Raw genomic sequence first — 144179 nt, 5'->3', positions numbered from 1 at the left:
ATCACTACATTAGAAATCCCTGTCTCTGAAATGCAGAATATCTTCTGTAATTGACATGTATATTCCAAATCTGTGGTATGAGTTTGATTATCTCTGCTTTTTATATTTCTCAAATGAGTTTCAAATAATATCTGTTCTTGTAGCTCTTTATTTTCTTCCTCTCAAATAATTCTCAATAGCCTTTCTGTATAAACATAATTAAAGCTCAATCTATTTTTGTTTGTTTCCTTATTAAATAATCACTTAAATTCTAATTTCTTTAACATGGGATCAATCAGTTGGTAATTTTTGTTTAATGAATTCTGGTCTATCTTGACTGTTAGGTGGCATATAGGCAATATTTTACTTCAGCACTATTTAGAGCTCTATAGCTATTTGATCTGATTAATCTGTGAATCCACCTACATTTAAGCATTTTACATATAAAACCCAGCTGTATTTAAGAGGTTTTTTTAAAACCATAAAATATCCCTAGACTAACAGTTAAATATTCTAAGCCCTGCTATATAGAAAACAGACAAAATGGTCTAAAACTCCCCTGAATATCACATTTTGCTAAACCCATCAGAAATACAGTGTTCTAGTTAGTTTCCCCCTTGGTTCCTCTGATAAATACAGTAATCTGCGAGGGTATTTCCAGGACAAAAACCAGTTGTGAGTAGCTAGAATTACCACAGCTAAGAAAAAGATCCCCATGAAGCATCCAAAAATGGTATAAGGATTTAATGTAAACTTGCATATTAACAGTTGAACACATGTATCCTTGTACTGATGTGTTGCATTTGTGTTAATCTCTGAAGCGGTACAAGCTACAAGACAGCAAAGGTAACTTAGCTGAAGACATTTCTGTCAGATTTGTAAGCGTGCTGCTAAATATCTCTCAGATGAAAAAAAGCTTTGCAAAATAACATATTTTTTATATTGCACACATGCTAGACTCAGTAGAGAGACTGTGAATGATATAATGAGTCACATGAAATGTATTCAAACTGCTTTCTCTGTAAAATCAGTATGTCCCTGCCAGCTCATCATTTACCAAGCAGCTTTCTCACTGGGGTTGCTTTATTAGGTCTGAGTCATTTGTTGTGGGTGAAGTTTTGCATGTGAAACTACGTTTGGTATCAGAAAAAAAGTGTCTCCAATATGAAACCCATATATATCTACCATTCCTTTCAAAATACCAAGTTGTTAATTTTGTACTGGTGCACACTATTCTGTGTGACATAAAGCAAATTAATATAAGGCCTGGCAATTCCCCAGGGATTTTGTACTGTGAAATGATACCATTTCGCAGTTATAACAGGTATATGAAAATAGCTTTTCTTTACTAATTGGTTTTGCACTGGTGTGTGTAGATGAGGAACCAATTCTTTTCTGAGAATCATTTCATATCACCTCTTTCTGCTCTGCACATACTTACGATGTGAAACCTAAAAAAAATCTTTTGGAGACCAGAGCAGCTATGGTAGCAAAACTCTGTGTCTGCTCATGTCCACAGTGCACAGAGCCTGCAATACCTTCCTATGGCACAATGGTGAGTAAGGTCTGCAAACTCCTTCCATTTCAGTGGATCAGAATCCACACAGGGGACCCCCGGGGGAGCAAGCTCTGACTTTCTCAGAGCACGTGAGCTCTGTCACAGCCACACAGCAGGTAAACTGAGAGAAAACACATGGAGCTGACAAAAGGTGGGTGTTGATTCCAGGTAAAAAGTACAGCTCCATGTTGATTAAATGTTGCCCAGCCACGGCCACAACAAAGTGTGATTCTCACAAAGATGCCTAAGTGTACTTATGGTGTCTACTTTACTAAGGTTAAAAAAAAAAAGGATGAAAGTCAGCTCCCGTTGAAGTCAGGTGGAGCTTTGGCACTGACAACTGAATCAGCATTTCACCCTAGGACATCTCTGTCACAGGCTGGCAAGGAAGATCAGGAGCTTTAGGCCTCTGTCGTCTCTCTAGTCTTCATTTAGCAAGAAGTTAGACCCAGTCTCGTGAAGAACTGCAGCTGCAGGATGCAGCTGGCACCTCAGTTTCTCACTCTGTTCCACTGACAACTCTAAAGAGACCAATTCAGTAAAATACGACTGACCAATTTCACCATTTTCTAAGGAATTTACTTGGAAAATGCATGAACTGCACCACCACTTGGTCAGGTCACTGATTCCTCTGCTCACAAAGCTCTGTTTTCCCTTTTACCAGTGCCACATCATTCTATGTTACATTAGTAAAAGAAAAACAATCTTATGAACAGTTTTCTAAGCATTAACCTGCCTTGCATCCTTTCACTTTAACTAATGCCAGCAGAACTGGTATTGTCCATTTGCAAGGTAATATGAAGTTTATTTATTAGCATTTGACCTTAAAGTATCACACAAATCTCCCATGAAACACTGTTTTATCAGTCATATTTCAGAATGCCAGGATTTCTCCTCCACATTGGTTTTTTCCCTGTTAACTGTATTAATACAACACAGTATTTTTTTAATCTTGTGATTTCTGGTGTCTCCTGCAGATGAAGAGTGTGAGCACACTGCTGTTTTTATCTTACCTGAAGCCAAATAATTAACAATTATGTTGTGCATGGCAATTACACTGCACCATATACTTTTAAAGGGCTGTGCAAATGTTAATCTGGCTTCATGAATGTCAGTTTTCACAACTTAAATCAGGTTATACCTGGTTAGTACTTTGAATAGAGCCCTTCCCTCTTGCTTCCCCAAATCCCAGAAGTTCAGAGGGAAATTATTTGAGAGATCCAATGCATAGTGCTATCCAGAAAGAGAGGAAACAATTTCAGAATGCAAACTTTTTGAATATTAAAAAGGCTCTCATTTTCATGGAATTATACTAAGCTTGCTTTTTTCAGTGTCATTTTAAAAAACTTCTTGGAACAGTAAGAAAACTGTGTTTCTGTGTCGTAAATCAATATTAACAAACAAAATACAGTCAGTTTAGATTAACATGTATGGAAAAGAACCTCCAGCCCACAAAAATAATATCAACACAGAGAGGAGGGAAGGCAATTTACTTTGCTGATTATTTTGGTTTTCAATCTACATTTTTTCTTGTAACAATTCCTGAGTGCCATTGACAAGTTGAAGATACAGTGATACCAGCACAACCAGGTGGCCTCTTTCATGTGAAGCACAAAACCAATATCTGAACCACTAATTATTTCCCTCAACATTTTTGATAATGGTATCAATGGAAATAGTAATATTAATTACAAGTAAGGATCTTTTTTTCACCTGAGTTCTTCTACAATTCAAAATTATACAAATACAAGGATGGAAAAAGGATGGAAAAAGTGCAGTGCTGTTCTTAAAAATCCACCCACAAACCCAACCCAATGGATTTAAAATAAACATATTTTTAGAATTATCACTGGAATTTTCAGATTTTGTCTTAATTAGCAATTCAGACTGATGGTAATTTTTCTATCCAGTTATTCATGTTTACTACTTAGAGCAACCTGTGCCATTCTTTATACACCTAAAGTCACACACTTCCATAAACAATGAAATGGTTAATGAAGTTGAAAATTAATGGAATTAGATCTCCAAGCTGATACTGTACTGAAATTAATGGGATATTTCTGACTTCTCAGAGATGCAATTGCAGCTTGCAGAAGGGTAAAAGAGCTTCATTATGATGCTTGGTATTTGTTTTCTGGTTTTGCTTCCTCACGACTCCAAACAGTTCTAGTACTGCCTACATTTTAAACAGATGAGGGTCACATACAAACTGGAAAAGAAGGGGATGGAGTTTCAGAGTTTTTCTTCGTAACTGCACAATCAAGTTCTCAGTTATTCCAAGGGGTTTTAATGTGAATGAGACTGAAATCCTTACAGCTGATTTTTGCTTTAATGAAAACCTAAATTCTGGAGCACAGATGGCAGTTGAAAAAAAAAAGAAGAAAAAGAAACAGCATGACAACCTACTGTAAGGCAACTCACTCCAGTCCTTGGATAAGGGTCATTTTGAAGTGTTTTCCCATATTGCTATATATTACTAACAGTTCCATTGTACCAGGAAATGTGATGAGACTAATAAACAGCCTTTATATGAACAGAACACTTTTCAAACTTCCCCTTAAAATGAAAATTTCTATGCAGATTCAATTTTTTATGGTTTCTAGAGCATGTTGTAGGGCTCATATAATTCCATCCATATAGTTTTATATGGTCATATATTTTATTTTATTTTATTTTATTAAAAACAAAGATGAGTTAAAATACCAGGCACATTATTTTGCCTCTTTTGAAAATCTGAAATAAGAGGTGTGAAATTCTGCCATTCTAACTCAGTTGTTACACTTTCAAACTTTAGGAATCCAGTTTTCGCTCTGCTTCAAAAGCCAGACTTGTCCAAATCACTTGCAATCACAAAGTTTTCCAGGCACACAGGTTGGGAAACTAAAGTGCTTTTAACAGCTGCGTCCCAAGTTCAGAATTTAGGTCTCTGTGTGCCTTGTTAGCCCTGAGGAGGGAAGCAGGGACTTCAACATTTTGGCTATGTCTTCCACTGTTTGCCTTTTACTGTCACAGCGGCTGCTGCTGCTGCTGCTGTGGATGACATCTGATGTTGACATCAGACATTTGGGAGATAGAACAGACTTTCAATATCTGCGCTCAGTCAGTGGGAGAAAAAGCCTTCACAAGAGGCATCACAAAAGGAGATAATCTGCTCCTCCTCCTCTTCAACCTTCCATCACCCTCTCCTGCAAAGACTGAAAAGCTTCAGAGGAAGGCAGGCTAATGAGTCACCCCTGAGCCCCACTTTTAATTCATTTATGCTCTACCTAAGGGGAGTCTCTCTGCGAGCACAACTGATAATGTAAATAAATAATCTCTATTTTGCACAAAATTCGTATTTATTGAAGTCATTCTAAATATTGCAAGCAAGCAACCACATACTGACATTTCCTGTTTTGTGAACAGAGAAGGACTTGTAGGTGATGTGATGGTTGGACACGTAGAGATCACGAAATGATAATTTTCGATTCTCTGAGAAGTTAGGAGGGGAGTCAGTAACTGCTAACTTGGACTTCCATAAAGCAGACTTTGGCCTGTTTGGGAACCTAGTTGAAAGAGCCCCTTGGGAAGAAGTCCTGAAGGACAAAGAAGTCCAGGAAGGCTGGACATTTTTAAAGAAGGAAATCCTAAGGGTACAGGAAAAGGCCATCCCCATGAGGCAGAAGAGGAGTCAGCAGGGGAGAAGACCAGCCTGGCTTAACAGAATGCTGGTAGTTAGGAAAAAAGGACAGCTTATGACCTTTGGAAGAAGTTGCAGACAACTCAGGATGACTACAAGGATGTTGTGAGGTTATGCAGGGAGAAAACCAAAAGGGCTAAAGCCCAACTAGAACTTAATCTGGCTACTGCCATAAAAGACAATTAAAAATGTTTCTATAAATACATCATCAACAAAAGGAAGGCTAAGGAGAATCTCTATCCTTTACTGGATGTGGGGGGAGACATAATGACAAAGGATGAGGAAAAGGCTGAGGTACTTAATACCTTATTTGTCTCGATTTTTGATAACAAGACTAGTTATTCTCTGGGTACCCAGCCCCCTGAGCTGGAGGACAGGGACAGAGAGCCAAATGAAGCCCCCATAATCCAAGAGGAAATGTTTAGTGACCTGTTACCCACTTAGACATATCCATGTCTATGCAACTGGATGGGATCCACCCAAGGATACTGAGGGAGCTGGTGAAAATGCTCATCGAGCCACTTCAAATCATTTCCCAGCAGTCCTGGCTAACTGGGGAGGTCCTGGCTGACTGGAAATTAGCAAATGTAATGCCCATCTACAAGATGGTCTGGAAGAAGGATCTGGGGAACTACAGGTCTGTGAGCTTCACTTCGGTGATGGGGAAGGTCATTGGGCAGGTCATCTTGTGTGCCATCAGATAGCATGTACAGGACAACCAGGGGATCAGACTCTCTCAGGATAGGTGTATGAAAGGCAGGTCCTACTTGACCAACCTGATCTCCTTCTGTGACAAGGTGACCCATCTAGTGAATGAGGGAAAGGCTGTGGATGATGTCTACCTGGACTTCAGTAATGTCTTTGACACCACTTCCCACAGTGTTCTCTGGAAGAAACTGGTTACTCATGACTTGAACAGGTGCACTGTTTGCTGGGTAAAAAACTGTCTGGATGGTCAAGCCCAGAGAGTGGTGGTGAATGGAGTTACAGCCAGTTGGTAGCCAGACAAAGTGGTGTTCCTTAGGAATCAGTGTTGGGGCCAGTCCAGTCTAATATCTTTATCGATGATGTGGATGAGGGAATTGAGTGCACCCTCAGCCAGTTTGCAGATGACACCAAGTTGGGTGGGAGTGTTGAACTGCTGGAGGTTAGGAAGACTCTAGAGACAGGATGGATCAATGAGCTGAGGCCAATTGCATGGTGTTCAACAAGGTGAAGTGCCAGGTCCTGCACTTGGATCACAGCAGCCCCATGCAGTGCTATAGGTTTGGGGAAGAGTGGCTGGAAAGCTGCCTGGTGGAAAAGGACCTGGGAAGGTCAGTTGGCAGTCAACTGAATGTGAGCCAGCAGTGTGCTCAGGTGGCCAAGAAGGCCAATGGCATCCTGGCCTGGATCAGAAATGGTGTGACCATCAGGACTAAGGTAGTGATTGTCCTCCTGTATTCTGCACTGGTGAGGTCACACCTTGAGCCCTGTGTCCAGTTTTGGGCCCTTCACTGCAAGAAAGACATTGAGGAGCTGGAGCGTGTCCAGAGAAGGGCAACAGAGCTGGTGAAGGGTCTGGAGCACAAGTCTTATGAGGAGCATCTGAGGGAGCTGGGGTAGTTTAGCCCAGAGAAAAGTAGGCTCGGGGGGACGTTTTTGCTCTCTACAACTACCTGAAAGGAGGTTGTAGCCAGGTGGGATTCAGTCTCTTCTCCAGGTAACAAGGGATAGGTCAAGAGTCAATGGCCTATTGTGCCAGGGGAGGTTTAGACTGGATATTTAGAAAAATTTCTTCAATTAAGGGTTGCCAAGCATTGGGACAAGCTGCCCAGGAAGTGGTGGTTTTGCCATCCTTGGGGGTATTTAAAAGATACGCAGATGTAGCTCCAGGGGACCTGGTTTAGTGGTGGACTTGGTAGTGCTGGGTTGACAGTTGTAGTTTGTGATCTCAAAGGTCTTTTCCAACCTAAACAATTCTATGACTCTATGATTCTCATTCTTTCTGACTGAAAAATTGCCTACATCAAAAGAAGAAAACATTAACAGAAAAAAAAATAGCAGTAGCACTGTAACCTATTTAAGTTTGATCAAGTTAAAGGGAGAACTACCACAAGATTTTCTTTACTGTCCTATACTTATTATTTGAAAATGTATTGAATACAGGACTTCTTGAAGCACAGAGTTTGCAGAGAGCTTGATGCTGCAATCCTTATGTCTGTTATAGAGAATCTACCTACTTGCAATGGATCAAGTAATTTGTATCTGTGAGTGTTGTTCAACATAGAGTCTGATCAAGCTTTATTTTCCTAATTACAAAACTTAATTAAAAAACGAAAAAGCAAGCAATTGAATTTGCTAATATTAACTCTTCTTTAACTACATTCAGTGTTAATACGATACCAAGCCTATTCGAGTTGGAAGGCTCCCTAATATTTCTGTAAAATTTTAAATATTAAACACTTCAGAAACATAACAATGCTTGTTCTAATAAGAATGAGTTGAATTAGGAACAAGAAGGAGTAAGAAAAATGAGTTTCTGTAGCAATATGGTAAACATATGCTCCGTTCTTTCCAAAATGCCATTGTGCAAACTATTTGGAGGGGCAGGCTGCTGGATTTGGTGTTGATTGCTGCAACAGATTTATTGTCTTTCAAACTTATGTCAGCTGCAGCAAAACAAAGAAGTATGTCAGTATGTTAAATTACAAATATTTTTCCATTTTAAAAAAGTGTTTCATCACTAGTTAAAAGTTCAAGTCCTCAGATTTTTTTATATCTCTCAATTCATCTATATCCCTCTTCAGTCCTCACACATGTATTTCCAGTCAGGATAGATACACAGTTCTGCTGCACATCATTAAGTCCAAATATTCAACATTTGGTGATAAGCCAAAGAGATTTTTTTTCCAGAGGGAACTCTGCAGTTTTCTTTTGAGAGAGAATAGGAATGAAAGGGGAATCCCAGAAATTCCCCTCCCATTAGCTCTGTGCTTTAAGTATTATTAACACTTTCATTTTCTCACTCCTACTCTCACCATTTGAATCTGGGTCATAACAGCATGCCTACCCTTCAGTACTCTGAGTGGGTGGTTGTTTTGGCTGGCACTGAGGCATACTTGCTTTGTGACACAGAGTGCCCTTATGGTGACACATACCTGTCCTTTTCAGTTAATTTTCATACTTTTTTTTTTTTTAATCAACTTGTTTATTACAAAAGACAGACTAAAGAGTGGAATTTGTGTTATTTGGTATTTACATTTTTTAACAATGTGTGAAAGGAAAACCTATGAAATGTTTTAGTCTATTCTTTTCACAACACTGGATTATTCCCTAGAGCATCTTTTCTTTTTCCTTATCAGATACCTTTTCCTTACTAACATACTTTGATACATGCCCTACCCTCAAATACTACAACGCATGCCTGAAGTCTCAGGTTGGGTCTCTAGTACTACATTCTTAAAATCCCACATGAAGAATCTGCTGAGATAGAATTAAATTATAGTAGAAATTAAATTCCTTTAGTGCCAGGTTGCTTACGTAAAAAAAATATCAGACCTATAAGAACTCCTACATGAAAAGAAAAATGGGACCAAAAAAGATATGTGAAATAAGCCTGATCTTCAAATTTCCCTGCTAGCAAAATAACAAAATCAAGAGCTGGTGCATGAAAGGTTTAAGTGATGTGCAGCAGAATAGGAATGACACTTGTAGATTTATGTCTTTCCAAAGTCAAAGACCAAAAGGTCTCCTATTGACTCTCCATGTGTCCAGTTGTGATGCTTCTTTCTATCCTCTTTGAGGGGTGGAAAGAATCTGTGAGCAAATAATTCTGGACTTTTAGAAAAGGTGCAGAAAGATGAGATGTTGTTTTTCTGAACTAAAACACTGACCATTCTGCGTGTGATTCCAATGAAGATAAAGAAATGATTATTCTGTATGGTTCTGTCATACCTTCCCAGTTATTGTTAAATGATCATTAATTAATTGGAAAATATTCCAAAAAGCTGCTATTTTAAAAGTTCTCTAAAATCAGTACCAACAACCTGTTCAAAATAATTCACACCTGTTTTTTTTTTAGCTAACATACCAAGTAGAGACAAACTGCTTGTCTAGTTATTATATACAATACTAAAACAATACCAAAATTATATAAATACATGAATACTGTTTTCTTTTACTGTTATTGCCACAAAACAAATGCAGCATTTGCAACCTGGGTGATTAGCACCAGGGCTGTTCTTTCTAAATTGCAAGTGAGTATCTCCATGCCACCCTTTTTCTTTGCATCTAATTAAGGCTAATGCATATCGCCCTACAAGAATTTGCAAGCTGTACCGAGAAATAATGCAGTGTTAGTTTTGTAATTTAGTGCACAGGGCACATTTGTGCTAAAGCTCTGTAAACTGGGCCCGTGGTCAAAAGGAGCAATTAGCACTTTGTTAGTATGCAATGATGTACTAATCTACACAGTCCCCAAAAGCAATTGTCTATTCCTTTTGACCTCATGTACAAATTTTCTACAGTATGTACCACTCTGCCCTTAAAATAGCCCATCACAGCACAGTTGCTGCAAAAAAAGATTTCCTGTGATTGGAATCTATGTATCAATTAGAATTTGTTTATTGGAAAAAACCCGTGTTGTTCCATTAATCTCTTTTTCTGTGTTGAGATAGCTGCATAGTTCTCTGAAACTGTGAAACAGCTAGAACTGTTCCATTAAAGAGCAAAAGGGGGTCAAATTCAGGTGACAGAATATTTCTATCTGCACCTCTTGTAAAGCTTGCTCCTAAGTAAAAATAAACTGTTGCAAGCTGCGATCTCCAGAAAAAATACGCCTGGTGCTAAAAGTGGTTAGATGGTAAAAATTATTGAAACTATCAATAACACTGACAACTGTCAGTGGACTAAACCCTAATATTCAGTGAGTGTTCCATATCCCCCTCTTGTGGCTGATATGTAAAGGATGTGAGTCTATCGTGGGTTCCGGTTAAATTAACATTTAATATAAATGGTCTTTGTGATAGTCACCAGAGATAGTCCACAGTGAGGGCTACAAAAATCAAGGAGGAAAACAAGACATATAACCAGACATCTGAGGGTGACTAGTGCTTGTTGTTAAAGGCCTAGTTTAAGAGGCTGTTTTCCAAACATCAGGATCATTATAAGGTATCTCAGCTGTGGCACCCACCAGCCAAAACACCTTCAGTCACTAATCATTTTGGAAAATCTCAGTAGTGCGATATGTACCAGCCCACTAAGGGAGTACAGGCTGAGCATCCTCTCCTCTAAGTTGTCTAAAACCAGTCTAAGACTACAGTTTCATATTTACCCAGCAAAACTTACAAGGTTGACAGCATCTACCACAGGGTTACAGTCTCCAAAAAGGGTAATGGAAAACTAGGATGTTAGCTCCCCTGGACTAATGTAGAAATTTAATCCTCAAGTTAAAGGAGAAAATAAAAAAGCAAGTTGTATGAACTGACAGCACAGTCAGTGACTTTAACAGAATGATCCTTCATGGGGACCTCTAAAATAAAAAGCTATCCTTCATAGTCACTACCCACATACCTGTCTCTGATATTATGCAAAAGAGCTCTTTGGCTCTTCAGACTAGAACAACGGGCACACTCTGGGATTTGACAGAATAAAGGGATGAACAGTGGAAAGGTTTATGTATAAATATCATTACTTAAACTACTTGCAACACTGTATAAACTAATATAATTCCTTCTAATCTTCAGAAAGAAAGAAATTAGGGATGATGGCTAAGGAGATCGAGTCTCTTGTGACTTGGGATGAGACGATTTAGATCAACTTTAATGTATAGAATACTCTAATATTATAAAATTTATTAACAGTTCTGTTACACAGCAAAAATGGATCTACTAAGGTCATATCAACTACTTGTCCACCTCATTCAATTCCTTGTGCAAGCAGCAGTACCTGATTCATTTGATTTCCTCCATCTGTCTTTCTGTTTCCCCAGTTCAGCACTCCAGGACACCACCTTTTGCAAAGAATGCTTTAAATTTGCTCTGGAAAGAAAATATAGTAGCTTGGATGTTATCCAACAAGGCTAGCCATAGACAGAATTTCAGAGGTTCTTTGCTTGGTTTGCTTTTAAACTGTGAAAAAGTTTATGCAGCTATCTGAAATATTTGTAACAGTACTGAATTAGTTTTCGTTACTTCATTTAACTTTCATTGTCAATGAGTTTTGTAACAGAGCAGTGGTAGGTGAGGAGTAGATAATATGTTAACAAGAAGGCTGTTCCTGTCTCTACTTAGTGTCAGCACCTGCCATTTGGGATTCTCTCCAAAATTTGTGTTCTGTTTGTGAGAATACTGAAAAACAATGAAGAGAGTTATTGAGAATTCTAGTTCTCCTTGTCTACACTTGCATTTCTGGATTTAGCAAACTAATAAAAAAAAAAGAAATGATCATATGGAAGTGTAAGTTTTCAGACATGTTATCTGAAGTAGATAGATAAATAAGATCCTGCCAAAGACCCAGCATTTGAATATATTGTTTAATATTCATGCAGGAAAATTTAAACTGATTATGTTCCAAAAATACTATTTAAAATATGATTTTGATAAAAATTGTGAATTGCTCATCTGCTTAATCTTTTTTACTTAAAATAAAATAACGTATTTTAATATATGTTGCCATCACACTGTTATAAACATTGGAAATTATTAACACTGGAAGCATATTAAAAATTTAAACTGCTTCACCATCTGTGCTGTTTGTTTATTTTTCACATTTCATTCAACTTGGACAGTGAAAATAAATTAGTTTGTTATTCTCTTTCACTCTTGTGCTCTAGCATAATGATTCAGTGTTTCTGCTGAAAACACTGCAAGGGTATATTTATCTCCGAACTGCCATATCAAAAAATGCTGTTTTCATATTGTTAAAAATAAATAAATAAGCATCTAATTAAACATAAACCCAAACACAAATAACTTGACTTTATTAAAACAATTACATGATTGGCCCATTGTTTCACATTTTTATGTTTGTAACTTTTCCCAACATAGTACAGACAAATCAGGGCTTGCACAGTTAGTGTATAGCTATGTGTTGTACTATCTGTCTTTTGCAAAAAGGTTGTCGGTTAACCAGGACAAAAGGATGCCTGAAGTGTGATGCTAAGGTGCACTTGCCTTTGGTAACACACTCTATGCTACTTCTATGTGATGAATGCAAGACAAATATGGATACTTTTTTATAGGCCCACCTTCATGCAGAATGCCTTGCCCACCTGACTGTTGTTATTTAAAAACACTAGACTCTTCAGCTGCAAAATCACTGAAGATGAAAACAAGTTTCAAGATCCAGATTTACCACAGAGAAGAGTGATTCCAGCTCTGCTGTTCTGTTACAATTTTGCTGCTCAGTATCTCAAAGACATTCTTGTTCCATAATAAAATGACAAAAAATCTGAAACAACTGAATCCTGACTTGATGTTCCCTCTCACAAAGAGAGGTCACATCCCAAGTTCATTTAGTCCCTCAGAATCTGACAGAGGAGCAACTCCCAACTGAACCACTTAAATTATAGCATGAAAACCAAAAATAAATCTGTTTTATTAGCATCAACAAACACCTCCTTTGTTGCATGTTCTCAGGCACAATTGTTACAAATCAGTGTCGTCTCTAAGCTGGAGTACATTCCATGCATTCCTCGTACAGTATTTCCTAAATCATGCCACAATCATCCCATGTTTATTGATTCCAAGTCTGGATTCAGTGGCAAAGATCTAAGCCTGAGATTTTTGTTTATTCTCAAAGTAAAACAAAATAAACCAAATTTCATGTAATGCGAAACTTCAGATTGTTAGACTTCTTTACTTACCTCTTGGTTACACTTCTCCTGGACAATTTCCACCAACCATTCCACTGTTATCCACTGACTAGCTGCAGTGTTCAAGGGAACTTTTTAAGTCTATAATGAAAGAGGTTTTTCTTGGCAGTTAAGTCTATGTGGATCACACAGTGACTGGAGCAAAAAAACATTTCCCTCTCCTCTCCCCCAGTAACATCGGAGTGAATCAGGATAATGAGAAAGACTAAACAATAAAAGAGAAAAAAAAATATGAATTAGAAGGAACATTTAAAAACCTTTAAAATTACATCTTTGTGAATGTGACATAGACATGAAGAACAGGTATAACCAAATTGGACTTGTATTACATATGAACTTGACCAGATAGATATGTTTTATGCTTTCATTTGCCCTCTAATTTTGACCAGAATTCCTTTGCATGGTAATTGCCTGGGATTTGAAAGGTCTGACACACAATATTCATGGTAGTCACTTTCACTAATAGTTCTCCACTCTTGTTTTTCAAGAAAAAAAAAAATCACACTTTTCAGAGACATAATTTTCTTACTCGCTTCCTCAGGAGGTATTAAAATGTTAAGTCCTTTATTCCTTACCTTTGATGAGTCTGGAATGGATTGTGAATGTGATAGTGCAAATTGGCAGAAAGATCTTATTTTGTCTGAATTTTTGAATCAGTCTCTCTCAAAGAGTTTAATCAAACCCGTCACTCTTATGAAGACTGACATGGCCAACAAGTGTGCTGCTGAACTGCAACCTGCCAGACTTAGCAACTCCTACTGTAAATGCACTTGAAAACCTGGATTTTTTATTGATTCCAACTTGGTTTTTCTATAAGATGATTTCTGTAGCTGGACAACATCGATATTTCTGTCAGAAAGGTTATACTGCATGTGTTGATCATGTCCAATTTAAAAAACACTGAAGTGACAATATTGGGGTTATTTGAACATTTATTGTTGAATAGTGAGAAACAAGGTATTTGCTGATGTCAAGGAAGACTCCATACATGCTCAGACACCAGCAAGTGCATGAGTACTTTATCTATCCTTCCACAAACACTTGGGAAGGGCTTTTTCATTCTTAGCTCAAAAGAGCCTTGGGCTCAAAAATAAGTGGTCAAATACACTCAAAAACTGATATTCAGAACTAAGCTGTGCTTTACTGCAATTCATACTGTAAAGTGAGCGATTTTTATTTTCTTCCTCTCCATAGGTTTGGCTTGCAAGCACATATTCCCTTCTTCTCCCTCTCCTTTCTATGAATGTTGCACTTTTCCTGCTGCATTCAGCAGCGTAGCTTACTCAGATCACAGCTGGTCATTTTAGAGCACTGGGAAGATTCTGAATCCTCCACCCATAACTAAAGGTTAGATTTTTGAAAGAAAGGTGAGAATTAGGTAAGCAGGTGTCACTGAGTTCAGTGGGGCTCGAACAGGTAACTCACTTCACCTTAGGTAATAACTCAAGACTGGAATTTGGGAAATTTTTCTTGGGCAACACACAGTAGGGAGTTTTGTCAGGACTGTATCTTTACAATACCATCCTTTACCAAATCTGAATGGCATCAGACCAGTTCCAAGGGCTTGTTTGCTACATTATATTTCCTGAATGTAAGTAAGCAAGAACAAAGGAGTCTATATAAAGTGGAAAGAATAAAAATGTCCAAAAAGAACAATGGCTCAGCAACTATCTGTGGGTATGAAGGCTATAATAATATTAAAAAGTTAAATGTTTTCAAATCAATCCAGTCAAGTGCCTATTAAAAAAAAAAAAGAAAAATAGAAAAAAAAAAGAAAAAAAGGAAAAGCTCTCTTTTTTCCTCAGCTGTGGTGGTGCAGCACCTGCCATTAGCTGTGGTGGTTCCTATTTTCATATTGTCTGACAGTAGCAGTTGGACTGAGCCAGAGCCAGTGAGGCCGAGAGGCAGACTCCCTGCTTCCACAAAGCTGAATTTAATAAGATGAGAACAGTATGCCAAGATGGTGAACTCCCTCCCTAGCACTTATCATGACACTAGTCACTCAGCAGGGCCCTTATTGCAGCAGTAATCTGGGTGAGCCTGGCAGAGCGTCCTGCTTACAAGTTCAATATAATAGAACAGCAGGGCACTGGAGGCCTGGCAGAAAAGCTTAGCAAAGTTAAAGCCTATTACACTATGCTTGAAAAAAATGGCTCTCAAAATATTATATGCCGAGTAAAAACCTGGACATTCCAAATGCAGTGACATACTAAGCCTCCTCTATAAGGGTGCACTCATTAGTCTATAGTCACAAGCAACGTGGATTTAAAAGTCCATAACCTGAATGGAAATGGATATGCAAATTTGTTCTTTTCTTCTGCTTGGCTTGAATTTAATAGGCAACACTAGAGTACAATATATAGATAGTGAAAACAAAAATTGAATCTACTCTGACCTGCATTAGGTTGTTGAAGTTAGAACATCCCTGCTCTGCATTTTATTTCCCTTATATTTTCATAAATAACAAAAATCAGTGAAAGTAATAAGCCCTCTCACTGGTATTTATTGGTATGTGAACATGAAATCTCAACCATTTTTTATTGGATTATTACTGATTTGATTGAATATTTTAAAGTCTATTTTACTATTCTCCCTATTTTTACCCTCACTGGTGTCTATTAGATTTGAAATTAATCAAGACTGCGCTGATCCAACCTTGAAACATGTTCCTTAACTTGAATGGCATTTTGGAAAGAGAATTTTTCTTGTTAGGAACTGCCAGAAAAGTCTTTCCATCTGGCCAAAAGACTGTAATGACAAATTCTCCTGAAATGAATTCTAAAATGATAAAACATTAAAAAGAGGTGGAAAAAGAAGTAGTTGTATCCTCCTCTGCATAAACGTCACTTGTAATGGGAAGACAAGTGTGTCACCTGGCCACTTTTCAAAATCAAGCCAGCTTTCATTTGCCTAAACACAAGCTCCTAAAGCCATATGACATGCCCTTAGGTTTTCCATATAGTCTATATTCACCATTCCAGAACAGCTAGTGTCTCCTGGGGTTTCTGCACGATGTGTTCTCCATATACAGTTGAACTGTATGTCCTTCCAGCTGGGAGAAACCTCGAGAGGTTTCCAATCCACCACCCTACTCAGAGGAGGGTCACCATGGCATTCAGATGATGTTCTCTGGGCTTTGTCCATGTGCTTTAGCCTCCTGAATATCTTGGTAGCTCTCTGCTAAACTTGTTGAAGTTTACCAGCATCTTCCTTGTACTCGGGAGCCCAAAACTGGTAGTATTCCAGATGAAGCCTCAAAGAAGTGGCGGGGGCTTCATCTACTGTCTACACTCCTGTTGATACCTCTCAGTATGTGCCAGACCTACTGACTACACTCCTGTTGAAACCTCCCAGGGCCTACTGCCCTCCAGGACTCTCAGGTCCTTTTCAAAAGAATCTTCCAGTTCTAGGGTGGCAATCCATAAGAACCGGAGTTGGTGATCTAGAGATGCTTAAAGAAGATTTCATCCATTTCCTAATACTAACCATATGATTTGTAACATATTCCCATTACAATGTTGCTCGTACCGGTCTCTCCTCTCATAATCCACAAATCCTCAGTCACCCTATCTACTGTTCCACAAAAGAACTCAATCCATCCAGCCTGCTTCCTCACATAGTTAGCCCTCCTCTTCCTTGACTTCACTGCCTGTTGTTCCTAATGAGCCTGTATGCTCCTTACAGTGCAGATCTCCTGCCACATCTCAGTTATTCTTGTGATGCCTTAGTTCTGCACCTGCACAGTGTTCCAGTTTCTCCTGTTTGCTTCCCAGGCTGTGTGCATTTGTGCACAAACACTTGAGGCAAACCTTCTTTTAACCTGTCTTATCCTTCCTGAGGGCACTCTTGCTCCTGTCACCCTGTCCCATGTATTTACTGCCTCGACTTCTCTTCCCTCACTTATCTGCAAGCTGTCATCACCATCCCCTGACACACCTGGTTTAAAGCCTGTTGGCAAAGATCATATGTGTGGATATTTTGGATACTCTAGGGCACCTCAAGTAGAAAGTACTTGCGTTTAGACAGTTAAATCCTGCCTTTAGTGTCTGAATCCAAGACTTACAACTGCTTCTGTCTGGTCATGTCTATTTCTTATCTTGTCCTTCCAGTCTGTACCACTGTAATGACCATTCAGACAGAGGAATAGAGTATTATATTCCTAGGTGTTATTTATAAATACACAGGAAGAATGTTTCAGCTGCAGATTTTAGGGTTGTTTGTGAGGAAAAGCCCTCCTGTGTGAAAGAAATTTACTTCCTCTTAAGTACTATCCAACAGAATCTAGCTAAGTGCTCAAGCTGCATCACAAACATTGCAAAACCAGCTAAAACCTAGCAGAAGGGTCAACAATATTTGACAGATGTAAGAAACACAGCGGGTAGCATACAGCACTTAGTCAAGGTGCCTGAGTGCACTAATAGCCAAAATGGCCCTGACCTGCATCCACCCATACTCACGGGTCCAGAACCTCTTCAGGCCCTGAGCCTCTGTTTCTTTCCTAAGCTTCTCAGGAATAGTGCTAGTTTTCAGCTCAGCTGTAGCTATGCTCCTTCCTGTCAATGTGTCCAGCTGATCCTGGCATCTATGGACTGAGTTCCCAGCTTGACCTGGGGTCTGGACCTGACTCTGATCTGCAGACTGACTTCCTGGCTAGACCTCAGACCTCACCATGAACTTGAATGGTGAATTCAGCCCTTGGCTGGGCCTGGCTACTATCTCTGGGCCTGCCATGCTCAGTTACCATGGGGTAACCCCTGGCTGATAAGAACTCTGCCCTGCTGATCCCTGGCTCTGTGCCCCTTAGGGGCCCTCTGGCCCTTGCTGCTCCTTGATGAAAACTGGATGCCCAAATAGGGCATGGTACTGGGAGCTAAGCATGTAGTCAAAGCATTACTGTGAATACAGTGGAGGCAGCACTTGGAATTTTACAGCTAAAGAGAAGCTTTCAAAAACATCACCTGTTTCCCTTTCAAGCTTTCCCCTGCAGTTCTAGACTTCTAACTAACCTTAATATGTACTGACCTCTCTATTACCTTTGAAAGCCTCTATTTAAGTACTAGTTTTCTTGCCTCAAACCTTCTCTGCAGTGCCTTGTTATATTCTGCTATATTGTTGTGATAAGTGATTGTCCCCTAATTAAAGAACTTTAATTTAGTATTGGTAGACTTGACAGTTTCCCCCTTGGAAAGAGACACTTTGTGGCTTTTGTGGAAAATATTAATGGTTCACTTAACCCGGAGAAGAAATATTGTATAGTAAATTACAACCATCATCACTGCTCAATTTAGTGACACTTCTGCACTGGCAACAGAATGGAAAGTGTTTTGTTTTGTTCTGCATCCTGTTTCCCTGGTACACACAACGGGGAACTGAGGACATGCATGGTGTCTTATAACCCCTGCACGCTACAAAGACCAATCATGATGCATACTCTTTCCATACCTGCAGTTCATCTGAAAGGATTCCAGGTTTAGCATAAAAAAATCCATCCAGCTTATGAAACCAACAACCTTAACTCTGCCCTTCAGTATGTGTTGGGATAACCATTAAATTTAATTCTTTTGGTATCCGTAGTTGTAAATTCCATGGAATTTATTTGTAAAGATGCTGGATTTGGGATTTACTCTTAGAGTATTTTTTCCATTGACGTTTTGAAATATACACACTTCTGGTCTCACTAGTAAGTGAGCTTAATTATTATGTTCTTCTTAACGCGTAAAATCCATCAGAGGTTTTTATTGACTGATAATCCACATCAGCAAACAAATTCCTGGCTAGGATTAGATGACTTCATGCAAATAAGCAGAAGAACCTTAGAGAACAGTGGTGTCCCAGAACATTTTTCGGGGCCTGTGGGCATGACTCGCACGAACTAAAGCAACTAAGCCTTTAATTTCAAAACCTCAGTGAAAGGGCACTGGAAGAAGCCCTTGCTTTGCTTTGTGGAAAAGCCTTTGGTGTTAGAAGGCAGGTGTACCACTGATGTCCTCCTGTGCATATCCAACACCCTGAACAAGATGCACAGAAAAAGAGCACTGACAAATCTTACCAAAGAAGAATCATTTGCTATTTTAAGTCTCACATTGGGTGATTGGTTTTAGTTTTATCACCAATCATCTAGTGATGAAACATTCCCAGGCAAATGGTGTGATCTGGACGGCATTAAATGCTCTTAGTAGGTTTTGGATACCTTGTCAATATGAGGTTGGTATTCAACCATTTCAACGTCATATGAAAGATAGATAGTATCTTCAAATTATTTTGTGGCCGAAGCCAAAATTACTGACAGTAAACTTTTCAAATAAGCTTTTAATATTATGAGACATCAGGAGTACTGCAAAAACCATCAGCAATGCAGTTTCATGAAAGAAGAAATTCCTTTCAATATTCTAACTGATGGGACCAATGTACTTGACACAGAGAAGGGAACGAGTAAAAGGAGCCCTGGAACAGAAAGCACCATGTAGGTAGTGTTATATAAAGCTGAGTGTGCCACTTGGCTTGTGCTATAGTAGCTGTTATTCAAAACCATATGGGATTTTCTGAAGACAACTTGTATTCTAAAGTTCCTCATCTGATTTAGCAGAGACAAATAAGTAGTAATGAGAATGTATACTCCTGATGAAATTCCAAGGAAAAGATGTTCTAGCACTCTGAAAGCAAAATCTTAGTGTCTTTGCATCTTGGAAATCTCTGAACTTAGATACTTAAGACAAATCAAATAAATGATTTATTTGACCAGACGGGTAACACCTCACAGACTAAAACGCCAGCTGCCAATTTGTTTGTTGGTGTTTGGTTTTAAGTTACTGCACGCACTGGGAGGCAAAGAATAAACTTTTAATTTATGTCAGATCTATTATTTCACAATTTGAATTTTAGTTAAGTTCACATTGAGTGAGGCAACAACCTGAGGCAAATCCTTGCCCTTTTCTCTTAGGAAATATTTTCCTACATGTACTTGTGCCACCATGTTGATGTGAAAAATGGGCAGTCATGCTTAAATAATCCAGTTCTCCTTGAGTTCCAAAGATCAGTGTCAGATGAGTAGCTGATTGTGATTTGCTTTTGGTGATGGTTTCCACTTTTTTTTCTGTTGATATCTATTTCCACCAATGATTCCAGTTAGGTATGCAGTACTTTGTAACTAATCTTCCATAATCCTTTAACTATACCCAATGGCATAAAAGGCCAAGATTCATCATTATTGATTTGTATTGCAATAGTCCAAAGATACTACAGCATAGTCTATGCCAACATCATGTTTGAAGAAATCTCAATATAATTCTCTTGTCCAAGATAAAATAAATATATTCCACTTGAGCAGAATTTTGAATTATTATACAATGGACAGACATCATGTGGTGCATACTAAGCCAATAATTCCAACTGACTCCAAACCCTTTTTTTACCAGACCTTGACATTGAAGTTTTAAGGTATCATTGTTATCTGTACTCAGAGCTAGTTTGGATATGAGAGATTAATTCATCAATATTTAAAAAATAATTGAAATGCCTTTTGCCTGGTTGTAGAAACTAGTTTGTTGGTATATCATACGATTTAAAACTACTCCTAAAATTTTCTCTTATATTTTATAGTGTCTGATAATAGTAACTACAGAACTGCTTGCTGGAATAATATAATTATAATAAAATTCTAGTAGACCATTGATAGTGAAAACAGGATAGTCAAAGCTAAATATTTTATTTCCACAAAACAGATTCTGTTAATCAAGAATAAACTGATGTGCTGAACTGGACTGTTGGGTAAACAATGTGAGAAAGAAAACTAGTTGTTTGACTTGAGTGTCAGTATACCCAAAAAGAAATTATTTTTAAAAATTACTATTCTGTGAACATTATATATTTAAATTCCTTTTAAACCACACTAATTAATTCAAGAAAGAAATTACTTAATAATTGGAATATTAACAACCTCAGTTCTAAATAATAATAATAATTGAAAAAATGGAATTTTTTTTTCAGGACAAAGGGTTCTTCATTTTTTCTTGATCAAGAATAATTATGCATCTGTAACCGAATACTTTGAAAAAAAAATACTTCTAGTTGGTTTTGTCCTACAATGTTCAGTTCCTGTTTAAAGTTTATTCAGGAATGAAATTTAAGTCATCAGTAATATGTTTGCCTTTTCTCTCTGTCTGGGAGACATCCACAACTCACCTTTGACTCCTGAACATTAAAATAATCAATAGGAGTCCAATACTGTTAGATTCCTGTAAAGGAAAATCCATAAATCCAGTGTTGCTTGCTGAAATGGGATCTGATAATATGATTCAAGGGAGTTCAATTAGCATGTTTTAGTTTTTCTTCATTCCATATCATACTATTCAAACCAACAGTGAGTATAATTTCTCATTGTAGACTAGACGCAATGCCTGTTTTTCAGATTTTAGAATGTACTGAATACGTAATTTTATATTTTCCCTCTATCAGCATTCTCAACAAGATATTAGACCATTCTAGTTCCATCTCCTGATTTTCCTCTGGTTAGTTGGCTGCTTTAAAGTCTCAACTCCATCTCAGAAGTTAAACTGGTCCCTCCAAACAAGGAAAGGCTTTTTATTGAAAGAACTACTTAATGTTTGTTTATTCTGAGCAACAGTGACACTAAATGAAAGTGTGCTTGTATATTTGATTTCAACGTTGCACTGACCAGATGAGAAGTGAGACAAGGGAGCAATGTTCAAACATACATATTCTGCTATCTGGGATAGTGGGATGGATCTGTATGGACTTACACAGTTAGTATAAATTACAGCTGATCTGACTTGCAGTCACTTTCATGCCTGTCTGTGCTTTGTGGTACCGATAAGGAGCTGTTCAACTGTTGTAAGCCCTTGACCTTTCACTTGTCTAAAGTGGTAAGTGTGAAATTTGTGACCAGCTATACTTTGGTGCAATTTCAGAGCACATCAAGATCATGGCAGGAGATGGATGAACTGAACTGGATAGCGTAAGAACCAACATTGCAAACTGAAATTCTGATATAGGATTCTTAGAGAGAGGTTCATCTTTATATTACACATATAAAGAAGGTTTCAATTTCAAATGTTGCTATTTTATTCTAAAAGGAAAATTTGACAAAAAGACGCTAGCCAAATAAAACCAACTTATCCTTTCTACAACTTTCTTTGTGGTCAGGAAATTAAAATGGGTAAGAACTTGCAAATGAGAGTTTGGCTTTATGTATTTACAAAGGTGTTAAGATCTCTGTTTATATTTATGACATTACATTATGAAAACAAATTTATCATAATTTCAAAGTAAGACAATACTAAGAAAGATTCAAATCTCCATATTAATTTTCTAGTGGGATCACACTTACTATTTTCTGCTTCTCGCTGAAGGTGGATAGAAGGCCGTAGGTCACAGGTCAAGAATCTTTTGAGGATGGTATGCAAGAGTCTTTTCTTTTCTGAAAATAAGATAAATGTACTCCTCAAGAGAATTCAAAGTGCATTTTGCATGCCAATCAATAGTTACAGATGAATATATCAATATATCTACATATGAAAATATATTAATTCTGTCCTCAACAGCCAGAAGAGTGTGAGGTGATTACTATTACAAGTTATTAATATCTACGCCATTAAAACACCATTCAGGATTGCACCTCTGTGCCACTGTTTTAGTAAACAGCACTGCTTTCTCATTTCTTGTCATGATCTATAGGTGATTCCCTGCCCTTAGAATACTTTAATCCCTTGTAGCAACTATTGAGTTCCTGCTCAGGCTCATGTTTGATCAGAAACTTCTATTCCTTTATTGTTTCCTGAAACTTCTCTGTTCATTGTGTGTCATGCCTGTCCTTTACAGATTCCAGACTCTACGATGCATCACACCACCCTTGCTCATTACAGGCCTCCAGTGTTGCTCTACAGCTCTCTACAACTCACTGTGGTCTTCTATGGCCACCGTTGCCTGATAAATCTCCAGCTTTGTAATAGCAACAGCGAAAGAGGAAGATAAACAGGTAAGAGTCTTGAGTAGCAAATCCAGCTTTGCTCAAGAGGAACACATGCCTGCCAGGGACCTAGGGGGACCTGCTACATTTCAGCTCATTTGAAATCATGAACTTCAGAGTTACTTCTGTATGGTTGCACTTCAATATGTTGGGGACTTAGTAGGACCTATTGGAGCTGACTTTCTTCAGTGACTTTCATTCACTGCCAGAGCTTGACCTCAGACCTGCCTTATCACCATGAACTTGTCTGGCAATCTCAACTCATGGTGGGACCCAACCATCACCTCTGTGCCTGCCCTGCTCCACTCCTGGGGGCAGTAGGACAGGCTCTGCCTGCCGAGGTCCTTGCTCTGTGCTCTGGCAGCTGGTAGGTGGTGTCATTAAAGTTTTAAATCCACAATCAAATTAAAGAATAATTAGCTAATGAGAAAATTTTATTTCTGATTCAGTAGACCAGTAGTAAGGTTTCTTAATAAATTCTAAGAGGTGAAACCCCTTTTTTAACATGAGTGTTAAAAAAGCTTTATTGAACATGGCATCTGTCCATACACTTTGAATTTGGAAAATGAAATTCATCAATGAAGCAATTTGTGAGTTCACCAGGTACTTTATGATGTACTATTGAACTATACTTATATACATTAAACCTTCAAAATTCATTACTCACATCCTTGCAAAAGATAGTAGAGTTGCTCATGCTTACTGGAGAGTGAACACAAGTTCTGCAATCACTGTAGATGGAACTGTATCTGAGCCATATCCTTGTTCAGTAGTCATTTGTTCAAAGATGGTAATTTGCACACTTCTGGCTGCTCCTGAAAGCCCCACTAGTTTGAAATGTGACAGATAATAAGAGTCAAGTATATATAATAAAGGTCAAGTATGTCTCAAACTTAGCAATAAATTGTTAACTTAATTTTATATTTGAGGATTTTTACCATTCTAAATGCCTATGTTTCATTACAATATGAATACTGGAGTGACTGTCAGCCAACAGAATATTTGTTTGTCTCAGACTGATCCAAAGAGTCAATGACTTAGAATCATGAATGTTCAGGAGTATATTGGACTAATGAAGCTCCTTGAAGTATTTTACCCATTTATTCACTCTTCTACGTTATGTAAAAAGAACACTTGGATGTAAGCTTAGAAAAAAGATGCTCCTTAAAAATTCCTTTCCATATTGACTCATTCTTTTATATATCAGAAAGACTGATGAGTATGAAAATCTTAGTTTTGACAACCTGGAAAAAAAACAGGTTAAATACAAACCTGAATATGGTTTAGCATGGAAGTTTATGACAATTGTAAAAAATATGCTTTTAAAAGAAAAAATACTGAATATTTAATACCGCAAATAAGCAGTATGTAGAATTATGCCTGAGGGTTCTTTTGCTATGTTGAGTGGATTCAATTTAATTTGGAAGGGCTAGGAAAAAAGTATACAGTACACACTTTTCCAATCTACCAAGTTTTTGTTTTTGTTGTAGAAAAGCAGAAAGGAAGTTGCACAACTAATGGGAAAAACCTCTAAAATAATTTAAATGAGAGCACAGTAATACAATGTCCACCTTGCAAACAGTATAGCAAAGAAAACTGTTACACTGAGAGTGGAAGGGAATTCACTTGTACAAATATTTTTATAGACACAAGAGAGAAAATCCTTATCATCAAGCCTGCTCTTATGGAGGTACCTGCGAAACAAATATTGAATTAACTTTTCATTTAACACTATAAACAAATTTTAAATACTTTGCTATATTGGAAATTAAAAAAACAACCTCCAAACCAAACATACAAACAAACCAACCAAAACAAAAGACTAAGAACCCTCTATGAAAAAGCTTTTCTGAAGTCATATGTTTTGGTCAAAGTTTGTGATTTTTAATGGTCTAGTACTTAAACTTGTTCCAGTGTTGTAATGTTATCTCTATGTAAGTGGAGTATTTAAAAAAAAAGTCATAGTCTATAGAAAACTGGAAACAATTCATCAAATACTTTCTGCAATAATCAGCATTTAAAAAAAAAAGTACCCCATTTATACTCTGTAGATTATTGTTCATACAGTTACATCTTCGACAAATATAAAATGTTGTGTTTGTGCAAACACAGGAGGCAGACCAAGTAATTTGTTGCAAATATTGAAAAATTGCAACTCCCCTCAGAGTTGTACCCTTTTGCATCCTGCCATGCATGTCTACAGCCAGTCTCAATATCTGAACTGCAACAACATGAATTCTTGGTTTCACTGAGGCTTATCCTATATAATTTATATGCTGTTAAATACATTCAATAAATAATGGCTGGTCACCCACTTAACCTGCATTTGCTTTACTCATGAAACAGAACTGTACATACCCCAAATGATATGGCATAATATGAGATCTACAGTAGTTTGGAAATACACAAAATTATGTGCATCCTTATAACAAAATTTGAAGGGCTTCATAGAATACACAGATTCTGTCAATCCTGGAGTATTCTGTCAATCCTTTGGAATCTATATAAATATTTACATCCTATATTTGTTTCACCGTCATAACCAGACAAAGAAGGATATTAATTACTCTCTTTTCCTAGGATTCTTAACAAAGTAATAGTACCATTTCTCTTCAGCATACTTTCAAAGTCAAATATTCTGACACATCAGAATTTTTAAATCACGTATTATTACAAAGGTATTAATTAGTTCGTCATTGCTTCGTCAACTATAACTAGCTATTTGTACAATTATACATAAACATCTAATTCTCTATTAATTAATAAAACAATTATATATATGCCAGTGAAGTGCTGTATGTAACCTGCTATTGTGTCATGTAACCCTTGGGGCATTTTCCTTTACATTCACAGTCAGATTTTGCTGTATAAGTGAAATGCATATATGATTCAAATGGGCTCCAGGCAGATGCTCAGATTTTTCCTGAAAACATATAAAGGCTTCAGGGAAACATCTTCCTTTGGTGATCATAAAAGCACCACTTGCATATTTCCATATGGAATATCCTTAGAACCTTGTTCACAAACACAGGGAGAACTAAGAAGCAAAGCTGAGTGGTTCTGGTACCCTAAGGATTTTTGAGATAGTAACTATGAGGAGAAGGTTTTTGGGTAGATAGCAATGTGCTGCAAATAATGGAAGATATCTTTCTATTCTTAAATGCTTGTCAGTGCTCTGCTCTGGGGCTGTATTGAGGTCTGTTATAAAGCTAGATATTAATTTTGGACTTGATAGATGATTCCATAATTGAGAATTACCTGTAATTACAAGTTATAAATGCTCTGGACTAAGACATTCATTTAGAAACAAAACAAGGCATATTTGTAGCTGCTTGATGGGAGAAAGGTTGCACTTGGTAAAATTATACTAACAAGCTAATCTTATCATCACATCATAACCACTACTAAATAAAAGCTGGTTTTGTTCATCTAAACTTTAATTTAAGTAATAGTGATGGTAGGCTAAGGGTGGGAGAAAGTCCTTTGTAAACCAGTGACCAAAACCATTGGTAAATGGAGCTGCATTCAAATAACTTTTTCTATCTAGATCCAGGGTCAGTAAAACTGGAAGTGAAACTTTATTTGTGTTGCTGAAGTTCAATTATTTACTTTTTTAAAAAAAGTTATTCAGTGTTTGTCTCCTATACAATTTGGTTATACACAGCCATCTTTCTGTGTCCATCCCCTGGCTAGTTACTTCCAAGGTGGTCTGCATCAGGTTTTGTGATGGGATTTCACTTTGGTTTCCTTCTGCTTCCTTTTTCTCCCTCACTGCTATTCTCTTCAGAGGCAGAGGATCCATCATACCTTCTTGTATTTCATGTTAGGTGCTTTACTTGTTAGCAAAGTCTAGTTTAGAGGTCTAATTCAGGTCTTCTTTGAGCTTTCTATCATATTATCCCCCCCGTAGCAAAGCAATTTCAATGCCTACTACATTCTAGTACCTGTGTCCACCTGTGTCCTACTCAGGACAACCCTTCTCTGGGAATATTACTACTTTTAAAAATGGACGTTCTTTGTCAGACTTCTTATGTGTGTTGTTGAATAATGTTTATGCCTCCTAGCTGTACTGCAACAGAACTTCTGTCTTCTGATTTTCTCTCTTAACCTTTTCTTTAGGTGTGTTACATCCTTAACATTATTTCCCCTTGTCTACCCATCTGCTTATTTTAGCTGCTTCTTCCTCTCTGCTGGATTCTGTACAGACTTCCCATCCCCCTGTCCACTCCTTTAAACTCTCCCCTATAGCTCTGTCTATCCTCTCAGTTGGTGCATTTGTGACCCTTCTGTTCAGATGGAACCCGTCCCACCTATATAGGCTCCATCTGTTCGAAAATGTCCCACAAACCTAAAAGGGAACAGAGGAAGTTCTCCTCTACAGAATTGACGTCACTAGGTGGAATTCTCCTGGGGTTCTGGCCCCGGAGCCTCAGTAGCATTTACAAACAATAAAAAGACTTCTTGCTGAAAGGAATTCCTCCGAACAATGTTACCACAATACCTACCTATTTGCACGTATATTTCTCCGGAACTGATCCAAATTCTAAGTCACTGGGGATTTTCCACTGATCTCAGTGGACTTTGGATCAAGCCTTGGTTTCAGAAATACATGCGTTCAAAGGATAGGTTTAAAAACTAGCATCTTATGCCAAGACCAGGGTGTTTAATAACTCTAATAACTCAATCCTCTTTACTAAAAAAAATATGGCAACTAAGAAAATAATATATTACAGAGATGCTTCTTTTGGAAATCATTATTAAGAATATTTCTATGTCTTCTAGGACCTATTGAAACTAAATCTTGTAGATAGGAAGCAACCTTTTTTCAGTGAAGTGATTTCTTTGGTCATTTTCCAAATGTTGTTTAATATCTGCAGTATGTAAAGTATTAAAATCTCCTTGTGATCTGCTTCAAGGGACAAGAAAAGCTGGAAACAGATAAAAGCAAAAACTCCCTAAAATGGAACCTGCTTTCAGCACTGGTAAAATCTGCAGGGATTTTTTAATTTATAGCCTAAGGAGAAAAGTCGTATTAGTCTATTGCGTGAAGCAAATATTTTGTTTTCAAAATAAATAAGAATTGAAATCTGAAAATAATACTTAAACATACCACTAAAAAAAAGTAAAAATAATGGGGAAAACTAAAATTAATTCTTAGCAATTATTACTCTACTCAGTTGCTGAGATGCATCTTAAAATGATGAAAAGACAAGAACTAGAACTGCTCTATACTTTATTTTTGAATAAGGTTCCTTGCAATGATGGTCTCTCCCAGTTTTTTGCAAGGTACAGTAGCTGCAGCTTTGTTTATCTGGCCCCTACACAATATTGTCAGGATGCATTTCCATTTTCCAAGTGACTGCTGCCACTGTGCCACAATCTGTGCTCATTTCTCGAGCAGCTAAACCCTTTGACACTGTGGTTTTTAATTAAAATTACATTAAACTTAATCAGCCAGAAAGAGGCTGCTGTAGAAGGCAGGTTTGATTGCAACCTGCAAAGGGCGCTGGGGCTGCCAACTCGCTAAAGATGTGCCGGCAGATGCCAAGCTGCTCGTGTGAGCCCCATGGTCACAAAAATGCTATGAGAGGTCAGTTCTGTCTTCACTTTTTTCTAGCACTGTCACCAAACTATAATGCGTGACAACGCTTGATAAAGCTCAAGGAAGAGAAAGAAATACATTGCTAATGCAGACTATGTACTCATTCATTGCTCAAAGAATGGAGGGTCACAGAAAAGCTGTATTTGACAAATGTTGTTCTTTGGTGAATCCTGCAAATGATAATCCTGTAGGTCTACATGCACTTTTTGTAATCAAAATATATGCAAGGGGTTATGAGACTGGGCCTTGTGATGTAAGTAGTCCATTATCTCCTCAAGATTTTCCCTGGAGTCTCTTTATTTTTTGTTTTTGTCTTTGAAGGGAGCAATGAATGAATGAATGAGCAGGACTAAGAGTGTTAGATTACAATCTACTTCTTTGTAGAGCTAAGACTGATTTCACTGCACAAATTAGTAGTTTTTATCTGAATATTAAAGGTTAAAGTAGAGTTTTGGAATAGGATTTATAACATTTTTAGATATTCTTCAACAGCAGCCCAAAGTAACTATGGAGTTCCTCAAGCTTGGTAGGATATTGGTATCTTCTAAACAGTTCCCCATGTTGAACACTGAATAGGAGTAACATATATGAGTACTAATATTAATAATGTTTTAGTATTTAAGAAACTTAAAACAGCTCTGTCTCTTATCTCCCTCTCCCCTCCACATCTCCCTGCTTTACGTCCATTGTTTAGATCTGAACAAATGCACAATGAACTGGAAAGGTTCGAGTGACATGACTAAGATGTCTCTGAAACCTATTCCCATCTTCTTGAGTTCTGGATTTTAGACTCATAATCTAGAGGGGCATGGTGTTTACAAAAATCATGTTTCATGTTTGAAACTGTCCAATCTTCAGAGATCTTATTGCTTTGAAATACCTTTTTCATTTTGTACTGAAGGAGTTAAAAAAAGCCCAGGAGCCTTTTGACTTCTATTATACATTATGAGACCCACTAACAAGGCTTTCTGGGCAAGATTTTAGTGTTTGAATCTATTTTATATTTCCTCTTGTAGACTATTTCATACTTACATCTACAAATGATGATTCCAGAATCACTTGATTTTTGCTGAGAGAATTTGATTCATTTTATGTGTTCGAGGGACACATAACTACTGCAATCTCATGATTATACAAACTAACCAGAATGTGATGTTTCACACTGTTTTCAGTTGTGTATGCCTGGAAGTGTGTTTACTGAAACCTGGAACATCAGGAATAAATTGGGCAAATTAATGAGAGAAATGGGGAACAGCCAGATGATAGAGCTAATGAAATCTAAGAGTCTAGCAGATTTATAATTAGTGAGGGAAGACATCTGAAAAGAGAAAGGAAGAACAATAAGAAAGGTTTCCCAGTGACTGAAGTGGTAGAACAGCAAAGTTATCTTCTTACTACATAATCAGACATATTAATTACAGTGAATGGCAGTGACTCTGATAAGATCTATTATAAAGTCTATCAGAAAATAAATACATTGGCACTCTCTTAAATCAGGCATAACACTAATTAAGGCAATGAAATCAGACTGTTCTAGGAGAAACAGGAATGCTTTTTTTTTCTTTACTGTTCACTCAATGAGAAAAGAAAACAAAAGAACAAAGCACTTCATGCTTGTTAATTATGCTTGGTATAGGAAGTAATAAAATATATTAGACAAATTAAACTCATCTTGTGTGACATAAAAGTATAAAACAAATGATGGAAATAAGAAACAGTTTTAATAGTTTGCACATCTCTTCTTACGGTTACAGGGATTTATGAACAACGAAAGAAACAAACAAACTATGATAGTTCCATCATATTATGTCTTAAGTGATTGGGAATCTTTTTCTTCTCCCTTATTCTTGCAATCTCCTCTGTAGTTTCCATTTTTTTCCACATTATGTATAGAGTTCTTAATTTTTTTGAGTGTTTGTTTTGGCCCTCGGAACTATTCCTGTTACTCCAGCTTTTTTAATGATTTCCCATGACTAAGTTTTAACTCTGAAATGAAAAGATGAAACATCAAAGGAATTACACAGCAAACTTCCCCCTTAATTGCTTGGGTTAAATACGCATTAGCAGTAGATGTGAACCAAACAGTTTTACACCTTACTAAATGGTGGGCTTTGTCATTGTATCAGCTAGACTTTGTAATGCATCAAGTGTGCCCAGTTCAGAGCCAGATGAATGGCAAGAAACACTGTTATTCTGAACGTGGAGCTTGGCCAGTTACTTAAAAGGATTACACAGTGGGATCTCCATGGTTAGCAGAGGCTGGACCCAGTAGTCAAATATTTCCCTCTAGTACAATGTTCTTAACAAGCAAGGATAAAAAAGCAGAAAAAATACTCTTTCACATTTTAGGTCATCTCATAAGATACTTTCTATGTAATGAAATCTGCAGTAAACCTGGGGATAATACTCTTTACTGATCACCCACACAGCTTTATTTGAAATAGTAAGATATGTTACACATATACATGAGATACGTCTTTTCTTTGTGTTTTAGCAGTAATTAAAGATTGGGTTTTTTTCTCTGATGGGTCTTACTAAATAACATCCTCTGTGTGTATTCTCTGGAATCTAATCCCAGCTGAATTTACACTGTGATCTTTGTCTTGCAGATCATGGTCTATCACACCGCACAGATGCCTTGTTTCAGGCAACTTGCTGAATTTATAGATTATCTACCCCATTTCTTGATATGACTTTCTGATAACAAATTGCAAAGGAGTGATGGACAAAGAGCTCTACAGTTAGTGCAAGGCATAGTGCACCCACATAAATCCTGCAGGCCCATGGAATGGCATCAACCGCACTATCCCCAGGAGGAACGAGGGAGTCCAGAATGATGGGTGATGGGATAAAGATGGCATACATGACAAAGGGCAATTTGATATGGGGAATTTCTACTTCTTGTATAATTGAGGAAACCTTAGAGGTGTGATTGAATGAAGGCAAGGGTGATGGATACAAAAAATGATGGCTTCTTAAACTAATGTGTAGAGAACCCTGCCAGGAATGGTTCATGTCTAGACCGAGTTAACCAGTGATCAGGCAGTAAGAGCAAATTAGAGTTGAGCCCCTGAGGGTCAAGTGACTACAATCTAATTAAATTTATTATAATTCAGAAACCAAAACCAATTAAAACAAATATAAAAATTATGACTTCCGACTGGTCTGCTCTGATGGCATATGAAAAGGATGTTGGTAGTACATATACACTGGGGAAGGTAACTCTTGTGCAGCTCTGGAGCTCAGGGAAGACAAACCTAGAACTGGTTTCATTTAAAGCTTGACATCTCAAAAAGAAAATAATTTTATTCCTCCTAGAAAATACCCACCTGCTAGAAAATACCCACCAGTTGCACCAGTTACATTTGAAGTGGTCATTCCTTCCTAATCACAAAAAATACACTTTAAAGACAGGACTAATATGCATATTATTAGCACTCTAAAGACAAGATGCACTTTTTAAGAGGTTACAGTTAACAGGGACATCACACATGGTTATGAATGTTATTATATCATTCATTTGCATTATTAGCATGTCTCCAAGCCAACCACTAAAAACAGCTGTATGGCAGGGAACCACATATTTCATTGATCTGCACCTGCAAAGTAGGCCCTTGTAAGCCAAACAGACAGTGAAACATAAGCACAATCATTCCATTGAGATGGGATGCCCAGTTTATATTTGGTACAAGCACTGCATTTTGTAGGGGACGGGCACACATTTACATAGTGCGGTAACTGACCTGCAGCTGGTGAGAACTCAAGTGTGGATTCCCAGCTACCTTGCTTCTCAGCTGTCCCCAGGTAGGATAAAACTTCTTATGAGTGTGTATGTGACATCAAAACACATCAAAAAGATCACAGACAGAAAACTGGGCATTGTAGTTCCTCCAAACACTCCGAGTCCAAACTTGCCAACTGTCTGCACAGGAGAAAACTTCAGGTTCATGCTGCCTTTTAATTTGTGTCCAAGTATGTATAATGCAGGTGGCAGATGACAAAGGAACCTCTCCTAGAACATCACCAGCCAGATTGGCAACTAGTGTTTGTAGGAAGCCTCAGCTCGGGTCGCAGTCATACAGTGTGGATGCTGGAAACAATGCGGGTGCATAAGAGTCAGGCTGAGGAACAGCCTGTTCCAGCCTCAGTTAATACAGTGCCACGTGGTCAAAGGTGGAATGATTGATACTTTGAAAGAAGAATTTTTTAAATGAAAAGTTAATGCTGTAGAGCTGCTGATGTGCACTGCTGTGTAATGCACAGCACGAGTATTTCTCTCTCCTCCCCACAATGTTCAGTGTCCTTCTTTAAAAGGCAATGCCATATCCATTACTGTACCAGCTTATGATCAAAGGCAACACTCAAAACCTACAATATCTCATGACTGCATATCTCAGGAGGACTTTTGCCTTCTAGCTCTGCTCTTTGGTCTGAAGAATCAGCAATTGGCTCTTTTAATAGTTCCGATGGGAAGTGTTGCATTTGATTAAGCCTGTGTAACACATTTCACATCCAAGAGTCAACAACATAGCTTATGAGTTACTGATTTTTAAGTTTATCAGAGATGATGCTAAACCATGAAAAAAAAAAGGACACAAATTACGAAATGGCAAATGTAATTTTTCATCCATTAATGCAACAATGTGAGGTGCCTCAAGGCAACTGAGATGGTTTCTGGTGGCCAAATATACATTATTTGTAGCATATCCATCATAAACAGCGGAATTATTCATCACACTGTAAAATATAAATAAATACCTCTGGATCAATAAAGACAAAACCTTTGTTAAAAACCCACAACTTCCACATGGCTGAGTCTGACATAGATATATCTTCTGACTGGTACCATATTACATGAGTAACCCCACTCATTTCAGTGAAATTACACAAGAGGTGAAGTACTGCATGATGTAAGTACAAAGAAGATTCTAGTCTTTACTAAACTAGGAGGGCTCCCAAAATTGACAATTTTTACTTTAAACATCTTTAAAGACAAGAAAAGGGAAGTCTGAACTCTCTTTTTCCACAGATAAATTGATACAGATCATTACATCTTTTTACCACAGGAAAACCACAAGACATCTCGACAACAGATATATTCTGCCTGGAAATTAAAAGGAAAGATGACACAGGAAAAAAAAAAGAAAACATATCTTGTAGGACTGGATTTTTTTTTATGAAGTCTAACTTACTATTAATAAATTCACTTGACATAATAGCTTTGATATTGTTTGGTGAAATTTAGTAATGTCCATTATGTGGAGAATAAGTGAGAGAAGGAACTAAGCTGGAGATAACTCAGCACATTCACTCTTCAGAAACTACCTAGAGAAAACAGTAAAAATCCAATAAAACTAAATAGAAAAAAACCCCCACTTCAATTCCCAAGCAAAATTACTGAGAATTTTTTCACTTTACATTGGTCTATTTTCATTCCTAACTGCTCTTATGCTTTACAATTTTCATGTGTTTTTAAGCCACTGTAGCTGTGCACTTTAAATTTTGTGTTTAACCTTTTATGTGTCTAGAGATGTCTTTCTACCCAACAAAGGAACAGACCTAGGACTCCTCTGGACCTATGACTGTACTTTAAACATCACCACTGATTAGGATGCCTAAGGGTCAATCATACCAGGAATGTCCCTGGCAGCATTGGGTCATTGCACTCAAGGGGTTAACTGACGGCATTTAATATACTTATCTGGGGCTAAAGAGGTTCAAAGCTGGAAAATACTTCCCCTCGTATTACCATTTGGTCAATTAGCAACCTTTAGGCCAGAGCTGTGTGTTCATATTCTCTTGTACTCCTGTCAGGACTCCTTACACATTCACCAGTAATAGAGTCCTGTGACTAAAACCATTTTTGGCTAGGGTAGCTGAAAGACCAGCTTCTGATTCCTCACAGAAACTCTCCTATAGGCAATAAAACAGCAGTTATATCACAACTGCTCAAATGGCAAATGTGAAGTGACTGCTCCAGTATAAGATGCTGCCTGAAAAAAAGATGGGGGTAGCTCATTTGACAGAGCTGTTCACACTTTTTCTGCACAGCTGAGAGACATTAGCTTGATTTCCCAAGATCGGTGTGTTTTCCAGTGCGGCGAGTTAGAAAACCCAGCAGCCTCAGAGATAAGCTGGGTCTGATCATACATGTTTCAAAGCTCAGGCACAAAAAGCCGTCTCAAAGAAAAAAAAATCTCACAGAAAGCTGAATGTTTTCGCAAGGTCAATAGTTCAAATGAAGTAAAAAGAAAAAAGGAAAGAAAAAATGGCATTAGTGACCTGTCCCTAGACCATCTTTCCCACAATGATACCCTATCTAGTTCACAATTCAATACTATTTTTTGTAGATCTTTGGCCAAAATTCACCTCTTTTAGTCAAAAAGAACAAATTGTCTATGTTCACACAGAGTAGAGACAACTGGTAACAACTATTCAGTTCAGTGGATTTGGCAATTAAGGCAAAGCAGGACACAATTGGCAGAAAGGAGGAAACAAGAAACCTTTTTTTTTTAGTTTTGATTGCTGTCTGAAGTTAAACACCTGTATTTTATACTGAACGACTCAGTCTGGCAGACTCATAATCAGCAATGCTGGTTACCCAGCATCTTCCATTTACTTTGCCCACAGTAATAATTACTTTTAAAATATCAAATAATTTTGGGTTGCCTAAATATGGATTGAGATTTTTATCTTGTATAGCCATTTTTTTTAAACTTGAGAAAAAATATATTTTATCCACCTCATTCTATCACAGTCACTGATAATCAACATTCCTGTAGAAAAAGATATGTAAAACATTATATTTCTTTTGTAGTATCAGAACTTTTTTTACATGTATGTTGTATTACAGTACACTTAGTGTATTATATGGAATTAAAATAATTCCACCTCTATCAAAGAGAGTAGAAGCAGCAGAGACTATGTGTCTAGAAAAGATGGAAATCTGTTAATTTTGACACATTTTAGAATGTGAAAATCTGCAAACCTCCTCTTTTGATTGAGGGCCGATGATTTATTTGGAATTTGTATTTTCCAGCTACTTTCTCTTTGAACGGAAACTACTAATATAGTAGCAGCTCAGTATGTAGCAAAAGAATTGTGATTGAAGTTGAAAAGGCTTTCTAAAAGTGAGTTTGTTAACTGTGTATCTAACTGTGGATGCTCACTTCTAGTTCTATGTAGGCAGGCAGTCTGCTGATCCAGTCTTTATGATATGTTACTATCTGGATTTGGAGGTGGAGAGGTTGTGGGGTTCATTTTGTTCTTTCCTCTAAAGATATCTTTACCAACCGCTGCTGTAGAAATATGGATATGTCAGAGGCCTGAGGATACTTTGAAATAATCAGTGGGAGCCTAATTATGAACTGTTTTTTTAAAATTCTGATGTTTTGGTTTTTTTTTAAATTCTGATTTATCATGAGGTGTAACAGCACCTTCACCTTTCTACTCAGATAAATTCTATGTATGGACTAGAAAGGTATTTTGAAATTGTCTGGATAAGGAAAGGTACTAATGATTTAATTTTCTATTAAATTGCCTAATACCTGTAAGAAAAAATCTCATAGTCTTTAATTTAAATTCAGAAGGGCTATGTCTCAGCACAAGAATACTTACAGTACAGATTTTTACAGACCGACTGCATAAAAACACATGTAATTGAGACCAAAAAGCAGATTTCCAAAAGATCTCTAAATCTAAGCTAAACTTCTGTTGGCACTGAAATAAATGATAGTGGGACGCTGTCATCATTAGAGCTCAATTATTATATGGATAGAAATAGAGCAACAATATAATAAATATAAAACTTTTACCTAGACCAAGTAGCTTTGATATTAGTATATTCCAGTTACTGGGGTTTTTTTCAGAATTAATACAAATCATCGCAATTTTATTGATTACAGGGGAGCTTGTAATCTTCTTTATCTCAGAGCAGAAAAAGAATAGAGACAGTAGAAATGAGAGGAAAGAGAACAGAGTGACAGGACTTCCCACCTAAGCACTACCTTCTGATTGCAGACACTCCTCTTCATCTCCATTCAGATTGCAGCTGAATGGAGCTGCTCCTAGTGACATGTTGCTTTAACTACATTTAGTACCACCTAATTTTTAATATCTAAACTTTTCAATAATATAAAGATGTATTTTTTAAACTGTTAAGCCTACTTCTCAGTTATAATGACAAAACAGAAATTATACCAAAGAAAAAATCAAGTTAATACGAGACAGAGACAGATCACAGCCAAACAGATTTAATCTTTAGCATGCTAAATAAAATTAAAGAGATTGTGCAGGTATAATGTCCTTCTTTACTATAAAATAAAAGACAAAGCAACTATCAGAAAAGCTATTTCCTAACTCCAAAGTTGAAGATAGCAATGGAGGAACAAAAATAAACACCATATTTTTCAGAAAAGCATGTCCCTTTTTTCTGCTGAGATACACTTGTTCCCACATCCTCAGTATATTTACACAATAATTCATTGCCTCCATCAAAATGCCAAGATGGGTTCATTCTAATCCAGGATGTCTCACTGTTTTACTCACATTTGTTTCAATCTACATTAAACACAATGGGTAATAATTGAGCCCTGATTATTTAATTTAGTCTTTGAAAACTTGACTTTTTAGTTCAATTAAAATACATTACTCGTTATGTTCTACACCAGTTTACAAGAAAGACGTATTTTGAGGCAGTCTTACCACAGAAGTCCTCAACTTGTCCTCCAAACTTTATCAAAAAAACCCAGAAGGTGACTAGATACAAAAACTGGATACCTTACTGGAATGTTCTAAGAGATGGGTATGCAAGATGTGCAACAAAGCTCCATAAAGAGTCAATATGAGACACATACTTTGATACATTTCAGGTGCCCATTTAAAATCAGTGTTTGTCATGGTGAGAAATTCTGTGGTGAATGTTAAGGCAAAAATCAGAATAACAGCGGTGATCACAGCTGGAAGTAAGTTTGAAAAAGAAGCAACAATGAACAATCCACTCTCTAAATCGATACAACTGATAATGTAGACCTATACTTTTTTCATATTGACTGAAAGCTTGGAGTATGCTGACCTAGGTCTGAACCCACTGCCGTGCCATCTATATGTATCATGTGCTCTCAAAACTAATTGGTTGATGGACTTACGCATGGAGGCGTGAAAAACTTTGTAATGCTCAGTCACAGCAGGATAAGACCAGGAGAAGACATTAACAGGGACTGAGGAGGAAGATGACATGGTAACAAGAGTGAAGTAATGCATGTCCTTGTAGACATAAAGGACTAGGAAGATTAAGTAAGCAAGAGCCATTTTTCCTTTTTCACTGTCAAGAAACAATTCTCATGGATATTTTGCTAACTTTTACCAAAGCAGCCTCTATTTTTTTTTTATTTATTACTTGTAATAAGGAACACAGTAATAGTTCCATATGAAAGAGATGAATGCAGTATAAATGCCTGAAGTGTAGTTACTTTTCCTTTCATATGGTGTTCAAATTTTCTTTTGTTTCAGATTGGCTAAAGATGGAAGAGAGATTTTTGCTGTTGTTTTAAAGAACCAATAGCACATTTTACCATGATTTTCACTTTTAACAGCAATAACTTTACTAAATTCCATTTGCTATCATTTAATTTCAGCATGTGCCCAAAGTCTCTCAAAAATACCCTTTTATTAAGATTTTGTAGCTATTGCCCAGTTTGCTGCTCTTAATATTACTTTCTTCCATTACCACAGTTCCTCTCATTATCTGGGGCATTCAGTTAAGGACGAAGTGGAATACTTGTGTAGTTAACACACCAAGAAATGAGAAGCAATTTATAAACATTTGTATCATAAAGTAACCACTGTCTGTACAACCACATAATTCATGACTTGCATTCTACAATTGACAAGCTTGGTATATAGCTTAGCAAAATATTACTAACTTTTTGCCTACCAGTTCTTTGAATAGTATCTTCAGCTTCTCCATCCTGCTAAACCACGATCTGCTCTCCAAAATTGCGTCAGTCATGTGGCTGTTAGACTACTGCTATAATATAGCAATATTATAAGCCATGCATGGCATAAACAGCACAAAATACTGCAGCACGTCTTCCTGGCAACTGTATACCAGGTTCTGGTTTGTGACTGAATATCAAAAGTTAGGGTATTCATTTGCTGACAAAAGGATTATCAATACAAAAGATGACCTAATGCCCACAGATGAAGATGATGATTTAAAAAAATTTTCTGCTTGGCTCAGTGGAGCTTTAAATAATCAGGACTATCTTGTCTGCACAGAAGACGCAGATTTTGAAGTGCTTGTTCATTTCACCACTTCTTGAGGAACTAGAGACCATCACAATCCTCCTATCTGCCTATTCAAGTTAGAGTATATACTTCTGAGCTTCCTAATACAACCTTTTCAAAATAGAGCCGCTTTACTGAACACACTGCTTGCCTCTCTGGGGTCCAAGAACAAACATGACAGACATTAGTCAGCTGCACACTGCTTACCACTCTGATGGAAGGCACATGGATACAATGGTAAAAATGAAGGAGAAGAGAGTAGAATACTTCAGTACAGATATAATTGACTAGAAGTGCATTAGCATTGCAGAATATAAGAGGAGAGTAACCTCTGTCAAGGCTAGTTGGGTGTAAAGTACTATCAAGTCACTGAAATTAAAAGCACTCAGAGTTCACATAAAGTATGTAGTCTCAATATCGAACCAGTACAATACATACTACTTTCACAAAACAAATGTGAAGTACTTTGGAAACTGTTAAAATAATAAAACCCCTTTTTTCTTTTTAATTTACGTTTAAAAACAAATGAGAACTATGACCCAGAAGCGGCTACAAAACCTAAAAAGTAATTCAATGAGGATGAAATGTATTAGTGTTTTCCTACAAATTCGAAAGCCTCCTATAATAATAGTGAATATAGGCAGCACAAACCAGTAAACTCCAGAGGCAGCAGTGAAAAGAAAACACTAAGGCACATGGATGGACATTGATGTTCCAGCTGACAGCCACAGTTTGCACATATTGCAGGAACAGCTATTCCCACCTTAAATTTTTGCTTGCTGATATAAATACTGTTACTTTTACTTTTTGATAAACTGGAATGTTAAGTCCATTGAGTGTCATAAATCACCTAACTAATTTAACCTTGAGATGGGCTGCAAGACTGCAAATGCTTAACTATGACGTGTACAGCACAGACAAGAATGTTTACTCAGGCTGGATCATCTTACACTGCAGCAGTGGGTCCTGAGACTTTGAGGAATTCCCATCCAGATTCCCCTACAATGTACAATGGAGATTGCAGCAATGTAAAGAGGAGGGCAAACATTATGTCTTTAAAATATCAGCGGTGCTAGGAGGAAATCTTCTTCAGATTCTATTGGTAAATCGGCTGGTTTAGTACTCACGAATCTCACATTTCAGGAGACAGGCACCCAAATGAGTAGGGTGGAATGTCAAAGGACTGGTTCAACTATTTCCAGTTTGCAAGATTATTTTTGGTTGGTTTTTGGTTTGTTTTGGGTTTGGTGTTTTTTGTTGTTTGTTTTTTTTTTTAACACCAGAATTCTGCTGGCAGCCATTTCAACAGCTTGTCTTTGTCTGTGAGGAAGACAGCCTCTCTTTCCATGGGATCAAAAGATGTAAAAAGAACAAAAATACAGCTAATAAAGTATGTAACAGCCAACACACTGTAAAATAGAGCATTATTAAATTTAAAAAATAATTGATCCCCATTAAATTGGGGATCCTTCCTTTCCCTATGTAAAGGAGTTCCTTTGAATTTTATAGCTAGGGGCACTACTAGAGAAAGAAGGGGGGAAACTAATAAAATATTTATGCACGGCATATAAATCCTCAACAAGCTTATTTTGTTGAATGAGAAGAGGTTGCTAAGCTTTTTTTTTTTTGGGGGGGGGGGGTTGAAATACATCTCAGTAATTCTATCACCATTTTTATTAGCTCCACAATAAGTTATGACAAGATATTTTATTTATTATTTCTCTTTGAGGTGTTGCCACAAGATAAAAATTCCATTTCTTTTCACTGAACTACTTCAGTATTGTTATTTTAAAAGAAATGCAGTTCTACCATCTAAAACCAGCGTGCAGCACTTTAATTTCACAATATCAAACATAGCTTTCCAAACTAGCAAATACATCTCAGCTACCAATATCTGTGTAATTTGATATGCTGACACTTTTTTTTCTGTCTCAGTAAAGTCTCATTTCAGTAACTCACTGCCATGGGCTACAAACAACTCGCACTCCCTGAAATGTCATACATAATTAAAACACGGTAAATTTTAAAAGAGAAAGTTCTTCAGACCCATTGAACAGGCAATTTCTTTCACTTTCTGTCCTACAGTATTGTGTAACATTGACGCAAATCATTCTATTTTCAAAGTAGCCATATTTGGATGGTCAGTGAAAATCTCCTATGCCGAGGTGATATTCTCAAACCTTTGGTTGTATAAACATAAGCATAAAATCTCAGCTAAATATTTTAGCTTAACTGATGTGATGATTCACTGACTGTAAGTGCAGCTTACATAGTTTATGAATATATATATAATTTTGGCCCTATAATGTTGGTAAACTTGTGCATAAACACTTAAAAAAATCTAGCCTATACATTTTGTAAATATTTTTAGTATCTGTAGACAAATCCTGCACTATACACTTGGAAGACACATTTTCATTATGTAGTGCTATGTTCCCCTTGTTCCTGTTTTCACTCACTACAGGAGCTGCGTAGCTATCCATATGATACCTCTGGTCCAACAGCATGTGTATGAGAATACAGTTTGCTTCCACAAGTTATGTTTACTCACATAACTATTTGCAGATTTAGCAGCACCGTCAGTTAAAAGAAACAAAGCAGTCCTCAGTCTGAAATTCTCATCACAAACAACTTCTTTCAGATGCAGAGACTCAATCACGATGACTAAAGCCTTGCAGTACCCATAGAGAGCTGCACAGTTTTCCTCTGTTTCACTTTGCCACTCAGCCTTGTCCCCTCATTTTTGCTTCCTATTTCTGTTTTAGCAATTGATCTGAATGTAGGGTAAGCGGTATTTATTGCAGTCTTTTAACACCAACTAAAATGTGAAACTTAGAATTAAAAATTTGGTTTACATTAGATTAGGATGGTCATCAAACTTGCAAGTGTCTTACCACATAGATGTTAACAGTATTATATAGGCTATACAATTTAGATCCTTTTAGTAAAAAAACTAGAATGAGGCAGACTCATCTCTAAATGCAATTTTATATTTGTAACACACAGTACACTTAGATTTTCTTTATGCCTCGGCACAATGAATTTGTTCCAGCATACCATTGTAAATCTGTTGCACCACCAAGAAAGAGGTGAGTAATAATCTTACATCTTTTTGGAGCATTTTATGGGCATGTCTACTTGCTCTTGCTTGCCAGGTTTAAGCTCCAAAAGACAAACAGCTAAAGCCAATTGTGTCCCCACTGTCATCCCACATTCACTCACAACTGATGCCCATTGCATTCAACTCATTTTGAGAGGCTAGTTGGGCTCATTTGCTTTTGCACTCAGCAATGGGAGGCCTTTCCAGGATTAACCATGCAGAGGTACTTCTGCATTTCACACATCTTATGATCTCCCAGCACACTCTGTAAGAATCTCCCTGGCATGTCAGTTCTTGATTGGCTCAGCCAGGACTGAACTTCGAACACAAGGAAATTCATAAGTTTTCGTGAGCTAATGAAGTCTGATATGTGAATAAGTGACTCCCCTGCCTTGAAGCCAACATCCCTGGAATTTCAGGATGCAGAATTTCTTTGCTCTTTAGTCTTGCTAGGCCCAAGTACAGTCCCAGCAAGGAGGACACTTCTACACTTGTCTAGATCTAGACAGACTCCTGAGACTTGTATGATAGGCTTCAGAGGACCTATGACAAGAGTTACTGAGCTGTCTCTTCAAGTTTTAAGTGAACCACAGAGGCCTGAGCAACTATCACATATACCCCGTATTTCCAGCTGAAGCTTTCTTTTCTGGGAACCAATGGTTTTGCACTGAAGAGACTGAATGTGAGCCAACAGTGGGTACTTACAGGATCTGGAATCCAATATGTGAGCTTGCTCTCTGAGTTACAGTGAGGGCACAAAGCACAGTACTAACTGCAGTCTAGTCCTTACTCCAGAGAACTTCTGTTTATTTCCCCAACTGGGTTCTATTAACCAATTTACAGCTACAGTCAAACCAAGCTTCCAGCAAGGCCACTTCTGTCACTTATTCATTGAACATCACTATTTTTCCTTGTGAATACATTCAAGAAATAGTTAGGCATCCTGGTTTAAACAACACCTTCATCATACATTTTAATATCATACAACTGGCACATTTTCCACACTTGTTTCCAGAAGGGAACTATTTTGGGAAAGTATTCATTTTTTGTGACCAATTTTTTCATTGCAGATACACATCTGACATGCTCTATTATATTTTTAGAAGTCCATTTCCAGTTATGGAACCAATTCCTTGCCTTTTTTTTTTTTTTAATGAAAAAGCCATCTTTCTGTGTTGAACTAGATAAGCTTGCTCTGCTTTTGACCTGGCTAAAGATGACAATTTATAGTCCAGCTTGCTTATATGAATGGTTAATTCAATGAAAATTTTTCCCTTCTTGAAATAAAATGTTTACTGTCTGATAATTTATCTTCTGTGTGGATTGCCACTTTGTGCCACATAATCAGCATATAGTAGGAAATTACCTCTGTAGTAAGGAACATCTCACAGTGACTCCTGAACCAGCTGCCTCGTGTTTACTTTAAGTAGAGAAAGATGTCAGAGAGGTTCCACCACTGCTGACATGGGCAAGTGTGATAACAAGGCAGTACAGTAACTGGGCTCCTTTACTGCACAGGAGCTTTTATAGACCTCACTTTTCCTCCTGGTAGAAACCAAACCAAAAGGCTGCTTGTGCTGGGTACTACCATACTATACCAAATCAAGCTGACATTTCGATACAGGGGAGAAGGGAGGGCTGTATCACAAGTTTGAAATTTATCTGTGTGACAAGCATACAAATACACTGATCTCTGACACCATGTTCCACCTATACATTTATTATTACACCTAGCCAGATATTTTTTTCAAGCCCCTCAGTGTATGAAAGACACTATTGAGTCTATGAAATCACAGTTTGTGGGAATTGTGGTTATTTAGCTAATTGAACTCAAACACGTGAGAAAAATGTGTAAAATGTCAAGAAGAGAGTATTTATACAAATTTTCTCTGCTACAGTCCATAATTATTTTTCCTAAAAGGTGATAAAGAAATTTCAAGTGTCCTCTGAAGAGTTACAGCGTTATTCAGAGACTGAACTCAATCTTTAATGTGTGAAACAGAAGGATTATAATTTTGCTTTAAAAGAAAGTATCAACAGAATTTAATTATGGAATTACTTCTGATGCTTCACTCATAATGAGTGTGTCATGTAAAGCAAAATAAAGGACTGTCTCACAAGTAAAAAACCTTATTATCTTTCCAGCTTGAATCTAGCACAAAAATACCCTTACCATCTCTTCTGCAGTTGTTGCTGGTTTATTAATCTTTATGCAGAAGATATTTTCTATCATAATATCTGTGCTATCAAAAACTCATAAAACATAAGTTTTATGAGTGGTGGTTCTGGAAAAACCCTGATACAAAGAAAATCACTGATACAAAGAAAACCACCCAACATATTAGTTCAGCCTCACTATTCAGTAAAACAATTTGTAAATTATAAAAAATAAAACTCAATTATTGCAGGACATCTACCAAACCATTTGGTAGTATCCTGCTGTATTTGTTCATCATTGACACAGAATTTGGGAAATGCTGCAGCATGTGACAAAAAATGGCCAGTGGCTACCAGCCACACAGGTAACCTGCTGTGAAAAGTTAGTGCCAAAAAAAATTACTCTCATGTGTGTAGGACACCTGTGGGTGAAACCTCTATCACACCAAAAGCTGCTAGTTGGCAATCAAGTTCAAACACCTGATCACTACGTACATGTGTATTTTGTTGGTCCATCTGTGGCACAGAACATGTGCCAGAAGTGTGACTAAAAGTGAGTAAGAAAGGAGCAGTGTAGTGTATCACTTGTTTAGGAAACACTTTGTTAATAAATCTGCACTAAGTATTTTAATGCTTTTTTATTCACATTCAAAATGCCCCCCCGAAAGTGTAAATGTCAGACTTTCAGCTATGGGATTTATTACTACATTTTGGGGACTACTGTTGTTGTACTGTAACCTTTTCTCAAAGCCCCTAAAGTTTCCTATTAATAGAAACTTATGAAAAAAACCAAAGTTAAATCAAATGATTGCCCGACTGATTTCATTAGTCTGTTAGAACATATTCAGAAATCAGATCACTTGTACTAAAGGCAAACTTCCTGATACACAAGGGTGAGAGGAGATCTAATGCATGGCGGGATAAAGAACTGCCAGTCTTATTAAAAACAGAGATTAATCTAAACCTCACTGAAGCTAATGGGACTTTCCATTAACTTCTACAGTCTTTGGATCAGGTCCTGTAGTTTATTTTGTTCTGTCCTTTTATCTTCTCTCCCTTTCAGATTTGTTTTTCTCCTTTATGTGTTACAAGAGCAGTACTGAGAGCTGAAATGGACAATGCTTAGCTGGCAGTCATTCTCTGGTAATTAGACCGAGTCTCAAACACCTGACCTGCACATCTATGGATATCAAGCACGTCTGAGTGCCCAATTACCCAAGAGTATTACGAAATAGGCTTGGAGGATGGGCAAATGATTTGATTCTTAAACTCCCCTTTAGCTGATGCTGTGCATGCTTCTTCTTTAGCACAGCCTAGAAGACCCAAAGAGAGATTGGAGGTCAAATCTTGTCTGAGCCATCATATACTGTGAACAATTTCTTCATACTGTTTAGGATCTTTGACCTTTAGAAAGTCTACAGCATTCATAATTATATCTAAAGCAGCTTTGATGATGTCTTCCTCTATAATGGATTCACAGACATGAATAATACTCCTTAATTTTCAAGTATTTCTTTTTCAAATTAATATTTCAAAGAGAACAACCCTTATCTTGTTAAGAAGAAGAGTTTTTAGGGTAGTAGCTCTTGCATAGGATGATAGTTTGGTGGCCTCTCTTGTTAAAAATGTTCTAGTACCCATCTAATGCCCACTTATTTATGGATTTTAGACTAAAAGCCCTTTTTTGCCAGTTTTCTTCACAAGCACTTATCTCAGCATCCTCATTAGATGGTTTTTCTCTTTTCTTTTTTCAAGGCCTATCTATGCCCTTGGTACTTTCTTTTGTTCCATTCTGCAAAAGGAATGGCTTTAAAGGATCTCTCTCCACCAGTTTCAACTTTTTTCCTTTGTAATTAGCCTTATTTGAGGAGCAGAAAAGAAGACCAGAGAGAAATAATAATAATAAAAAAAACTGGTGAACAAAGCAGATGATGTTCTTTACTTCAATCATATGCTGTATAGCCTGAGTCAAAGAACTTGCACATCTTTTTTTTTTTTTTTAAATCTGACTCATATGGTACATGTAAGACAGCTGAGAGAAAATTTTGAAGCTAAAGAATAGGAATGTTTTATTCACCTTGTTATTGTTATTACCAAGAGCTTATTTAAGTTATAATTAAAGGAATCTTTTGTAGACAGTATTTTCAAAATGAAAGATATGTTTGCCATCATCTGCTGAGAAGGGATATATTGATAGTGTTAATACACAAGTGTGTGAATAAGAAAGAATATATGTTAATTGGCAAATTGTATGAATATTTGAAAAATAAGCACTGAAATTATATATCTGAACTAAAATGGAACCTAAATATGAATTACTGTAGAATAAAGTCTAGAACTACTCATAGCTAAATCTTGTATCATTCATTATTCAAATTATCAGGGAGATGAATTTCCTTTGTATTCTCTTTCAAATGGAAAAAATACCCAATACATATTGGCAATCCTAATAAATCTTAAAACTCTAGAAGGTATTTCAGCATACACAACACTGGTGGAAATATAGAAATCTAGATTTTTAGCGATTCCAAAACTCACTTGTGAATGGTTCAGAAGAGCCAAAACCAAGAAAAATGGGTCCCTTTAATACTAAACTGAAAGGGTTTGTATTCCAACTTTGTTGAAACTTTTCTTTGAAAACCAAAGAATGCTTGTACTTCGAATATCAGGTCGTGACTTCCTAAGTTTTGTTTGCTCTTTGTATCTTATTTTCTTCTCATTATACAGTTCTTGCAAGACTAGATATCTAAAAGAATGAACACTTACCACCTGGAACAAAAGCATATTTGGAACCTTGAAAAATAGAACTCTTCCCTCAAAAATACCTTCAAGCATTTCAATTAAGAACATGTATGGAACATCTTTTACTACTGGAAATCTACAGTTGTGAAACTACTACTCTTTTTTAATATTTTTGAGTGACATAATATCATTCTCAATACATACATGAAATTTACTTTGACTGCCACCAAATAAATAGATTAGATAAATGTATACACTTGAAAATGACTACATTTGTGTCTTATGTTGACCGTCTTGATCTTATGTTCAGTCTAAAATAAGTTCACCTAAGCTAACAGTAATTTCCACACATGTTGTAAGATTACCTAATATTTACTATAAAAGAAGCAACATGTGTAAAGCCTCGATTATCTAATTTTTGTTTATATGTCCAACTTTTAATAACTTCAGAATTATCCAAGTTAAACTAATTTTAATATGTACACAGTTCAGTTCAACATTTCTACTCCTGTGAACTTTACTCACACCACAAGATCCTTTTTAATCTGCAAAACTGATTGGAAAGATGATTGATCATTTCTTCTGTGGCTTATGTCAGAACAACAACCTTTTTGCCACTCATTCTTTTAGTTCTAGAGAGAACTCTAGTAAAAATAAAGCAGTGTGTATCATTGGAGAATGATCACTATATGCTATTCAACCTTAATAATTATTTAAGTTTAGTCTGAATTTTGGACAAAGAGTTCAGGCATTTTTTATCTAAATAGGATCACTCTTCCTCATTTTGCATATCATGAACCCAATCAACCTACTGACATTCCGTATATCATATGCAAAATGGGGGACAATTCATTGGTTTGCATACTGTAAGTCAGAAGTGGTTAAATCTCTCATGATTTTATCTCTGTAACTACTCAAATATCTTTCTGTGGTCTCCGCTCATTAACGAAATTGTCTCAGATAATGCAAATACATTATGCAGTTCATGCTCACAATAGAACTATCAGATTTAGTTTGTGGCCTGCATTGTTTAAAGAATTACATCTGTTTCTGTTAGTAATTTATCACACTGCATGCTTAAGACACTTAGATGTCAAGTAAAGGACTTCCTTTGTTTGGAAAGGGAAGTGTACTTCTATTTTTGATTTCATATTTTGTATGCTTCCTTTTATATTCTGAGTTGCAAGTTGACATTTTCAATTGATCCTCTAGCTGAGCCCAGCTACGGCCTCGATATGTGCAGGAAAGGCAGACAAGCATCACAGATTTTCCAAAGTATATAAGTGTGCAAACACTTGTGGTGCTTTGCCTGCGTGAAGTTTGGCATAGAAAACATCTGGGGGAAAAATCAGAAACTGACTTTTGCTCAGGCTAAGAGCAAGTGAAAAGATTTATAGAAGGGAATGATATAATTTACTTATAATTTACTATGATATTCTTTACTTAATAATCTCAACCTAACATGCTGAGAAGAACATAGAATTAATGAAATTATTTTAACTGCATTCTAACAGAATAAGCATAGTTGGATGTAACAAACCTTTTAACAGTTAAATTTCATTTAGCAGGATATTGCACAGATGAAATGTGTTGAATACAAAGAATTTTTAATTTTTTTCCTTTTCATTTGTAGGTAACTTACCAACTTATTAGTGGTAACTTACTTTGTCTGGCAGTAGGTATTTTAAGGGGAAGTGAATATTTTACACAGGAAATTACACCTCCCTACATTTTAAAGAAATCAGACAGAAACAAAAAGCCTGAGAGGCAGTTTTCTCAATTTAAACTTGTACCTATGCTCTCAGTCTATTCTCTGCCCAGCCTATATCTGTGCTTGGGATTGCCCTAGGTGTAAGACCTCGCACCTGGCCTTGTTGAAATTCATGAGGTTTACACAGGCCCACCATTCAAGCCTGTCAAACTCCTTCTGGATGGCATCCCTTCCCTCCAGTGTGTCGACTGCACCAAACAGTTTGGTGTTGTTGGCAAACCGGTTGAGGGTGCACTCAATGCCACTGACAGTGTTGTTGAAAAAGAAGTCAGGCAGCACTGGTCCCAGTACAGACCCCAAAAGAACTACTCGTTGCTGGTCTCCACTTGAACTTCAAGCCACTGACTTGACTCAAGCAACACTTTAGAGGTGACCATCCAGCCAAGTCCTTATGCACTGAGTGATCCATCCATCAAATCCATGTCTCTCCAGTTTAGTGGCAAGGATGTTGTGCGGGAAAGTGTCAAATGCTTGTCAAATGCATCCCACTTTGAGCTGGAGGCTGGGCCAGGTGACCACCATAGGTTCCTTTCAAACAACATTTCTATCATCCTGTAATTAAATTGAATGAATCCATACTTTATTTAGGCACAGTCAACTTTTGACTTCATTACTCATTCACAAAAGAGAAATGTTCTTTAATCCCCCTTTTTTTCATAAAATCTTTCTTCAAATACCAGAAGTGGAAGTGTCTCTGATGGTTCTGACTGTTATTTTAAACACAAGGACTATCTTTTGTTTCCTGGCCAAATATTCCTAAGGAGCAGCCTACACCCTCGATTACAGATTTTCATACTAAGCAGAGAAAGAAATCTGCTCTGTGCTGACAGACTGTAGAATTGCTTCAATCCTGTTGTGCAGAACTTGTTCCTTTGTGAAAGTACATTTATGTAAAGATCACAAATGTTTTGAGCCTACCAGTTTTTTAGCTTAGCTAAACTGGTATCCCCAAACCAAAAGATTTGGAAGAAAACTGATGAGGCAGAATCAGAAGTATAATGACTGGTAACACACAGATCTCAAATGTGTCTTCCTATGCTACTCATGACTCATGTAAGACTCCTGCTGCTAAAGATACCTGTAAGCCTGTTCATGAACTGATGAAATGTTCTCTTTCAATCAACCCAGTGTGCTCTCTCCATCACTCTATTAAAGAGGTTGTTCCAGAATTCAGTCCTCTTAAAGTTAAAAACCTCTTCATTTTCAGTGGCATGCATGCCCAGATGCAATCCTGTTTCTTGTGCCAACTCAGAGATCTTTTGCCACACTCTTCCTCACAGAGATCTACCTTCTACCAAGCATTGAACACTGGTAAGAAAATTTGCTTCTTGATATAAAATGAAGGCAAATTTGCTTTTATTTGCAAATAAACGAGAAGTGCTTTGCCACAAGTTCAAAAAGTCGAAACCAAACTCTTTGTGCTTTGCCCAGCACCTCTTTTTCTTTGGATTTAGCATGTAAAACAAGACTGTTGGGAACCACAGAGCAGCAGGAGAGAAAGAAATAAACCTACTTCTGCGATTTGGGTGGATCAGCATCTACAGGACTCGGCCTCAGCCTCAGCCATGCATACTAGCTCCTATATCATCAACACTAATGCTACAATGGCACTCTTAATGCTCCAAATGTTGCCAGTAGCCTGAAACCATACACAGCAAACCTTTTGCAGTACAGTCTGAGCTGAAGGCATGTACTGCCAATCTGTTCTCACCAGACTTTACAAATCTTGTAGACACCTAAAAGGGTTATCTCAAGTCCTCCTCACAGTAAATAAAATATTCTTTAAAAGGCTTTTGGGGATCCTCAGGGTATTCCAGTATTGCCAGGAAGATGCTTTACCCTACCTAGTAGAGAAATACATAACAATGTGCTTTAAAAATTAAAAATTTAGAAGAATCTGAATAATTGCTTCCTGTCAATTTTCTAGGTTGGCATCATGTAATTCAAGAGTGAATCATCTCAACAAATTCATCTGGAAATATCTGTCTAGCCTGTGGAAAAGCAATGTAAAACTGTGTACAGAGAACAATATGCAATGAAGTTTACACTTGCTTTGGGTTTGTCCTGAGGAATGTACAGCAATTCTGACATAGTATCTGTCAGTGTTACTAGAAACAACATGCAGCCCAGTAGCATAGGAGTGTATTTCCTGTTCAAAGGGGGAAACAAGAACTTAAATAAACATTTACAGGTTAATTGTCTCAACATATTATCAGTTGGTTCTCCTTAAAAATAAATAAATAAATGCTTTATAAGAATTAGTGAAAAAGAATGCTATTATTTAGATGTTCAAACTATGAGTCAGAACAAAAAATCCATAATGAAATCAGTGCTTTTCAATCTGTATTTTTAGGTTTGCATATGCTATAGCCTCAGATCACTCCCTTTGGACTTGATCATAAGAACCAATCACAGTTAAATTGATCATGGTCTTGTACTCTGATTTGCTCTAACAATTGCATTTTGTTTTCTGATACGCACTGTGAGAAAATTCTCTTCTATCAATTTATAGAAACGGCAAAAAAACTTTAGCAGGACAAGGAAACTTACAGAAAAGGATTCTTTATTTGCAGCGCTGGGTGCAGTCCCAAGCCGCCCGCCTGGAAAAGCACACCCCTCCCCGAGCCCGTGTCTTTCTTATACTCTTCAGTTACCCAATATCTTGAATATTCAGCAGGTAACAAGTATTTTACCTTAAAAGGGTACTTTTCAAACTGGCGGGTGGGTGTCACCCTCCCACCTGATTGGCTCCTCACTTGATTGGTCCCACCTGATTGGATCAGGGCATACCCCCTGTACAGCTTGATTGATTGGTGACGTACCCCTCTGTACATGTACAGGGGGACCCCCCTGTACAAAAAGACACGTGGCTGATATTGTATCCTACCTCGGCCGCAATATTCCCTTGGTGTACAGCCCTGACGGGGCCTTTCACCTTACAATCTTCGCGAGACGCCTGAAATAAAATTAAATGGGAGGTAAGAAGGAAGTCCCAACACCCCGTTTCCCACTTACATAACTTTACTTATAATAAAACCAGATTATTTTATTTCTCATGCGCACTAAAGGGAGCTGTGTGTATAATCAGGTGGAATATATCCCACCAGCAGAAAGACTCCAGTTTATTTCAGTACCTTTCTGGTTCTTGGAAATAGAACATGCAGGGAAAAGTAAAATGGTAAGGCATATTTAATTAAAGTACATGCACCAACTAAAATGCCATCAAACTTGAGCAGATTTATACACAAAAAAATCTCTGAAAACTGCAAAGTGCTGCTTGAAAATACTAAGGCAACAAAATTTCTCAGCAAAGCAGCAGTTAAGCAAACAAATACTGAGTGAAAATCACGTATTTTTTTCCCTAGGATTTTTTGGGGGATTTTTTGCTTTTTCTTTCTGTTTGTTTGGGTTGGTTGTTTTTGTTGTTGTTTTCATTTAGGTTTTGTTTGGGTTTTTTACATTTGTTTATTTTTCTTTCCCCAGAAAACAGACTGAATTTATCTGTTTTTCTGCTTTTAAGAAAAACAAGTTAGACTCAAAGTAGATTCAAAACATGAAAAATTTGAAGCTGTATGGCTTCCTGCATCTCAAAGTTAAGGGCATATTCACACTGTGACAAGAACGCTGCACACAGCACAATGGAACTTCTGCTATGATTATAATATAAATAACTTTCATATTGACCTGGATAAATGTTAAAGATTGAAGAAAGAATATTGTGCCTAAATACAATCTAGAAAAGTGAAAAATTACAAATTTGAGATAGGAGCAAGATTAGATATTTTCAAGAGTTAAGCATTCTTGCAGATAGACTATTGCTTCCCCCACTGTTGTCAGGGTCTCTTGATTTACACAAGCAATGAATCTATAACAGATTATACACTTATTCCACTAGTTTAATATATTTATACACATACTCTGAAATTGTAAGGGTAAAAGGTTTTGAAAAAGTTGCAATTTTAAAGCAATATTCAACTCTGAAGTTCAGTATCTTGGATACCACTATTTACGTGACACGTATCAGTTTCAGGAAAGAAAAATTCAGATTAAAAGAAAGAAAAAAAAGAGGAAGAGAGAACTACTCCTCACTGACCAAAGTGACTGGCAGTAGCCCTTTGTTATTTCAAGAGCTGTGAGACATCCTGGTCAACTTGTAAGTCTCTAATTGCTCTTCATTTCTTGCTGAACCTGCCTCCTTTGTTCCCCTCTTTCTTATTCTCTAGACACACATTGACCAAACAACTTTCTCTTAATTTGCAGGAAGAGGGTAGAGAAAGACTGAGAGCTCTGCCTTTAAGGCACTAAAGAGGCAAAACATTGCTTACACCTTTTCCCATTGTTCTCCCGGGGCGTAGCACCCATGACTTCAAGGCAACATAAACAGTATTCATTTGCAAGCCTAGCAAGAACACCCGTTAGCCACACTCAAGGCAGTATTATTGAGCCTTTTCGCCAAGTTCTATGTACTAACTCAATATAAAATCACAGTTCTGATTATTGATCAAATAAAAAATTGCCTCTCAAGCAGTAGTGCCAGAAAGCAGCATAGCAGAACAATCTTTCTCTATGGATAGCCCACATACTGAGCCTGCCTGTTTAGTTTCACATCCTGACATCTCTGCCTCTGGGGTGCTTTGGAACACTCCTGAAGTTCTTCTCTATCATCTCCCTGATCTTTACTGGCTCTTCATCCCAACACTGCACAAAAGACTGATCCTCTTCAGCTTGCCACAGAGCATTCCCCAGCCCCAAGGTGCCATGAATATGTCTTGGGATAATGGTCCATCTTCACACATTTGCAGAAAATGGTTCAGAGAAATAATGAACTGTTAATTTATAATTTTCCCTGGTCTACCTGAAGCCCAACTTTAGCTCAGTTTAATGACAAATCATCCCCCCCAGAATTATTAAGAAACTGTTAAATTTAGACTTTTAGTTCAATAATGGAAACCCTGAACTCTGGCTTATACCCCAAGCCTCATTGCTCAGCCAGTAATACTCTAATCTTTATATCTGTAAACTGTATCTTTTTTATGTTTTACTAGTAGTTTTGGGATAGAAAAGCAAACATTTGAAGTGCTCCAGCACAGTATGGATAACAGTACCAGCGGAAGCTACAGGCATACTTATATAGCAAAGCCCAACACTTACAAGGGATGCTTTATAAACTGGAGACTATGTCCACCACCAGCAATGCCAAAACCTGCTGAACTGAAATAAAGAAAGAGGAAAATTTACACAAAACTTGCTTTTATGGAATACAATATGAAACACAGTCTTTTGTCCTCTTTGAATAACCTGAGACTCAATTTTTTAATTTATTAGACATTTGGAATTGTACACAGAAAAAAAAAAAAAGAAAGAAAGGAGGCAATATTTCTTCCTGAGCTAACATAACGTAAAGTTGTTAATGTCTAATTTTGAACTCTACCTTTGTGCTTTAGGAGACCTGAAGACAGAGCTTGACAAACTGGAGTATTTATCCAGACAAAAATAGCCACTCAGCTGTGCTTTAGTGCCATTTTCTGTCACACCAGCATGACAGCACTAAGTGTTTAGTTCAAATAAGTGGTTCCACGTCCTCTGATAATACAACATGGTTCCAGCATTCTGTTCACTACAATTTCAGCTCCATCAGGGGTGGCACAAGACAGCTCAGTATTCCCAGAGATTTTCAAACTGTGGTGCATGTGTTCTATTATGCACTCAACCTGTCTGGTCCATTTGGACTGGATTCACCAGGGAATACAATTAGCTGGCCATTTTATTTACACAACCCAGCCTGCCAATTTGTATGGAGCTTCAGTTATTTTTTATTTTTGTCTCTCTTGCAATTTTGAATTATTTCTGATGTGGCAACTATCTGTAGCACAGATTCTTCTTCCACTGGGCATTAGTGTGTAAGGCAACCAACTGTTGGGGACTCATCTTGGGACAGTCAGGATCTTCACATTACAAGCAGTAGTTATTTCCTCAGCAAACTCAAGTACACTGTTCTTTTAAGTGGGCCACTAAATAAGACTTCTACTTGATGTGTTGCCCTGGAAAATACGAAGGAACAGCAACAGAAGAACAAATGAACAGCAATAAATTCTGTTCCCTATTGCACAACTAATTGGTTGTCCCAAAGCAGGGTGCTACTGTTGCACTAAAGACCAGAATTTGACACAGGCTATTTAGTATTTTAGGAAAAAACCTGGATGTTGCAAATATCAAAAAAACAATGAGATATGGAATGATCTTATCCAAAGGGTACAGAACCCAGGTAATTTAAGCAAGCCTCACAGAACCACCACTGTCACTGTATTTTTGGGTGTACTTTCCAAAGTTCTGTTAGCACATATAACACAAACATTTAATGTCAAAAAATAAACCCAGATATAATGAGAGAAATCAAAAAGTCACCCTCATTCCAATGAAAACATTTGAAATGGTAAATCTATGAAAATATTGTGTGCTTATTCAAACTAGAAGGTTCATATATTACTGATTTTATGATGCCAAATATTTTCTGGCAATGTCTCACTATTCTTTTCTTCCTCTTTCTCTGTGTCTCTCCTCCTGTAAGAAAGAAAAACCTCTCAGCCTCCTACACTTTTATCTAGAGGCAACTCAATCTCAAAAGGTTTCATACAATTAAAAGGAAAAGGTAGTAAGCAGAAAAATTGAACCACCTTCCAGCAGATGTTTTTTTCCTGTGCTGCTACTCAAAACAAATTGCCTGTCTTAAAATTTTCCTAGTTACTTTAATTATCTTTTTTCCAAAAACATGCTACCCCTGGACAAGCCCATAAAATATTGTCCTAAGGTACCCTCTTGCCAAGAGGTTTTTCCATAAGCTTTGCTAACCAGCTTCATGTAACTTACTGTTTTTTTGTAATGATTTATAACTAAACTTTTATGTGAAGCCCAGGCAATTTATCTATAAAGAATGCAAATTATTAAACAATAAAATTATAGCGTACATTGCAAACACAAAATGACCGATGAGATTACATAACCGCTCTCACAATTGTTAAGGTTTCTGTTAAGTCTTTCTGTGAGTAATAATGAGTCAAACTGAAACTATCACCAAAATAGGGTGAAATGAGAAAACATCATCCGTGCATTTATGCTGACAGACAGCCATGGTCTAAACTCACTAAGGAGCGTGAAACATTCACTTTCCTTACCAACATGTCCTTATTTACATTAGAGGTTTGAAAGCACAAAACCATAACCTTTATCAGGGTAGTTAACTCAAGCGTCCCTTACTTCTCATGCTAGTCCACTGTATCCTGGAATGTTTTCCCAAAGCACTATGTGATACTAGCTTCCCTCTCAGGGAAGTAGAAAGTCCTAAAATCCCTTCTCTCCATTCTGTAACTTCATATTGCTTATTTGTTTGGTGGACTGACAAAGCAGTTAGAACAAATAGTCTTGTTGGGTTTAAAGCATCTATGAAGCTACAGAAGTAGAGGGGAACATGCCATCAGGAAAAATGAAGTGGTTGCCCGGACATTTTGGTAGAGCACATTGAGGTGTTGAACTGTGAAGGGAGGGTCTTAAAGGCACTGACAACATGCCGTGGTCAAGCAATGCATAACTTAATACTAGTTTTTGCATCTTCATCAATACCATGGCCTTGGCATATTCTAGAGTTTTGATTAACTGATGGTAAATTTTACAGATTTGGGGAGACTAGATTTTGTGTTTCACAGGGTTTTTTTGCAAAACACACCAAACATATAATTTCTTTCATAAATTAAGACACTTCAGCAATAAACAGGAACACTTCCAGAATACATTTAACACATGTGAAAACAACTGAATGCTAATGCTTGGATCAAGCCAGCAATTGTCTTTGTTCTCTCCTCCAGCTGAGTAGAAGGCCTAATACATTACCTTGCTGGAATGGGATTGGTGGGAAAATCTGTGCTCCCACACCAAAAACCAGAGTGGTCTGGCCATAATAATTACTTCTAGGGCATATGTTCCACATGATTTCTTCAAAGTGATTGGTAGTAGTTATGTTAAGAGCTGTGTGATATCCCAGTGAAGTAATTTATTGCTCTTCTTGATGAACCTGCCTCTTCTGTTTCTTTCTTTCTTGTCCTCTAGACATGCAATTTTAAGATTAGAGAACCCATCTTCATAGGGCCATTCTTATTTCCTGCTGAGGAAGGACAATCCCTTGGCAAATATGGAACAGTTGCATCAGAAATAAGACACATAAAAAAAGGCAGCTATGGTTAAAATATAATATAGCATAAAAGCCAACTGTGTTAAAAACTGTCTGGAATGTTTAAATTCAGATTTTCAGAAAACTCTAAAATAATTATATCTGCCCTTAAGCCACACTTAAGGACAGCTGCAAACATCAAGCAAAGGGAGTGTGTAGGGACACTTTTCAAAGCCTGTGACTGTGAAGAGTAGACCACTGGGTACTGTTGGTCACAGGCAGGAGGCAAATAAAGTCTGACCCTGCTTAAGAGGGAATTAAAGAATCTAAAGACAGCTGCTAAATATAGGCAGAGTTTACTCTGCTGTTGGACTTTCTAAAACAGCAATGTTGTCAGAGCTCCTTCCCAAGCAACCCAAAAACGTACTTTAACACGATGAAAGAATCAATTCAACCACATAAACATGGCTTACAGAGTACCCAAATGGCAACTTTATCCCATTTCTGCTGGAAAAAGTGAAGCCTGGGCCAAGGTAAACTGATATAGCACAAGTGAAGGAAGTTTGTTCCTACAGTACAAACCCAGTCAATTCAAAGCCAAGCTCAGTAAGTCAAAAAGTCCATTTCTATCTCCATACCTGAATGTAATTGTTGAAGTAGTTTTTCTTCTGCATGAGCTTCAGACTAGAAATTCAACACACTGTTCCTCATGTGTGAACTTCATTCAGCCTTGACAACTGAATGACCATTTCCTAGACTGCTTATAAGGATTTCTATATTGATTTATAAATACAAGTATTATGTTTACTTTTCCCTTTTGCAATATACTAATTTATGCTTAGAAGAAATAGTATGTGCCTATCCCACCAAATGCATGCACACATTTGGAAACATCTGGGGTTGTTTAAGGTATTCTTAATTTTGCATATTTGTCAAGAGCAGGAGGTTAACTAAGGAAGTAATCTGAAAAGCATTTATCTGGTGACATGGTTTCTGCTGCAGTCTCAAGACAGTGGAATTGAGGAAGGGAGATAAAAAGCAACAATTGTCATTAATAAACATACACAGTTTATTCTGTGGTTTGTATTTCTACATTCTAGGTTTGAGCATGTTTAAGGAATCTGAATCTTCTGAGAATCTCTTCTCAAAGAGACTGCTGTTGGTCTGCACTTCTGGATGTTGCAAAATATCCAGTGCTGCTTGAAAGGGAGAAGATATTTTTTCAGGGTAATATGGCATTCAGTTTTATAAACTTTATCAATGAATTATCCAGGTAATATTAAAATGGCAAATACTTTAATATGAAAAATACAAGGACTTTCCTTCCAAATGTGGGTCAAAATTACTTTTAACATTTATAATACTATCTGGACAGAAATTTATACATTTCTAGCTGAAAGGTTAGCAACATTCTTTAAAGTTTTCTGTATTTCAAACAGATTATACTAATATTAAATTAATTCCTACATACTTTAAGAGTTTTACATATTTCACATGGACATTTTTGTCACCATTCATCATCAATTTTGCAAGAAAATAACTCACTCTCTCTTAATCTCAATTTTTTTTTCTAAGATGGGCAACACCAATATTAACATTCCATGAATGAGCCTAGTTGTTGTGAAATAGTAAAAGGAAAAAAAAGTCCTTTGTTGGGTTTTTTCCTGGAAATAACAAAAGAAAAAAAAAACCACCAACACACAAAACAATTATACAAATTACCTTTCTAAATGGATTTGAACAATCTTGACATTTGTTAGTCGAAAACAAGGGAGCATTTCTGGTTCTCTAGTAATTCTAATGGCAAAATGACCTAGGTGTGCCCCCATACAACCCAAATATTGAATTCCTCATCACCACTACCAACACAAGAGGAGACCTAAAACTTGACATTGACACATACAATATCTGGTAGTCTAGAAATCAATAAGAGCAGTGACCTGCTTTCAAATGAAAAGCAGGAAGGATCTCTCCCAAAGGCCCTAATGTCTATATGGCCTTCTGACTAACCACCAGCATACAAGAAAAACGTAGAAGCTTCAAACATGACTATGGAATGGACAGAAGTAAAAAACCCACTTCTTTGTATGATTCAGGCTTATAGATGCTACTAGTTGGAGTTTTTTATACTGCAGAAGTCGGAAGTGGTCTGAAGTAAATGGCAGAGAAGAGGGAAACTGAATGAAGAGATGCTGAGGAGAGTCTATGGCAAAACCACCTAGCCAGAACAGCACAGCACTTACAGAGTTGCAGTAGTCTTCTGACTAGTAGTGTGTGAAAAGCTAGGAGGGTATTTCTGGTGTACATCAAACACAGTAAAAGCTGAAGCGAGACCTCAAACCTCTTTCTCTTTTCTGAAACAGGATATGAATTTAATTATGCAGAAATGGTGTGTGCATTTCTTCTTTTTCTGAGAGTCTTGCAAATCCTTCTTATAAAAAACGTTGCTTTACAGTAGCACAGCTTCTAACTCCAATGAGTTTTAAGTATGCTTGCTGCTCTCCCTTTACTGCAGACTCCAGCTCCTCCCTGAGTCAGAGTGAGTGCATCTCTTTAAAAAAACAACTATTCTGACAGTATGTTCATCCTTTCTCAGGTTTTTTTGCCAATTTCAAGAGCCTAATTGCTATAGTGAACTATGAGAAATATACTGTATCCAAACTCTAACTGCAATGAAAAACTACCTTTTTCCCCACTCTGTTACCTCCCTATTTCAGCAGCAGATTTTCTCCCTTGCTAATGCAAGTATCTGTTGTGGAGTATTTTTCCTTTACAATAAAACAAAACATCCTTGGTTTCCAGCATGATTGTTACAAATCAACACCAATTTTGACATTAGTGTTTCTCTTTAAAGAAAACTTGATAGTTTCCCAGCAGTAGCATTGCATTTCTTTAATGCTTATTGACAGGCAAGTCAGTAGCCAGTGACTTTTTTTTTAATGACTATTCTTTTGTTCTCTTTGCAGTACCCGCAAGGACTTGAATGACAGAAAGTTCATTTTTCTCCGAATGAACATCTGATTAGAGTAGCCCATGCTTTACCCCCCTTTGGGAGACATGCTGTCAGCCAGTAAAGCCATGGTGGTCGTGGTAACTGTCACTGCATATCCAACAGCTGCTCCGTTACACATTCCCTAACCTGGCAAGAACCACGCCGCTGAGATTCTGCGGCTTTTCCCCACTCTGGCTCTGTGCTGCCCTAGCCCTGCACCTCCAGCAGGCAGGCTGGGCAGCAGCTCTGGCTGCAGCTGTTTCTCACTCTCCTAGTGCTGGTTCACCACAGCAGATCTCCCTAAGGTGTCTTCTGGAGCAGACCCTGGAGGCTGAGTGTCACCCCTGTCCAGGAACCAGAGCTTCTCAGCTGGAAGCCAGCAGTGCCCTAACCTGGTTGGAACCCACAATGTGCAGATGGCCTTATACTGTGGGGATTTTGCTGTACCAATGGAATGAAATTATGAGGGAAAAAATATGCTGAAGTGAACATTTTGAATTGTTTACATTCAAAGCAGAACATGGCATGATGAATAAAAGGTCAATCAAATCGACAACATAGGTTCCCTTAATATCAAAAGAATCATGTTCGTGCAGTCGCCATGCTCTAGTCGAGTGTTAGCTCAAGGAGAATCTGGGCTACATAAGGCAGAACTAAATGCAAATTGCATTCAATAGCTCAATGTCCTAATCATCATCTGGACAGTCATTTTAGTTTAATGCTAAATAGTTCAAAATGGTATTTTAATTATACAAAGCTAGGTACCATAATATTTTCTTTGGAACAAGGCTTTAAATTTCAATCTTTGTTGAAGATGCAAGCAGAACATGAATGGAGCTTAAACTACCACCACAACTGGTTAAACCTTCCTAGAGGTATTTTGGTTGTATTCAGGCTGGATGTCCTAATTAGGATTGTATTCTATGTCTCTATGTCTCTTACATATGAGTAGCTCTGTCTTCCACAATGAAATCTAGAACTGAAATCTACGTGAGACATTCTTAAACACGATGATATTCTAGAAGTCTAAAGGTAAAGCAAACTGTTGTTTGTTTTTTTTTAAATTAACATATATTCCTGTTTGTGTAAACCACACAGAGCTTAAAATAATTAAATTCAGAATTTCCTCTGATTTTTTGACTAAAAAAATTTTGAGACAATTAAAAAAATATGAAAAGTGAATTACAATGGTACTTATATACTCTCAGTTACATTATTAATAGCTGCCATCATTTCTGCCAAAGTGCAAATGCATTTAAATACTTTAAAATGATAGCATTGATCTGTATACAATATTTTAAATGACATTCCAGTTTATGAATTCCTTTTTATGGCAAGTTAACATGTAAATGGTTAAACAAGAAGCAATGAATATGAAGGAACTGTAAAAGTTGCATCTGCAGAAACTGCAGTTCAGCCACACACCTGATTAACTGTCCATGCTAGTACAAGATCAAGCACAAGATCAAGCCACTCACCAACGAAACCTTATATTTAAAAAAGTAAGCAAAAACTTTCATGGACAACAAAGTATGGCAAGAAAAACAATTAATACAACAGATTTAGAGATGAACTGTCATGAAAACTAAATTATATTAATGAACTGGAGGATACTGGATGACAGCATAACTGGCATACCAATGGGTTTGAAATTGGAACCCTAACAAGAATAGCATTTGCCAGAGATGGTAGATAAAGTTTTGTAACATACTGCTTCTTTGCCTGCTAAAATTGACCAAAAGTGATCCTTATGCATTACAAAGGGCAAAGCTGTAATAGAAAGCAAAAGAATAACAAATGTTTTTCTATGCCTGAAAGAGCTATGGAAAGAAAGATGTAACATTAAGATATTATACTTACAGTATATATTCCTGGAATGAAAAATCAAGAACCATAACAAGAAGGTGTCAGAAGCTCTTGTTAAGGACCCAATAAAAACATTAAAAAAAGAAAATTTGATTCTCTAAAGGTGCTATGATTTCTCCAGCTAACTTGGCTGTCCCCTTTTTGCTCAGAGTTCCTAGCTGAGGAAATAAATACCAACCTACGTAAATGTCCATTTCTTTGCTAAACAGGGAGAAAGGAGACCCTCAGAACAAACAGAACTTTTATGTCTGCAGGTGCCAGCACAGCGTATAGCACAGCCAAGTGAAAAAGAGTTATTCTTACATTCCAAATGCAATGTTTCTTTAGAACGCAGGGGTTAAAATCTTGCTGTTCCTCCTAATCTGTTGTTCCGAATCAGAAACTGATGAAATTGAAACTTCAGCTTCTCCTTTCTACAGCTTATCCTAGCATGGGAATTGATTCATCACACACTGCAATCAACTTTTTGGTACTTAACTGAATACAAATTATGATACTGAGGGAGATTTACATGTTTGTGTTGTAGAGCACAATGCTCATGAAAAAAAGTTGATTTATCTAGTGCAGTGGATTCTGTTACATTTCCAAACACCCACTCAAAGTAAAACACAGAAAGACTGGGAGGATGGGCATTTTAATTGTTTTCTCTGCTTTTCTACTTCTCTGTGCTAATTCATGTAATTGTTAATTTTCAAAAGGATCATTTTATGTTTGTTCCAAGCCTTTGACTTACCAGAAATACCAAATTTGCTCTCCCAAAATTTTGTTGTAGAAGTTCTGGGAAATCTCAGAGATGTTATGAACCTTACTGAAAGTTTAGAGCGCTGAATATTCTTTTCTCTAAAATATGAATTAGTCACTGAAATTAAATAAAAGGTGTTATAAAAAGTGGAGTTTAGAAAAAAAACAACTCCAAGAAACAATGAATTTGAAATAACCTGTCAAAAAATCCCTGCTTTTCTGAGTCGAATAACACTTTGCCCCAGTTATGCAAAAACATGATAGAAAGTTAAACCTTAGTTACACTTTCTTTTGACACATCACCATTCAATCATGTCTTCCTTGATGCTATGCTCCTTCCTAATTCTATAGGAGAAGCAGGAAAGAGAATTAAGTGCACATATATATAATACTTATACTACATTTCATATATATTACATATGTAAAATAATAACAGACATGCAGTAGATGTCTTCATACCAAATATGACATTTGTAATGTCTTCTTGCTCTCTGCCCTTATTCAATTCTGCCTGTTACTCCTTTCAGTTGTTTATACTATGAGATCTTTGGAACAGATATGCAGACAATGCCTGAAAAAAACAGACCCAAATCCCTGATACTGGTGTTAATAATTCACAATAATTAAACCAATGCTGAGATAGGTAAATAATAAAAAGAATAAAATCTACAATCCCAAATTTCAGCTTATTAGGAAAAACTGAGAAATACTTATTCAATTGGAGAGCAAAGAGATGAGCTGAGAAATCCTGAATTGTAGTATCTGTATTAAACTCCCAGTTTCAGTTTGCCCTAAATGAGAATTGTTACCATCATCATTGAAGTTTCAGAACTGTATAGCACTTCCAAGATCTTATAAGATTTGTTTTACTAACTTTGTCAAGGGTTTCCACTGAGTATCCATTTCTGTATCCAGCTTCATTACATTACATATCCTCATCTACTCAGTTGTGCATAAAGGTTGAACATTGGTTGTAAAGGAAAGAAGATAGTTAATTAAATGCTTTGCAGCAAAGAATTTGAATGTAGAAGCTGTCAGGCTCTTAAGGCCTTCTAAACACAAATGGAATCAATGGGATAAAGCCTTTGAGTTTTCATTTTGATTCTATGTATTACAACATGTCACATTAATAGTAAAAAAAAAAAAATCTCACGATTCTGTAGACAATACTATGGTTTGCCACACCAACAGCAACTAACCCTTGCTGCACCCCCACCAACCAGCCATCAGAACTGGAGTCACACAAAGCCTGTATTACTTATGGATGTAAATATCCCAGTGAGGTAGATAATTAGGAACACATCAGAATCATATCACAGGGAAATACATGTCAAGAGCTGAGTTTTCAAATCAGATGTCCCTTCCCTGCATTCAGTGCTCTCTTAGCACTGAAATGAATGTCAGTAGATGAAAGTACAGCAGCTGTAAAACCACATTCAGCAACATAAAAAAGATCAGAAAGGGAGAAGAGGATAGAAATAACATTTCTTTGCAGCTCAGCTACAATGAGAGTTTATATCTCAACTCAAAAATATGCAACATGATAATTTCACTGACTTCCCCAATAAGCCTCCTGTACTTATGAACAGTCAAATGCTTAACTGCACAACATAGATAAGATACTAGGAACTAAGAAGTTGATTTTCAAAGCAATGGATGAACACAAAAAAGCAAAAAAGACTTTTTTCCCCTTACTGAAGTTCAGGTTATGGATTTTTATGACTGCCAATACTTCCTCTTGACAACATCCATATCTCAGTAAGTAAAACCACAGAATCAGTGCTGGTCAGTTGAGGCTCCTTAGAAGAGCAGTGTTAAATTTAAAGTCAGATTGAATTTTCCAGACTGGTGAATATGAAGAAGCTAAGTGTTCAGCATTATTATTGTTGCATCACTCCTGTGCACCTAAAAACTAAAGCAAAGGGAAAAGCCTTGACAAAAAACCCCCATGCTTTGGGGTTTTTCCTGCCATATTTGTCATGGTAGGAAAGCATCTTCCTCTACTCACATTCTGTTTATCAGTCTTTAAGTGTCAAGTCTGAATTAGAAACAAGTGCAGTGAATATATTCAATTATTGTAAATTTTAAGGAAAATAAGTCCTTGTACCTCAGATTGTTTTTCATATTTTATGGAGAAGTAGACAAATAACCACAGACTTCTTAACAATGTAAACTAAGGAGGTGAGCAAATATAACATGATAATTATATAAAATCATCCTACTGTAAATTTGGGTAGGGAGAGGTATGGGGATTTACTATAAGTTAAATACTGAGAACTTGACGCATGCAAAAAGAAGCTGTCTGCTGACAGAAGGATTTTTTTAGACAGCATCAGGCTCACATTCAGCAATGACATTTTTTTCTCTTTCATTTCTGCATCCTTCTCTACATACGTTAAGAAGTAGCTTTGTCTTCTGCCCTGATGACTCGGATCTTAACATTTTCAGTGATGGCAATCCAAATGCAGAAGTATGGATTGTACTTAGGCCTAATTTTCTGAACTATGAGTAGTGTTACAATCTCAGTGGACTATAAATTGAGGAACTTGATCTTCAGATCTCTAGTTTACCACTAACATTCCTCCACAATGCCCGGCAAACTGCTTAATCTCTTTGTGCTGTTGTTTCCCTACCTCTGAGGCTTTTTGTGGTTTAGAAATGAAAGAAGTAACTACTCTGGTTGAACTTCAAGGCAGAATGATGATCCTACATTACAGGGTGGTGTGCCCAACGAGAAGCAAACATTTCCAGAACTAAAGAAACAGACAATGATTCTTAAGAGGATCAACCAGCAGTTAAGAGGATTTGTATCTCTAAGCAGGGATTTACTACACAAAATGAGTATGTACAAACAAGACTAGCACTCAAACAGAACTGACTACCTAGTGCGTTTCTGTTATTAAAGGCTTACTCTTCCTTTTTCTTTACTTGTAATACAACTCCTGACATCAAGGATGGAGCTGTAACCCCTGTCCATGTTACGGAATGGATTTGAAAGTACCTTAGAACTTGAGGGCTTGCCTCCATAGAGACATTCTCTGCTTTGGCACAACTCTCCCCCTAACACATAAAAACCAGACTAAGGAGTGATTAGGAAATGTCCAGGCTACTACTAATGGCAAGACACCAGGAGGGCTCTTGTGCCAGCTCACATATTTAGAGGACTGCACCACAGAGTGATTGCAGTGACCTAGAAGCCACATCGAACACTGAATCATTTCCTTTTAAACATATATCTTCAAGGACTAGCCCTTCTCTGTGTGGTAGGTAAAAAAATGGGAAAGGATGAAGCAAAAGAATGGCTAAGTAACTTTTCAAAGAAAATCACAAACAGAAGGAAAACTTGTTACTGTATACAGAGCTGCAAGGAGGGAAAACAAAAATCCTAAGCTTCAGTAGTGGTTGAAATAAGTTTCTAAATAAAACCTCCAATGACAGTCACTCTCTAAGTGTTGTGAATGTATTCAGACAGCAAAGCACTCTGATCATAGCCTGAAAAGTAATTGTTCTTGTAAGCAAGGTAAATCAAACAATGAAAATTCATAGTTTGCTTTGTTTTGGGGGTGAGCCCTCCATTGCTTTTACACTACTGAACTACTACTACTTGAAAATCTTGGTACCATCAAGTGGTCTACATCTGGTACATCATATAGTTTATATCTTTGGGGTACATCTAGTCTCTTGAGATAAAATGAGGACATTTTAGGGGAAAAAAAGCCAATGAAAGATTGTGCTGTTGTACACAGACTTCAGAAAAGGAACTGTTTTGCACTCTGCCAATCAGATCTAGGAGTGACTGGCAAACATAATTATTATTTGATGTAATTTTTCTACTTGAGCAGATGGTCAGCTCCCTATATACTACTTCAGGGGCATCTTGCTAGAAAGACAACAAATTTTGGTAGTCACCCTGATCGGATGGTTCCAACTCCCCTGAAACATCAGGGGAAAGGCCAGGCCCATGAAGGGAAGGGTGTCATTCTTGGTGAAGTGGTAAGAGACAGGCCACAGGACTCGAGATGGGCCCTACCACCACAGAGCTTCCTACTTAGCAACATGCCAGTTGCGGTTCTTCTAGAGAAAGAGAGAGGCCGAGGCCACACAGCGCTAATGCCTGCGTTGTGAAGATACTGCAAAAGTCTATCATCAGTTATGTGAGACTTGGCAGGCTGCAGGTTCAGAGGTCTGCAAGACACTAATATCCAGAACAAGAAGAGTTAGAGATTACTAAGATAAGACAGAACATGCCTAGTGCTTCTTCCTACAGGAAAAGATTCTGATGTAAAGACCTCCTATTCTTAAACAGACATATGGATAGGTTTAATTTTATGAGGGAGTAAACACAAAATGCTGGAACCTGCACAACCAAAAGATAATACAAACTCCTTCTTCATGTTTTTCCCTCTCATGGAAGACATGTCTCTAGTCAGTGGCAATCTCAGATGGCAATTGCAAATAAGGCCCTGAACAACTCTGCAGTGGCTTCTGTAATAGTATGCTCCCTTAAGAAAATGAAATGTTTCTTTGATTCTAAATATTCTCATTTAAAGCTCCCCTACATCTTGCACTTATGAGTGAATGTATTTCACATGAGTAAGCTTAAAAAAGAATCACAGCCTTTTACTGGAAGTTACATTTCATGAAACAAGATCAAAAATGTCAACAGCGAAAATGTCGAAGAGGTGCCATTTGAAAATATGCCTTTGAACTCATTTGACCAAGGCTATTGTTTAAAAAAAAAAAAATCACACCTGTGTGTAGACAGATAGGCTCTCTTTATCTAGTAAGAACTAGGTGTGGAGACACGTGGGATAGATAATTAATCTCTATTGCTATCTATAGTTTCATTGTTAACACCGTCTTGGTTGAAGTGTGAAAATATGTTCACACTTTTGAAAATGGGCAATTAATCAAATGACAATATGAATCTTAGGAACACAGAAATTACTGTTACCCAACACTATTTCTGACTATTTATTTTTAAAAAAGTTTATAAGAAAAGCACATTGTCTCGGGTATCCTTCAAGATTATAAGGGAAGCTACCATATCCTCCCCACTGTAACAATCAGTGCATAAATTGTGACCACCATCACCAGTCTACTTTCCCTAGTGCACCTAGTACTTTATCCTCGGGGAGTTAATTGCAGGGAATATTTTCCTTATATAGACAAGTTCCAAGAAACTGTAACAGAGAGATGACATAAGCAGCACTAAATAACCAGAAGCAGGAAGCAGTAGCCACTGTCCTATTAAGGCCCTGTCAAGTAGCAGTTGTGTGTATTAAGCACTACTGGTCTCACATCAGTGCCCCAGAGATGTCCCAATTAAGCAAGTTTACAGGATAAGTATGTCAGTTAAATGAAGCATACAGTACTAACTCGTATCGAAGTGCTACATGGCAAAAGCCCCACACGTTTCAGCACAACTTCACAGGGCTGCCCAACTTGTGCAAGATTCATATTAAAAAAGATTTGACTAAACACAAATTGCATACTCCAGATGTCATTTCAGAACTCTCTCCTGGGATAAGATACAAGTTAGACCTCATGTTTACATTATATTCTCTAAGTGGTTTTGATCATAACTTTGCACTTTTTTTTCTCTTTTTTTTTTAATGAAACCATCCCTTTATACCCTTGGATGCTCCTTCAGGATATTGTTCACTTCCACAGGCACTTCCAATTAATTAAAGAAGAAAAACTATCTTTTCTCTATACAGGTTGATGAACTTAATAACATCAAGAACGCATATAAAAGCATGTGGAATATGTATTTACAAAGTGTTTTGCTTTTTTATCTATACTACTAGAATTCTTGATATGGCTTTAACACCTCATATCTCTAACACAGTAACTTCCTCTTTTCTGGTCTGTTCTTGAGCTGCTGTAAGAAAATAATTTTCCTGTGTCACCGTGTTGTCCACTGTTCCACCTTCTGGGATCACTGCACTGACTCCCAAGTCAGATATAAGCTATTTATCTTAATTTAAAGCCCTTTGTGGACAGTTTCTGTCTTACTTATGCCATTCCTTCTCTCCATAATGTCAGTCTCATTTGCTTATCTGTCAAGGTAACACTTTCTGCAATATGTTCTCATTTCCAATAATTTCTAATAGCCCCATATAGCACAAGACTATTATCAGACCCACGGCTGCCTATGCCCTTACTCAAAAACTATTTCTTACTCTCAAATCTCTGTATTTGTTCTAGCCAAAGCTGTTCTAGACAATTTTTTTCCTTTGTATTTGTTCTTATTTCCTCAAGATATGTCTTGCTCCCTTGCAGTTCTTAGCATTCTTCATTTTTTTTGGTCAGACTTGGAAATAAGACTTGCAGAAAAATCCTATTTCTGCTCTCCAGGCCAGCTACTGGAAGAGAAGAGGACAGCTTCCCCAACTTACAAAGTTTTTGGACTTCCGTTTTTGTGCGTATTGCCTTCATCAAATAAAGTTCTGTCTAGCCTAGCACCCTGTGATTAAACTGACACAATACACAGAGCTGACACATAAATTCAAAGATCTTCATCAATAAAAAAAATCTTCAGAGTACTGATTTTACAGGGCATATATAAACACCAATAGCCAAGAGTTTAAGAGTAGCAAAAATCACTAACTAAAATAATGCCTTTTTTTAACTCGACCTACTGTTGTAAGTGTACATTCTCCTTTTTTTGCTGAAAGTTTCTCTTTGTATTACCTGTTCTCTTGCATTTTCTTGTTGCAGATATATATTAGAACTCTTTGCAGATTGGCTGGTATCTTTTTTTTAGCACTCTTACATTCAATGCAGAAGTGGCATAGGCCAAAAACCCCTTAATAAAACAAATACAAGCAAATTGACATGTTGCTTTTGCACAGCCCTGTTGAACTAAAATTCTCTTAATCAGCATATAAACAGTAACTGAAATGGTATAGTTTACAGTTACGGAAAACAATTGTAACATTCACATTTTACTGTAAGGAAATAGACCAGACTTGTGGATTTTAAAGAAAAGAAAAGAATAAAGGCACTTAACGGTGTAAAACTGAAATGCTCTAGATCGGTAAGGCCAAAAGCAATCGTGTGGAAGATTTTGCCTACATCACGCTCTACTAACTTCTGTGAACATATCAACATGAAGAACTTGGCTCTTAGTGTGGCCTCAAATTGAAACAATCTATTTTCAAATAAAGGGACTGAATTTTCAGATGGGGAAAATAATGTAAATCTGGGGAAAAAACTGGACTTGAAATTCCTTTTAAGAATAAATAATGTGGTTATTGTTATCAGAATTCCTCCTACTGATTTTTTCTAGACTGCTTATTATCTTCCAGAGGCATAGAAGGTCTATCTGGTGTTTGGGGAAGGCTCCTGGACTTCCCACTTCCCTAAGAATGTAATATTTAACATTCATCTTTCCATTTAACAGGAAGTAACAATGCCAGATAACAGAGGAATGCTATATTTAGAAGCATTTTTGCAGCCTCCTGTAAGTGGCTACTGCATAAAATGACTGATTTTCCATACCACCTGTCACTCTAAAATGTTGAACACAGGAAAAAAGGTGGGCTTTTTGAAAATCCTGGGTTGTATTTGTTAAAACAAGTCCTGAGTTTCAGACGTCTCCTTGTTTTTAATTATTCTTAATTTCTGGGGAATCATGTTCTCGGATTTTTAAATGTGTGGCAATTTGTCACTTTTTGTTTAATTTTTCTTTTAATTGCATGTTTTGTTTCCCAAACTGGTCAGCATTGCCTCGTGCCATGAACAACTAAAGATTGGTCAGTTAAATATACTGCAGACTCCTAAATATGAGTTTCAGGTGGGATAGTAAATTTTGTGATTCCTCTATCAACCACACAGCTGTCACAGGAATGTGGTCCCAGTGATATCGAAGCATGAGAGATGATCTCTCGCCCTCTGATTGGGAATCCCTTCCTAAAGGTCACAGACCAACTCATTGGTTAAAACAGCCACCACTGAAATTCTTCTTTTCCACTTCAAGCCCTTGCTGTGGAAGGCAAGAGCTGGAGGCTGTGACACCCAGCCCCTGTCAGGGGCAGCACACACTCACAAGCTCCCTAGGTTCCCAGGGAAGTGGTAATCTCCGTACCTGGGCCCGCAGGGAGCCCAGTTCTGAGCTGCTCAGTACAAGAGAGACATGGAGCTCCTGGAGTAGGTCCAGCAAAGGGCAAAGAAAATGACTGAGAGACTGGAGCATCCCTCTTATGCAGAAAGGCTGAGGAAGTATAGAGAAGATGACTGAGAGGGGACCTCATCAACATCTACAAGTATCTGAAGGGAGTGTGTCAAGAGGATGGATCCAGGCTCTTCTCAGTGGTACCAAGCAATAGGACAAGAGCCAATGGGCAGCAACTGATGCAGAGGAAGCTCCATCTGAACATGAGGAAGAACTTCTTTACTGGGACCGAGCACTGGAACAGATTGCCCAGAGAGGTTGTGGAATCTCCCTCACTGGAGATGTACAAGAACCGTCTGGACGCAATCCTGCGCCACGTCCTCCGGGATGACCCAGCTTGAGCAGGGAGTTGAAGCAGATGAGCCCGATGTGGTCCCTTTCCAACCCGACCCATTCTGTGACTCCTCGGTGACCCCCAGAGTCCGAGACCACCGACCGTCGCGCGCTTCACGCACGCCCACCCCAGCCAGGCTCCACTTCGCTGCGCGCCCTACCCCGTGAGGGCGCCGGAAGGAGCGGGCGGGGCCGCGCTGCGCGAGGCGGTGCGGTGCGTGGCGCGGCGTGTGCGCGCTGCCGCGCGCGCGGGCGAGATGGAGCCTCCCCGCCGGCGCCGCAGGTAGGGCGGCCGGAGGGCGCGGAGGGAGGGAGGAAGGACGGGGGCGGCGAGCGGCCCCCCCCAGAACACACCCTCCCCACTCTCTCCAACTCTCCTCCCCCTTGCTCCGCCTCGCTAGGGCCTCACTGTGGAAACCCCACGTCGCTTCGCTGGCCGGCTCATCGCGGGAGGGCGGCGGCTGGCTTGCACGCAGCGCCCGGGTGCTGGAGGGCACCAGGAGTTCCTGCCGCCCATCCGCGAGGTTCCGGACGGCGTCCCCGCCGCAGGAGCGGTCTCCCGGCGCCCTCCCGCTCTCTCGGCTCCCTTTCCCGCCGCCCCTTCCGTCCCTCCTTCTTGCCGCCCCTGTGACCTCCAGCGGCCGGGCGGCGCCCAGGCAGCCCCGGGGAGGCGAGGTGCCCGCTGGTGCTCGTGTGGCCTCTCTGGCTGTGTAACGAAGGAAAAGGCTAAACACCAAGGTTACGTCGCCTTTGGCTTCGCGTTGCCGAGGTCTTGCCCGAATGATTATAGACACGTGTCCACAGAAGTGAATGAAAACCCGTGTGCTTTATACCCGCGTAGTGTTCGCTCACCTGCCCTAAACCCCTGAGTCTGGTGCCTTCAGCTTGGTATGTAAAAAGGCCATTTCCCCGTGAGACCGAGCCCTGCGTGGTGTGGGCCGGCTCCAGCTGACACAAGGTGTTGGGACACCCGTAGCTGGTGACAGACTGCAGCGGTCGTGGCTGTGCACCTTGGTCAGTGCAGCCTGTGGCTGCTGCTTCAAAAGCTAAGAGGGTTGGCCAAGGTCAAGCTCCTGATTTCTGATAGAAACCTGTCCTGGGCCTGGCTTTCCAAGCCCTGCAGACAAGGCATTCATAGAGCAGTTAAGTTCTAGGTTTGTTTCTGGGTTTTTTGATCGTGTTCTCTAAGTGTTGATCTGTTACTGAATTAAGAAAATGTTATAAAACTTAATGCTGCATTTTGAGTGGTGGATGTTCACATCTACAACATAATTTCACTTCCCAATTGTCCTTTGGAAAAAACCTACTTATTACACTAGCTTAATTCAACCTGTTGTGATTTCAGTGTAGAGCAAACACTGAAGTTCATCAGCATTCTGCTTCCCTGTGTTTCTATATAATGACATTATCTGTCCCTCCCAGTCCATGTTGTAGTTGTATGTTAGCTGTAGTAGGACTGCTGAGGGTGTACATGCTGTGTGATACCAATACTGATATTCATCTGCCGAGCAGTGGCGTTGCTTACTGACACCTCTCTAAATCTGCTACCTTGTTATCCAGTGTCTTCTGCTTCCCTCCCCCCGTTCCCCATCAGTCCCTGGCTGTTATGGCTCTGTTGAAAACCTCAGAATGTGAACTAAAAGCAGACATGTCTACGTGAGGTAGTAGAGAAACTGGAACAGTAGCTGCAAGAGGTGTGAGCTGCCCTGTTCATATTAGTAAGGTGTTAACCCAGATACTCTGGTGCGGTAGGTTTTAGTGTCATCATTGTTAACTGCTTCTTGGCTCATATATGAGAAAAAAGAGGGAGAATCACAGTTCTGTAAATTATTACTGTGACTGATACTTCATTTTGTGGTCACAAAAGACAAATATTCTTATGGCTTTGCCAGGCAGTAGGGAGCGAATATGAAGGAGTCCTCTGAAACTCGGAATATAGAACCTGTGAATTATGTCGTGATTTGTATGGGAGGAGTTTTTTGACAGCCACGGTTCGGGAAGGAACTGTGGTTGTGTCATTAGGTGATTACATTCAGGAAATAAATTGGTAGATGAATCTGTTCACAAAAGTTTATGTTCATAGAATCAAAGATTATCCTGAGTTGGAATGAACCCACAAGGATCATCAAGTCTGATTCTTGGCCTTGCTCAGGACATCCCCAAGGATGACATCATGTGCCTCATAGCGTTGTCCAGATACTTCTCGAACTCTGTCAGGCTCGGTGCTGTGGCCACTTCTCTGGGGTGCCTGTTCAAGTGCCCAACCACTCTCTGGGGGAAAAACCTTTTCCTAATAGCCAACCTAAACTTCCCCTGACTCAGCTTCAGGCTATTCCCTCGGATCCCATCACTGGTCACCAGAGAGATCAGTGCCTGCCCCTTCACTTCCCCTTGTGAGGAAGATGTAGACTGCAATGAGGTCTCCCCTCAGTCTCCTCAAGGCTGAACAAGCCAAGTGACCTCAACTGCTCTTGGCCTTTCCTCTCCTCTAAGCCCTTCACCAACTCTGTTGCCCTACTTTGGACGCTCTCCAAGAGCTTTGTATCCTTGTTGTAATGTGGTGCCCAAAACTGCACACAATATTCAAGGTGAGACTACGCCAGTGCAGAGCAGAGCAGGACAATCCCCTCCCTCCACTGGCTGGTGATGCTTTGCCTGACACGGTTGGCCCTCCTGGCTGCCAGGGCACTGCTGACTCATATTCAACTGGCCATCGACCAGGACCCCCAGGTCCCTTTCCACAGCGCTGCTCTCCAGCATCTCATTCCTCTCTGTCCATACATCCAGGGCTGCCCCATTCTAGGTGCTAAACTGTGTTAATCTTCACATAGTTGGTAATTGCCCAGTTCTCTGATTCACGTAGGTCTCTTTGCAGAGCCTCCCTGCCTTTGAGGGAGTCAACAGCTCCTCACAGTTTAGGAAAATGTTACATTAGTTTGTTTTATCCTTCTCCAGAATGAATGTGCTGCAGCTCAGCATTGAATTTGATTTTTGTATGCACCACTTCCAAAACTATGTAGGGTGCTGTTTTTAGTAGTAGAGGCCATGGGTTATAAGAAAGCACGTTTTCTTTTTAATGTGCACTTGGTTATATCTGTAATTTTCAGATGACGATGTCTGGATCCCCAGTTGAAGATTCACAGATGTGTAAAAAGAAAAGTGGAATCATTGTCAGTAGCTGAGATACACAATACAGACTTTGGTACCCTTCCTAGATATAGGGCTTAAAAGCAGAGGGGCTGAAGACTGATTTAATATTTTTCCTAAGCTACTTAAAATGTTTGTTTCTTACTGTTATGTGGAAGTCTAGGCTGCTAACAAATTACAACATCCATTTTTCAGTGGAAGGAGAGAATTGGGCTTGCAGAATGGTTGTAACTTTGTTTCAAAGTGGCAAGGGCTGTAAGACCAGAGCTTGAAGAATATCCTGAAAGGAATGAAATGATAATTTCAAAAAATAGGGAGGATAAAATAATGGGGGATAAAACAATGTTGAATTTAAAGGGCAAAAATATACAAGTAAAAGGAAAAGTGACTTTTCAGCTGTTCTTTTTCAGCTTTTAATTAAACTTCTTTTAGATAAGTTGCCAGAATAACATCTGCAATTCTTGTGTTAATGTAAGCGAAAGGCTTTTAGCCTTGTCTTCATGTCAGAACATTTCATGTTCTGGAACTTATGAAAACACTGGTGTGTTTTGATCATATCTGTGATGTTAGTTTCCAAGATCTTCGTTCATTTTTATTACATATACTGATTATTCATTAAGTACATAGGTACAGAAGTCAAAGGTTGGCATTGATTTTTATTGTCTCTTAGTCCTTCCAGTTAAAGGAATTAAAAAAAGTGCAGGAAGAATGGTATTTGGTCCTGTTATTCAAAAGCCTTGCTCTTCATTTGTGTGTGGTGTTCATTCTTTGGAATGAAAGGTGTAAATTTTATCTTGAAAGGAGTGGCTAAAACTTTTAATTGTGATTTACATTATTTTTCAGTACACCTTGTCATTCACTTCTGAAAATGAGTAAAGAGGACTATGTAGTGCTGGAGCAACTGATTAACATTATGGGGTATGGTGAGAAATCTGAGGTTGTTAACATCTCCTATTGTAATAATGGGGGGAGTTGTTGGTTTTTAGATTTTCCTGCATCCCTTCTTTTTCCAGATGTTGGGGACTTTGCTCTTTCTGTGTCAGATTTGCCTTTTACTTGTCTCTTGTTTCTGATGCAAATTGTTGCATAGTTTTTGCTACCACTGCTTAGCTCTATTTTATGTGATCTGTTTGATTTATACCATTCAGGTAGTTTGTGGTGCAGGACCTTTCTCTGTTTCTTACTCCAGGTGAAAGTAAGCAGAAAATACTTGGACAACATCCACTGTTAGTTAGAAGGGATGTAGAAGAAATAGGGATTGTACACTTGGGACTGGTTTCAGAGAAGAGGCACTCAGAAGTTTGGGCTTGATTTAAAAAGTGTTGAACCATATCCTATATAAGAATTGAATTGTGTCTGTGCTGTTATTATATTTTGGCATCCCAGAAAAAAATCAAAAATGTATATTTGATTGCTGAGTACTGCTGCATGGTGTCTTTGTTTTTAAGTGAAAGAAAGCTGTGTTGAGGACTTTGCATCAGTTACCAAGTGAAACATTCAGCAGCTTTACAATGGCGGAATTAGGGCTGTCTCTGCTAGTTTAGTCCTAGGTCACTCATGGCCCTAGTTGTTACTGACTCTATATTTTGTGCATTTTGCTGGAATTCTCATTTGAGGTAGGCTGAGGTAGCTCACACCTGAAGTTTTTCTAACTGGCAGATCTGTCATACTTGAACAATGGTACAGGCTAAACACTGATGAACCTGCATTATTTCCAGCAGTAAATACTTAAGTCCTAATCTGTAATTAATTTTCAGGCCCTGTAACTGGATTTGCTGTGTGATCAGCAGTATAAAAATATCTCCTTGTGTCGGCTTGGCTTTACTTATTACTCACTAGATGTATGAGCATTTGCAATCTGCATGTAATTAAAAAAAAGTGTGCTTTGCCGGGTCTGCTTTTCCTTTTCTTTCTGGATATTACAGACATTCTGTCATACAGCCATTGTTCACTTTTAGCAAACAGTATTCTGGTAATCCAGTACTGCCATATTGCAGGAATACGAGCCCCAAAGCAAAATGTAAGATAACAAATTCAGCCACTGAAAAAGGTGAAAATTGACTTTGAGGTGACGATAGAATGGTGAGAAGTTAAAGCTTTGGAAATTTTCTCTGGTATTGTCATCCCTGTACTCCATCTTAATTTAAAATGATGTCAGTATTAGAAAGATCTCAAAATCTGGAACTTTTTTAGTACAAATAAATTTATTCATATACATTTAAAGAAGAAAAAAAATGGTTGCTGTGTAGAGAAGTTGCACTGATCAGTGTCTTTTGCTTTTAAATCAGGGTTTCACGGTATCACATATATAGTTTCACTTGGATTATAACACTTCTGTCATTTCACGTTGTCCTATATTTTAAAACCCTTAGTAGGAACCAAGTACTTAAGGCTCTAGTTTGTATGCAAACACTGATGTGCAAGTGAGATTACCAAGCTCAGGTGTTTGGGCCTGGTCCGTCATCTGTCAGTTTACACTGGATGTTTTTGACTAATAAAATCCTTTACCTTTAGCAGGATTCTGCATGGTTTTTGTGGGACTGAGGTTACAAAGCAATATGCTGAAAGTCATTGTCACTTTGACCCCATGAATTCCATGTCAGTAAAGGCACAGAAGTTCTCTCAAAAGCTACAGGATTGCATACTTAAAGTATTTAATTACGTCGGTACATCAAATTAGAATTGTAGGAAAAGACCCTAAGCCTTTAGAAGGATAAGGGTTTTTTTGTCCCATGACTTTAACGGGTCTGTCTCTAAATGCATTTGTTCCGTTGTGTGACTTAGTGTTTTCATACAGAGGGTTTGAGTAGTTGATAATATATTCAATGATACAGACTTTTTGGATAAGTTTTTATGATGCACATAGTCATAAATTATTCACATGAATTAATGCAAGATTGGTCAATTTTATTTAATACAGGGAGGATAAGCTAGGCAGAATAATGGAGATGAAAATTTTGAGTTGAATGCATTCTTTTTCTGGAGGAGTAGTAAGCTCTAATTATATTGTTTATTCAAAACACTGTTACAAGCACACTAAAATAAATCTGATTTTTTAAAAAAAATATGTAACCTCTAGAGCCAATAGTCTGATTGACAAAAGGAATGTTTGCCAATAAGCATGCACTGAACAGTGTGCTACTCCTTCTGTTATTAATAAAAGTGTTAAAAAAAAAGTGTACTTTTCAAGTGTATTTTTATAATTAGCTCATAGGCAAGTGTCTTAAAACAAAACTTTGAAATGGAACAGCATATTTACAGCTGAGAAACAGTTTTTATCAAGTGATATGAAAAATAACTGAATCCCCCAAATTAATGCAATTTTGTAACTTAGCTATAAACTTGTTCTCCAAGCCAGCTCAAATATTGAGTATACTATAGGTCTGCATATGGGAAGAATGAGAGAATGGCTGGTAAACTAAAGTTTCAGTAGACTTATCATAAGACCTTCCCTTCCAGGAAAACGGCTCCTTTAAATGTGGTATAGGTTAAAGAACGGGCATTTTGTTTGCATCTCCTTGGTTTTCTTCCCTTTGACTGTAATAACTCTCCTATTTCTACTGCTGAAGTTCTCATTAATACATTTTCAAGTTTTATTTCTTAGCTTAAAAAAGAAAGACATCTTAGAAATCTGTCTACTTACAAGTGCTTACTTTTGAAAGCAACTGGTAGAAAAAAATAGTAAGGTGTATTAAAAAAAGTCCCTTTTATAGCTCCACATTTCTCAACCAAGCTCCCAAAATAATGAAAGTGATTGTTTTTGAAATTTATACATTTTGAGGAGTATTACAGTTTAACTTGCATTCTTGAACCTCAACTAAACTTTCTACCGCATTTTTGCTAGTAAGTGATTTCAAGAAAAACGTGAGGTAAAACAGTTACAAATTAAAATATTATAAAGTTACTAAAACTTTCTCTGTTCTTCATATATACTGTGATTCTTACTGAAATAGCTATAGTATTTAAAGTACTATTTTGAGCATTTTTTGAACATGAATAAGTAAACAACCTTGAGCATTTTTTGAACAAGAAAATCGAAATTATAGGTTGTATAAGTAGAAATGCATGTTTCAAAGACTGTTACTGGAATCGCTTGACACAATTCCTCTTGGATGCAGAAGGTGTGAGGTTTCTTTAAATATCTGGGTAGAGTAGATTGCAACTTTTTCTCAACTTTTCTGAGTAATCTGTGTCCCTGCTACCTGAAGTAATGAGAGAGGTGAAAGCAGAGCTGTAGCTACCAGCAGGAAATAGCAAGTAGAGGGTGAGTAAAACGTTTACTAATTGTGTTGAATGGCAGGGGAGAGGGAGATGATACAACTTTCCTCAGGACACTCTTCTAGGAAGGCTTTTGTCTTGGTATCCCCTGTTTGTAATAGTCTTCTAATGAGTATGACAAGCTGCTACAATCTCTTTCATTATTAGAACTGTAAAGCAGCTTTGTATTTCATTCTTTCCTTGTCCTCTAGAAGATCTGCTGCTGACTGCACAGGTCTACACCGTTGTTCTCAAGGCTTCCTGAGTCCTGTGGTCAGAGGCTAGGAAGCCAAGAGAGTATTCATCATCTGTTTTTCCAGCTTTTCCATATGGAGTGACTTCGATGTGTTCTAGTGGTTGTGATGTTCTTGTTCCTATTGATGCATAATAATTTTTTGGGTTTTGGTCATTTTTACAAAAATAATTCAACCTGTTAAACTGAATGGCAATGGGCCTTGGCCTTTCATGCCAATAAACAGGTTTTGCAGCTGAGGGTTTTGATCAACCACAGAAAGCTATTACTGTTTTAGTCTCGTACCCTACATATTGTATGCAACAAGAGAACCATTTCAAGCACTGAGATTTGCCAAAACGCACAGATTTTATTTGTTAAAAAAAAGTCTTAAATGTGTTCTAAGCAATTTGCTGAATAGGGATATCTCCCAGTTTAGTAATCTCTTTCTTCAGTTCTTTACTCTGGGCTGAGGTTTTATGGAAAACAATTTCTCTTTTCTGTAGCTTTCTCCCTATATATCTTTTTTTTTTCCTGGCAACTGCAAGTTTATAACCTCTATAACTGTTCTTTATTCTCTCCTCTGTTCCTTGTCCCAAGAACATTCTTGAATCTGCTGATCTCTGTCTTTAAGAAACATTCAGTAGTTTAATTACACAGATTCCTTGGATGTAGCCTTATTCACATTTTCAAGGTGCTAGTGACTTATATGCGGTAACACCTGCGAGGCAGCATTTGGTTTTAATTTTGACTAACTTCTGTGTATATTTTTACAAACTACGTAGTTTTTACTGCATTTTATAACCTTTACTTAATCAGTTTGTGTTCATCCATTTTTCCCTTGTAACGTTCGATGATACTAGGAAATTTCATCAGTAAGGTAGAATCTCAGAGGATTACAATATTCTAGCACACATGCCTGAGTTTGGGCTGGCAGGGGGAGAAGGAAAAGCTTCTGCTAACATTTGTCTGCCCTCTGGAAGCTGAAAGGTAACATATTCTTATTGGTTCACTTTGTGGCCCAAGGCCATGATCACCTCAAAGAGCCTACCCAGAAGAGCAGGAAATGTGTGTTGAGGACGTAGATGGGAACCAAAGGTCCCAGCTTTCAAATGCAGAAGGCAAACCGTAGGAAAACATATTTCTTACTTGTCTGGGAATAATGTTTTGAAGATAAAATAAAACAAGAACAAGACTGTTGAAATGCAGATTCTTCTATAGGGACTATTCTGCAGCAAATCTGGTATTAGAATAAAAATTATCTTTCTTAGTGCAGAATAGTGAACTTTCAAAAGGGGGGAAAAGTACTTATTCTAGAAACTGTAATATAGTTGAAAAAAGGCAAAAGGAATTAATGGTTTTACGCCTTGTTTTTTGATAAAGTCTTGCTTCTGAGGTGGTGTTTCTTTGAAAGTTCTTGCCATGTACATTATTGCAGAGATGATTAGGTTGGATCGATGATCTTGCAAGCACTTGCACATCAGTATCAGAAATGCAGTTTCTTTGCACGAGAACACATTTCTCTTAGCTGGTATCTGCTTTTGTTAATATTTGTGCCTTATTTGTCTTTATTATTTTGTATAAGTGCTAGGGATACCAACTTCAGTGAAGTGTTTTAAGATCGTTGAAGGAAAATCACTGTAATTGTAATGCTATGGATAGTTTAGAATCAAGGAAGACTATTCAAATACTTAAGATGTTACAGTTGAAACACAGATATAGTACTGCCCAAACTGAATGTCTGCATTTGAGCTAGCTGGAGAGGTGATTGCACCCAGATACCTGAAACTTAGACAGTATAAGATGATTTAAATTTCATAGAATCATTTAGGTTGGAAAAGACCTTTAGCATCATCAAGTCCATTCGTTATTAAGCACAAAATATTTTCTGATTGAAAAATACAAAAGCAAAATCCTATAAAGATAAAAATTTGTGACATAAACAAATAATTTAAAGCTGATACTTCCCAACAAACATTCTTCTAAAAACTGTAGATGAGTTTGTAAATGTTCTTCATTCTTGTTTATTTTATACAGTTGAATAATTACCTCTGAATTACTGTCGTAGCTCTCTTCTCATTCTTTCTACTGGATGCTGCCCAGTGTCCTGATGTGCCCTCTCCTTCTTGCATTTTCAGCCTCTGCAGGTTTGACAACATGGGACTAAGAAGAGGGAGTTTGCCTGGAGCACAGCTCTGTCATGGTTCTGGTTGAGCTGGTGTTAACACCACTTTAACTACTCCTTCCTATCAGTCTTATGCCCCTTTCCTGTTGAATAATCAAACAGAAAATTGGGTGGTTAAGCTAATTTAAAACCTGAAAACCCTTTTTGACTGTTCTGGGCTAATAGAGAGGCCTTCTCTTTTTGGATTTCTTTTTCTTTGCTTGCTTCCTTGCTTGTTTGTTTGTTTTGTGTCCTGTTTCCTTTCTAGGAATTGTATTCCTACCTACTTCTCTTTGTCAGTAGAGGGTAGCTGATCTTTACTCTGAAGCCCTGGGCTTTGTGGCTGTGGGAACTGTAGATGCTTCTAGGCAGCTTTACCAGCTAGGGAGGCCCAGCTGCACTTCCCAGGCCTTAAAGACTTCTTGGCTATTTGCTGCATTTCTTTGCTATCTGCTACGTTTCCATGTGGTCTGAAAGTTGAACTTGTGAGAGCCAAGAGTTGCACTTGATGATCCTTCTAAGTCCCTTCCAACTCAGACTATGATGCTAATTGTTGGAAGTAGATAAGTAGATCCAATTACTCCGAGGTGCAAATCAGCTGAGAAGCACTTCTTTGCATGTATTTGAATTAGTTTTCTGTTTTGAGCTGGTCATTCACTGTGTGTTAAGGTGCATAATAGTGCTGATGTGATGGGAGTGAGGGCAATGGGGACTGGTAAAACTTCCCTTTTGGTGGCAGATAGCAACCCACTTGCATAACTGTATCCACCCACATTCATAGGTCAGCTGCCTGCTCAAAGCACCAATACAACAAAGTCAAGTTTAAAAAAGAAGGGAGTAGGTTTAAGCTATAATTTGCACCAGTGGTACTCATGACAGTTCAGTCTTTCTTCTTGTCCGAGAGTCACACAATTCCCTCCTACAGGTCGTTTTGGAGTTATATAGTGAACTGGATCAGGGAATTTTTCTAGCTGAAAAATTCCTTGACAAGAAATTTATTTACCTTTAACCCAAATTAACTTCCCCTTTCATTCACCACAGGGCTGCCGAGCCCATCTGTGTGGGCAGCGGGAAAAGAGCATCCTAGGGATGGGGACAGGGCAGGAAGGCTGCAGTGCCAGCTTGCTTTGAGTGAAGTGAGTGGAGCTGAGGCACGTAGCTTGGTGGTGCCATTTCCTGCCATGTCATTCAGCTGAACTGATTTGTCCTTTTTAAAACATATGTTTAAAGTTTTCTGGCAGCTTTGCATTCTCTGTAACAAATGCTCGGTACAGTAATTGCACTGATATTCTGCAGAAAGTTAAAATGAAAGATATTTGTAATTGTTTTATCTCATGAAAATCAGAATATAGAAGCAAATGTTAAGTCATGAGCTATTTGTTTTCAGTATTTTTGTCGTATTTACAGAATAGACTTTGGGGTTTTTTTCTGCTGTAGAAATTCTAAGAAAGATATTTTTCTTGAGGAGAAGTGTAAGTCTTTCGTTCAGATTCTGTATATTGCTCATTATAATCCTTTGTTTTGTTGCCAGATTCCACTAGTAATATCATGTATGCAATACTGTGTAATCTCCTAATGTAATCTCTTAGCATTAGTAGACTTTAAAAGATGATGATGTAAGGATGACTAATGTTAGTCTCCGTTGTTTTTTTATGTAGAGTAGCCAAAAATCCTCTGAAAAGTGGTGTTTGAAAACTGCAGGGAACTTAAAATCTCCTTCTTTCCTTAATTTCAATACATTGCACTTTTAATTTTTTTTGTCATTTCATCTTTTTTTTTTTAATAAGCAATTTTAAAATGAAATGATTGTCACTCAAAATAACTGTATCTGACAGTATGGTTTTCATAATATGAGCATCCCAGCTGATGCTATTCTGAAATGTAATATCAAAATCAAAGGAAGAATAAATAGTGTGTTTGAAGATGAAAACCAGGTATTTGATATAACTGTGCTGAACTATACAGTGTTCTGAACGAATGTCCTTAAAGGTTTTTTAACTCAGAAGCTGAGAAGTAAAAGGCTGTGCTTGATAAATTCTCATCCCTTTGTTTTGAAGAAAGTGGGTTTGGAAATGCAGGGTTTTTTAAAATGATCTGTCTTGTTTGTTCAAACTCACTAGCTGTGTTCAAGAGTACTGAGTTCTGGAGACAACTGAAAGCAAACTGCAACTGTACTTTTAAGTGCAGAATTCAGACAGCAGCATTTGTTCTGTTAGATTGGATTTCTCAATGAAAAATCTCCTAGATCCTTCATTGAAAAGACAGTTTTCTTCTCAAGAACTGAAGACTTCCACATAGCAATAAAAATTTTAGGGTGTGCTCTAGCATATACTGTGTTTCTCGGCTTTGTGCCAGTGAGTAAAAAAGTACATACAGATAATGTGCATAGAAAAATACTAGTATCCTGAAATAAAAGTAATTAATGTTTGTGCTGACTGTATGCAGATTTTCTATTCACTAAGGCAGAAATTAAAATGTGCTGCTAGAATTTTCTCCTTTATTTTTGTTCATTGTGTACATTAAGCAGAATAGAAATATTCAGGATAATGATCATATTTGTATCTGAGCAAATTTAAATTTTGGACTTTCCATCCTTTTGATCTATGTGGTCCTTTCATGGTACTTTTAGCTGCTGTTTATGACAGTTTTAGTGTACTAGTGTCTGTTATATAAGCAATGCTGTGTTATTTCTTTAGATTGATGTATAGATATTACAAATCTTTTTTTCAAAATTATCTTTTTTTCACTCTTGCAGAAAATTCTAAGCTGAGACATGTAGAAAAAGATGTTTTGATTCCACAAATAATGAGGGATCGAGCCAAGGAGCTGTGCTTAGATAAGGTGCAAGGTAAGAGTCAAATATTCATTAGGAGATCAGATATATTCTGATATCAGATGTATATTTGTGCCCTGAATATAATCCTTGGTTTTGAAATCATGTAGTCAGAGAATTAATATGTGTGATCTGCATCTTATCTGTTCACTGTGAAACCAGTACTGAAGCATATAAATCTGCTGTGTTGGCTTTGGCTGCTTGGTGATGTGGACTGTTTTCCAAAATGACTTGTTCTCGAGTGCTGTGGAATTTAGTATGATTAATACAAAATTTTGCACATTTCAGTCTACACTGTGTGGTGACAGAGCCACACAAGAGTTATTGCATTCCTATATATAATATTTGATACTTACATAAAAAAGAATTGCCTCATGTGAGCCTTCAGTTAGGGCTTCTCTCATTATGATAAATTTGTGTAAATATTCCCAATATTCTTAACTGCATCCTTTCCCTGCCCCAGCATTTGAATGATATGTGCACATAAACCCACATCTGTTATTAGACAGACATCGAAATAGGGTGATGCAGTCTACTTCTGTTTTCATTTTCTTTTGAAGAGTACTGGACAATAACTCTTTAAAGTAGTATCACCACTTCTTCTGACACCCAAGTCGTCTAGATTGGTACTTTCTAAACTTTTTTGATTGTGCACCCCATCAGTAAAAAATTTCTGAGTGCACAATCCGAATATATGTATATTTATTTATAAATTATGCAAATGAACCATTGTACTAGTATGTTAATATGCACTACAAAACATGAAAATAGAAATTAAAAAAGGAAGAGATAAAGATGAAATAAACAGTACTTTAAAATATTTTTTATGCTATTTACCAATGGTACAAAAACATTTTTGCTCTGAAAAGTTTACTGTTAATAACAGTATTTTTTATTGACATCTATATGACTTAACATGCTTCATAATCTTCATTTAACACTGTGATAGAGGAATTTGAAGGTCTGGTTCTAAGTTCAGTTTATTTCAATACTTGATTTTAACGGATGTCATACGTCAAAAAGATACCTCACAAAGATGCATAGATCCCAGTGGAAAAAGTACATTGTTCCTTGCACTTATTAAACTATAGCCATTTTTTCAATACCATCCACACATTTTGCAAAGTTTTTGCTTAAAATTGGACTAGTAAATGACCACGTCCCCAGATGTCCATCAGTTGTTCTTCAAAACTCATTGGAAGGTGTTGCATATTTATATTTTTAACCCACTGAAACTCTCATTTGGAAGATTTTTGACAGGTTAGAAGATTCTGTTTCTATCCTTTTGAGGTGTATAGATGGAAGAGGTTTTTGTTGGTGGCACATTCACATTGTGTTTGGCAATAAAACCAACTCAAAAGTCGCATAATGAGGGGAACATATCTGAATACCTGTTTTCAAAATGCTCTGTCCAAAGCACAAGTTTCTTTTCCAAAAGAGTTACTTTTTCACTGTTGTTAAAACATCATCTTCACCTTGAGGGGACACACTGAGTGTTTAGTTTTTGGAAATTCCTGCTAGGTAGCAAACTACTCACACCACTTGTCATCACCAAAAAGGTCAGAAAATTTGGAACTCTTGTCTTTTTGTAAAAGAAAAATATGTCAGGTTTGACAGCTCCCTTAAGGGTTTTACCACAAGATACCCAGCGAACCTCTGCGTGGTGCCCGAGATTTTCATGGCCCCTCCCCATCTCGGTACAAGCTGTGGCAAAGCTGCCAAGAAGTCTGGTAAACATGCCACTGTTTGAAGGGCTTGTTTTTATAAAGTTACCACATCAGTGTCATCCTGTAGCACTTAGTGCACTCCTGGCTCCAACTGCCTTGCTGCAATAGTTCACCTATGAGTGATGTAGTGAAGTGTTTCACTGTCTCTGTAGCCTTAGTCTGGAATCCCTGTTTTATTCCAGTCAAAGCAGCCGCTCCATCAGTGGATACGTTTGCGCAGTTTTGCCATAATAAATTGGTTTTTATTCAAGAAACCACTTCCAGTTGAGATCTTCTCCAGTTTATCTTTCCTTTAGTGGCTCACAAAAAAAGTCCTTGTGCATTTCATTATTGACATGCAAATAACTGAAGCTGAGAGAAGTTAGAAACTTCTGTACTGTACTTTCACTCAATTGTATAGTAAACCTCCCACACTGTGTAACTTGTTCTAATACTTGTTTCTTCAAATCTTCAGCATTGTCTTCTGTGCATCTTCCAACAATGTTTACTGACAAAGGAGTGCATTTTAGTTTGTTGCCACATTGTTTTCCCTGTATTATTTTTACTGTGGCAGAAAGAAAAGTTGTTTCCTCAATGGGATGTGGCTTTTTGTGTTTCACAAAAAGAAGCTTCAAAGGAGACATCTAGACATTTATCACTAGCTTTAAAGTCAAGTCTAATTAAAATGGTCCAGCGTATTTCTAAGCAACTGCTTTTAGGGGTTCTTCAAAAGATAAAAAAGAGTAGTCTTACAGTAATTTTGACATTGAGTAAGTGGGAAAAGAGTTTGGAATATCTGCCAGAGGAAAGTAGCATCACATGACAAGTACCTTTCAGTGCTGTTAGAAGGACTTAATAGACCTTTTTACATTTGAACAATAGTTGAATCATTTTTACTTTGAACTCTATACCTGTTGAGGGAAAAAAATGAAAAGCAATTTCAGTAATGTGGGTCATTGAAAGAAGATGTCAGTTAAGAATATTCCGAGAGCTTGCTGTTTGTATAATATTGTTTGAGGGTAAACCAAAGGGAGATTGTGTACGTGTTTTTCTCCCCTGAACTTTCTCTGTGTAAGATGAGGACTTTGGTTTCAGCATCTTCATTTTCTGTGGCAGCAACCAGTATTGGAGATTCTTGAGCTGTGAGTTGTAGACTGTTACCTTGCCGCTTCTCTGTTGTTTTGCCTCCATAGATTTTAAAGCCAAATGTTATGGGTTTTCTCTTTCTGTGACATTGGGCAAAACTGTAATTTCTTTCTCCTGCATAGAATTCAGTTGCGTTTCGTTAGGAAAATGAGGTTTGTAGATGCATCTGTCTTCCCCTCATTCCTGTCACCTGCAAGCCAGCTTTGATCAAATTGTGTGGCAGTTAGAAGTGGAAACAGAGTATTTCTGAAAAAAATTTTGATCAAACAGGCAAGCAAAAACCCACATTGATACTCTTATTAAAAGATAAAAAGGTGGTAGCATAAGTTCAGCTATTTTTGTCAGGATGGAGGGGAGAGACCAAACCACGGGAAATGAAACTTAAGCAGTTTTGTGAACTGGAGGCTTATCATTTCTTAAATCTATTGTGAAATTATTCCTGGAATAAATTTCTCTTGTTAGTACACAGGGATAGGTGTTAATCAGAGTAAATAGGCAATGCTTTTTATGCTGTAAACAATTATAAGCTGTGTAATTAAGTAATCAAAGCTCCTGCAATTGTTTGTGTGCTGCAGAGTGTACACACATGCATGAAATGGAGCTGTTTACACCAAGTGGCGTAGCTACTCCTTTAACTTGCTCTCAGTGTAGGATTTTCCTGCGTTATGTTAATTTTGTTTGAGAAACTCCTATTAATAGGTTTCATTTTGTCTTTCGGAAATTGTGGTAAATGCATTGGTAATAGAGGAAATAAAACTATTCCACAAGTGTGGGCCTTAACAAATGGTTTGATCACGCTGGGTTCACATGTATCCCTATGGGGAGCCCCTATACATTCAATAGTACTCTGCGTGAGCGCGGGGGTCCATCTGTATCCAGCCCGTTACCTTAGCCTGCAGCTATACCACCTAGAGCTGTGTGCTTATCAGAGCTAATAATGCAAGTAATGACAGCCTGTCCAGCACGTGTCCCAGAGCTGTCCAGGGAAAAGAAACCCCAAGGGTTAAATAAATGAATAAATAAATAAATAGGAAGGTTTTGTTAACTCAAAAAGTGGTCCTGCCGTCCTAGTGCACGGTTGAGTGGGTGACCCGTTGTTATGCTTGGTTGTTAGCCTACTAGAGTGGTTTAAGGATGAAGAAAACATGAAAATATGTCCATCTGATCATTTTTAAGAACAATTCAGTATTGTGTCTGGTCATATTTTACTTAGATTATACTTAGATTAATTTTATTTAGATTATTTAAATTTACTTAGACTTTTTTTTCAGATTGTTCCAATATAGTTCTTGTGTGTGCTGTGTGTTTCTTAAGAATTTTGTACCTCTCTGTCTCAGAATAATTTTTGTGTGTTTTAAGACTTTCAAACACTTTTTCAGTGAAAATGGATATATTAGTAATTTTATTAAATTGGTTAGACAATGCTTTCTGGGAAACATTAGTCAGTGTTAAAGGACCATTATGTAAATTGCTTTGTTGTGTTCGTATCCATACATTGTATGTGTGTGAAATCATGGGCTGCTATATGAGTTACAAAAATAAAAACCAAGCAAACAAGAAAACACAACAACATTGTCATACATGGTCTTTTCACTGTATTTTTTACAAACTGTAGCATGAGTTTGCCAGAAATAATATTATATCCATATATTTCTGTATCAGCATGTCCTTCACATTTCAAACCTATGTAACTTAAAGGAACATTTATTAGCTAATGCCTTGTCCATTGATTTTATGAAATAATTTCTTAAGTTTTTTTTCTGTGGAATTATCAAGTTTTTTGCTTTGATTTCCAGTTGTAAAATGTAGATACGACTAAGAGCAAAATCATAGCACATTTCAGGAACCTGGAGTTAGCATTTTTCATCAGAACTGTTCTCTTTAGCATATCAAAACTTCTATATTTTCATCTAGCTGTGCTTTACTTTCCATTACTCCTCAAACAAGGGACACTCACAAAAAAACCTGCAAGAGCTTTGGTTGGTCTTGATCATATCTACAGAAAAGCTTGTCTGGTTTCTTGAGAGCACTTACTCTGCTGTTCAAAGTTACAAATTCTGAAACTGAACTTGATGGTTTAAGGTAGAGAAGAACTGTTAGGAACAGAAATATACAAACTTGAAGGACTGTTAACTTAGTTTAATTAAATCAAACTTAGTTTGATTTAATTTTGGGTTACTTGGTTTGGAAAATAGAAACAGCTAACTGGCTTTGACATGCTGTGGGTTCAGACCGAAGAAGTCCTGAATTGAGAAGTTACTGAGTCACTGAGTCAGTCATGAAATGAATTCTGTATTATATTTCTTGTATATGTTTTGTGTATTTGTTGCATTGTAAAGCATTTTTGCCCACCTTCCAAAACCTCACAACATTTTTTGCTGGGAGAAGAACAAACTTGCTCTAGAGACAAAGAGTTTTAGTTCTGAACTTTTTTCTTCTGAATTTTGTTGTCTGTAACTGATACATCATCTGGATTTGGGCCTTTAAAGATCACCAAGAGGTAGTGCAGATTTCTTCTGTAACTGAGACTCATTTGTAAGGTTCAAGGATTCAAGTAGGAACTTGAACTACACACTTTTCAGGGGGAATGCAGGGATAGATAGTCCAAATCAGCCTGGTTCTGCCATTAGAAAGATGGTGAAGTAAATGTAGCCATTTATTATTTGAAGCATATTGTGGGAGACATCCCTTTGACCAAGATGACAAGTTGTTCTGTTCTTTAAAAAAAATTCATTAATTAAAAATAATTGTTATGAGGGAGACACAAGGAAGATATTTCCATCTCCTTCAGTGGATTAAACTATTATGATGGTTCCGTTGTCTGTGGGAGCTGTGTAATTAAAGCAACTGGAGTCACATTGCTGAAAAAAACCTGTGATACTTTGCAAGGCTTTAAAAAATGGTTTGGAAAGTATGGCTGGAAAAGGACATTTCCAAGCAACCACCCTCCTCCCATTCTCCAGATTTCCCATTAGCCCTCTCCTCCTCGGGGCTCATGTTGATACTTAGTGAAGATGATGGGATGCAACACTACTGCAGGCTTCTCTACAGTTGAGCATGACCAGTGTCAACCAGAGTTTTGATAATGTGCAGTTACTCAACAGTCCTGTCTCTGACATTATCTCTGTCCCCCTAGGGACCACCTGCTCTAGACCATGACCCTTACACCTGACATATCAAGGTCCATAAAACCAAAGAAATTTCTGATTGAACTACATGTGATACTGCACATTTAAATGCCCAAGCATACCTTTAGATACTCCTTCTTCTTAAAAAAAATCTTTTTATATATACTTTCTTATCAGAAATGCAGATAATGAAATGTGTGGAATACTTAGCAATTTTTAGTTGATATCGCTCACTTTCTTTTGTATTGCAGGCCAAGTTCTGTTAATTGATTCAAACCCTTGCTGAATGCTAGGGGAGAATTAACCTGTTGGTACCTACAGTTGTGGTTCTGAGGTTGATGCTGGAAGATGCTAAGACTGATAGTAGTGGGAAATTACATGACAGCTCACATTTAAAAATTTTGATGAGTCTTATTGTCTTGAAGGAAATTAAAGCTAAGATCACCATTTATAACCGAACTTTGCTCATCTGCTTTGCCTTATTGTGAAAATACAGTCCTTACCACTGTTTTTTTTTTAAATTCACGTCACTCCCAGGAGTGTCTGGGAACACAGTGATGATGAAAGAAAAAAGATCAAGTGACTGATAAAAATCAATGTGTTAACATGACAGCTCCTGGTACCTTTTTTTAATTGAGCTGCTGTGACCAGAAATTGTTTACATGTGCTTATGTACATATTATTCAGAGTTTGATGGAAAGCCTGAGAGGTGACACGAGAGCATTTTTATGACCAAAATAACCTTCTCTTATGAGGATGAAAAAATGCTGCATTATTACCTGCAACTTCATTTTCGTGAGGGGAAGGTTAGTATAATTTGAGAGCATAGTTTCAATTCAGCAACAAAACTGCAGGTGGAGAATGGAAAAAAGCTGTTGTCCTCTGTTGCTATATTTATTGTCTGAATGTGGACGTACATTATAGTCATATTGTGTGTGACCCCATGACCGTGTATGAAGCTATTGATATTACATTATGTTGTACATGTTATGCAGTTGTCAGTTAGTGAAATTATTTTGGATGCTTTGATAGTGTACTGCTATATTTAGTAGTGGTAATAAATTGCCTTGTCCTTTTTTTTTCTGGCTAGTCTATCTGGTAAGAGTGAGATGCTGATTTTTTATATGATCTTGTTTGCACACAATAGCATTTATTTTGAAAAAAATATTCAGCACTATATGTTTCCAATGAACATTTACTCTCATCACATTTAACTATGTGAATTGATACAATCTCTAGAGGGATTATGGTATATTGAGCTTTGCCCCAGCAAACTGGATAGAGAGAACAGCTATATGTAAATTACAATTTGAAGAAATGAGATTCTAGATCTCGTGGTCTTTTTTTTTTTCTTTTAAATGATAACAGCATTAAGTAGCCTAGGTTAATTTTGGGGATATTGCAGAAAAGAAATATGAGGGCATATTGTGTTGCTTGGTGATAGAAATTTAAGTGTTCTAACTAGTTTTCAGGACTTTGAAGAATATGTTCAGGGATAGAACTTGCCCTGTTTGATTATTTCTGTCCTTCCCCCCTCCATGTCATTTCAACCCAGCTGATGACAAGAAATGGGTCAGACTTCTAGCTTAACCACTGCAACTTAGTTGTGTAGGGTTTTTTTATTTTTTATTTATTAGGGAATGGAACAGCTTTTACAGGGACAAAGAGAAATGAAATCACTTTCAATGAAAGAAAGAGGCCTCATTATAGCCACCAACAGCAGTTATTGACAGCTACACTTCCTATTAACAAGGAGCATTTAAGAGTTTGGCTGTTGGATCTTTGGACTTGATCTAATTTGCTAGCATTAATTAGTTTCTTTTGAGCACAGACACTTGGTGCTCACAGCTATAGATTTGGAGGACTAATTAGGACAGAAAATTGAACAGAATGGGGTAAGGCATTAACCTTCAACCATTACCAGCTGGGGCTCTGATAAAGACCACAGAGTCCAAATGCTCCTATTCATGCAAAGAGTACTCTAATGAATATCAATTTCAGCCAGGTTGCCATATCCTACAAGCCCTGTCTTAATTTTGATTCTCTTACCTGGTAGAGATTTTTATGTATAGATATTAAAGTGGTATTGATAATTCAGAACTCACAGATGAGAACCTCCAGAGGTTACCTGTGTTTTTTCCAGTCTTTCAATTTCGTTTTCTCAAGTTACAGATTTTATTGGTTTTCAGCTGAGATCCTGAATTTCAAATTGATTTCCCTGTCCAGCATAAATATATTAACATAGCCCAGATTAATTGCACATTCTTAACAAATACTAGTTTAAATAGACAACGACTGCGGGTTTTTGGCTTATTGCAGTACATGGTAGTAATATCCATGACAAGAGCACTCACCAAGCTAACTGCTGAAAGTTGAACAATAGGATTGTTTCCTTTGCAGCTCTTATGATGAGATACAGTTACATTGTGGTTGGTGATCAAGTTTTAGGAGGAAAACTATTCTTTCAGGCTGTGGATTGATAGTGTTTTAACATCTACAGAATGGAGGTACTTAACCTGTATATAAAGAAAGGAAAAAATCAATTGCCTTTGTCCTCTTGTATCATTTCTTGGATTATTGGAAGAGTTTAACTTGAATTAAGAGTCAGGATCATCAGTTGTTTCAACCCTTTAGTCATCTTGCTACTCCCTGACAAACTCCCCATTAAATCTGGATCCTTGATGCTGTCTTCATTTGACTTCTGTACCTGGAAATTCCTTACCCAGTGATGACAAAAGTGTAAAAGACTTTTCTCTGTCATAATTTCTTGAAACTTTTTTTTCAGGAAGGACGCTAAGATTGTTGTGTATGCCTTTTACATGCTCTAATTATTTCCACCTCTCCACTGGTAAACTCTATACTGTTAGGTTGAATAGCTGGTTCTGCCTCTTAGGGTCCTGGTGAGGTCAGATTGACCCAAATGATAAAAACAGAGAAACTCAACCTTGCCTGTACCTCCTGATCTTGGGGTATTTCCTGGTATTTAGATCATTTTTCAGAGAACACTGGGAGATAAGTGTCCATAGGGCAGCAACCAGTGGATAGGGGAGAATGGTCAAGCTCCTCTCCCAACGAGAGTAGCATGGTTGCTGTCACAGCCACTTACTAATATCTTTTCCCAGATGTTATATACAGTATTTACTGATCTCATAGATTTCTTTCCCAGTTGACACATTTTGATTCTTCATGTGTCAGTCATTCTTACTGCCAGCAAGGGAGAGCATGCTTGGGATTCTGTAAGGGGTTTTTTGCATTCATTCAGTTGATGGTGGTGATAACCTACGGGTACTGTGTTGGAGTATTACAGTGAGGTGTTACTGTGGCGTAGGTGGACATGGCAATTCTTTGTTAATCGTGTGACTTACAGTAACTGTTACTTTTAACTGCATGTCCTTAATGATGTATTATGTAGTTGCTTTGCAGTTTTGGATTATAAACCCCTCTTAGATACTACATTCAACAGTTACACAGTTAGCACTTTGTGTAAATAAATCTTAATACTTTTAAGAGGTCATGCTATATTCCCATTGCATGTGTATAAATATTTATGTCATTTATGAATTATGAATATCACCCTGGGGTTACTTTCACACAGAAAATAGGTTATTTTTCAACAGTTGAAGTCAGTATGTGTTTTGTAGGTACCATTAAGTTCAGCAGTGGAAAACAGAACTTAGTTTGGTCAAAAAGTAGCTAGTGTATTCAGAATACAATAAATAGTGAGCTTTCAGGCAGCCTGCAAGCAGTGTATTGACCTTGTATTCAGCATACGGTAACAGGGGAAAGCTTCTGTCCACCACTCTTTAGAGAACACATGAAGTGACAAGTGTATTTGCCAAAGAAAATTGCTTATGCAAATCACAAAAATTGAAATTAAGTATTAATTTCAGTTGAGCTAAATGGGAATCAGAATAGAAGTTGTGGTTTCACCTAATGTGCTTTGATTTTATGAGGCAGTGCATTATGAGAGTTGTAGTTTTGATCTCCCATTTTTTCCTGTAGATTGGAGACTTATACCTGTTGTACATATGTATGTGTGGAATACTACGAGTTAGTGGAGCTAGTCAAAAATAAAGGCAGGAATCACAGGTCTTATTACTCAATAGGGGAACACAAGTTAAATTGAAGTACAGTTTGGCAAATATGCTTTCAACAAAATGTTGTGTTCTAAGTGTTCTTCATGCTTTTTTGTGTTCTGGAAACAATCAGAGTGTGTTTGATGAAATCTCAAAAATTTTTATCCTGTTTAGAGATGAAAATATTTTAAACTTCTTTTTCCATGTGGAACAGTAGTTCTAAAGATTGCTTAGCTTAAATTGAGTGAGCTGTCCCTCTGGCACTTATTCTTTGATGTGGAAGTTAAATGGGTCCTGTGGTGACAACATTGACAATGCACAAGTTCTTTTTTAAAGTAGAAACAATGTTGTCTGTTGCTGAGTAAAACCATGTTATTGTACATTATTTTTCAGGTCCTTTTAATAACAACAACAAAAAAAATCCCCCTCTCTCCCACCTCCAAATTTAGTTTTGTTGCTATTGTAATTGCTTTCCAATTGTCTCTGTGGTGCTACATAGAAAAAGGGTAGAGAGATTTGTGTTGTGAAGAGTGTTCTACTTACAGGTCCGATGCCTAAGAAGGGAGTATAGAGTACAGTAATGAAATGTTATAAAATGTGTACTGTACTGTCATCCCTCTGAATTTTATTTTGAACAGTCCTGCAGAAAAGAGCACCTGGAAAGTGCTGCCTAAGATCAGGATAGATCCCTCTACAGGTAGTGTAATCATATGACAGAAGGCGAGAGGTATTTTGGATGAGGAATCAAGAGCTGCAGAGCTGGTCAGAGGCTGGGAAAGGAGATGGTCAAGGAATGCTAGAGCTTTTCCTAGAGTTTTGGAGGTATGAATGAGGCTTTAAATTATGATCAGGGAACAAGAAAAACAGTTTAACTGTTGTATTCTGGATTTGAGAGGGATACTAGAAAGGATTTGAAAGGAGTCATGTAAAGGATGGAAGGTAATCATTCTGATAGGATAATGAGTAGGAAAGGAATTTACATTAGGAATTTTGAATAAGATAGTGTGGAAGACCAGTGCATGAAAATTTCCCTTGGGTGGAGTGAACAGTCTTCTCTTGGTATCTATCAGCTGTATTGGGAAGAAGTTGAAATAGTTATAGGGAATCTGGGACTTTATGGTATTAAGGGATCTGCCTTCTTATCTTTTTCCTAAAACGAGTTTAAAGAAAGGTTTCTTTAACTCCGTAAGGCTTTTTTTTGGACTTCTAATAGTTAAGTTCAGAATTTCCTTGTATGACTTTTATCACCCATAAAGTCTTGCACTTTATAGGCTTCTTTCTTTCTGTCTGTGATCCTGAATCTCTCAAGGAGGTATCTAATCATTCTTCTTTTTTCCTCTCTTCAATATAAACTAAATATGCCCTTCAAGCCTTCAGATCAGTAACATATTTCAAGGATATTTAAATAGTCCATTTTGAAGCATGAAATCATACAGTCTGCTCATGTGTGTAAATTTATCATTACACTTGCATGCCAGGCTTGATACAGGTCTTGCTTTATTTCTTGGTGACAGAAATATCCCATACTCTTTGCTGTAATGGAATGCTCATGAAGTTGGTGTAGAAAAACACTGTGAAGTTGTGGCTTGAGATGTAATCCCACCTGTGGCTGTAGACTGTCAGACCTTCTAAAAGTCATTTTAGGGAGACACAGCTTATGTTGGCAAAAAGAACTTCCGCATGCTGTGGTTTAATATGTGGGAAATGTACAGAAACTATAATGTGGGAAGACATAGGAGAGAATTGAAAGCAAGACTTCTTGATTCAATCTAGACTGGTCTAACTGTGCTTCAAAAGCATGAACTTCATTTCTGTAAAATGATTATCAAACCTGAGTACCCTAGAAAATGACTGCTGCATTGGAGGGCATATGTTTCAAGCATAAAAGGAATGCAGGGCTGGAAGGGACTTTTAGAAGACATTTTGGTCCATCATCTTCTCTTGGGGTCATATGTAGCATGCCTATGATTGTCCTGTAACCTGATTGATGTTTCAGCTTCTCTAGACAATCTGTTTCAATGCTTAGTTTTATTTTGCCTTTCAAAGAATGCTTTTTGTTTTCTAAATTCTGAGGTTTTTAATGCCTAAACTAACTTTTCTTTGTGTATCAAGCAATTCATGTTCTCAGACATTGGGTAGATTCCTGGTAGTGGTCTGAATAAAAGCAACACTTTAAAAGGAAGAAATAGGATGATCTGATTTATCTTAAACAGGCAAAAGGAAAAAAGAAAAATAGAAACCTTGTTCAGTAGCCATCCTGGAAAACTGTTTCTACCACAGAGTCTCCCTGAAATGGCTTAGGGAAGGTGTTGAACCCTGAGATTCCAGAATTGTTTTCAGAATCATGGAGAATTTAAAACACAAAAACTTAAAAACTTTAATGTTATGATGTAGAGAAGTGACATTAAAATTCACAGGGAGAACTAGTGCTTTCAGGTTGAAGAAAATGGTTTCTAGTAAACAAGAGTGACCGCAGTCTGCAGCTTCAAACTTTGTTGCCCATTACTCTTTCTCCTGCCTTTGGGGTGGTAGTTTTCTACAGTGAATCTGACAGCCCAGTCAAAATGATTCATAAGGCCAATGGTGAAAAGTACTCTTTATTTTTCTCTGGTGTAAATAATCTCTGTCATTCCTTATGTGTCCTGATTTCCTCTTCTTGTTTCTTTGCATGTGTTTTCTGAGTGGTTTTTTTTAGTGTTTCTTCTTAATGCATTAAACTTTCCAGTGTACAGTGTGCTTTCTGTTCATTGTTTAAAAAGCATAACAAAAGTATAGTGTAAATATTGCTAGAAGAAATTGAGCTTCACAATATGGAAAACCAGTGTGTCAGAGGTTTTACTTGGGAATAATTTGTCCATGATACCCATCTTGGGTATGGCTGTAGAATAGAAACATGGAGAAGGTTGATGCCTGTCTTGTGTGTCATCCCATTCCCTACCCCAACAATGCAACTTGCACAAAGTTTGGGTGCACAGGAAATATCCCTTTTGTTTCTTTCCAAATTGCAGAACATCTCAGTGAGGGAGATATTTGAAAGGAAAATCAACATGGTAGAAGAAACATGGCATGGCATTGTGAGTGAGACCCAGTGCAGCAGGACAAGCACACTGACTGTCAGGGATTCACTTGGACATATATGTTCTTTCTACCTGCTGGGAAGTTAAGGAGAAAATTCTGCCAGGCCATAATGTTTAGATTCTTACATTTTTTAAGGCACTCTTCTGCATTATTACCTTAATGTAGGCTTCAACATATATCTAGTTAATGAACAAACCTTACCATTGCTTTCTATAGAATATGGAAAAGAAGAATATAAAAGAATGTGTACTGTCGGGGTTTTACAACCAAAGATTTAATTACTAATTAATTAGTAATTAACTCGCTAATCTTTAACAGGGCACTAAAAGAGCTCACAGTTTCTGTGGTGTCTTCAATGACTTCTATCAAAAGTCCTGTGTTTAAAATATTTTATATTATCTGTGTGTAACAATGCTTCATGACTGTTGAGTAATAGTACTAATGGTTCTTCAGCTTTCTCTTGATAATACAGGTGTCTCCATATTTTTGAAAGCTGTTCCCAATTTAAGGAAGTTAAAAAGCATGTATGTGTATGTGTGATGGATTTTTATTATTTTATACATTCAAAACAGCTTGAGAAAGTTTTGAGTCCTTTGTGGGTAGTGAGAATGGTGTGGAAAAGAATGCTCTTGCAAGACTATTGTGTAAATTCATTTTGATATGCTCCATCTATTGAGTAACTATGAAACTTCAGCAGTTTTAAAACAAAATATTTTTTGAGGAATCTATCTCTTCACTCTGCCATCAAATTCATGTAAATACTAGTTACTGACTGTTCATAAGCCTTTGAGAAACATTCATTATTGGGCAGAGAATACTTAAATTACAACCCCAACAAATATTTTTTGCACTTCTGTAGAAGGAAGATATTTAACAGAGATGGCAACTTTTGCTTTGGCTGCCTTCTCCTAACAGACTATTCAGATGAACAGTTCTGGTCTCATCTTTTTCTTTTCTGCTCTTGCAGTTTAAATATCAATTCAGGAAAATATGGCATGTGATTAATTTTTTTTCTAAGTTAAATATGCTAGTTCCATTCTCTTCTAGATAACTACTTACACATTCATTTATGTACCTGAATTTAGTATGTCATTACTACTATTCTTGGAAGTAAGATTCCAAGTTGGACTTTTAAATCCGAAAGTATATTACTACTGTTGTGGAAAACTGCTGGATTTGGATGACTGCAGTTTGTGTTGTGCCATGTGCATCCATGTAAAGAGGTATGGTAGTAATAAGTGTTTTGTATGTCCAAACCCTAACTGATTATACAATGACTTTTTACTTGGGCAGGTTTTGTACTAACAGTTTTCAAGTGCTCGGGTCTCTAAGCCTTGACTGAACTTGCAGCAAAAAGTCAGAATGATCACCAAAACCTTGTTATATTTCGAGCAATCAGAGGAGGTGAATCTGAATGAGTCTACTCTTCCTCTTCTCCCTTCTGCAATCTTTCAAAGCTCCAGGGGAATAGAAGTTACTTCATCCTGTTCTGCAGTGTTCAGAGAGGAGACCTCTGTGAGTGGAACACTAACCTTGGAGACTTATGTCAGCTTCTTGAACTACTCTTTTGATTTTATTGCTAAGTCATGTAGGATGGGAGACATTTGGATGTTATCTCGAGTCTCTTACATGGAACATAACTGCATCCTAGAAGCATCAACCTCTCTCTCTCCCCATACCCCCTTCCCTGTCAAGGCAACAAGAAGAAAAGCAAGGTACTTTCTGAATTAACTTTAGGCAGGACATGTAAATATTAGGTGGCTAAAATTAGGTAAAGTGAATTCCACCGGAAGTCATTTTTAGTCTCTGTTTACACATACAAATGAGAATAAGACAGTAGATGAAGGAGAACTGTCGTGGTTAGTGCATATGGGGCATTGCATTGGTATTCATAAAGCAAGGATGGCTGTGCTATGAATTTTTGTTGGGTTGTTTGATCTCCTGTAAAAGCCACGTAGAAACCCTTGGACTTTTTGGGCATTTGCCAAGGATTCCTTTGAGGTTTTTTTTTTCTCTGTCTGTCTTTGGTTGCTTCCACATCTTGGGAGTCCCACTGGTTTGTTAAGTGCCTTCTCTGACGTTAAACATCCATATGTCTGAAGTTCTGTGCAGGTGTGGACTGGCAAGATAGTAACTGTAGAGTGGATTAGCTCCCACTAATATTTGATGGAACTAGGGAAAGGCAGTTGATGCCTGCTTGTTCGTTACAAACAAGGCTCATCTGGACACTGGAGTTACCTACTATAAAATTTGGGGAGAACACTTGGAATTGAATGAAGGCTTTTTACTTTTATGGCTCCAGGTATTTAGATTTTTTTTTTCTTTCACCACTAGCAGCAGGCCTGGACTCTGAAGACCAAAACCTAAATGAAACTATTTTTCTTAACTAATTTGACATCTTATTTCCCGTTTCATCGGGGTTTTTTTGGCACGAAATATATAAGGCTGAAATTATACCGTGCAGGGGAAAACAGGCCAGTAATCCCAACAGCATAAACTTCAGTTTATAAATCTGAGACTTGCAACCAGACTGTTGTACAAGAAAACAGATGCCATGCAATAAATTAATACTAAGCTGAATAATAAACAAGATGTATTGTTAAAGGTCTTTAATGCAAAGAAAGTGATTTCAGACTTTCATATGCTTGTTTTCTGTCTTTGTTTAAATGAGGCCTTTGCATGTGTTTTCTTTATTGTTCTCTTTTGCACACATTTAAGCTTTGGTGGGTTGAGAACTCAGTCTCTGGTTGGGCAGTGGTGATTAACTTACACTAAATAGGCAGCAATAATGTGATTTGAGAATGAAAAGGATTCATTTCTTTTAAACGAGGGGAAAAAACCCAAGGTTGAAGGAAATAGTTTACATAATCTGTAAACTAGTTAAGGAGCTGAATATTTATGCAGGTTGAAATTGAAGCTTAGTTGCCCTCTAGGGGTTTTACATTAATACAGCATATGCTAGCTTTTGGGTGTTGTTTTTTTTTTTCTTTCAGAATAAAGGTGAGACAAGTCTTTGGAAAAAACTTACATACTGACAAATCTGTGGTGGTGGAGGCATGTGTACATCTGCATTCAGTGAGTAAAGCTCATTTAGTTCAAAACCCAAAAAACGGAGGAGAAATTTTTAGCCAGATTATGTTCTTTTAATTTCAGTGTACCAGTGGAGAATGCACTCACAATCATCCAGTCACAGAACTGAGAGGTCTCAACCAGGAAAGACCTTTACATAGAACTCAAGACATATCCCAAAGATCTTTCAGTCCTATGTAAACACAGATGATAAAAGGTTACTGGGGGATGTAAAGGTGCTGCTGAAAAGGCCACAGTTATTGCAGCATTAGGACCCTCAGTCAGTTGTGTCCCAGCCACTGAGTGCTGCTTGAAATTCTGTGTGTCCTCAGCTGCCACTGGCTCGTGTGCAGGATCTTCTGTCACATCTTGCCTTACAGCAACTTGAGCCCTAGTTATGGCTCCTGTGGCTGAAGGTGTTAGAAACAAACTTTGTCTCCTTCTTTATGAAGCAGTTGACGAAAACTGAGTAGTTCTTGTTTGTTTGTGTGGTATTTCATAGGAAGTATCCTCATGCCATGGGAAGAAGTGTGACTAATGGCTTCTAAACTAAAGCTACATATAGATTTCCCCTTGTCTTAACTTTTAATGTCTCCTGTGCCAATGGTTTTGTAGCAGATGGACTGTTAATACTTATTGAACAATTGCTAAATAAATTCATAAAAATGCAGTTGTTTTTCTAAATATAGAGACCACATTTATGTGATTATTTTTGCTGTTTCTTTCATAACGGTGCGAGACTGTATTACTGTAAAATGTTCTTGCATCAGAAACAAGATACTTGGAGCAGGCAGAAAGGATGCACTTAAACAACCACCTCCTGCCAAACTTGAGTACGTGTGTGCATACAGCTTGAGTTGCACAGTGTGGTCAATTGTCAGAAGTTAGAGCACTGTCCCTGAGGCTTCATTATACCAAACTGCACCTGGATTTGTGCCAGTGAAGTTGATGGTCTTATATAGATTTTTATGCCATTTACCCATTAAGCTTTACATGAAGAACAGTTTCTGGGTTTTTGAGGGGCTTTCATACCTACTTGCTGATGCATTTTGTTTTACTTTGTAGATTTGTCAAAGGCTTGTTTTTAAGTCCCCTGTCTACAAATATTTCATTTTATTGTCTTCAGAATTATAACGTTTGCTCTGAAGAAATGGCCTCATCTCTTAATTTCTGTATGAAATCAGGTCTGTTATTACAACCCCTTATACAGATTAATTCTTTATACAATGCTTTGGCCTGGTACTGTTTGGTTCCAACAGCCAGGACCATCCCAGAAGCACCTGCTTGGATGTATCTGCTCTATGCTTGGGCATAACATCATGACTTCAGCCTGATGCTTCTTTGTCAAAACCTGTGACTTTGTCAGCAGATCTCTGTGGCATCACTTCTACCTTCTCTTGCTCTCTGATGCTTGATGTCCATGCCCAATCTTCCTGGGCAGTAAATGTTTCCTGGAAGCTGTGCTTTGGATGTAAAGACATGGTAGGTTAGAAAGGAGGGTGTGTTAGTTGTTTTTAGGATTTTTTTTCCTCCCTTCCATGATCAGTAGAAGCCGGTGAGCTGATTGCTATCCTTATGCAGGTTTTGGTCCACAACAGAACTGGTCTGTAAATAAGGTAATAAGCTGCCAGTCCTGCATTGTTCTGGATACCCTTGGTCTCATCTGGTTGGTGTAATGTCTCTGAAAAGTTGGAAGAAAACGTGTATTACAAACTCTATGAGGATGTGTGGTGTGGGAGAGTTTGTGATCCAGGGGAGCATCCTAATTGCCCCGTTACCACAGGGCAGTAGGCAGTGCTTGCTGCTCATGGAAAGTTTTCCAGGACCCAAACAAAATACCAAGCTGTGCGTTGTCATTTCAAAAAGCTTTTGTGTAACAGTTTCAAAGATACAGGAAGAGTGTGGTGCCTGGATTATTTGTGAGCTGATATTCAGTCCTTTTTAGGTACCTGGTTATTGCGGTCATTTATTTAAAACACTTTATAGAAGAGGGAAGATAAATGTTACACAGTTGCTACCAAATTTCCAGACCTTGCTAAGCTTTAGTAGTGTGCTTTCTTGTCACATGGTTAAAAGTCATCTCTTCAAAATAATAAAATAAATAAGGAAGTCTGAAATTCTAAATGCCTCTGTAGTCAATGATGCAATTTCTTTTGAAAAAGTAATTTTACCTACTTTATCACACTGTGGCAACAATTGCAAAGGGTCAAGTTACTCTTTCTATTCAGTTCAGTAAATGGAAACAGCACGGTTTTTATGTTTTTTTTTTTTTCTGAAAAACTGCAGTTCTGATTCTGTCATCCTTACAAGCACTGAGTAATACCTCATTCAGCAGGAATTCTTCCCACACCTCCAGACCAGCATTAGGCTAGCTGTGTTTGAAAAAAGAGACTAAACATATACTGTGAAGTAAGATTAGTACATGATAGCTGATTTGGAGATGTTGGAATTATGGTTGGGGATGCATTGTGACCTGTAAGGGAAAGTTACTTCCTCTTTTAATAACTGTATTAATGTTTAATATTTGACCCTTTTTGGAGTGCCCAAAAGGCCTGAAGTTTTGATCCTGTTCTGTAACCCGTCCTCACCCTCCAGCTGGAACTCTGGAATCAGATTCACTTGTGCTTAGAGGATATTTTGATTCATTCTGAGAAGGGAGAACTACTGCTACTACTACCAACCTTCCGTATTGAAACTTTGAGTTAAAAACATAGTTTTGGAAGTCCAGTAAATTGAACTGGGGGGAGGAGGGGGCAAAAAGGGAGAGTCCCCAAAACAGCATGCTGTAACTGAAAGTTGTTGTCACGGTGGAACAGCTGGGCGAGTGCCTCTTCGGGAGTTACATAAATGCCCTGCTCTATCCCCACCGTGTGGTAGAAGGACATTACTATTACTCCTGCCACTCGGTGAAGCTCTGTCTTTTAGAAATAGATACATTTTTTTTTTAACTTGGAGTTCAGCTAAAGAGTCAGTCGCTGTGGGACAGAGGGAGGGGGATGTTGTTTCTTTTAATCATCTGTTATCCTAACTTCTCAGCTGTCCCTGAGTGGCTCAGCAGCTCCAGACGGAGATGGGAGGATAAGCAGAGGCAAGGCTGCTCTGTGCAGTTCGAGTGGGATGCACTTGTTTATATAAAAGCAGGCAGTGACAGACAGTAGCCATGGGGGAACTTGCATTTGTTCCAGTTCTGCCTCTTCCAGCGCCTGGTATGGTAACACTTGATGTCAGGGATACTTACTGCAGGGTGGCAGGAAAATTAGATCAAGTCAGTCTTAAAGGAAGCAGTTGTTTGAAACCAGTGCAGTTTAACTAGGTGGCTGTACTCGTTGGGTGTGCTTTACTTGAAACCTTATATAGAAGGTGATGCTTGTGCTTGACAAAAATGTTCCCAAAGCAGGTTTCTTTAATAGACAAATCATGATTTACCAAAATAAGTTGTTTCACAGCAGTGTGCTCACTTTGCTTAAAAGGAGATTTTTTTGTAATTTCAATAGGAAGAAAAGGAGGTCTGCTTTTCTTGATGAATTTGCTCACGTAGCCCAGCAGATCATCATCTTTGAGCATTTAAATCTGCCTTGAATGACAAAGTACAGTCACTGTAAAGCCTTATACATAATGGTTATGCCCTTGCTATTTCTCCTCTGTCTTCTGAGGGCATAACCCTCTTTTATCTACTTCTGTGCTCTGGCTGTCTTGCTTAGTCAGAAGCAGGAGGACTTAGCTCTTAAAGAACTGGGTTGCTGGAATTTAATAAATATGACAGTGTACTGGATTTCTGTGTGTTTGGGGCAAAATACACATACATGTGTAGATATGAGTGTATAGACATGCGTATAGAAATGCTGACAACTCTGTACATCCAGGATGAGAGATCAGATCAGGTCAAGCTTGTGTCTACAGCACTAAAACTAGCAAGCAGATATTTCTCTGTACCTTCTGTGCCAAAGGTCCATTTGCTGTTGAAGTCCAAGTTTGTTGAAATTCTACTGACTAAACACATACTACTAATAAATTATGTCTACCACAGCATTTCATTAGCATTTAGCGATAGTCAGGAAAGTACTGGCTGACAATTCAAGGTGTATGTTTTTTAAAAGTAATCTTTTCTGGCTGTATGATTACTTAGAAAAACACTTTTCCTAGTAAGATTTCATATGCACATTCAGCATTCATATCAAACTGAAATGTAACTTTATTCTCTCCAGCCCTTGTCCCCCAGAAGACATTTTGGTCAGATCTCATGTGTGCAGGATGTAGAATGAGGAGAGCTGACCAGTCCTTGTCTAAGGAAAGGACTAAAAGTACCGTGAGATTGCATGCATATATTTTTTTCAGAACTCTTTTTTTTAAAAACTCTTAATTACTTTAATCTGGCATATTTTTGTTAACAGTTTTAAGTATTAGTCTGGGTTTTGTTTAGTTGAACTGATTGGGTTGGTTTGGATTACTATATTTGGCTGTGTTCCTCTGCCTGTTATTTGTGTTTTGTTTTTTTTTTCTTAAAACAATTTTTCTCTTTCTTATACTCTGCTTTTCAGTTTCATTCTCTATTTCTTGGTGCTTATTATGAATTCAGAAAGAAAAGGTCCAATAATCTGCTGTGGATAAGTGTGGGTTAATTGGGACAAACAGAAGTACTGTCCTGCTGTCTGTTGAGGTTTCTGGATATACCTCTTACAAACATCTACAATTCTTAGTCTGAATGGGAGCAAATTTTAAACTACACAGAGCATTTGTAGTGAGCCCGGTGAGAGAGTTTCCCCCAGCACAAGCCTCTGCACTGTATTGGAATGGGACTGTGTCTTTATAGTTTGTGGCTTTCCTGGATTTACTTGTCATTCCTTGATGCAAGTTTCTTAAGATCCTCTTTTTTCCCCAGAAATTCTGTCTTTAATGATTGTTGGGTTTGAAAATAACAGAAACCCTACTAACATTTCTGTAATGAAAAGAAGATCAGCAGCTGAGCATGTTTTGAATTAACTGATGTTGGAGAATCCCTATGTGCCTTACATGTGTTTTCAGAACTGGTATGATATTGTGGTTTCCAAAAAACCCCCACAAACAACACAAATGAAAAAAAACCAAACCCAATAATTTTTTAAATGATTTTTGAAACAGAAAGTTTAAATAAGCCATTGATTTCCTGTATTCATTTAGGAAGCTCATTCTAAGCAGTTGACCAAACCTAGAACCTTGTAATATCAGTGCATTTAAGAAATGAAGATTTGGAAGACTCTGGTTCCTAAGTGAAGGTAGATGGCATTTACAGGGCAAGTAACTGGATTGTTCTGAAAAAAACCCAGACAACCAATGCCCAAACATTTCTGATCTGCACAGAGTGCCTTTCCTCCCTACTGCTTTGGTCCCTTCTGCATCCAGTCGAGACATACTTTGAGGCCAATTAATTTTTGCAGCAGGATTTTGAAAACTTGCTAATGAAAAAGACACGCATGGTATGAAACAAATAAATACAGTTGCAATAGTTGGGACTTCAGCAGGACTTGAGCAAACCAGGGCAGATAGATGTTAAAGGAATTCAGGGTAGTATGTATCTTTCCTGCATTGGGATGATTTTTTCCCCTCTATCTTCTTTTGGGTTCTTGTCAGTTTAGACCCACCATGTAGTGATTGTAAGGGTTTTGAAGGGCATGTGAGAACTTTATGCTTCAAAGTATGAGGCGTGAGGAAAAAACTTCTCTTGAGAAAATGTTTTTTCCATATGTAAACTTTTGAACACATTTTTCTAAAACAGCAGTTACTGACTTCTGAGAAAGATGGTGTACAGGACAAGTGGGCCCTCTGTCTGATTCAGTATTTTGTTTCCTAATCTCTAAATGTTCCCTAAAGCAAAGTCTTCAGATTTGTTTCTGGGATATTGGTAGCATGCATTCTTTATCCCAAGACATTGTGTTTAGAGAAACAGTTTATAGCTTTTTGGGAAATATTCTTTCTCTGCAGTTCACAGTTGTGCTGTTTGCCTTCCTGATGATTCTCTTCTGCTATATGTTCACTTCTCCATCATGAGATGAGGGATGTTTCAACATTTCATAGTGGAGTGCCAGAGATGCTGTGGTCTACTGGAGAGTCCTCTGTTTGCACTATGTACTTTAAGATAAAGCTGCTGTTCTGTGCTGAGAGTGCCCTGGAAAAGATTGGGCAGGAGTATGAATATCCCATTCCTGAATTCCAGGAATTGTCTTTCTCCCCCAGTCCTGAATTGTGTGCTACTGTAGATCATCTGCCCTAGGACAGATGCTCCCAGCAGTACATTGGAGCTACAAAAGCTGAAATTTAGCAGATTTCGGGGAGCTGGCGATGAGCAGGAAAATAGAAAGTATATGTTTATTTTTATGTTATAGCAAATGAAAATTGTGTAGACAAAGTATTTGATCTGATAACAGAGGTTCACTTGAAAAAAACAAGGTTATTTTATGTCAATTTTCTCTTTGCCCTATATAAGATGCATTTAATTATTTCATGCTATCTCCTCCTATTCAAATTAATCTGTCATATATATTGTTGCTCAAATTAGAATAAGTCTTTAATCAGCTGTGTTATGCATGCCATAGTAGACTAGAATGGGAAAACTACTCCTGGCATATTGACGATGCGTGTATTTTATTTGTATTTGTAATTTAAAAGTAAAATCAGAAATATTGATTTCTACTTGACTGGAGAGATGATTTAGTTTGAATATCAGACTGATCTTAATCAGGTGAGAATTAATTGAGTTGGTGGTATTAGATATTCAGTGATGTTAACTGAACCATGATCAATCTACAGAGAAGCTTTCTTTTGTACTGTGTTAGAAATATCAAATAGCTCGTACTCTACAATATAAAACAATCTCTTCGTGTTCATCCTTCTACTTCCTCTGGCTCATTAAATGCACCAGTAATCTGTTCTGTGCATACTGAGTAATCTTCAAAGTACCAAGCTAATAAATCACAATTTAATACAAAATTAAAAGCATAACAACTTCACCATAAAATGTTGCTGACAATGTTTTGGATCATTTTAATGTTTTTGTACACATTTTACAAACATAGATTTTAAAATCTTGTCCTTGTTTTTATTTTAAAGGGAACTGTTCCCTCCTCCTTCCACCATCACCCCCTAAATCTCCATTGTTACTTGGGCATCTTTTCTCCACCCAGTGGTAGACCCCAAGGAATGACCCACACACTGGACAAAACTATTTCCTTTTTTTGTGTAGAGGGAAAAACCTACCCCAGGAATAGAACACAAATGTGGTTTGAATCATGATGCAAGCTTTTTTTTTTTTTTTATTTTAAGAGTGTGATAGCAGTATCATAAGTGTTGAGAAAATATAAATGGTGAGATAACACCTCTGTAGGACTTTCTCTTAAGTAGTAAAATTGTAAAGTCTTTAAATAAACGAGAGCCAGACCCGAGAGGATCAATTTATCTTGATAATGGGGAATATTTCATTTATTTTGTGTACAAGAACATCTGCAAAATAGATGCACAATTAGAATTGATAAAACTGCAGTTCTAATGTTATATGAATTGTACAACACTTTGCAATGTATGAGGCAATACAAAAGTGCCAAATATTGTTATAGTCTGAATCTACAAAAAAGGAACTTTCCGAAATAGCCTTCACGCTACGAACAGTTCATACATTGAAAATAACAAGGATGATCCCTTGGTGTTGTTATATCTGGTTGTCTAGAGATGAGTCCCAAACACTTTTTGTTCTTCTCTTGCTTTGAGCATGAAAAGACTTTAATGTTTGCAGAAAGAAATAATTAGGTATCTAATTAGTTTAATTTAGTTTAAAAATATTTAAACTAAAAAAAAAAGTCCTTTAAAAATCTGCTATGAATATAATCTGATGCTGGTTGTTCCCCTTTATTGAATTACAAAAAAAACCCCCAACTGTCAATTTGTTTTTAGTGCTTGGGGAAGGACGTTACATTTTTTTCATAAAGTGTTTCCTTTACATACAAGTAACTGAAATTTTAGCAGTCCAACACACTGATTCCACCATTCCATTTTGAATGCAACACAGTGAAGAAATCAGCCTAATTCTGCTTGGGGGTGGAAGGGTGTTGTGGACTACAGAAAGAACACTTGCATCTTAAATATGGTGCCTTGTTTTTGTTGTCCACTGTTTGTAAGTCTGCAGACACTGAGATTAAGAGTGTTAAATTTAACCTTGTCTTGTTTAATGGTGTGGAAGAAAATCATCACCTTTATTCAGCAGAGCTGTGGCTCTGTCTTATGCCAGATGTTGGTTTGTCCCTTTGAGTCAAAATCCTACAAGTTTTTTATTTTTGTCATACAGGAGCAAATATTTCTTGAACCTGTGAATATGTTTTAGAATGAAAATGGGCAGTACTCTGGCTTTTTATTTCCTTTTTTTTAATTAAGAAGTGTATGTACTAGGACATCTGTTGGTGGACCCCCACTAACTTTGTTATAACTTTCTGGTAATGCTTCTGATCTTTCAAAATTAACACTTTAGTGTGTATTGCATATGCTTCTCTGGCTGCTTGTGTAGACAGGGAAATTATTTGTCCAGTCTTTATTCTGTGATAAGTGAACTGTTACCCAGCTTCATGTCAGTTTCCATCTGCTTTCCTTATTACCTTGTAATAAAGTCATAAAACAGAGTTGGGGAAAAAGCAATTAAAAATACAGAAGAAAAACGTTCTTCTTAGATGCTACTTTTTTCAGTGAAAATTAGTGTGGACTGTAAAGATCTTTGTTGTGTCAACCTTCTAGCTGATTATCAAAGAAACCTTAATAAAAGAGTGCTCTGTAACTTCAAAAAGTTTTTAATCAACCATCAAATATACCAGGTCAGACACTCAAAAGTAATTCTTGATACCTGCAACATCATTTGTATAATTTTGTATTGGAATGGAATTACACAGAGACTTGGAATAGGATTTTTATTTAGAAATGCATATCTGGACAGCTTTATGGGTAATTTTAGGAGGCTTTTTAAAGCTCTTTTTTTCTGTTCTGTGACTTTGCATGCGTCAGGATCTAATTTCTGCTTGTTCTCTGTGTTGTGCTTTCTCAGGCAGGTAAGTTGGGATAGGGAGACCCAGTGAAATCTTGCTTTTGCATCCTGGGCAAATTTGGAGGTACCAGGGACCAAACTCAGCAGCTTCCCCAAATTGATCAGGATCTGAGATGCTCCCTGCTGAAGAGTCAGTCCTTGGTAGGGCTGATTCCTCACTGACCTCAGCCAAAAAGCCTTCATGTCTGTCCCTGGAAATCATGTGAGCTACTGTTGTCTTCCCATTGTAGGCGGATCACTTGCACATGCCAGTATGCCGTAGTCAGCAGGTGAGAACTGGCCAAACTGAATTGCTCTGTATTCAAACATGGTTGTTCAGCTTTTGTTCAGTTGACAGCAGACCTTTGTCATGGCAAAGTTACCATTTGGCCTTACATATGTGGTTGAATTAGAGAAGGTACTAAATTGCAGGCTTGATTTAACCATTAAAATCTCTCTATGCGGCTCCAATGGCCAAAACATAATGAGACTTAAAATTCTCAGAACTGTGCCCAAAGCTTATTTTGGATTTGCTTTACAAGAGAAGCACAAAGCTTTCTGAGAGAGAGAGAGGAAGGTGGTGAAATCCAGCCTCAAATCAGTGATGAACTGTTCAGCGCACTGTCTCTGAGCTGTAGCCTTGGGAAGACATCTTCGCTCCATGTGGATCCCCCTAGACTCAGCTTACAGCATGGAGAGGAGCCTGTGGGATAACCTGTGTCAGATATGCTGTCATGAACCATAACTGCTGCAGGTGAAAGGGGGGGTCTGTGGCCAGTTTCCGTGGTAACTGGTAGGCACCTGCAGCTCGTTGACGCAGTAGTGGATCTGTCCTTGTCTGTGCACAGAGCATTCAGTGATGGACATATGTAGCTGTCCTGGAAAAGCCTTGGCAACGGGTTGATTTTATCAAGGGCAAGCTTTTTTCCCCTTTCTAACAAGGCAGTTTCACTTCTGTTGCATTGAGCCCTGTCCTTCAGTTTATTTAGTTTGTATTTATAAATATTGGGGTTAACTTTTATTGCTTGTTTGAAACATGTCTTTCTTTTGTGTTACAATCTGCAATGAATTTGCAGACTGACTCAAATTTATCTCTAGTTTTGCTGCTGCTTGAAAGAAAACAAATCAGCCCATGATTTGTAAATCAGCCTATGAACTTGTAAAATCACAGGGAGTCATTTGCTAAAGTTGTAAATATTGGATCATACACAGGATTTCTGCTCTGAAAGAGCAACTCTTCTTTGTATGATGTGCAGTATATCAGGAAGGAGGTTTGTTTGAGCCTGAGGGTGGATTCTCTACTGTTCTGATTACCACTCAGAGCTAATTAAGTGTTAAACTACAAAAGGTTTGTAACCAGATCCTGTATATCCACTCATTTTGTGGTGTTTTGCTATGCACCCTGAAACTTTGGTCCATAATGCAGCTATTGCTTGAGTGAGGAAAGAGTGGTGATTGTCAAGATTACAGAGATGGAGATTAATTTTTGGTTTGAGATTTGGATCCCTTGTGCACTATTTGCGAGATTATTCTCCAAACTAGTAGTTTTAACACTCTTTGTGCTGTTCAACATTGAGATATTTTATTTCATGGAAGGGTTCATGGAATCATAAAATATGCTGAGTTTGAAGGGACCCACAAGGATCATCGAGTCCAACTCCTGGCCCTGTGCAGGACACCTCAAGAATCACACCATGTTCCTGAAAGCATTGTCCAAACGCTTCTTGAACTCAGACAAGGCTTGGTGCTGTGACCACTTCCCTGAGGAACCTGTTCTAGTGCTCAGTTACCCTCTGGGTGAAAAATCTTTTCCTGATATCCAACCTAAACCTTCTCTTGACTCAGTTTCATGCCATTTTCTCGAGTCCTGTCACTGGTGATGAAAGTGAAGAGATCAGTATTTGCCCCTCTGTGAGCAAAATAAAGCATAGTTAAAAATAAAACAATGTTCTCCAGACTCCTGTAAGGTTTCTGGTAAGTGTTTATAACTAAACCTGTCTTGCACCACACTCCTTACATGGCTTTTAAAGAGAAGAGATGGCTAATCAAATTTTGTGTGCTCATATAAGGATGCCCAATATGCTTTAACCTCCTTTCTTTCTCTCTGTTGTTAAGCATCAGTAATGTTAAAGCTAAATAGCTGGAAGCAGTTTTATCACTTTGCAGCAGTGCCTGGCCCTGTACTGCAGGTGGGGCTTTCTGAAGACAGGGAGTGCTTGCAATTGCAGTTCAGGTTTTTTAGTTCACTGGGACATCACGCCTTTAACCAATCAAGGCTGGTGAGCTAACAAGTGAGAGGGACCTCCCGTTGTCTTCTGTGGTTTTGTACTTCACAGATTCCAGAAGAAATGATTACTACTACAAAAAACCCTCAACCCAAAACCTCAGCACAGCACTTAAAGAAGTGCCCATGGAGAGTAGAAATCAAACTGGTCACTAGACAGACCATAAGCTTTCAAAGGCGTTGAAAGTTTATTCCCAGAAAAAAGACCAAAGGACATTTTTAGAAATGTACTAATAGGTATGATTTTTCTGAGATGCTGATATAGGGACAGTCAATGTAAACAGTCCAGGAAAGAACAGAAGAAATGTCAGGTTCACCTTTGAAAACCAAAGAAACATTTCAATAATCTAATAACACTTTTCTTGTGTTGTTTCGAGCTTACACTGCTTTGTAAATCTCAGCTGTCCAGAAGTTTCCTCAAAATTGTGCATTTGTATTTGGATGACTTTAGGTCTAAAACACATGCTGAACGAGATCTTAGAAATTCGGTGTAGTTTTTTGAGCACAGGTTACAGGGTCTTCCCAAGTGGTAATTAACCAGTCAGTTTAAACCCATTTTCTGCATACTTTCATCTGTTTTTCTGGTAGTGTGTGGTGAAGTTGCCAGTGTGTAACACCAGGTGCTGTGTTGGAGCATGTTTTAAGTGTTCATCAATAAATAATACATTAAAAGTAGATAAGAAGTCAATTCTTGGCAAAGTTTTGCGAATGTATATATACATACGTTTGGCAGTATAAGGACACTTAAGTCTGTCATCATCACTTTCAGCAAACACTGCCTTTACTTGTAAATTATTTTGGTAAAAGCCTAATTCATATAGCCATGGGCAAGCAGATTAGTTTCACCTAGGGATTGCTTGCAGCTGTTGGATCACTTTTTCCTTAAAGTCTTGCCAGTAGTGTCCAGGATACTAGAAGGTGAATTTTGCTCCACAGAGGTCCACGATTGCTTGATGCCCATTTCAGTGGGCATCTGCTCTGAGCAAAGGAGAGGATTGCTGCTTTTATAGGCACAAATCTATTTTCTTGTATATTGAAGTCTTGATGTAATGGAAGTTACATCAGCATACAGGATCAATAGTTACTTAGGAGGCAGATTTGAAACTTCAGCTAAATGTCTTGAACACATACAAGGCTGGGTACAGGACTATGTGGCAATGTGTTTGACAGTTGTGCCCATATTTTCACATGGTCAGTAACTTGGAGGTGCTTGAGGTGCCTTTTTGATGCCTAGTGTGATTTCAGAAGGTATAATAAGTATCAAAGAAAGAATATATAAGTGAGCGTAAAGAATGGAAGGGATACAAAAATTGCTGTTTCTGTAAATACTACACAGCTGATCACTGCATACAAGAAATGGAAGATTCTAGTGTAAGTACATGAAATACTTACAAGTCATACTGTCCAAGTTTTTGGACAAAACAGAGTAAGTAATGCATGAACATATGATACTCGTACATATACACTGAGCATAGATAATGTGATTTATGCTATGTATGATGTAGCAGCATTAATTTTTGATTGTACTGGATTAGTCGTAAATTTTGCTAAATATGTGCAAGAAGATAATGATTTCTGTATGCCCTAAATTTGCTGGAAGAGCTTAGAAGAGGAAAAATGGATGTAATTCTGGAAGGAGATGCAGTAGAGGGGAGCTTTGTTCTTGACCTGGGTACTGGTTGATCTTGGACACTTGGCTTTCTCTTTCTCTCTCTCTTTCTTTTCCATCTGCTAAATGCAGCTGTTAGCCTTTTAGCCGACCTCTTAGAACAAAACAATTTGAAATCTTCTGATAGAAATAACAGCTAATTCTTATCTAGAGTTACTATTCAGTGAAACATCTGTACAAGGTGTTGGTAAAAATGAGGCATAATTTTAGTTACTCCCAGATAAAATCTATGTCCTTAACCATGACTTTGCTGTTCTGTTTTAGTATCTCACTGACTTGTTTTTAAGTTTTAAAACCCTGAAAACAGACCAGGTACTTTCACTTAATTGAGCAACTTAATTGTTCTTAAATGCCAGAGATCATGATCCCAGAAATGTAGATCATCAGTATTTCTGTGGACAGTGCTCTTTACTAGACATTTGGACTTTGAAGAAATTCCAAATTGAAGAACAGCTACAGGCTACACAATGCAGAGAAGATACAGAGAAGACAGCAGTCCTTCATGGAGCACTGTAGTGCCGTGGAGTACAACCTGGCACTTCCAGCTTTCTCCTTGCATTCCCAAGAGAGATTTTTGGAAATGCCAGGAACGAACCGTGACCTCACAGTTTATCTCCAGTCCGAACCTTCACACGAGATTATTGCCAGTGGCATTTCTTTGAGGCAGTAATTGCTGTCAGCATTGCTGCCCTCTTAATTTAGATTAAATTAATTTAATGTATATACAAACATGCTTCAGTAATTCCAAAAGCTTTTGCTGTAGAGGAAACACAACCCTGGTTTACCTAATTTTTCATGATTCCTTTTGTTTTGCTGTGATAGCCCTGAGTAGACTGTATGAAAAGCAGGCACAAGAATCATGGATTTGCTGCAAGAATAATTTCAAAAATCTGTTGGTATTAGCAATAGCAGTATGTGTGTGAATGTGTTACGTGATGAGGGGAGAATCCCAATTAAAATCTTGCTAAACAAGTGACAAAGATCTTGCAAACTGTATGAGACTCTGGGCCAGCTATGGCTATATTAATAATAATAAATCAGATCTGGTCTGATACCTCCTACACATGGATTTTTTTTACCAATTGTCATTTTTATAACTTTAATTTAGTTTGTGTTGTTTTTTTGCTTCCCAGCTTTTACTAAATGCTGTCAAGAAACTGGTTTTCTTATGGTGGTGAAGTGTCGGCAAGAGAACACAGCATTGAAAGACTGCCTGGTTGGCTAGTAAGTCCCTCATGAGTTTTTATTGTTTTTTTGTGCATGGCCTATACTAATCTAGAAATGAGTAGAAATATTAACTATTCTCAAAAGGGTTATGCAAGGTTAGGGACTTCGATGTATTTTCTGAAAATGGTATCTTTTCTTTATTAGAACTGTGCTGGTCAGGCCCTGACTGACAAGATTTTATTTACCATATAAGTATATGGCCATAAAGGCCTGTCCTTGATTTACATGGTGACAGATTTCAGCCCAGATGACCTGTAGCCCTATGTTTGCTCTGTTGCATCACCCATGTGAGGATGGAGCACCTTCATCCTCTATTAGTGAGACAGGATAAGTTTGTTTTCATTTTGCTTCTTGAACTGTTCTTTAAAATTTAGTCTGTCTTGAAAGTGTCCTGCTGTTGTGAACAGCAATAGCAGCAGCAGTGGGAAATTGTTAGATATAAGAGAGGTCAACTTGAAGCCATGGTGGATTGAAATGTTTCTTTTGGAAGTCCTAAGTTATTCCCAGTGCCATCAGGCTGAAGTGTTAGATTCTTGAATCTGCCAGGGTGAGAGTTGGGGATTTTTTGAGTTTCACTGGGAGAAAAAGGATGTTCATTTGTTTTTTGGTGGAATGTGTGTCCTGCTCTGTTAAACCAGAAATTAAGACTAATTGCCTTTGAACTAGTGACAGTTATTCTCAAGTATTTGGGAACTGATGAAAAAACCATGTCCAATCAGGTGAGAATTCAGGCCTAACTGCAGTCAGAACTTGCTGGAGTTACTCAGTTTTATTTGTCAGTACATTTGCCTTTTTTAAAAAATAAAATGAAACAAAATGCTACTGGAAAAAATGTTTAGTGCTTGAATTGTTATACTTAAAAACAAAATTATAAGAAAAAGGAATTGAATGTAATGATCAAGGACCTACATATCTACTGTTTGAGACATACACTTTAACCTCTTCCAAACAGTTGTTCGGGTGCATAAAAGAATATAAGTGGACTCCAATAGATTCCCATACTGAGGAAGATAACTGCAAATAATAAATTATTCAACTGAACCAAAACACCAAATGTCTTTCCCTTTTTCTACCTTTCCTTTTGGTGGGTTGACTGTAGAAGCTTGAAAAGGACTATGCCTCAAGAGAAAACAGTATCATGAGAGAATGCAGATCAACTTACTAGTTAGAGTTTACAAAGATAACTGTAACACGTAACTACTTTAAAAAAAAAGTATTTTATTATTGAAGGCAGACAAGTTTTCTTTGGGTGTTAATGTGCAGTATCTGTTCCATATTCCAAGACGAAAACCATTATTATGTATTTTTCTGTCTTGCAGCTATTCTGATCCATCATTCTATGAAGAATGCAAAGCAGAATATTTGAAGCAAAGAGAAGAATACAGAGCAACTGGAATTAAGAAAAAAAGACAGAAGGTTACTTCAAATGTATAATTAAAACTTAAAATGAACTTCTCACATTTTATATACAACTTTGAGTTTCAATTGATTTAAACAGACTTAAATGATCTGTACCCCTGTGTGGAGTTTAACTGAAATACACAAGATGAGATGAATGGAGAATAAAATAATCTCTAAAATTAGATTTTATATTTTTTGTAGTTAAAGATCTCAAGCATGCTGTCACAGTTTGCGAGAGAAGGTGCGAAGGTCTGTTCCTCTGTCTGGACTTGTGATTTTGTTACCAGTTTGCAAGTTGCAGTTTACAAATCCAGAATGTCCATTTGGAATTTAAAGCTTGTGTCTAGTTATGTGAGCTAGGCTACATGAAAACTTAAATTTTTCACCCTTAAATTGTATTAACTGATCACAAATTGTGTATACATTGAAGCTGGTCTATTAGTCATCACCTGATGCTGACTGTGTATGGAGATGCACTTACTAGAAGAGAAGGGTTGCAAATGCAGAAGAGAAGAGCTGCTCAGACCAGTGTGAACTATCTTTTTCATGAGAATGTTGAGTCATACGAGAGCCTGGTAGTACTTGTGCCTACACTGTGACTCATTTTTAAATGACGTTGCCAGAAGGGATGGATGCCTTGTGTTTGTGCGTGGCCCAGACTGACCGTTTTGACTCTAGAGGAGAAAGTAATCTGATCCAGACTTTCTTTGAGAACACAGAATAAGCTGCCACACTTCAAGAGTGAGCAAGTGACCCCACTTGCAAAATTATTGCAGGTATAGGTGAGTAAACAACTAAACTAGGCATGTAAAATGCAGGTCACTTCTTGCAGGAACTAAGTGAAAGGAAGTCCCTGATTAAAAAGGGGCTTACAAAAGATCTTTCGTGTATTGGTACTTGAAGCTGCTTAATGGTAGAACTCTCAAATGCATAAATGACTTCACTAGAGATAGTAATTCAAAGTTTTACAGGCTATCTTGGAGTATCCTTTGAAACATTTTGAAATAAAACCAAATTCTTTACAAGTAGGGAAAGGCTACACTTAAACTTGGTAACTTTAATGCCCTGGTTTGAAAAAAAAATAAAAAAACTTCAGAGTACATAATAGGATTTGATACTTGTCCATTAGAAGATGCAAAATTTGACTTATTTTAATAGTTTCACCATAAATACAATATTGCTCTAAAGCTATTCAAGTAGGAAGTTCAAATCGGACTTTGACATCTGTATGTGAAGGTCTTAACACTGCAAGTTAGTCCTTGCCCTTTATTCTGTGCCTTTTATCAGTAATAGTGTTGCTTCAGCAGAGTGGCTGGAGGACTAGCGAACATTTGTGAATGAAAAACTGAAGAGATGTGTAGCATTCTGCCTTGTAAGGCAAACTTAAGTGGCACTCAGCTCTAAAACTAACCACTTTAAAATAGCACATGTGGAACAGTGTCCTACGTGCGTACTTGCTCTTTTCTCCTTAGTTCAAGCATTTTGGAAAAAAAAAATATTCCTAATCAGTTTGTGGAAAATTAGTTGTTTTGCTGTATTTTAAAAAAGAGTAAACTTAAGGTAGATGGCAAAATGTATTTTTAAAGATAGTGACTGTTCTGGTATGCCGTTATGAAAATCTACTACATTTTCAGCCTCTGGAAATCCAGCCTGGGTATTTGTAACTGTTGTCAAAAGCCTTCCCAAAGAGGATTTGTGTGGGAGCAAGCATTCCCTTAGGGGCAATGCTGTGTGCTGCCAGTGGTATGTGCCTGCACTGAGGGCTCACCTGGGTCATCCTCAGGTTCCAAGCACAGCTGGTGATCAGACACAGCATCAGCAATGGGGGTCTCCTTTTCTGGCTCATCAGAAAATATGTTCAGCCAGTGCGGGGGAACTCCCGTGCAGTGACCAGTACTGAAGGGGAGGAATTAGTGCCTGGAGTGGAACAAAGCCTAGGGTGGAACCTGCAGGTATTGGTCCCCCACCCTTGACGTGCTGTATGTGAACAACAGCCACAACTCACTTCTGCACTGATAACTAAGCTCTGTGCTCAAGCCTGAAATCCCGTGTACTGGATGGTGCTGTCAGCCATTTATTTCTCGTTACCGACACTGTTGTGGGCATAAGGAAGAACTGGGTTATTCGAGCTCCTCCTCTGTTTGGCCTGGGATGCACTCAGAGCTGGGATTTGCCCTGGGCTCTGGCATGAGCTTCCTCTGTAACACATCCATGGCCTTAATGTGATGTTCCCTAGTTTTGAATTCTTGATTTCACACCTTTTGCTTTCTTACTGTCTTGTGCAATATCCTGTACTTTAATTGCATTTGCATCTTTTATTTAAAGTTTAAATGAAAGAATGAGTACTATGAAGTGACAAACTCATACTAGTGAATTCCTTTCGGTTTTGTTTCTGTCTCAGCTATAAACTCTCCTTCCTACTCAGGTTAGCAGGAGGCAGCCCTAGATTCTAAACAAAGTAAGAATACAGCAGTAGTATTGGCAAAGCCTTCAGCTGTGTGCAGGGAACTGGAAGTTTTTTTGCTACATGTTGAATATTTTTTAAAAAGCACTTACTTAGTAATGATGAGAGGATACAACTTTGGAAGCCTGTCTATCTTCCCCCCTCAGCCCCTCCACCTCCCAACAAAACCAAACATGGTAACTGCCTGTACTTAGAGAGAGCAGCCCTGGGTGATGAGGCAGGGAGCTGACATTGTGCAGACATGCAGTACTGCATGCAGCCATCTCCATCTAAGCCAGGGATTGCAATTCTCATTAATGGTCACTAGATATTTCTTTTTTTTTTTCATTATGAAATAAATTCTGCAGGATTCTTATGCATTATCATTCTGCGTAGGAGTAGACAATTAGGGAAATTAATCTAGGTGTGCTTCCAGTGTTTTCAAGTTAGCCTGTCTATATAGAAAGGTTACAGGAGTGCAGCCGCACGGACTGACTTGAGGAGGTCAGCCAAGGTCTGAAGCCTGGCAGTGCCACTCGCCCGTCAGTTAATGTTTGTATAAAAGCATCCGATGTTTTCTAACATGACCTTCTGAAAAATGGAGGCGGCATCACCAAGTGTTTATAGCCCCAGTTTTAACACTGCCTGTTACAAATGAAGCTGTTGCAAAGCTACAGGGCTTTCACTGTGGTCCTAACGACAAGCCTGCCCCCGTGCTTACCTCCTGTAACCATGTGCCCAGCCTGCTTAAAACCAACCACAAGGCACTATTCACTGGCATTGATGGAATTAGGTCTTAAAGCTGGAAGACTGGTTTGTCACTGAGCACCCTTGCTCAGCACAGCACGGCATCTGTTGCCTTTTCTGCAGCACAGGGGCTTGTCTGTGCCTCTTCGTAGCACTTGGCAAGCCCCCAAAACACCCCCATTTTTTACTGGAGACTGCAGTGTATTAAAATACAAAAATAAATATAAATATAAAAATACTCTCAGTGTATTAAAACTCTCTTCAAATTCCTGAGGGGGGCTCCCTACAAATGCAAGATCTGAAAGGAAGGAGGGAAAAGGTGTTATATATGAAAAGCTTTCATTCACTGTATTATGTTCATACAACTGTGAGTAGCACACTGCTCCCCCCCCCAAAAAAGGGGGGAAAAGCCTGACCACTCAGGACCCAAAAAAATAATACAAAAACCATATCAGAACCCCACGTGCCCTTTTGTATTCAGACTACACAAGGCTCTTACTGCCCTGTGAGGACTGTTCTTCAGAGGGCCTGTCTGAAGATTAGACAACAATACAGGTGTCAAGTACTGGAGCTTTTCAGTCTTCCTTTACCAGGGCCAGAGCATCATTTAAAGCTACAGGTGTCTCAGCGTAGGAGTCTCAAAGTCTGCTGCACATTGGTTTTGAAATAAAGTTCAATCTGCTTTATCTCACCAGTACAGTTCATATGATACTTATGTGGGTCTGTGTTTCATTACTTGGAATGGGTATTGTCTTATTGTAACTCCACCATATGTCTAGTGCTGCTCTTGTCTTTTTCCAGCTGTAAAAACTGGACAGTGGATCACAGCTAATTTGGGAGTTCGCTTTCTGCAATATGGCTAGTTCACGTAAGAGGAAAACTGATCAGTTTTAAACCACAAAACTGGCAGGGAAACTTAAAGTTATCAAAATTTAAAAATATTTAAAATTAACCAAACAGTGCAAGTTTACATATATGTTATTAGGAGGTTCATCCAACTCCCCAAATATCCAAATACATATTCATCAGCTTGCCATATGCTCGCTTAAATGTGCAAAGCAACAACCTCCTCCTGCCCCAAAAGCTGTCTTCCGTTTCTGTTAAATGGAATTAGTGCTTTCTTAAATTAAAAATTGTCACATTGGTGGGTTAAGTGAAGGTATAAAATATTCAAAGTTTGCATTCAAGTTAAAATTTGCTTGGTGTCATTTAAGAATTATTTGTGGATTTTGGTCCTTACTATGTGCGATTTTACAGTTTTATATAACACAAGCACATGTGCACACAAACACCAGAATGCTGTTACTACAGCTACTTCTGCATGTAATCTGCTGTCACTCTGATGAAAAGATTTCACTTCTGAAAATGGAAAAAGCACTGTAAGCCACTAGCAGCATGGATTTAAATGACTTTTCCATCTTCAGTCAAAATATGATTGTTAAGCTTAGGACCAACAGATGCTTCACAAGCCAGCAAGCTCCCAGGTGACTCCAAGTCTGGGGACTTCCTTTTCAAATGTTACAGCTTGGACATGGCAATGAATGATTGGATTGGAAATGCTGCCTACAGCAAGCTCTCCCTCATCATTCCCACCTCTCTCCAGTATCAGCATTCTCCTGAAGTCCCTCTCGGCAAACATTGCTGCTCCCTTCTCCAGAATGGGAAGCAGCACAGAATATAAACCAAGAGTCAAAGGTAAAGCCCAGAAATTCTCAGGCTCTGCACAGAGAAGCTTAATTTTAAGTTCCCCTGTCACAGAAGACAGGGCAGGGATCAGGAACCTTTTGACACAAATAGTCAAACCACTTTGAACTCACCATAGCTTAAGGTAACTAAGTCCTTCAGGTTTCAGCATCCAAGAGAATACTTTTCCCAGAATATGCTGAAGCAGGCTACAGCAGATGGCTGTTTTTTTTCCTCTGAATGAAAAAGGATGAACCTCAAATTTAATTGTTTGTATTTGGAGAAATATTTATACACAATCAAGGAATTAAAACTTAAGTAAAAAATTTTGTGCCAAATACGGAAAGGAGATTTGTTAAGTGAAACCAATTTCAAACAAAAATAAATTTATTTGAAATCTTACACAATAGAATTCCCTCAATGCAGAAATCATATTGATGTCTGTTGGATAATACATTACTTAATAAAAAACGCCTTTGTAATATTGAGGTGGGGAACCCCAAAAGTAAGCCATATAGCTTATGCAGCCACATGAGAAATGTTTTCTTTGTTATTACACAGGTAGTTGCTTTTATCAGCTAAAGCCTAGTGACTTGGATTTGTTTTATGCATATTGGGTTTTGTTCTATTACTTTCCAAGAGACTGTACTCCCCTGAGTCAGCTGTGTTCATTGGTCAGAATAAATTCCAGCATCTGACACCATTTCCATTAATCACAGACAACCCAGTATATGTGAGCAAGATAATAGAAAGAAAAACTATATCTGGTGAATGGGAAACATTATTTATGTATGCTGTTTGCTACTATAGTAGAAAGTATCTGGAAGGCATTCTTTCGACTTTGATAGATAAAATGAAAGAGAAGGAGATGGGCTTCATACTTACTGTGCAGGGAAGAGTGTCTGGAACCACAGAGGTCATGTAGCACCCCAGTAACACTTTTACAGCCCATCTTTACTACAGCTATGCTACAGTCATAGCTTCCTCATGTATTTGCAAGAAGTTTTAAGATAATTTGCTACTAAACAGCTGTGAAATTAATTTTTATTACTTTGATCTGAAGCTGGACCTGTGAAGTCAAATACTTCACCCACCCACACAAGTGTAAATAGCCCATTCAGTATTAAATATCTTCCTGCCCATTACAAGTTAGGCATCATGGATCTAAATTACAAAGCATTTTTCTTCAACCTTCGGAGCAGTCAAGACATTTCACTTAACCCTGTTGTATCAAGCCAGATATGAAGCAGATAATTAAAAAAAGGCATAAATTATATTTGCCTAAAAACAGTTCATGGCCTTAAGAGTTAAAAAAAATAGTACTTAGACACCCATAATCTATAAAGCAGGCAGATTCTAATAACTCTAGTTCTCGGTGGCATACTAAAGATACCACAAAAATACTTCTTACGTATATCAACAGTGTGACAACACCAAGTCTGATTAAATTAAGGCTTTGTTTCTTTCACAAAAGAAAAGTTAGTATCCATCACCACCACACAAATAAAGAGTCAAGGTTCTGGTGCTGTGCAAAGGAGGCACGATATGGGTAACTGCCCTGTGAGCAGGACAGTTCTGTGGCAGCACCGCTGCATACAGAGTTCAGTCAGTTCCCTTCAGCAGGAACAAGCTGAACCTCCAGGATTCACAATGTTCAGCAGCATTACTTATGGTCCTTTAGAATTCACAATCAAACCGTAAATGGTGCAAGCTAAACAAGATAGCCAAGATTTTTCTCTTGCCACTATCTAATATAAATCAAGGATTTGGAAAAAAAAAAAAATCTCACCTTTCTTGGCTAAAGATTATATAAAAATGCATTTCTAAAAACAGAGGAATCAGAAAGTTAGTTGAAAGGAGGAAGGGAGAGATAATCCAGTTCTTCATTGTATGTCTTCTTCTGAAAAAGGACACCATCAAAAAGTCACCTTAGAGCTGGTACAAGTTTTAACATCAGATACCAAATATTTTCTTGATAAGATACAAATAGCAAACAAATACAGAACTGAATTATTTTGTTTTATTCCATCAACTCACTTTTCAGTGTAACCTTTTGCAAATGTATGTCATCTGCAGTACAAGACTATCTAGGCCCCATGCTAGATTTCTTTATTTTTGCATTATACCAGCACAGCTTTAACATCAAGGAACTTACTCCTGATTAACAGCAGAGGAAGACTAGGCTTCTGTTTCAGAACTAGAATTAAAAATAAAGAAATAACATTTCAAGCAATTTCTTTTCTGTCTTAAAAAGTTCAAGCGTTAAGGTGCCTATTCAGAATCATTCCAAAAATTGTTTAACTCTTGTGCAGACAGTTTTGATTACACTGATCCAGGTAATCTGCTGGACAGTTTAACAAAGTTGGGTTATTTTTAATTTCCCAAAACATATTCTCATTAGGCTTTGGAGGACTTGGGAATACCCAGGAATTATCTTCCAGAGAGCTCTTTCCGTAAGAATGGTGTTCCTGAAACGTTTTGCCATCAACTGGAATGGGTCTCTCATCTGCCCATGCTTGTAGAGTCACCCTTTCCGATGGGATGTGGACATCTCTCAGCAGAGGGGGAGACACAGCGTTGCAGAAGTCTTTATTGTTCTGTGAGAGGTTTTTATAGACTACCCCAGATGTCAAATTCAGCTTTGAAATGTTCGATTCAACACATTGTACTGGTGAAGTAGGGGCAGCTGAAGGAAGGAGATAAAAAAAGATTTAAAAATTACATTATCTAATGCATTTTTCATGTACTCCAAATGTACTACAGTCTAGCAGGGACGTTAAACACAGTGTTTTCAAGCCACAAGTTTTCAGACCACATTCAGTAACTACTTAAAAGTTACAAACACCATACTAACCTCACCAGTCTGACTTTACAAGATGAACCCAAGAACCTGAAATCACAATGTCTAAAATACACCTAACTCCAAGGAAACCTCCTGACTCCTACTTGAACACAGGTAAACTGCTGGATCTTTCTGACCGGACTGGAATGAACGCTGAAACAGGATTTTCATGCGCTTGGAGAAAACAACCAGATGCAGAACACCAAGTGCTGCCTCCTCCTCTACTGATTCTTTTAACAAGTTGTGTTCTCTGGCTGCCCAGAAACTGAATTCTCATTGTCCATGAAGCAGTAAGAGGGAAGCACGTGGTGTTCCCAGGTTCTCTGTGTGCCACTACTGTCTGACTTCCAAAAGTGAAGTGACAGACTGAAGTATTCAGCCATCTGGAATTCCAAGGAAGTTTTAAACTGTGCTAGGAAAGGGAGGATTTTGAAACAGAACAGCATCTACCTGAAATGGAAGAAGTGCATCTTCAATGCACATCTGAACAGATGGCCAAATAAAACCAGATCTTTTTTTTTTTTTATAGTGATCATGTACATAAACATGTAATGGGAGTAGATTAATGCTTCCTGCAGTTAAAGAAACTCACATCTTATACACTGTTTTCTAGAACAGATGTGAATCTTGAGTATAAACTGCAGTTTTTAACTTTAATTCCTAAGGGACAGAAAGAGGAACCATCTTGGTCAAAGAATACAACTTCTGTTTGTCACTGTGAATTAAAAAGCAGTACCCAATTCACAAATGTCAACCAAAACCACCTTCCAATAGCACAGGCATCATGTCTGAAAGACATTATAAGGCACTGGATTTGGCCTCTTTGTGCTGAAAGCTGTAAAAAGCAATTTGAGGCCTACAGACCTTTAGAAGTTTAAGAAAAATGGAATCCACTGAAAATAGACTGAAGATGCAAAAAAAAAAATAAAATAAATCCCCAATCAAAACACAAACAATCAACAATAAAAAACTCCCACTGACACACATTTGTTGAAAATGCCTCCATATGCATATGACAGATAAGTAGAATCTGCACATTAACTGATATTGTTCACGTCCCACACAGAGTAACAAACACATGTTCTGCAGACTTAATGCACCTCTGAAGTGGCAGCTAGTTTGTAGATGCTAAAACAGCCAGTAGTAGATGTATAGGAAGTGGAAGGTTTAAGTCAGTTCTACCCATATTTTTCATAAGCCCAGATTTTTCTAAAAATATAAGCATATATTTATAAAATATCCGCATCATGTTCCTAGGGGTGGCTGATGAGCAGGGTCAACAGACCTGTCCACTCTTACATACTTCTGAAAAATTAGTGAAAAAAGCCTACAGAGAAAAAGGCAGAAGTCCACTATTTCCTGATCCATCAATAACACCTTTTATGGCTGTGGATGAACAACTCCAGAAAATGAGACTGCTTACCAAGGAGAAAACAAAAATCAGTACTTGTGTAGTGGCAAGACAGGTAACTCCAAATTAAAATAAGGACAGAAAGACACGATATGATCACGTCAAACCTTGACAGATTTCAGATTAAAGACCCATTCAGTTCTTAGTTTCTCTGCTGAATTTATTTGACAAATGTGGTTTAGAATTGTAGGAACACAAACTCACCTGGTAACATATGGCCAACTCTACAAAATGTGTTGATAGTTTGTATCAGCCAAGTACCAGAGAGAGAGTGATCATTAGTCACTGCTGACCACAAAGGCAGGGACTGACCGGGAGGTGAATCCTGTCATTACCTCACTGAGCTGTTTAGAAACAAAATGTCTTGATCCAGTAATGGACAGGGCCATCAGAGATTGTCACCAATACACTGTAACCAAGTTCACTGTTTTTCACCTGTATTCTGAGCACAGTAAATACCACAATTGAAGTAAGCAGAAAACAAAGGAAATAGATTGTTTACCACAGTGTTTGACTGACAGTCTAGCATTTGGCTTGAGAGAAACAAATGTATGAAATAGAAGAACTGTCTGATGAACTGCTAACAGAAATTATAAATACTCTATACAGAAATTATTTAACCCTTATATAAGGCAGTTTTGCTTCCCCAGTATTTTGACATTCAAAAAAATGTCATATTGTGCAGCATTTTGCTAAAAAAGACAACTGACATAAAGAAACATAAGGAAACTTCTGCCTGTTAAAGTCTGATTTTTAAAATATTTCCAATTTCATATATTCTGTACTGGGAAAATAAGACTGCATTTGCAAAAAGATTTTTTTCCCCCCTAATATGAAGTAGTTGTGGTAAAAGGTCAAATACAAGTAAACTTAACACCTCAGCCTTGTGCACATAAGCAACACTTGACTGAGAAAAAAGCCACAAGGGGAACAGAATACAGTACTGAAGAAAAAACACATCAGCAACACCTTTATGTGTGAAGTTGACCAGTATGAGACAGAAGCAAAAGCAGAAAATGGGTAAGCTGGAACCATAATATAGTCTAGCTTATCAACTTCAATTGATGAGATTCTGATAAGATATGATAGCTCTCATTTTTAAAATAGGACATCTTGAATTAACAGCTTGTGTTTGTAAGGTCTATTACTGCAAACACTGACTTGCCTTTATTGGTTGCTGTTGGATTCCTTTTCAGTTTTCGTAGAACCTCGGCTTGCACATCAGTCACTCGGCGCAAATTAGACATTTCTCTCTTCAGTTCCCAATATGCTTGTTGCACACTTTCAAAACAGAAATTTATTACCAGTTAAATACTGCCACCTCTGAAGCAGCCTATTACATGCTTATCAAGCATTATCTGTTAATAAATTGGTTTTGCCTGACATACACCGCAAATTTTGCTAGAGTACCATAATTCAAAATGCATTGAATGATACTGATAATGACCTTAAACTGATGGACATTTGTATATTTTATTTGATTTGTGCATATTACAATATATAATGCACTATATATTAACATACTAGGTAATAATAATAATAATTTTAATTCCCCAAATGGAGAGAAATATGAAGCATACTTTTTCCTTTCATTATTTGAAACTAACCACCTTCCCATAAAATAAGAAATCTCAAAGGAATAGTTAAAATACATAAGTAAAGTGACAATACGTTGCAAAGAAGGTAGTTTTAATTTGAATACCTTTCAATAAATGACCACACACCCCGTCACATATTATGATCCTAGTAATATTAATTGATCAGAATTTTAAATATTCCATATATATTTGGGTCTTACACTGTCTACATTGCTACGCTGAATTCAGACTAAATACCTGAGATCCCAACTGAGCATTCCCACACAGACCAAACTAAAACAGAAAACATACTGTTTCATATTCAAGTCATCTATGCATGATGTATTATTATTATGTTAATACACTGCCTTATCAGACAGCGTAAAACATAGTCACCCAATTCATTCTCTAAGACAGCATAATACGAGAAACTTATTTAGCAAGAGCAGCACCGTTCCAACATTGGCATTACACCTTAATAGTTGGTAAGAAAATCAAGAACAAAAAAATTAGAAGTCAGCATTACCATATGATTCTTGGTAAAATTTCAAGCAAAGGCTCACTGAATACCAGTCTTATGTTGATTAATAATTAATTAATTAATAATTAACTAATTAATTAATAATTAACTTAGTGTTCAAAGGCATAAGGATGTAGTTACTTCAAACTTAAATATGAAATCAATAATGCTTTTTTAATGCTTAACATTCCACCAAAACACATTTATTGAAGAGAAGTATCATGGGTGAGAGTTTCCAGAAAATTTCTTTCTTCCTCACTACATTCACCTAAGACATTTATTTGAAAACAGCTCAGTGTCTCAAACTGTCGAGATGACTAATTAATAAGCTTTATAACTGTATTTTCATGTATACGTAGAGAATTCTATCCCTCTAAAATAGCAATATAGGATCACTCCTGCATGAAATAATCAGGCACAAATCACTCTGAGAAGCAGGTACTAGGCTGTCCTGCAAGTGAACGCTAACAGTGTTAAAACAAATTGAACTTTCTGCTATGCTCAGAAATATCTCACCAGAATATAAACAGTCAGATTGAAAAAGCACTGTTAAAGAACAGAGGAAGCTGACAGTTTAATAGGTAATGTATTAGGTGTCAGCAATTCTGACACAAAGTTAAAATTTTCAAAACTGATATTTCAAGAAGTTCAGATAAACCTGGAGCCTTTCTACTGCAGAATCCTTTTGGCTCTTTGAACTGTTGATGAGAGTTCATTAAAGATGACAACTGTAAAATTAAGTTGATGTGGCAACCACTCTTCATTAATTCACGTGTTTTGGTCTCAAAAATAAGACCAAACAAACTTAAGTTGTATCAAGACAGTATTGTCCAATATTTAACACAGAAGTGGTAAATACAAGAATGGCTCAGTGTCTGCCACTAACTAGAAGAAAAGTGTTTGGATGAATTTTGTAAAGTGCATTTAGCACTTTTACAAGCATCTTGCAAATGACTGCAGGTACCAGAATTCCACTTAAATCACACATGACACATCTTAATTGTTTTTGTGGATGCTGATGTAGAATCCCACTGCAAAGCCTAATAATTTTCAGTGAATTTGCAATTTAAAACCAAGGATACCCTGTGCTGCAGGGTTTATCCTATACTGCCTTCTACATGTAATACGAACCTTCAATATGGCCACCTGCCTAAATCTACAGGAAAGTAGATTTGCAAACTGAGACTTTAAAGTCAGATTTGCAGACTCCTCACAAATGTGAAATAACTACTCTCCAAGACGTTAACTGACTGCAAATGCCTCCATCTCCCATAAAAAGCAAGACTGCCAGCTACAACAAATGTTTCTCACAGGAGGTTTTTCATGTGTGTTTTCCACAGATTTTTGGATGGCCTTACATATTCACTACACATTCATTATTTACATAGTATTACAAGAAACCCTATGCTGTACATATGCTAATTCTGATGGCTGCCACCTGAACCCCACTTTGTGGAATAAATCTGCTCTGATTAATGATCATTCGATCAAATTATCAGTTTGATCAGAGCAATGATCAAAAGATAACTGCTGTGTCTTGAGAGAATACCATTCATCAGCGTGCAAGACTGACTGTGAAGCTCCATCAGAAACCACAGGAATAAGTATCCAGTCAAGGTGAAAGGACAAAGTGTGATTTGTGTATAGTGCGTACATTATCGTCATTATACAAGAGAACATCAGATGAGAAATATCTGTACAGTTCTCTTTCAGTGACTGATCTCCCTTCCCATCTCTTCAATGCCCAAAGAAGCAAAAAGGCATCATGCTAAACAATCTGTCATTATGAAGGACCACTCTTCCCTCTGGTGGAAAACCCTGTAAGTGCATGAACAGGCATAACTGGGTAGAAAGACAGAATTTCATTTCCGCAAGACAGAACATTTGGGAATTTTCATGTATTCCTGTATAGTTCTTTCGCATAAAGAATTAAAAGATATATATACTTCCTAATATAGCACATATACTTAAGGAGTTTATATCACAAGTACAATTATTATTTGAATGGGTACAAAATGAGAACAAATGCTTTCTGATATTTTAGCATTTTTCTGGACAACTGCTATTTCTTTTTGAATGAGTCACACAATGGCTCCTCAGTGTTAAAAAAAAAATCCTTTAAAACGTCTTCTTGTAGAAATATTATTGCACTGCACTAAGTAAGAATATATGTTCCAGCAGTGTGCAAGGGATTTGAAGCCTGCAACTATGCAAACACAGAAACCTCCGCATGCACAGAATGAAGATATTCCATAGCTGGGATGACACTTGGAAATTTATTTACCACCTCCTCAAGTCAACTAATTATTAAAAAAGCTGATTTTTAAATCCAAGATAATTAAATTTGCTTTTTCTGTACAACAATCTGAAGATGTAAATGGTCATCATCATCCTGAACTACAAACATAATAAAGAAAAAAAATTTACAACGATCTTGCTAAATGAGTATACCTAGACTTGAAATAATGTAATTTGAAATAACATGTTTAAAGAGGCTGCTAAAATATTTACTTGTTCAAATATTTACTTGTCCCTCAGTAAACTGAAAATAAAACATGAACATCACTTGATTTTTCATACCTCTGGATACCTTCCCTTTGAAGGTGGTCTCCACTCAATGGATTTTCATCTTGAGCCTGGTCCTGTGTAACAGAGTGAAAGGAAGGCAGAGACTGAATGAACATGATTTCAGATCTTCTATCTGAAAAAATGGCACTGAAACTACAATATTCAGTAATACTGAAATTCACAAGTAGTCTTCATTTGTGTTGGCTGCAGAGGGTTTCAAAATGAAATCAAAATTCTACTAAGAATTTCCACTTAAAAAAATGCTTAAACTACTTACTCATATGAAGGCAATGCTCAGCCACCTCTGTACTATGTATTCTTTTAAACAGCTGAGCTGTCAGACTTCGTGATTGATTTAAAAAGCAAAAATTGAGAAAGACTTTTGATGTCCATAAAAAAAAAAAGAATCAGTCTTTTTCTTGTTCTTTCCCTATCACAGTATATAAAGACCTTTACATTAAAGCAAACTGTTTCAAGTACAGATTTACTTCCACAAGTTACTTTTATAACAGAATGTAATTTATCCTTACTTTAAAATTGCATGTACAGGCAGCCTCAGAGAATTTAACAGGACTGTTTAACAAATCAAACATTGGGCTCACTTCATTAGCTGTGTTTCTACTAGACCCTCGCCTGTGATGAACTCCCATTCATATCCCTTCTTTTCCTGTTACCTTCCAACTACTATTTCCCCTAGCCAAAGCTGTTTTGAATTTGATACCTGTTACTGTGGCTTCATGACAGCCTGTGCACATTTCAAGCAACTTGTCAATATAATGTACACACTGCATCAACTACAATGCAAAACCTGAGTAAGAATATCTAAAAGTACAAAAAAATAGAAAGTAAATTATTTCTACACAGTAGAAAACATTTGAAAAAGCTAACTAATATAATTAAATCAAGTAATAACAAAAATACCAGCTGGGTTTGAAACAATGCTGACTTGTCATTGCCCATTGATCATATTTGCCTGTATTTGGCCTGACAGATTTTTCCCCTCATGACGACTTTCCCACCACTGCCCATCAAAGATTCAATTTCAGAGTTAAAAAAACAGTTGTGCTTTATTACCCCACATTTGAAAACTTGTACCTTTATGTTTCCTATATTAAGTAGTTAGCAGGATCAAGAAGAAATTATATTTTAAAAAAAAAAACAAATAAAAAAGAAACAAACAAAAAAGCTGTTCCTTGTATTTGTTCTTTGCAACAAAAGCCACTGATATAAGCGTTATTTAAAGTGTCACATGTGGTATCCCTTACAACTGCTACCTTAGTCTGTTCTGTCTAACACATTCACCCTCACAATACAATCTGCAATCTTCAATTACAAGTTACAGTATGCCTTCAGATCTTACAAGTTATTGAAAGCACTTGAAAGAATTCCAGACAAAAGTGAAAACAAGGGAAGTTAACAAAACACCTCACATGCTTTATCCCCACCTAGTGGAAAAAATGCAGACTCTCTCCAATACTGTGTGAATCAAGATTACATAATTATTATTATTATTATTATTAATGGCCATACGGAATGTAAAATAATCTGCCTCTTCAAACAATCACATTTAAATCTTTTCCATTCCCTGTGTAACTTCAGTGTGACCACAGAGTCCTAGAAACTGCCACTGCACCTTTCATCAAGGGTAAGATGGAAAGTATTAAGAATGCGCTAGACATATAACTTAACAGTAACAAAAACATTACATTATCTTAATTTTCTTTTGGAGATCCTAACAACAGCCAGGTTACATAATTAATCCCTCAAAACAGACACATGCCCCAGAAATGACAGGGAAGGGCAGCCAAAGAGGTACTTTCCTGACAAGCTTCATGCAGCTACCCTAAAGAAAAATGCTAGGCCTCCTTTAATAAAGTTCAGGGCATCTTTAACATAAGCATTCAATTTTAAAAAAAAACAAAAAAGAGAGAGAGAAAAGTTTTTTTTCCCAAACGTTTTAAGTAGCCCAGCTTACACAGAACACTACAATGACTACTTATAAAAATCATAAAGCTTTATTTTCTGTTGTTATATGGGCAATGGCTAGGAAATGTCGCCTGTGTAAAATCATACAATATCTCTATTTGGAAGGGACCCTTAAGGATCATTCAGTTCAACTCTGTGCTCATTGCAGGACTACCTAAAACCAAACCTTATGATTAAGGGTGTTGCCAGAGATTTCTTAAATTTGGACAGGCTTGGTGCCATGACCATTTCACTGGGAAGCCTATTTCCAAGAAACATGACAGTCTAAGAAAATATTGAAGGTAAATTTTACCAAGATATTCATCTTTCACTCAATTATATACTTTATATCTTTGTTAACCCTTTATTTTGATTGAACCTGGGATTTAAAATAAACTATTACTACAAAAATTCCTTAAAAATTAAGGTACCTTCTGCTTGGATTTTTGCAACTCCTTCCTGAGACTGTTGCACTCTTCCTTGAGTTTTTCTAGATCCTGTTCCAAACTATGAACTTTAAGGTCACAGTTCAGCTTCTCTAATTCCCAGTTGGCCTGAGTACAATTCAAACTTTTCATCACTGTAAAGAAGACAAGCAAAAAAAAAAAAAAAAATCAGATTCCAGTCTCAGTTCAAGGAATGTAAATCAATATGTAAGGCTCTGCTCAACCAGACCATGCCCTACAAAAACATTATATTCTGAAGAAATTGCAGTTTATGACAGCAAGGAAATAGTAACACTAGTAAAGCTGTTGGCAGAGAAGTGGTCTATTTTCTGAGTTCAAAGCATGGAGCCCTACTTTCTAGGAACAGACTGGAGATTTTACATACAAAGGAAGCACCAGCATAAAAGGCACTGATAATAGAAAAATCAGTTCATGGCAAACACACATAATATATAGACCAATCTGCATACTTCTTATGTGTTTTAAAAACACAAGTATTTTCCCCCTCAGATTTATATCATTACATAATTTACCATTGTTTCCCCCAGGATTAATCAGGAAGTTTCAAACAGAACAACAAAAGATACTATCAAAACAAAAGGGGAAAGCGTAGAAGTTACATAAATCTTATTAGACCAAAGCAATTTACACAGTAAGAAGCCACCTGAGATGATCCTAGTATCAAATCAGTGGCAGAACACGAGTCAGAGAGCAAGAAAAAAAAAGAACATGACAGGAAGAAACCCTCAAATCTTCAACCACATGGTACACTTATTTCCAGATTTAACAGTTTAAACAAGCTTAAACACACTGATTTTTTACTCAAACAAGATGCTCAGAGTCCAGTTATTAGTAAAACTGATTTCTAAATAAGGCTTGAAATCACCACATTTTCAGAGCTCTCCTTATAAACTCTGCACTTCTTATCTCCTCAAACCATGAGGTCCTCAAGAGTCATACTAGCACTACATCCAGTTTGTTCTTATAGGTTTAAAAATTTGTGCAACTGAAGCAGTGCTTGAGGTCCTCTTGGAGAGTAATCCAACTCAAGCACCTTTCAAATGACTGCATTTGTACAGACCCTGAAGTCAGTCCATATCCCTACACAGATAGCATTTTCTTGTTCTCTTTTCTTGTAACTAAATTAATACAGATTTTCTTTTCTTCCATAGTGTTTTACGTACCTATCATGAGCCCAGCCCTCTTTACAACTGCAGTAACGGAAGCTGGATTTGGGCTTTTGGAATTGCTTTTGGAATTGTTTGTTTCTCCTTCCTCTTTTAACCAGGCTCTCTACAACCAACATCTTTCTATCTTTTCTCATCTCCCAGTCCTTTAAGTGACTGTTGTCGACTGTAGCTATATTGCTATACAACATCCCCTTGCACCTGTCATATATCCCAACAGTGAGAAAAAGGAATATACTGGATCCTCTGCAGGTACCAGAGGAAGTGGTATTGACTGAATAATCTTTGTACTTGTACAGGTATGCTCCCACCCTGCTCTGATGAAAAGGTGGTGGGGTCCAGAGATGTACATGACACAGCCTATGCACTATCAGGTTGTGCCCATTTCTCAAATTATGAAATCATCTGTGGTAGAACACAACAGCCTCAGATCTTCACCATGGAGCTCCTCACCTACGATCATCTAACATGCATGTCACCATTCACAAAAAGGAACCCCAGCTCAAAGTGCCTCACTGTCAGACATGCCTCTCTTACCCAGCCACTCTATAGGGTTAAACCTCTTCATGCCCCAAGACCATGATATAACCATGAGGGCTCATCAGCATGCACTAAGATGAAGTAACCAAATACACACCTTGTTGTGTTTCCACTTCAGTTTTCAGTTGTAACAGTTCTACTTCTTTAGACTGCAACTGTTCATTCAAGGTTTTCAAGGATTTCTCACTTTCTTTCACCTATTTTCGGGGGGAAGGGGGTGGGGGAACACAGCAGAAAACCATTTGTGAAGCTTTTTTCTATCATGTCTGACAATTCAATTTTTTTTAAACAGAGACAAAACAAAAAAAAATTGGTCTTTTTTAAGCACTGTTCTAGCCCAGTAATAAAATTGAGATCCTTGAAATTGTTATTCCTACATAAGGTATTGTAATGTACTTAAAAACCCTAAAGGAGTGATATAACTAACCACAGACCTTTAGTAAGTAAAATTCATTCTACAGTAAAAATTTACTAACTATGCAAGTACTTATTAAACCATGCATTTAATTCATTACTTAAAAAGGCACACCATTTTTTCCAGCTTGCTTTTCAAGTTATCTCTGTCGATGCAGGCCTCTCGATAGGCTTGGTATGCCTTATTTACTTGTTCACGCCCAACTGAGCTGCATTCCTCTTCCCGCCGGGAGCCAAGCAGCTAAAAGTTGAACAGACATGAGAAATAAGAAGTTTTGTATGTTATGTTGAGAACTGAGCAATCTAAAAAAGGCAATAGTACAGCAGGCAATACTAATCTAACAAAGGCTGTCTACAAATTCTGCAATTTCTAACCATACTTAATGCTCGCTAGTTTATAGAATCACAGAATAGTTTCAGTTGGAAGGGACATTTAAAAGCTCATCCAGTTCAACCCCTCTGCCATGGGCAGGGATACTTTTCATTAGACTGCTATGAGTATTTAAAAACCATTCACAAATCATGATTACTCTCACACTGATAATCCCTTAATCATACTTTTTCCAGACTCTGAAAATGTACAAACTGCTTTTTGAAAAAGGAGTTTTAAGCACATAGAGACACAACATATAGAAAGTTCAGAGGAAACCAAACATATTTTTTTAATGACTCATAATGTAAACAAAGATTTTTTTTCAGCATAGTTATGTAAGAAAAGCCAAAGCAGAATTATTTTACAAACAACTATTAACTTTCAGGTCACCACTCCCTCATTGCCTGCTCTGGCAAGAGACAAGCAAAGCAGAATAAGCACTACCAACTAGATTGCCAGAAAACAGGGAGCAGAGTTAAAATATATTCAGCATTTTTAATAAGACAGAAAGAAGCAAAGTCTTACATCAAATTACATCTGTTCACATACAAAATTCTTGGTTTGACTGAGTATTGCATTTTCTTTTTCATCCTGTTTATCCTGCACACTTCCTTTAAACATGTTTAGTGTACCTCTTGTAGATATTTGCAACAGATTTGTTCAGATTTTCTTAAAAATCAAAGAGCTACACAGAAAAAACTACAAAACCAAAGTGCTGACACATATGTATCTGCCTTAAATATCTCCTCTTTTAGGTGCTTGCTCAAAAAAAAGTATGGGAAAGCAAGCCATAAAGATAAGAAACTTTTGCCCTTTGCTTTTGTATTAACTCTCAAAGTATATGTTCTACTCCTTTTAAATTTAGTCCTTTACATTTTCCTACCCCTAATAAAGCCATTGAAATAGAACACAAAGGCTTAATAAGCTTTCTGGAAGTTACACTCTGAAAACTCAAAAGGGGTAACTCCCCATATATTTTTTAAACATACAGATATATTAGCTATTGACAAAGACTGAAAGTCAGTTCTGTTACTTAAACAGCCTTGGCCTTTTCAATATTCCTCTCTCAGAAACATTTTTACTGTATTCACATGGGAAACAAAGTATCATTTTCAAGAGAATTAAGCTGAACCAGGCCAAACCAAAAGATGCAAGACAAAAGGAACTGTCAAGGTCAAGTCTTGCTTATCTTGATTTTAAGTAACTACATACAAGATGTTACACTCAGCATGGTTGAGAGAATATTCAGTCTAGAGCTCTATTCCTATTCCCATCACCCCCCAGACCTTACATAAAGAAAATGCTGAGATAGTTTTGCCTTTTGACAGAAAGTCAATCTTGTCAAACTAGTCACCAAGAATTCCTGAATAAGTGTTTCAAAGTTGTGCTGAGTGTGACTCAGACTCTGTATTCTAATGCCACAAAACACATACTTAGAAAGCTTTCAAGAATCAGTAACACACACTTAGGACTAATTCCTAGAAAATGTCTTAGCTCTAACACTAGGATGTATCTTCCCATCTCATATAAGAAAGCAATCTATCAAAGTCAAGAACTTCTGCAGTACAAAGACACTCAGTACTGAATGACGGATATATGTTTAATGACAGCATTCATTACTTGGAGAAGAAAAATCTGTGTCCTGGTCAATTTTTAGCTTTTACGAACTTCACTAGATTACGGGCCTGAGAAACTGTACATAAAACAAATGACAAGATTCCTTTATGTTTTAGAATTACTGCATCAAAGAATAGACAGCCAACATCTATGTTAAGCATGACAAATTTGTATTTCAGATTTGAGACTGCAATTAGTTAGACCTAGCTAGATAGTCTTAGCAACCAATTTTTCCTTAATATTTAGGTATGCTGAGCCCAAGAGTCTTTTGATAGACAATTCCTGGGTTCTGACAACTTACAGGCTTTGCACCTCACTATTCAACAATACTGTCACATGTGCTCAAGTTAATAAACACCATAAAGAGGTAGGTAAACTACAGCAACAATCCAGTGCAACTACACATCTTTCTGAATCAAAACTACTGTTTTTGCATTGCATCATATATATGCCCAGTAAGAATCAAAAATCCCAGTATGATGCAACTAGACTACCAGAGGAAGCAACTGCATTTCACTTCAACAAATAAAACAATTTACCAAGACTTTTTAACATGGAAACTATTTTAAGTATATATTTTAAATCCTTAACCATCTGCTCTGCCATGCAGCAAAGGAGTAAAAAAGAAGCTGCTACCAGAAGCTAGTAAATCAACTTTTTTCTTACCTTCTCTTCTAGAATTCTCACTCTTTTTTTTAAGAGGGAGTTCTCCCTCTCTGTCTCCTTTAGTCGTTTCTTGATATCTTCATATGCAGTGACAAGTGCAAAGTGTGAGGCAACAGACTCATCTCCACTATAGGATGAAACAGGAATATCACTGTCTCTCTTGTGAGAGTTGTCTGCTTTTTCATGGTTCAAAATACAGATGTCATCCTCTACCAACTCCTCCATGACAGCTGTTAAAAAGACAGATATAAATGCAAAGTTTTCACAAAGACAAATTCATCAGGAGTCTGAAAACCTTCCAAAATAATACTGCAGGGTGTTTCTGTCTAAGTTTGACAAGATCGAATAATTACGAAGTATCTTAATCTTGCAGAAAAATCTTGAAATCCATTTTACATTGAAAATATGCTGGTTAGAAAAGAAGCATGTTTCACTGTTATTTGATAAAAATATTTTGAATACGTATCAGATTTATGAACCCTCAAATTCATTTTTATTAAGGCTTAACACCAACCTAGAATTTGGCTGGTATCACTATCTGAACTCTGAAGGAATACTGTATCAGAGTTTTTGCAAGCTGGCAATGAGCAGTAAAAGAGTATAGTTGCAACAAATCAACTAACTACCGGTGGTTCCTGACCACAAATGCCAAACTTTCTTCATTTTTGAATGCAAATACTTACAGTTTTCCCAAACTTTGAAATGGAATCTTAAAGTACACTTGCATTTGTCTTTCAAGAGACTGCATGAGTAGCTACTCTTTACTTGGTCACAGTAGAAAACCTCCTTCCAAACAATGATTACAGTAATTTTTGACTGCAGATATGGTAAGAATGAAAACATACTCAGTAAAACGACCTGCTTCAATATGAGTGGAAAAAACTTACAACAGTCTGACCATAAAAAAAGTGTCACCCTAAAATACTAGGCAGACCCACCTGAATGAAAAATGCAAAGTAAATATTACACTGAGGCTTTTTTACAACGTACATCACTTAGGCACAGCAAAACATTCAATAAGAAAATACCACCTTAAAGAAATTTATATATTTTTTTTGACCACCAGCTCTTAAGGGAAAACCCCTAAAGGCATTTTTCTTAAGAGTTATTAGTTACAAGTTTTGGGGTTTGATTTAAAAACAAGCCAACCTCCAAAACTCAAAACCAACCAACCAACCAAAAAAAGACACCGCTCATTCTTAGTTAGTTATGAACATCAAGATTCCTTGCATCTCTATGCAATACTAAGAAATGCTACCCGGTGCCTGATAACATCCCCCCCCCGCCCTTCAACAAACTACTGATGTGAATTCTATGAAAAGCAGACTTTTAATTTTATTTTTTCCCTCTTGAACAAATCTTTACGTTCCTGATGATTTGCTAATGAACCAACAGAAATGCTGGAATGAAAGAACTGAGCATAATGAAGACAGTTTGTATTGTAGGAAAACTTACTACAACAGCAAACTGACTCAATCAGCAGAAGTTTTGCAGGAAAGGCAGCCTTTAGCGCAGGAAAAACCCACAGCCACAATTGCTGCTTCTCCTGCGTATTTGCTATTTAAATTCAAACTGGACTTCCATTTGTTTCTAGATACTAAGAGGTAAAGGGATCAACTGCTCTGGAGCTTGTTCTCTGTGGTCAAACTTCTTTCACCAGGCAGCAGTGGAAAAGCTTTCAGACTGCAGCATTATGAAGAGCTGTAGTACAGCTACTGCTGAACAATGGTGCTGTTATCACATTTGTCTCAATTTGCTCGGAGCCATTTGCTCGAAACATGATAAAAAACTGTGACAGCTCGTTTATACTAAATAGACAGCAATGGAGTTGCGATGGTGAGAAAAGACAGAAAAACTACAAACCAAAACTGGAGTCCTTTTAATCGCTATACTCAGGAGGCAAACAGATGCCTTGTACACTGTTTGATGCCTAAGCTTCCCTTGCTTGCTGTTCTGCCTCATATTTAAGCAGAATGAGCCCTGCAAAAAAGATTTGCTTCCTTGTCATTGTAAGAACAGTATCACTCCAAGGTGACCTTGACCAAAAGCACTACATCATTCAAACTGCATTAACTGGTTGAAGGAATTGCTCATTTTGTCTTCTAAGGCAAACATAACATACCAGCTTATCCTCCTCCATTTTACCAAGGGCCCTGCAAGTCTTGTCACCCATCTCATCAAATTCCTCAGAGCTTGCCCTCTCAAGGCAACACATCTCCTTTTCTCTGAACACTCGACTCAAACGCCATTAAAGAAGTGTCACAGCTTATCATTAGCTCTTGAAGAAAGCAACAGATTTGTGACCTTGTACATAAATAGAGCTTTATCCCCACACTTTCCTATAGCTCCTAAACTTGAGCATCGTACATTCCCTATTTCTTGCACATATCAGTTCCACCAGGAGATGGCAATACGGGAAAACAGAAGACAACATGAGAAGATGAGACCACATTTATTCTGCATTTTGTTAACTAAAACTTACTGCCTTTATGAGCTTTCAAGAGAGAAAGACCCTCCAATTACACTCAGATTACAGAAATAAGATTTTATAAATTCAGGTACACAACGTGCACATGCTAAGAGAACTAGTTACTCTAATATTTTTTTACTCAAAAGATCTCATTTAGTTTACAGGATTATTCAACTCAGGTTTTCTGATGCTGCTTTCTAAGCCAGCACTGGACACTATTTAGAAGGGAAGCATACAACCCCACACAATTTAAAGGGGCTTTGTACTACATGTTTTTCTAAATTTCTACACACAAGATACCAGTTTCAGAAAAATCTGATATACACATTTTTGACTAACATATTGCATACTAACTGACAACAAACTGCCATTAAACAGTTTAAGATCAGCAGTACTATAAAGGTCATGGTGAAATGCATATTTTACCCATCTCCTTTTTTTTTGCTGTCACGATAGACAGAAACCCTTATAATACAAAATAGGGCTACGTCTGTAAGAAATCCCTGACTACAGCTGTAATCTGTCATTTTACCGAAGGACAGGAATATAAATTTAGATTATCCAGTATTATATTACATCATTTAAAAAAACCATGAACTGTAAACAACAATGAAAGAAGTGCTTTGATTACACCAGGAGTTCCAGCTCCTCGAATCTGGCAGAAGGATGCCAGAAGGGCTTGCAGGATGGCTCACCAAGTCCAACCACAGACTGCTACTAAGTTTTAATCAGTTCAATTTCTCCAAATCAAAGCCACACTTGTATGCACTGCTGCAAATGTCCCAGAGTTGTCACTGTGAAGCACCTGAGTGAATTTTGACCTCTCTGGAGTTGCAATTCATGAGATTATCTGTACTAGACAGATTAGTTAAAAGTGAAAGATTTCCCACTAAAATATTTGAAGTAGGATACTGACAAGTTAATGTCTCTGAATACAACTGATATCCATCTCTGCCTACTTAATGCAAGCTTTAAAATCCCACTTATAACACATCCCATTATAAGAAAGGTCTCCCTAATACTTTACTTTTTATTTCCTTTACTTTAGCACATTAGCTAAACACTTTGCCTGTAATAATTACGTTGCATTTATACTTATTTTTAGAATGATCTTAATCTGAAAGTCTATTTCAAAGGACTTTAATCTTCACATCCAAAAAGAAATACATTATATGAATACCAGTGCTAGTGTTTGTATTACGTAACTAATGTTTAAAAACAAACAAGACCCCAACACTGTTAACAGGACAGAGTAATAAGTTCTAGCAGGAGTAATTATGTTCCCTTTTTCTAAGAGTCTGAGTTTGAAGAGGTGGCACCACTTAAGTTTTCTTTCACAAAATGTGAAGAAAAGAAGGGTTTACAGAAACCACTTCTGTTGTTCACTAATACTCAACATATGTTATAGAACATCTTTGATTTAATATAATAAATATCTTGAGGAAAAAGAATGTTTTCCCATTTCTTACTAATGCTTGGCAGAAATATAGCTTTTCTCTTTACAAAGCTTTACAAATACCAGTCATTAACACCATGGGAGGTAGTTAAATATAAAACACATTCTACACAGAAGGAACATGGGATGCAGAAGCTCTAATAGCAAACAGACCACTGCACAAACAGATCCCTGTAGTTTGAAATTCTAATCTTATTCTCGGATCAGAAGGAGAGATAGTAAAAGCAGGATTACATTAAATTTTTCCCAGTATGGAGCAGATCCCCATTTTGCCCCATCTGCTGATCTGAAAGAGAACAGAACTGTTTTCAAAATATTTCCAAAAGTCAAATGCAAATAATTTTAAGATGGTTATTCTCCTGTTTTTTGAAGTCCAAATCACTTTACCGTTTACCTTCCAGAGTCAAGGAGTTTGACTCTATAATGGTAGTATGAACAGTTTCCAGTTGTTAATAACAAGAGCATAATTTTTGTACTCATTTACCTTGCCTTACATAGAAGGGTATATACACATACATGCATGTAGACACAAAAATAAAACTTTAAGTTCAAGAAATGCATTTGAACCACAGGAATCTTGGATGAGCATGTTGCAGTCCTCACCTTAATTTCAGAAAAGTTGTACTGATTTTTTTTTCTTTTTAAAAAGACACTTTTTAAAGCAAGCACTGCAAGGAATAATACAGAATTCCTGCAACCAGCATGAAAAACTCCACACAGCACATGGAACATATGACACATGATGTTAAAAGAAGCAAGACTTCCAGTCTCTTAAAGCATCTATCATTTTGCATCTCTCCTTCAGAAATCTTAGGTTCTCTTTGATTTCAGTGGTGAACAGTCTGTTCTACAGAAAAAGACATCCCTTTTTACAGATACTTGCTCCATTTTTAAATAAAAAAAATAAATCTCTACACACACATCTCAGTAGCTGCTAACTTTGGCCACTGTTCATCCTTTCATATGGGACAAAGTCCACAGGCCCAAAGCACTCCCTGAGAGTCCATACGTACAAGGGCACAGTTCTGCTGCCTCAGCATACTTGGTGTTCTTTCAGAAACATGTCAGCACATCAGCTAAACTAGACCTTCCAAATCACTTTAGTTTTGTTGTCTTCAGGAAACAGAAGTCACTGTCTCCAAGCTCACAAACCAAGCTCACTGTAGTTCATTAATCATGAACATCTGGGAAAGCCAGAAAAATCAAGCAAAGTCTCCTTAGGTACAACAGACAATTTTTTCAATCTCAAGCGTTTTACAATAACTAATGTACTCTCACAAGAACTAGAAAAGCACTAAAAAGCCTATCTTATGACAACAGTGCTTGATAAAATTTTACTTTCTCTGAACAGTTTCATACTCCAGTGCCTCCATCACTAATTTGCAAACCTTTTGTGTCCCCAATGTAATGTAATCAATCTGCCTTCCTGAGGATGCTGTCACTTTCCCTGACAATTACCTGAAAAGAAGAGGGGGAAAATAAAAACCCCAAAAGTTGGAGTCAATGAAATATTATCCCCTCAGCATTGCATAATCCCGCTTATTAAACTATTACATTTAACGTTGAAACTAATTAGGAGCAGTACTGCCACAGAAACACAAGTAGGAACAAGATGGCTCTTGGCTATTAAATCTTTCTAGCACCAAATATAAGTATATTCAAAGGTTACTGAAAAACCCATATGTTCTCATGCTAACACTGAATATTATTTCATTAGGCATTTTTTTGGTGTTCATTGCTTCCCATTTCAAAATGTTTATAAATAACAGCTATTTATGAAAGCTAAGAGGGCTTGCTTTTTCATATCTTCTTTTGTAAACCAAACAGTAGGTCCTACCTCCCAGTCATAAGTTTCCTCCCACTCAATTACACTGCCAGATTAATTAACATTCAGTAAGTTCACAAGTTCAGTGATATTATGAAAGCCTTATCTAAGTGCATTAACTTTTAATTCAACTGAAAACACCTGTTACAGCTACTAAAAGGTAAGTTAAACTGAGTTGCACTGATGGCCCTTGGTCACCTCCTGCAACTCACCAATATAACGTCTGGAGGTTTTCACAACATGGACAGGGTCCCAGATAATCTCGTCTAGGCTCCCTTTTACACCAGAAGGTGGACAAGATGATTTTCCCAGGCCCTTTCCAACTTGAGTTGTCCTACAATCCTATGTTCAGGTTTATATCTCATTATTTCAGACAAACCTGGTCATTTGAACACAACTTCCTGTTAGCAGCTCCTAAGTGGATGACTTTGAACGTTCAAGCTACTTATGCTTCACTTACCTTCCCAAACTTCATTTCTTCTCCCCCCAAATGTCCTGTCAAATTTTAGTAGCATCTATGATTTCATACACTAAGAACTCCACACAGAAACCCTGTGTAACCATGTAAATAAGTTAATTAATGCAATTATAGTATCAACACATACAGCAAAACCATAAGACTGATTGCAAAGTGACCTGTGCATAAGGGAGACACATATGATGTAGCAAGCTAGTTACTAGCCTGACCCTTGTGTTAATCCTGCCATTGCCATCTTAACAAACTTGATCTCATTATCACTGTAACTCTTTTATTCAATATGGACTGTCTATCTAGACTTCCTCTGTTTAAAAAAAAAATCCCTGTGAAAGAATCAAAACATTTATCAAAGGATAAACCCACATTGCATTTTATCCTGTTTTCTTCTACCTTTTTGCTTATTTTCTTCAAAATCTATTCTAAAGAAGTCAGATACAGATAGCATGTGCAGTGACAGGTCTGCACTTTTTCCAAGGGAGTTTCCACTTTCCTAGCAGGCATCCTACATTTAATATTTTACAGACATAATGCACAATCTCCAATTCAACACATCTATTTATATCATATGAACAACTGTTACCGGATTTGAAACTCCATGCACAGGTTTTCCAGTGTTGTCAGATTAAATTATTCTACTTCTCCACCCTGAATAAACTAAATACAGTTTGTTCATGTATTTGACCAATAATTTTAACACTTTCCCTACTTTTTAACTGCCATATAGAAAAGAGAGACTTAATGAAAACCAAATTAGAATATTTGCTGAAATTTATGCAATCTTAAGATTATCTCTAACTTATTACCCACTTTTGCTGGACAAAGGTGTCACTTTATCCTCTTCGCTCTTTTAAAGAACTCCTTACCATTTAATTTTATTTGTAAAACATAACCTAGCTAGTACTCTAGCAAATGTCACCTTATATTTTTCTGAACTGTAAATGTAGCATACAAGGTTCTAAAAATAAGTAGTTTTAGTAAAGATGTAAAGTTGGGGGGGACGAGGTGGCTAAAACCTCCATACAATCTGATCTAAAGTTTACTCAACCAGTGTTTTCTGCCTTCTCACTTTAGAGTTTAGATCAAAAATTGCTCTTAGAACTTGGGGCAACAGTCGTTTACTTAAGTTTTAGTGCGATCATCTAATGCTTCTAACACAAGTCCTGTTATAAAGTATCAATTATTCAAAGAACAAAAAGTAGTAGTAATCTTGGAATTCTTTTGCTTTCTACAGTAATTCTGCTACAACTCCCAAAATGCTAGGATACAGGTACTAGCAGATAACTGGTACTATTAACAGCAGTAACATCTGATCATACACTAATATTCAGGAAATTACGTTTCCCATAGTCTATAACAACACTCCTCAGAAAACTCTGTCTCAGAAGAGAAGCTTGATCTTTGGAGCCCAGAGCAGACTTTACTGTTACGCCAATAATCTTCCTTTCACTCTGCTTTTTCCAGAGCTGGCTTCCAGCACACTGATTTTACTGCCTACATACAGTGTAAGACAGTG

At 37.4% G+C, this 144179-nt stretch overlaps 2 protein-coding genes across 2 annotated transcripts; one reads left to right on the top strand and one right to left on the bottom strand.

Annotated features, from left to right (window-relative positions):
* Positions 1-71234: 71234 nt before the first annotated feature.
* Positions 71235-115622, top strand: CMC1 (C-X9-C motif containing 1). The gene is made up of 4 exons (XM_029961972.1): positions 71235-71270; positions 83543-83635; positions 113944-114034; positions 115357-115622. The coding sequence occupies exons 2-4, from the start codon at positions 83593-83595 to the stop codon at positions 115469-115471; spliced, it is 249 nt and encodes an 82-aa protein (XP_029817832.1). The 5' UTR covers positions 71235-71270; positions 83543-83592; the 3' UTR covers positions 115472-115622.
* A 6462-nt stretch (positions 115623-122084) lies between these two features.
* On the bottom strand, positions 122085-136690 carry AZI2 (5-azacytidine induced 2). Its single transcript, XM_018075421.1, has 7 exons — positions 136438-136690; positions 133897-134022; positions 133465-133564; positions 131626-131774; positions 129242-129303; positions 125730-125845; positions 122085-122997 (listed from the first exon to the last, which is right to left on the bottom strand). The coding sequence occupies exons 1-7, from the start codon at positions 136660-136662 to the stop codon at positions 122609-122611; spliced, it is 1167 nt and encodes a 388-aa protein (XP_017930910.1). The 5' UTR covers positions 136663-136690; the 3' UTR covers positions 122085-122608.
* Positions 136691-144179: the final 7489 nt, after the last annotated feature.

This window comes from Manacus vitellinus, unplaced genomic scaffold, assembly GCF_001715985.3.
Source record: "Manacus vitellinus isolate BGI_N305 unplaced genomic scaffold, ASM171598v3 scaffold_3_pilon, whole genome shotgun sequence".
In the NCBI taxonomy this organism is placed as follows: domain Eukaryota; kingdom Metazoa; phylum Chordata; class Aves; order Passeriformes; family Pipridae; genus Manacus; species Manacus vitellinus.
This window is presented reverse-complemented; position numbering and strand designations above follow the sequence as displayed.

Excerpts from the sequence above, each read along its gene's own strand:
- CMC1 (XM_029961972.1), top strand. The coding sequence starts at position 83,593 with ATGAGGGATCGAGCCAAGGAGCTGTGCTTAGATAAGGTGCAAG. Across the intron at positions 83,636-113,943 it reads GTGCTTAGATAAGGTGCAAG|CTTTTACTAAATGCTGTCAA; the intron begins GTAAGAGTCAAA and ends TTTGCTTCCCAG. Across the intron at positions 114,035-115,356 it reads AAAGACTGCCTGGTTGGCTA|CTATTCTGATCCATCATTCT; the intron begins GTAAGTCCCTCA and ends TCTGTCTTGCAG.
- AZI2 (XM_018075421.1), bottom strand. The coding sequence starts at position 136,662 with ATGGAGGAGTTGGTAGAGGATGACATCTGTATTTTGAACCATGAAAAA. Across the intron at positions 134,023-136,437 it reads TGAGAATTCTAGAAGAGAAG|CTGCTTGGCTCCCGGCGGGA; the intron begins GTAAGAAAAAAG and ends TTCAACTTTTAG. Across the intron at positions 129,304-131,625 it reads TGCAAAAATCCAAGCAGAAG|GACCAGGCTCAAGATGAAAA; the intron begins GTACCTTAATTT and ends TCTGTTACACAG.